At 37.0% G+C, this 144179-nt stretch overlaps 1 protein-coding gene across 3 annotated transcripts; it reads right to left on the bottom strand.

Moving 5' to 3' along the window:
• Nucleotides 1–27808: 27808 nt before the first annotated feature.
• Nucleotides 27809–135964, bottom strand: FUT9 (fucosyltransferase 9). Of its 3 annotated transcripts, none has more exons than XM_072333889.1 (2): nt 135879–135964; nt 27809–33094 (listed from the first exon to the last, which is right to left on the bottom strand). In XM_072333889.1, the coding sequence occupies exon 2, from the start codon at nt 33084–33086 to the stop codon at nt 32007–32009; it is 1080 nt and encodes a 359-aa protein (XP_072189990.1). In that variant the 5' UTR covers nt 33087–33094; nt 135879–135964; the 3' UTR covers nt 27809–32006. The 3 variants fall into 3 exon arrangements, with proteins under 3 accessions (XP_072189990.1, XP_072189989.1, XP_072189991.1); XM_072333888.1 differs by lacking the exon at nt 135879–135964 and adding an exon at nt 134688–135478; XM_072333890.1 differs by lacking the exon at nt 135879–135964 and adding an exon at nt 36686–36754.
• Between the last annotated feature and the right edge of the window lie 8215 nt (nt 135965–144179).

Genomic DNA, 144179 nt, shown 5'->3' with positions numbered 1-144179 from the left:
GGGTAAGAGATAGCTTTTACATACAATTACACGAAGTTTTGCACTTAAAGTGGTTTTGGAGACTTCTGTTTTGGGATCTGAAAGTCAGAATTATATTCATTATGTGTTCTTGATGCAGATTTTTTGTACACTGTCTTTGATGCTCCTTAAAAATTTAAGCAAAGTCGCAACAGCAGAATTAAATGACAGAGGAAGGCAATATTCATACTAAGAAAAAATATGCATATAGTGGAACTCAAAATAATACTGTTGCCAAATCAAGTGTTCTGATTTGAAAAAGAAGCATTGCACATTTATTAACTTAACAATAACATTAACAGATACTTTAACTGTATGAACAGATCAAAACCTCATTTGTGTGGGACATGATATGTCACAGACAGAAAATACTTTCATTGCATCACAGAAAGAATCAGAGTACGGCAGCATTTTTCATCTCCAAAACACTTCATAAACAATAGCAAACACTGTAAATATCACTACCCCCATTTCTATAGATTGGGAGAATGTAATTCACTTTCACATTGTCATGAGTCATTCTGAGCAATTTCAGGACTGCTCAGTTTCTGTTTCTGTGCTCTTGACAAAAATATCAAACAGACTAACATGCCGTCCTCTGAAATGATTATTTCAAGATAAAATCTACTTTTATTGGATGTTGTGAGCTACAAAAAGCTGAGAACATGGGATAGGACATATATTATATGATATTCACGCACATACAGAACTAAGGGAGAAAGAATTACATGTGTAAATTATGAGTTCTTTACCAGACGTTTAAATTTCATACAGATACCTTTATACAAACTAATATTTAACTTCACATTTATTTAGCCAATTGCAATTAAAATAATTAGAAGTGGGAGATATATATCATTTTTAATCTAGTGCTAACAGCATTACTGCACTGGTAAAAACAGAATCACAACAGAGAAACTTACCCCTATAGAACATATTAATATCTGTATTTACAATTTATTTACAAATATGGGCATGATTTCTAACCTCGTCTCTTCAGAACACGGCCAATATTCTGCGATACACTTCTTAGGTTAAAAAGCTGGAAAAAGCAAGAACATCTTGATGTAATCACTTCACAATATAATTATTTCACCTTTTCTAATAATGAGTTGTGCAATGATTATTAGTTGAATAATGAATATTATTCAGTCTTAGATGAACTTGTTAAACCATCCAAATACATAATAGCTAGATTTAAAATGTTGATGTGATACAGTATCTGTTATTTATTTATGAATTCTAATCAGTGAAAATTACAGTAGCATGAAGTTCCTCTTGAATAATCTGCTGACTTTATTGCTTTATCCCAGGCCACATCTGTGGGTAAATTCCAAAAGCTGAGTTAAGGCTGTTTTAGAAGTGGAGCTATTGTGCTTTTATAAGATGAAAGCACTTTCTTTGTAGAACTGTGGTTGATTCCAGAAGAAACTTTACCGCAATAACAAGCTGTGTGTTTTGAGTGAAAAGACAAATGACTAAAAAAAACTGTAACATGCTGAGCATGGTTAAGTATTTTGTTAGCTAAGTGGAGAGCTTCGTTAGCAGCAAAGGCTGAGGTTGATTTCATTTAGCCACAATTAGAAGTCATGGCAGGTTCACTCAAAAGCACCAGGTCTCCAAAAGCAGTTCTGTCTTCTGTCTGTGTCTTGATTCTCTTTTAGCAAAGGCACAATACTTGACACGGCCTGATGAGAAAAGGCAAAGGTTTAAAAACATGACTGTTTGACAAGACTATAAGTGGTGAGACTTTTTATTCTTTGAAGGCTTTGAAGGCTTTTTTTTTCTTGGGTCTAGATCAGAGTGCAGTGTGTAAAGAGATTACAGTTTGGCATGGTAAGGCCTAAAGTTTTAGTGACATTAGTGTTGGAAGCCCACAGAAGTAATCAGACTAAAAGTCAATCACTCAGGTCATGCTGTGTTCTGATACGGAAAAGAAAGCAAGCTTCAAATATTTTTAAGGCTTTAAGGAGATTTATGGGTGTCCTTTTCATTACCATCTTCATATTCAATCCAGCCAAACCAGTTATAAAAACTATGCAAAATAATTTAAAATAAAATAAAATTAAAAAATAAAGGAGAAAATGATCAAAAGCAGTACTTACATCCTTAGACATGTAATAACCTTGTATATTTCATCAGTGAAGTTCTGATATAATTTAAAATCACGTGATTCACTACAGCAGTGAAGAATTCTATGAATATATACATCTAAAAGTTATGGTAAGTTTGTTTCTTCTGTCTTCTTTCCAGTAAAATACAGTTGGTTTCAAGTATATACAAATAGATATTTAAAAATCCACCAAAACTTTGACCCACATCACAGATTTATGTGTATGTTGTGCATAAATATTCCATTAATGTGGCAGCAGATTGTTTTCAATGCAGAAATGTTTGTTTCTCTGAAGAAGTTCCATTAATGTATAGCAAACCATAAGAAAGCCTGCAGTTGCTCTTTCTTCTCTCAGTCAAGATGTATCATGCTGTAATATAAGTTTATGATATGAACACAAGATTTACATAATAGAACACAGAAGTTAACATACTTGACCAGATCAGTAACCTGATTACTTAGTCCATTGGCTTACTTACACTGGGCAGAATCAAAGACTTCAGTGGGACATGAAAATAGTCAAAGGGGAAAAAAATGCCTCAGAAAAAGCCTTTCTTTACTTCCCATCCATGCTTTTTAATCCTTCTCAAAACATATACCTCTACTTGCTGAACTTTAACATGGAGTTTTGTACTTAATGGATGTTTAAGTACAAATGTGTGGCTTTATGTAAAACTTTTCATGACTGTATAACATGTCATGTCTGCGTGCCTAATCCCATTTTTTTCCTAATCTTTTAGTCTCAACATGAAGCCAGCACAGAAAAGTCCTCAGAATAACTAAGATACACTATGGCCTCAGCTTTTGGTTTCAGGAGTACTACGATACAGTGATACTCCTTTTTCCCAAAATTTTCATGCAGGTAGTCTGAATATGGTTTAGTTTTGTATCAGATAACAATGAAGCTCTTGTAGAAAGACCAGCTTATCTCCCTGACAAGCACGTGAGTCACATTACATGACTGGATGGGCAGACAAAATAAAGCAAAGGTAAAGAGTCACATGGTCCATCCACATGCTAAATACATCTGTACCACATTTCACAAATTCTGCTGGTTCCTGAGAAATATCCTGCAGATCCACTGCAAGAATGACACTGTGGGTAAGAAAGATGGATGAATGCAAATGTAGCCATCAGCCTGGCCTTAGAACACTTCTTACCCTCTGCTGTAGGGACAACTGCTGTAGAGACAACTGCTGTACTTGAGTAGGATACATACTAAGTAGACACAAATGTTGTTTATTTTTCTTAGGAAACTTGTCTGCAAGTTCTACATTTGCACGCATATGGCTCTGCAAGCCAGCTTTAGCCCTAATCTTGAGCCTGTAGGGAAGATTTTAAAACCTGTGGAAGCCTGCAGCCTGACATCCTGACTTCCCTGTTAGGCTATAAGTGTGTCTATATATTCTTTTACAGGCATATTTTTACTCATTCTGCCTGATACCAGTCAGCTTTAAACTGAAGGCACCATACTGTGAGTAAACCTTGCTTAGAGTGTAGAGTTGCCTAATGAAGCTGTGTAGTGTCTGGATGAGACTTTGATTGCATCTAGATAGTTCAGAGTGTAAGCACAAGCTCAAAGGTGCTTGCAAAGGATCCGGCAGTTCCTGAAATGTGGCAAATTATGAGGTCTTCAGTGAAAACCTGAATAGCTACTACTTCCTCAATTCTGAGAGCAAGAGTAAGACCAAACTGTGATGGAGAAAAAGTAACCTGAAGCCAGTTGTAAAGCCAAGTTGTAGAGTACTAATGTGTAGGTTTAGTGCTGCATCCTACTCTATCAATTCATCAGAGAGTGATGACAAGACTTGCTATAACAAGTGACATTTTTGAGTGATCTTTGAAGTGCTTAGATGCTCCAATTGTTTTAATGTGGAAGGAATATTTGTGTATCAGTGCTGAATGAATATATTTGTCATTGTGCGCATGTGTTATGAGTGCATGCAATTATGCCTATGTGTGTGCATATGTTTGTTCTTATTCATAGTCGCTCTAGCAGAAAAATAATGAGTCCATTAGAATAACAGAGAAGAAGTTGACATAGACATTGGAGGCAGAAGGCAGCATCCTTTTAAGAGTGTCAGGTGAAAGTAAATCTAGTTTCCTGATACAAATTTTGATGAACAGCTCATGGTTTGTATTTCAGTTTTCATACTTATATAATTCATCAGACACTCTCTTACTTCAGGCAGAAATCATGTGACAAGAAATTCTGAAATTCTTATTCTTTAGCCAAGCAAAACTGTCAGAGAGATCAATTACTCCTAAGAGGATTCAGACCTACAAAACACACTTGTTATCTGTTGTTTTCCACAAATGCTGTAGGATATTAATATGCTGAGTGCAAATTTCAGGCATGTTTAAGTCTTGCTGTGCAAAGAAGTACAGCAGAGGGGGATTAGACTCTTGATAACAAGGCCTGATCTATGCATGCCTTTCTGCTCACCACACTGTGTGAGCATAGGGCAGCTGATGGAGCACTGTAAGAAGTCTCTGTGATTGACATGCTGGATTGGTTGTATTCTCCCATGGCACGTCGATCACCAAGGAGTAAAGTCTGATTCGCTGAGTCTTGAGGCATTACACTACATGTTGCTGGCTGGCCAGGGCTTGTCATAGAATAGCTTTGCACTTAAAAACAGTGGCTTTTCTTAAAGTGAGAAAAATACTGTTGTTGAGAACAGAGTAACATTTGGAAGTGCTGTAAATAGCTCAGCTCTGTCAAACTCAGTGGAATTTGAATGCTATCACCAGTTCACAATTTTGATAATATTCTGTCAGGAATGAGCCTTGAGGTTCAGCATAGTGTGTTCATTGTTGCTGTTATTTTCTCTTAGGTTTCACAGCAGGGAGAAATGAGTGTGAAATCTTGTTAGCTATCTGAAGACCATCTGTATTTCCTTAATGAATGCTGCACTCCTCTTGGAACCATGAAATATGTAATATATTGTGTTGATTCTAAAACAAATTGTGTAGAATTTAAACTTTATGCATACACTGAGCATTCTTTTATTTAGGAGATTCTCCTGTGAAATCTACCAATGTGATATTAATCATGTAGCAGCTGCTACAAGAAAGAGCTATTAGAAGTCTTGGCTTTTAGTCTTGTGTAAAAGTAATTACTTAGCGGCAACACCACTTGATTCTACCCAGTAAGGAATTCTGAATTTTAGTTCATTACTTTTTATGATGATGATGTCCTTTAATGTAAATCTTTCATTGGTTTTAAGCAGGCTATCCATACTAGAGCTATAAAACACAAGGATGGGGGAGGAAGAATTATATGTACAACCTAACAGAAATGAATGTTTCCCCTTTCAAATCCTTTGAGGAAACCTTCAAATAGTACAAAACGTTAATGCAGTATAGCAGTAAAATATTCAGCTGAGTTTCACAAATGAAGATGGGTATTTCGTAAGTGTCCCAGAAGAGCTATGAAATGTCAAATCTTATAAGCCATTAAGTACTAGGCTGCTTAGATCCTGAATGCGGAATTGGCATGGTTTAATTTTTGCATTGTCATTAATACAACGATGCAGCATATTGAGGTTTCATAGAGCCTGTTAAAAAGCAAGATGGCATAAAATGTGGTTGGGGAATAAGAGACAGGTTGTGTCAGAGAATCTCCACTGCTCTCACTTAGCAAAATAATTGACACTTCATTATGTCAATAATGTAGGATCTGAGACAGGTTCACAGCTTCTGAGAACAGATAACACAGCCAAGCCACAACCTCACTCAGTGCTGGAAAACGAGATGGGCATAAAACAGCCACATACCCCTGTCTGGTGCTGGTTTCCAAGAAAAGAATAGCTGCACTAGTGAGCAGAAAGAGACCTCTCCTTCCCACATACCCTTGTTTGAACAACAAGGAACCAGGGCTGAGAAGGGGGCCACCGGTGTGCCTCCGGTGGCGCAGCGGTAGAATTCCCGTCTGCAACACCAGGGGGCCCGGGTTCGAATCCCCCCCTGTGGAGCAGGGGGTAGAAGTGCCGCTCTGCTACACAGAGGGCTCGAATCCCGGGAGTTGGACTCGATGATCTCTAAAGGTCCCTTCCAACTCGCACAATACTATGATACTATGATACTATGATAACATACCTGCGCTGTGAGCCTTGGTAGCCTGGGAGGCTCTTTGACAAGTCCAATTCAATTCTTTGCCATATGTACCTAACACTTGTTAGACCTAATGCACTCATTACTTGATGAAATAGGATGATATCATTTAGCTTTATAAGTTCATGGCTTTATGAAATCCACAAGCTATAAATCAAGTCAGGAAATGAAAACTGTATATAAAATAAGGATTACCAAAAAAACTGTTAGGGATCATTAAATTCAGGCATCGTTACTGCTCTGTCTACAAATACTGAAATTAAACATCTGCTCAGATTTAAAACATTAAATAGACTTAAACTAAATGCTTACATTAAATGGTCCCAAATTAAATGTACCTGCATACACAACATTAAGTTTGGGCATATACCAGCACTGCATTGGTGAATACAAACAGCTGCTTTTATTTTTGACATTTTTTCATGTGATTAAGTGAAACTCTTCCTACTCATTTGTGTACCTGGATGTGGAATCATACCTTTGAGCAACTGTCCCATTTGCACCTACACAAGTAAGAGTGGAGAACATGGCATCTTTCTGCAGTACCTCTGCATAACACATTGAATTTTTGAAAAGCCCTTACCATTGAACCTCAAGGAGATGTTCAGCTGAGAAAGCTCTACAGAGATGTTCTCTTGTTCAAGCACTACAGTGAGTGAAAAAGGAAAGTAGCTAGGGGTTCCCTGTTTAGCTGTTTAACACTGGTAATAAACATATAAAGCACTCAACAAAACTGTTGCAGGAACTAAATATCACGTGCAAACCCTTAGTTGTCTTTGTTGTCATGGTGGCTTGGTGGAAACAAATGCTGTTTCCTACAGCAGTAGTGTATATCTGAGAATTTTATTTTAAGAAGTACAAGGTAAGAACTGTATTTGGTGTGGAGGCATTCTTTTCACTTAACAGTCATCTTCTGTTCTTACTGTTCTCATGCTTGATCGCATCTCTATGATGAAAAGGGATGGGGATTGGAGAGAGGGAAAAGGAAGATCGCATACTTAAGTGGACAACTCAGAGAGCACAAAAGGACAAATTTTTGTCAGGGAATGAAGATACTGCTTGGTGGGAGGAGTGGATGAAAGGGAGTTTAACAATGACTTGTTCCTTGGTAAGAAGAAAGGTCACGTAAGGATGGATGTGCACTTCAGGGAAAGGTTCCTGGCTCACCTCTCCAGTCACTGCCTCAGTTTTGGGTGGCAGTACACTTGGGTTTCTCACTGGAAGCCAGGAACTGAAATGTTATGCTGGATACAATGCAGAGCAGAGTCTGCACAGTGACTATCCTGCTGATTGTGCCACTTAACATAGATGCAGCAGACAAGCGGTGCCTTGCCGAAACTTTGCTAAGTGTGTATGCCTCTGTTATGACTTTACCCAAACAGAAAACTGCAGCATTAGGCATTTTCACCTGCTGGGTCATTCCTGTATTGTTCTGACGCACAACTATTCAATTAGCTCTGGTGCTGTTTTTCAGTATTTGGAGTTACTTTACCCTGTGTCTCCCTGCAATTTCCTCCAGTATTTAAAGGAGAACTTTTGAAGAAAATCCAAATGCTTTCCGTGGCTTGACTTGTCATCATACATGCCAGTGTGCATGGATTAATCTGTTAAGTGAAATCCTGTGTAGATGGGAGTTCTGTTTTTACTTGCCTACAATGTATATAACAGTGCAATCTATTTAAACTGGGTAACTGTGTTTTGAGGTGTTTACACCGTACATCCTTTTCTTGTAATATATGCATTATTAAATTCAATAATGTTTAGTACTTAGGGTAGAGAGGATTAACTGCAGGCTTTGTAACTGCTAGCAGGAAGCAATCGGGTACGGTGTATGTTTGTGGGTAATGAAAATGAAACTGAAAGGAACAATTGATAATGATAGAATTTCTTGCAGAAGGAAACACTATAAAATGAGGTTGTGTTGAGTTTTCTGTCTGAACTACCCTCAGCTTTTCATTGTTTGGACTTTGCTATGGAGCCTTCAGAATAGCTTATTTCAGCATGCACCTTTCTTCACCCCCACAGGCACACCAGCAGTGAGATGAAATGACTTATATCCACATGCAAGCAAGGATTTCATTTTGTGAGCTGTTGTATGCCTATATCTCTTCTTGAAGTCAGTCAAAGCTGAGAGCACCCAGGCTCCTTCAATTCATATAACAGAAGCAACAATATCTTCCTGCCCAGGAAAGAAAAAGAAACTTCATAGTAGTGTTAATGTTGCCCTGTCTCTAGTGTTAGTAATTTTTTTATTTTATTTTATTTTTTAATCTCTGAATTGTTTCTGTAATTTCTGATTTGCAGTAGCTGATACTGTACACTTGCCTTTTAACAGTCTATTTTTAACAATTCCTAGTAACAATTCACATTTTTTTAAATGAAACAGGACAGGAAAAGTCACTCTGCTTTAACCTGAAAGCTAAGAGTTATTCAGAACTGCTGCTGTTCTCAAGGTTACCTCCACAGGTAAGTTGATTTAGATGTTAAAGCCTCTGTAATTAAAAATAAAATATCTAACCTAAACCTCCTGTCTTAGTTTAAAACCATTCCCCCTTCTCTTACCACTACCAACCCAAGTAAACATTTTTTAGAGATAAAGCCGATATAATAACAACTCATCAAGAAAAAACACACTTGGACAGACTTGATTTTGCTTCACAGAAATTGCACGGCAAGACGGCTAGGTATCTTTTTCATCAACATTAATTTATCTGAACCTGAGTTCTGAAAATTGACTGGGTACTGATAAGAACATGAACTTGAAAAGCTGGATAATAATATTAGGTTGGCTTTTATCACTGATGATACGCCAGAGTGAGAAGTGAGTACTCGAAAACTCAGAGCAAATTCTGGAAGAAGTGTTTGGCTAGTTCCAAACATCAGAACAGTGTACCTGAGATAGCAGAATGCACTCCTGCAGTTGTAATATTATATCTAGTAACAATACACATTGACTTTCAAATTTCATGCTGCATTTTTCTGTTTTAGATCCTAAGTGAACTCCCAACTACATTTTAATTGTGACATAACTCAGTATCAAGGAGAAATACTCATGAAATGCCTCACTGTGCAGTATCTTCTCATAATACAGCCTTATTTTACCACCATAGAGGTAAATGTGAATTCTCTTTGCTTCCACATAGCCCTCAGGTACAAGTCCTTTCACTCTGGCCCTCTGGCCATCAAAACTAAATAGTAACAATTTGTTTGTATCTTAATTCTTCCCCATGCGCCAGAACATGAATATCCCTGAAGCAGAGCTTCATAGAATCATAGAACCTCCTGAGTTTGAGGGGACACACAAGAAACATTGACTCCACCTCCTACCTTCACACAGCACTATGTAAAATTAAAACCTTCTATTTGAGAGCATTGCCCAAATACTTCTTGAACTCTTACAGCTTGGGGTCATGCCCACTGCTCTTGTTAGCCTGATCCATGTCCACTGCTAAGCTCCAACCTGACCCTCTCCTGGCAGAGCTCGAGTCCTGTTGCGGTCACCAGAGAGATCAGTGCAGCCCTGCTCCACTCATGAGGGGCTGGAGGCCACAATGAGGCCTCCCCTCAGCCTCCTTTGCTCTGGGCTGAACATACCAAGGGACCCTTATACATCTCATGTTCTACACTCTTCACCATCTTTGAAGCCCTCCTTGCTCTGCAAGTTTTATGTCTTCTTTTATTGTTTCACTGCAAACAGCAGAGCACTCAAGGTGAAGCCACACCAGTCTTCCTCTCATATTTATTTCATGTTTTACTCACATCATAATCCTTTTCTCTGCTTTTCTACTCATTAATCTTCACTGCACACTACAACACTGCTTTGATCATTCACCTCTGAGAAGTCTGTGCAAATCAAAATGATGATATGTCATTCTGGACTTCTAGGTGGGATTTTCTTCCTCTCATTTAATTACCTAGAAATTGTATATTTAGACTCTGAGCCATTCATTTAAACTTAATTTGCAGTCAGTGGAGAGAAACAGGTATCTTCAGGAATACAGTCATTCTAGCTATGTAAAATACATACTTTTTAAATCATTCCTTGGGTGTGTTTGAAGAGAGAAAGTCTAGATGAAATGACCTTCATGTAAAGCTACATTTCCAGGTTTACGACATCTAAAATTATGTGTGATGAAAGAACATTACCAAAAACCTATTTGTTCCTTAACTACTCATTCAATTTGGGAGGCCATTGTTTCCAGTACATTTCCAAATTATCACCTTCTATTTTATCTACTAAGCCAAATCAGTTTTTGTAATATTTTCAGTGTTGTTACTGTATATTAAGAAGTCAGGCAGTGAAAATCACATCAGCTAGCATAACTGAGGATGTGTTAGCATAGTAAGTTTCTTGCTGCCTAATAACAGGAATGTAGTAACACTTTCAGAAAAAATGATCTCTTCAGGGTCACTCATGATCAGCTCAGCTGTTGAGTGCTTACATTGCTTTTGTCCTGTTTTATGGTGTTTTTTTTTTTTTGTTTGTTTTTTGTTTAAATATATATGTGTATATATACATATATTTGATTTCAGTAATTGTTGATGGAATTAACTTAGAAATTTTGTGCACAGAACAAATGCATGGCATAGTGTAAGTATTCATATAAGTATTATTTCTTCAATAGAAACACAACTATTTTAATGAAAAGGCAAAGGTCTCATCTGGACAGCACAAAAAAAAAAAAAAAAAAAAAAAGAATAAAGTTCATATCCTTGGCTGAAAAGGGGTTAGAATATTTATCACCTCACAAGACAGGCCCTTTGATGCACGTCCACAATGAATACAGCATCCATTTCAGCTCACCACATTATCAGACAAACAACCTGCAAGACAAATTGTTTTAGTTTTTTCAGCCTTAGCTGCTTTTGAGTTTTATCTGTGAAAAACTGCTGAATTTAACAACATAGCAGTAAATATTAATGTAACCCAAGAGAGGGACCAGATTGCATTATTTTTGCCTGTCCTAGCTGTTCAGCTTTCTAGAGGAGCCAGTTAATTTCACACTGTGAGGCAATACATAGTTAATGGTGAAGCCTTCACCACATCAAACGATATGAACACAACATAAGGAATGGAATTTTTGGTTAGGGAGGACAGTTCAGGTTGGGTTCCTCAGTCTTTTTTTTTTTTCTTTTTGACACGGTTGAAATAGCCTCATTAACAATTTGAATAAAAGAATAAAGAATAAGCTTATAAAATTTGTAGATGATGCTGAGCTGAAAAATTTGAAAGCACTTTGGAAGAATAAGAAAGATTGGAATTCAAAGGTTCTTGATGAATTGAAGGAATAATATGAAATCAGAGAGACAAAATTCACAAAAGACAAGTGTATAGTTCATCATTTAGGAAGGCAAAATCAGAGGTGTAAGTACAAAATGAGTTGTAACTGAGTTGTCAGAGATACTGCAGTGAGGAGTGCAGCAGATCACAAATGAAACACAAATCCCTGCTGGGATGATATAACAAAAAAAATAAAGAAAAAGATTAAAAAAACCCTATATCTCACTCTGTGATGTAGTAGCAGGAATAGAACACAAAGGAAACAATTACTTCCATGAAATACTCATGAAAAACTGGAAATCGGGCAACACATTTAAAGAAGCATCTAACTAGAGAGGGATCAGTGAAATTAAACAAAATGCAATTCTGAAGGATTTGGTCCTAGTTAACCCAGAAAAGAGGAGGGAAAACAGTGTGGACACTAAAATAGTAGTATAAAAAGGTTGTTACTTTGCAGCAAGGAAGAATCTAGAATAATCAATGAGAAATTCACAAAATTCATGGAATTATCAAGGTTGGAAAAGACCTAGAAGATCATCTAGTCCAACCATTACCAATACTTCCCAGCTAAATCATATTCCTCAACGCAACATCCAAACATTTCTTGAACACTCCCATGTCTGCCTTCTGAAACAGTGGCTACTTTATCTCTTATTTACTGTGGTGTTTTTTTTGTTAAAGTGATGAACATACATCATCCTAACAACAGAGATGACGCAAACACAAGAAGAAATAAAGTTTATTTGTTCTACTCATTATTTACTGTGTGATTCTGCCAATGTGACTCATTTCTTTTCAAAATACTTAAAGAATGAAACAGATGGGAAAGGCCTTGATGTTGCTATACGTGTATTCACTTATAATATAAACCTACCACACCGTTCTGTCAAAAAAGGGACCCACACATGTGCAGATTCAGTTCTACTCACAGTAGAACCCTTACTAGAGATTTTTAAAGGCTTGGTAAGTAGGTGTGTCACCAATTCAAAATCAATTAAAAAATGTAGGAACCAAAAAGTAGGACCAAAAACACGGTGACAATTTTAAAGCAAAATATATGATTTCCACCAGGCCACTCTCACTGTTCCTTGTCAGAAGGCTAAAAGGAAGTAAATATGATGAAAAAAGCTCATGGGTTGAGATAAGGACAGGGAGATCACTCACAAATTATCATCATAGGCAAAACACACCCAGTTTAAGGGAGATTAACACAACTTATTGTTAACAACCCACTAGATTAGTGAGAACAAAAAACAAAGAGAAAACACCCTCCACCCACCCTCTCCTCCTACAAGGAAATGTGGAATGGGGACAACACTCAGTCTGTAACGCTTCGTCTCTGCCCTTCTTCCACGCTTACTGCCCCTGCTCCACGCTGGTCACTCCCACAATGCTGTTCTTCCCAGCTGATGCCACGTGGCCTTCCAACAGCCTGCAACTCTCCAGCTTTGCCCCAACACTGCTCCGTACCGCTGGGGTCACCCTTCGGGCACTGCTCCAGGCGGGTCCCCACGGATGCAACTCTCCCGGCCCTCCCTCCCCACTCTGGGCTGCTCCCCACGGACTGCAGCTCTGGCCCAAGCCTCTCCTGCTGTAGAGGGGCCTTGCTTATATGTCATATTTCTACCAGAAAAGGAAGGAAGAAGGGTGTGATTTGGGACAGAGACAGAGGGTTGCTTAAATGAAAACAAAATATGTACTTTTAATTCTCACTGTGTTATATATGAGATGTTGTTATTTTGCTGATGTGAGACTGATTCAGAACAACTTGGGATATTGAACATAATCTAAGCCAGTGTCACCTGGCTCTTTTTTTTCCTTCCTTCTCTTTCTCCCTCCCTTCCTTCCTTCCTTCCTTCTCTTTCTCCCTCCCTTCCTTCCTTCCTTCTCTTTCTCCCTTCCTTCCTTCCTTCCTTCCTTCCTTCTCTTTCTCCCTTCCTTCCTTCCTTCCTTCCTTCCTTCCTTCCTTCCTTCCTTCCTTCCTTCCTTCCTTCCTTCCTTCCTTCCTTCCTTCCTTCCTTCCTTCCTTCCTTCCTTCCTTCCTTCCTTCCTTCCTTCCTTCCTTCCTTCCTTCCTTCCTTCCTTCCTTCCTTCCTTCCTTCCTTCCTTCCTTCCTTCCTTCCTTCCTTCCTTCCTTCCTTCTCTTTCTCCCTCCCTTCCTTCCTTCCTTCCTTCTCTTTCTCCCTCCCTTCCTTCCTTCCTTCCTTCCTTCCTTCCTTCCTTCCTTCCTTCCTTCCTTCCTTCCTTCCTTCCTTCCTTCCTTCCTTCCTTCCTTCCTTCCTTCCTTCCTTCCTTCCTTCCTTCCTTCCTTCCTTCCTTCCTTCCTTCCTTCCTTCCTTCTCTTTCTCCCTCCCTTCCTTCCTTCCTTCTCTTTCTCCCTCCCTTCCTTCCTTCCTTCTCTTTCTCCCTCCCTTCCTTCCTTCCTTCTCTTTCTCCCTCCCTTCCTTCCTTCCTTCCTTCTCTTTCTCCCTCCCTTCCTTCCTTCCTTCTCTTTCTCCCTCCCTTCCTTCCTTCCTTCTCTTTCTCCCTCCCTTCCTTCCTTCCTTCTCTTTCTCCCTCCCTTCCTTCCTTCCTTCTCTTTCTCCCTCCCTTCCTTCCTTCCTTCTCTTTCTCCCTCCCTTCCTTCCTTCCTTCTCTTTCTCCCTCCCTTCCTTCCTTCCTTCCTTCTCTTTCTCCCTCCCTTCCTTCCTTCCTTCTCTTTCTCCCTCCCTTCCTCCCTTTTCATAAGAAACATTGTTCTTTTATCAAGCTCTACCCAACTCTCATCATATTTCTGTGAAAGATGTGTTATGATGCAGGTTTTTTTTGTAATCTGTTATGAATTTAGACAAGAGTATTGAGACAGTGAAGAACAGATGATCTTTTATTTGTTCGTCTGTTTATATTGAAAAACAGAACATTCAAAAAATGATAGCGTGGTCATAAACACCTTAGAATTGCAGTTTCCTTTGAGGATACTCTAACTTTTAATTCTAGTGAGTTTCACTTTCTTCTCTCAAAACTGCTGAGAAACAGAACAAAACAATGCATGCCACAATATTACAGTGCTGTTGTAACATTGCAATGCTATTGTAAACTGCAGTTTTCATAAGTTTTGTCTAAAAAGTATAAATTTTTTTGAAACATCTTCTGATTAATTAATTTTGTAATTTCCTCTTTGAATGTGGAGTGTGATATGTGAAATAATAGGTGAATTTGGTTGGGCTTTCACTCAGTTTTGTTTGCAAACATGAGAATGCCTATTTCATTCCTTTCATGAAGGATATCTGAGCTGACACGATATCCAGTCCTCAGTTGATTCATTAAAAGAATGTATTCCTAGATTTAAGGAATGACAACAGATGCTTATCAAAAGAGCATATTTCTTCTGCTATCTTTCATTATTTATTCCAGTTCTATACAAACAGCTTCTCGCATTCTATTTCAGTTATATGGGAAGTATTTTTTCTGAAAAGGGAAGTTCTGTCTCTGAATAGATTCTGTTTGGTGGGAAACGATGAACAAACTTTTTAATTAAGAGCTACATGTTCTCTAAATATTTGAAAGGTTGAAATCACATTGCTGAACTTGAAGGATTTTCATAGTAATCAAGGGAGGGAAGACAGGACCAAATTTAGTTTTGAATATGGTTCACATTTCATGTAAGATCAGTCATAGAATTTTGTTTTCATTGTGAAGAAATTGCCACTAAAAAGGGTGAACTCACAGTAAATATGGGACTGTGAATTGTCAGCATGTATTGAACTGAAGTGTAACAACACAAGATATTTCCTTAATGAGTTCATGGCTCTTTCAAGGTGTAATTGTTGCTATCCCTAGTGAATACAACAATATAATTCTTAGACGGTGATATGTGATAATGTTCTGGTTCATGAGAAAGGCATGGATCAAGGACTTAAGTAAGGATGCTGAATGTTTAAATATGTAGTTATCTTTAACTGCATTTATACTAAGTGAAATATGTACACAGCCATTTTCTGGCACCAGCCAGTATCCACACTAGTCTAGTCAAGTCTATCCTCCAGAATGGAGTAGTCTTGTATTAAATGCATTTTGACACGAGATGACTTCTGAAATGTGCAGGAGTGATACTGGGAGTGCAGCAGTTGGCCTGAGGCATAAATGGTACCAGAGGTCACTCTAACCATTTAATAATGTAGATTGGATTACAGTGTCGGTGCCTGGTGGAAAAATGTGGTCTTCTATATCCATTTCCCACATTCCCCTATAGCTACATTTGCAGACTTGGTTCATAGTTTCACTGGAGCCAGATCTTAAAGGGATTTGAATACACCCCATTTTAATGACAGGCAAGGAGGGCAGTTCAGTGGGGCTGAAGGTGAGAGTACATGAACCCAAGCAATGACAAGTCTCCAGGCACTCATTAAAGAGAACTGAAACATGTCTGCATTTTATAGAGAAATATGGTACCAAAACATCTGCTTGTGCTTCCGCATATAATGTCACGATGCCAACATTAGCAGCAGTGAATTAGCTTTATCCACATGCTGCTGCTGCTGAGGTGTGCAGCTGACTTCAGTGTTGCTGGCAGCATGCTGTTTAACACTTCGGTGAGCTAATGCAGGTACAGCTAGATAAGCTTTCAATTAACTCTCACAGCAGATTTACTTTCAGAGAAACGATGGCATCAGACAGTCTGCCACCTGCTGCTATATCCAAATTGCATGACATTGGGATTGCCTGAAGAAAGCACACAGACTGGTAAACATATAAGAAAGGGATTTTAGAAGTTGGCCAGTGAACATGGTGCTGGCATTGATCTCCAGGAATGAAAAGCTGTGGCATCTGTAGGTCATGTTTCATATTCTAAGAAGGAAAGTTCCCGATGATACTTCTATATGAGGACATAAGGATCAAAATGAGTTAGACCTGGAGTCCATCTACCCAGTGATCTCTCTCCAAGAGCAGACACAAGCAGATACATAAATGTGGAGTGCAGTAGGCTGCCTAAAATAGTTTTCTTTAATGATGACTTTGCTGCATGCTCATTTGTGAACAGCTTGTAATATAATGGTCGGGGAATAAATGTTCCTGAGGTAAAAACTCTTAGCAGTCATTCTCATGCTTAAAAAATGTTACGTGGACACTTGGAAAATATTGTCTTTGTAGGTGAGACAAGAAGAGAGTTTGCAGGAAAGAAACTTCATGTGATTCTTACAGAATCAGGAATCTGAAGAAGAAGGAAGTATGAAAAGGGATTAAAGTGAAGCAGTGGTTGTTTCAGCACAGAGACTGGCTTTGTCTTTCTTGTTTCTTCATGGAAGGTGAAAGGTTGTGCTTGTGTTCTCTAGGGGTGTGTAACTAGCAGATATTTATATTGGTGCATGGTGGTAATAGCCATGTATCAGAATGACATGTTTTAGACTTCTCCTAAGGATAGGTCTCTATCTTGTGTTTTGCTGTTTGGCTGTATTTTTCACACTCATTAATTTATCAGTGTATGTGCTGATTTCACAGAAAGTCTTTGGATGCAGATACAATATGTTCATATAAGGCTCACTGAAATGGGAAACTGGACAATTCAAAGTGTCCTGCAGTGTCTCCCTTCTGAAAGAAAAACTGACATCTGAATGCAACCCTCCAGAGACACCAGGGAATCCATAAGAGAGAGCTATTATGAATGTCCCAATTGTGAGAAAATCTTTAATCAGATATCACACCTAATTATATGCCAGATGATCCAGCTACAGGACCTGAATTCATTAAAGCAGACTTAATTCCTCCCTCTCCTGAAGGATCCTAAAAGAATTAAATGTGTTAGGAGGATGGGGCTGGTTTTGAACTTCACAGAATGAGTGTTTTGGAGAAACATTGTTATGTTTAGGAAAGAGTGAGAATGAGCAGCATGTTGTCTAGGTAAAAATCGATGATGCAGAGGGATGTTTCAAGAATTTTTTTTAAACTGGAATACATCATGAAGCAAAAGCCATGGAAGTAATTAGCTTGGAGGAGAGGAGAAAGCTTGTTAAGCACGTTTTCTGTCTTGGGGAGTGTCATATCATAGAATACGGATATTACCACAAGTATTAGAACAATGCAATCAACAGTGCCTTGAAATTAATGTTTCTGGACTTCACAAGCAAATTCAATTATATTATGCTAATATGTTAGATTGGGAAAACAAGAACTATGTAAGGCTTTTAGATAACATTAGGGTGGTGAGCTGGTAAATGAATTAAGGGAATTCTCCTGTAGTGGGGAAAAAAGGACTGAGAAACAGTTAAAGGAGGAGAACTGAGCAATATGCTCAAGCTGAAGCAATCAACTATTGGGAAAACAATAAAAAATATGGACAAAGATATCACCAAGTTCTTTGGGGTGGGGGCTCAAAAGCAGATGGAAAAGGAATCAATCATTTTAGAGAAATTTTCTCTAAAAGCATCTTTAAAAGTCTCTGAGGATGGTGCTACCATGCATTTCAAATGGCATGTAGAAGTCTGGCCACTCAGAGTCAGGAAGGGTAAATTGCTCCTGACAGCTGAAAATATCAGGGCTTGGCAAAATTGTGGTGGAAAAAGAAAAAGGAAAAGCAAACTAAAAATGGAGAAAGGGTGCAACAATATGAAAACACACCATGAAGTCCATCTCACTTAAGGGAGAAAGAAAACAATATCTTCCCTCTTAAGCTGAAGAACAGGACTGTCACAAGGTGACATGGGCTTCAGTGAGAAGGAATACATTACCTGTTGAAGTCGTATGATTCCAAAGCAGCAGAACAGCTTCCTAAGTAATTCTAAGCTAAAGCGTGAAAAAAGTATGATCAGGCTACTTCTGAGTTTTCTTCCCCAGAACATGTTCTTTCCAGTCCTGTATTAAATCCCAGCTATCAAGTTGACTGTAATGTAGAAAAAAGACAGGAAGCTACGGGGTAGAAAAATAACAGGTCTAGCAGATCCCTTACAAAAGTGCAATGTCTGGAGGTGAGCTAGCACAGGTATAGGTGAATGGTTACTACAGGCATGCTGTACAATAGCTGAGCTTATTCATTCTCCTTGTGACTGTGCTGTGCTGTGCAGACATTCGGGGTACCTGAAGTGGCCTGTGCCGTTTGTAAACTCTGCCTCCATTCTTTAATGTAGGGAATTGAAAACACACTTTTTTACATGACATACTAGTTTGTCTGGAAATTAAGGGCCCTAATTTTGCAAACATTTGTGCAGGTTATTTTCTTAAGTATGGAAGGAGCATTATAGCCTTTTAGTTCAATAGTTAGCATGATTGAGGAAAATCAGCTTTTAAAATGCTGAAAGTCAGATCTATTTCATTATCTCTTTGATCTCTTTGGTTGAATGGGATTAGAAGTGAGAATTAGTATCTTTATGGTGCACATTCCTGCATTATTTTTTCTGATAAGAAAGGGATTGTGAGCTCTGTTTTCATTTGTAAATATAAAGTTGAGCCTCATAAAAAGAGGTAAAAGAACTCTGTCTTGCTCTTCAATATATGTATCTCACAATATGTGAAAGCATTCATCACACAAACTAAAATGTAATGCATCAGAGACATGTAAAATCACTAAAAAGGTTAAGGTTTTGGTTCTGTTGTTTGTTGTTGTTTGTTTTGTTTTGTTTGCTTTTGTGAGAGGTTTTGAATGATAATATTAAGTGCCACTGCTTTTAGAGCTAGTGAGAAAGAGGATACCTTTTAATATCAAACAAATGGAAGATGAAAGAATTTTTCAGACATCCAGCATGAAAGGCAGAAAAATGAAAGAAAAGGTGGAGACAAAGAAAGCTGCACTTTTGAACATGCTCTCTTATTGACCCAGATATTGTACAGCTGATGGGTGGTCTTCAAGCTCAGTGCTGCTTATAGGCAGTGTCCGGTTCTCAGAAGTGCTGGGAAATGGATCTATGCTTTTTTGTTGCTGGGCAGGTTGTCCAGAGTGCTGGAGAGCTCTGTGGATCAGTATGGCATGATAGGATGGCAGTTTTTCCAGTAAGCTAGAGAGCTCTGTGGTACTGGTGGTTCCAGGATTTACACACTTAAGGACTGTTCCGAGACAAAGCTGATAATGATGCAGGACGTGAGCTGCGCAGGTGGGTATCGCTGCAGTAAATTTTATGGCATGTCCAACTGCAGCTTATGTTTGTTTTTCTGTTAATCATGGAATCTTGGATAACAGCTTACTACACAGTCCTCCTATGATATTGGTCTGTTTTGAGCTCAAGGCTGGGTTTCTTACAGTACAACCATATGGCAGCTTGGAGCAACACTGGAATAAGAGGTTTCCGGGGTACAACTGCAATTCTGGATGTGACTGATGCATGCAATTGATTGCATTACAATATATTTGACTGACAAGCAGAACCAATTAAAAAGCACCTGATAGCCCATGTACTTTGTTACATTTAATCTGTGTGCTTACCAGTGAATTAAATCTAGTTAAATGACATGGAGAGGGTGGTGGTGTTAGAGTGTAGGGCTCCCTAGCTCAAGAGCGCAGAGGCTTGAATCTTTCTAGCTAGGTATGCGTGGTTTGTTTGTTTGTTTGTTTTCTTCTTTCACAATAAACAGAATGTAAAAATATAGATTCAGTTTAGAAGGAGAGGATATGATATTGAAGGTATGATGATATGATGAGGAAGCCAAGCTGACATAAGGTGGAGACAATGTCAACAAATGCCAGAAACTGTGATGGTGCTGAAAAACAAGACTGATTTCAAAGTGAACTCAGTAACATGAAAAAATGAGCCTGAAAGATGACAATGATCTATTAAATGATTGCTTCTACTGCAGGAATAACATGATTATGGTGTATCAGGATTGCTGTGACCATTTAGAAATAATTTTGACTTGTTCTGCAACAACTCTTCCATTTTGATCAACCCCATCCCACTGAGTGTGTGCTCTTCACACATGACAGAATTCATATGACAGTGGCCAAGTGAAGAATGAAAATGTAGCTGATGACATTTACCTCATTCAAGAGTCCTGTCACTGAAAAATAGCCTCCTTTGGGGAAGAACATTGGAATTAATATAGAGTTTCTCTAATTTATCTTAATATTATTTTAGCTATTACTGAAATATTGACATTATTTTAAATTTTTGATAAAGGCAAAAATGTTGAGAATAATGTTGATCTTTCATAAATCTATCAGAACACCATAAGGAACTATTTTTTACTGAAAAAATTACACCTAATTTTCAACTTTCAACACAAGCAACTTTGTTTTCTTTCTGTTTTCTGATTCACTGTACATCAAAATAAACTGCAATTAAAATTGTTACTGAATTGCTAGTTAATGTTCTTTTTAATGTGATCTTAGGTAGGACTGAATATGAAGACAGAGTAGGTGCATTGAGATGCTTCTCAGACTACTTTTTTTAACTTGACTCCTTCCCATGTAGTGGGAACTTATTCATTGCACCTCTACACACCTACGTGAAGCCATCTGCTCTGAGATATCTTAAACTACAGCCAGGTATTCTGCCTAAAGGCCTGTTTTTCTATCCAGAGACTTTATTGGAATTAAAATATGTGTTGAGACAATATTACATCTGAAAAGAAGCTGCAGTTTAGTGAGTGTGAGAATTTATGTGTGGTATTTTGCAGTGTACAGTCAGAACGCAACCAGCTGATGCACCCATAAGTGCTGTAACTATTTGTCTTTACCTTCTATATCAGACTCACTGTGAAGTGCTAGCCTGTTCTGTGACTATGCTGGCTTCATGTTCAATTCAGTGCATTGTTTTGTGCCATGGTACCAACCTGCGTAAAGGTAACATGGGGTTATTGCTTGTATCACTGCATGAGGAAGTGGTACCCACAACCTTATGGTCACAGTCATAGATTTGACTATGAACAGCCACTACTGCATCTCCTGTGCATAACTGTTTCTTTTAGCTTTCATTTCAGGGCTGTGCTTCCAGAAGTAGATCATTAAGTCAGCTGCTTCTGACATTTAGGGGTAGAGATCAGGCTTTCCAAATACACAAGGCTTTATGTCCAATAAGTTGGTGAATCCAGGGAAGGTTTTAAGTGAAAGGGAAATAAAGTTCTGTTTTAAAAATAGAAAGCTGTATTTGCTGTCCTAGCTTTACTTTCTGCTGTGGCATTTAAATGCAAGAAAGGGAAATTAGGAGAGAATAAATGAAATATGGTGGAGATTTCTTATGTATTGTTAAAAACTAGTTCATCCCTGCACTTGTCATGAGCAAGTTCAGACAATAAGTTTAGTTTGAGCAAATGACATAAGTAAAAGAATTTTTTAAGGAACGAATTTGATTAGCAAATCTTTGCTAGCTCAGGAGGAAAGCAAGTTGCCTCTCTAATGAGAAGATTTTCAAAGACCTTAACTACAAGTGGCTCTGTAGCCTAACATAATGTTCTGACTTGCTTTGTGATCAGTGGGACCAAATGCTCTATTCTACCGAGAAAATCCTATTAATTATGACATTTATTTCAGTGATAGCTATTAATTATTATTATTATTATTATTATTTTGCATACATACTTGAAAATAGAACTGACACCATCATGTTAACCACTTGCTTTTGTAGAGATGCAGTTAAGCTCTGCAAATATAGGTTATTTATTAGGTTATTATTTTATATGTAGGACTAGAGAGAATAGTTTTAAGCTACTGCTGGGGAGATTCAGGCTGGACATTAGGAAATATTACTTCTCAGAAAGGGTGGTCAGGCACTGGAATGGACTGCCCAGGAAGGTGGTGGAGTCACTGACCCTGGGGGTGTTCAAGGAACGATTGGTTATTGTGTTGAGGGACATGGTTTAGTGGGAGATATTGGTAATAGGTGAATGGTTGGACTGGATGATTTTTTAGGTCTTTTCCAACCTTGGTGATTCTATGATTCTATGATTCTATTTTTTGCAGTGAAGCAATGAAATATGAACACATAAATTATTACTTATCAGCCTCCAAAATTTTTTATAATTTGTTTTGTGAGATTAAATACACATAGTAAGGCCCATATTCAAGTAACAAACACACTTTCAGGAAAATCCAATGATTGCTCTAATAGTCCTGCTTAACTATGTTACAATAGAAAGACAAAGTAACCTCAGCTGTAGCACCATACCCATTCAGCTATATTGTTTGCTGTACACAGCAAAATCATGCAGTAGTCCGTATGAATTCAGTCTGACTCTGTGCACTTACAAGGATTTCTTGTGTAACAGCTTAAAAAAAAACTAAATTCTGTTTGTGAAGCAGAAGCCATAAGAAGGACAAGCAACATTCGGTAGATCCAGTCCTCAATGAGAACTACAACAAGGAAAAGGAATGGTATTAGACCTACAAAATAATGATCAAAGACTGTAGTACACTTAGAAGATTTTCTTTTATTTTAAATATACCTATTACAGTAATTTATTAGGCTTACTTAGAGCACTATTATTTACATAAGTCAGTGTTTATGCTTTGGGGAGAATTCCAGTGCTCAATAGATAAGAGTCAGTGAGCTGCTTGTTTACCATGTCAGACTTCAGAGAGATTAATTTCACATAAATGATGAATGTCCTTGAAATGGTTACAGTTACCTGTAGCTTCATATAGTAGGTGTCTCCTGACTGCTGTTAAATTGTGTTTAAGATTCTGAGCATAGTTATAGGTAATCAGAAGAAAGTTTAACAACATCAAATTAAAAATATACTGAAAAGCATCAGTGGTTAAACTTCTACATTTTTCAGACGCACCTCAGGGTGATGAGATTATTCAAAGGGAACAAAGAAATAGTTTGATAGAATCTCTTTTATAAATGTCATGGGCCAAAAGATACAATCACTAATAAATTAAAAAATGCTCCTTTTAACATGGCATCTTAAAATGTGCCTGAATGTAGGAATGGTTTTATTAAAATCCAGTTTTCCACGGTTATTATTTCTTACACATGAATTTATGCTTTATATATAGTATATAAAACACATAAAAGTTTTCTGTACAAGGAACATCATTGGTTGAAAACATGAAGAAAGGATTTATATCAGATCCCATAGAATGCTACATGTGTAAGGTCCAATATACAAGAAAGGGACTTTGGTCCTGATCTTGCACTAAGAGAACAAACGTGGTCCCATGTTTTTACACAGAACTTACAGTCTTTGTTGAGACACAGTCCTGAGTACAACAATCAATAATCCCATGTTAAGATGACTGATTCTCAAAGTGGATTTGTATCAGCACAGGCAGCTTGAGGGGTTTTCTCCTAATTAACATCAATATATTTTGGAGTTCAAGTTCATGCCACGTTATCAAAGTGTTCAACTATGGCAACCTGTATCATTTTGACAGTGTACAGAAAGAATAGAAATGCAGCTCATAACCATCAGACATTTATCCTAGTGAATGTAACATTATCAACATTATCGTGGACCAGACACCATTGTTTATTGACAGTGTGCTTGCTTCTTCAATAAAACTTCTTAGATTTCAGCAGCATTACAATTTGTCAAATAGTAGTTTCTGAATTACCTTTTTTTACAGTTTTGAATTTCTGGCACATTTAAGACACCCACTCACCTGTTTAAATAATATTTTTAAGTAAAATTAATGTTTGATATAAAATAACAATTGTGCTGTAAATGTGGAAAAATAGTCTACAAAAAATAAGTATAAAAGTGATACCAGATCTGTGAATATGTATCATATATAAACAAGTCCAGGTGAATAATCTTGTATATTAGGAATGACCCTTGGTAGGCTGTGTCACAACAGTACATCACATTTTTCACAGTTCACAATAATACAGTTAGATTCACTATGTGATGACACCTTATATAAGAAAAATAGTATTTTACAAACTATACATTTGGCATCTATTTTTAGATTTTTTTCTCTGTTTCTTTCTCAGTTCCTTTTTCTTTCTTTCTTTTTTTTTCTTTTTTCTTTTTTTTTTTTTTAATTTTCTTACAAAATAGTGCAAAATTACAGTGCGGTAGTAGAAGATTTGCAAATCCTAATAAAAAGTCGTTATATTTAACTGCTTTTTTCATTCACTGGAAACAGTTTGGCACATTAGGATTTTGTGTAGATGGAAAATCTTCTCACTTTATTGTCTTCAATGTCTTCTTTGTATCTTTAAAACATTAACTTGCACCAAGAGAGTTAACTTCCCATACTTTTAAATCTTGTACAAAAACATGTACAATAACATATGTGTTACAAAAGAAAAAAGCAAAGGAAAATTTAGAGTTTAGGGATAAATTATTTGCCAAGCAGCATTTATAAGACTGGCCTTTTGTACCATGTTATAAAGAAAAGAATTTATGGGAGCATTTTCATCTGGTGACTGCTGAAGTGCTGAGTTATATATTGCAAATTTAACCCAATTTCATATATGTAAGCATTGATTTGTGGTATATCTTGCAAATTTTACATCATGTATGTCCCTGTACATCAGTCCAAGCTGATATCAAGTCCGGGGGATAAGATTTCTTCAAAGCCTATTTTCCATTTGAGTAATTCATATAAAGACTAAGCAACAATTGCTTTTGCTGCCAATTTGCAATGATTAGATGATTTTCCTATTAAGTATTTACTTAGGAATGTTAATGAAGAATTCTTCCAGGTATGAATACTTCATTTGTCCAGACAAACACCATGCTTCAAAAAAAGCCAATGTTCTTGAGGACAGCAGAGTCTTCTGTGCAATCATAAGCAGGCATGGTGCTGGCTGCAGGACTGAGACCATCCTGGGCCATCCTGTCTGTGTGCTGAGAAATGCACAAAGATGTCAAATGACTCTCACTTTAGTTCTTTGTCTCCTTTACTGAAAGTAGAAATGAGAAACCCTACTGAGATAACAGTACCATCTACTAGATGTTTCCAAATAGCTGCCTGCATAATTTAGGCTATTAACCTGGAGGTGAAAGGCTGTCTGCTACATGACCAAATCTCTGAACTATCCACTGCACAGAAACTGTTGGTTTCAGTTAATTGCATGGAGAATGTGATGACATAAAAGATCCTCAATTAATTACCTTTCCAATAGCGTAATTAAGTGACTTTTTCCAGTATGGAAACTGCAAGATGATGTCTCTAGGCCTAATTATTTCTCATGAGTTTATGGTTTTATTATCTGTATCACTTGATAGTATTTGTGCCATGAATTAAAATTACTATTGCATGGTTTATTACATCAATTTATTGGCACTCTTGTAACATTAATGGACATATCTAACCAGTATTATTGTTACACTGATTCTCTGAAGGTAGTCTATAGCACTAGAAGTAATTATTCAAATATTAAAAGGGAAGCATACATGAATAAGAAGGTTGTTTTAACTCTAGCCATTCCACTCTACACTCAATCCTGTATTACCATATGGGAATCTTCCAAACCAGATGCTGACATCAGTGGGAGATTTCCCTGAGCAAGGAGTGAAAGTTAAAGCTGAAACATCTATTCTGTATGAATTATACTGACTGAAGTCTAACACTTAAAAATTGCATATGTTAGGAAAGAAACACACACAAAAAAACCAACAAACCATAATGGAACTGTTAACCAGTATTAATTAGAAAGCCCACCAACTGTCAGATAATCACCTAGATTCTCTTTTCTGTAGCACACTGGTTTTCACTAAGGAAGCACCTGAAAATTTGACTAACTGACTTTGACTATCTGAAAATTGACTGTTAGATTTAAATAGGTCAGAAGCTTCCTTGTCAACCTGCACAGACACACTGATGCCCTTTGTCTCTCCCAGACTATGGACCTCTTGTTACCAATTTGCACACATGGCTGTTCAATCACTGAGTCCCATCCAGACCAAACAAAATGTTTTCCTCCAAGAGAAAAGTCATGTATGGCTTATTCTGATCCCTCATGGACATTCTCAGTCTGAGTTAACTGGATGCAGATATGATCAGATTTTATGCTTTCTTCCTAGGACTGTTGTCTAAATGCTATCTCATCTCCTCTCAGCTCTGTTTCTCACATACAAGCACACTCACAGCAGTAAGGAGGGGTGTTGTGCTTAGTGAATGGCATGAGGAAATGGTGGAACAGGCTGTGTCCTGAAGCAGAAGAATGGGGGCTAAGTTGAGTTAATTAACACTAAGCCAAAATTAGTCCAAAGAGTTTTCAGCTTGGAGTAGCAAGACTAATCACAGGGTAGACTCATGGATTCAATAAGGAGCACAGAAAATGGCCTCTGCTATATGCTGTGCTTTTTCGCACAACTCCCAAAGCCAATAATAATATAATGCTAAAAGCTCCATTGCATTAAGCCAGTTAAGATGCTCTTAAATTTAAGCACATGCTTAAGTCTCCAAGTCATATGCATGTGCTTAAGGCCCTTCCTGAACTAGATCCAAAAAAGCATTGTTGCATAAAAGAAGAACTGGAGACCTCATTGCTCTTTATAACTTCCTGAAGGGAGGTTGTAGTGGGCTTGGGGTCAGCCTCTTCTCTCATGTAATCAGTGATAGGACTAGAGGGAATGGCTTCAAGCTGCTCCAGGGGAGATTCAGGCTGGACATTAGGAAAGGGTGGTCAGTCACTGGAATGCACTGCCCAGGGAGGTGATGGAGTCGCCGACCATGGGAGTGTTCAAGAAACGTTTGGATGTTGTGTTGAGGGATATGATTTAGCTGGGAAGTATTGGTGATGGTTGGACTGGATGATCTCTTAGGTCTTTTCCAACCTTGATAATTCTGTGATTCTATGAATTTGTTTCAAAGTAAGAAAAAACTTGAAGTGGAGTTTCTATGAAGTATGTTGCTTCCATTTCCAGCAAAAAAATTTCACATACCTTAAAACTTGGAAAAGGAATTTCCACACTGACTGGATCCAGTGCTCACTGAGGTCAACATTACTTACAGTCTTAATACTTAGGATATATTTTAAAATTTTTCAGTGCATACATCTGACCTGGTTTCAGAAGGGATAGAGATAATTTTCTTTCTAACAGTTAGTACGGTACTGTGGTTTGGATTTAGGATGAGAATAATGTCTTAGTTGTTGCTGAGCATTTCTTGTGCTTAATCAAGGACGGTTCAACTTCTCATGCTGCCCTGACAGAGAGGGGGCGGGGGGGCACGAGGAGCTGGGAGTAAACATAACCAGGACGAGTGAACAAAACTGGCCAAAGGGATATTCCATACCATATGAACATTGTCATGTGCAAGTTGGCTGGAGTTGGGCACAGCTTAGGGACTAGCTGGGCATCAGTCAGCAGTAATTGCATTGTGCATCACTTGTTTTGTATATTCTCTTATATATATATATATATAAAATATATATATATATATATATATATATATTTTTTTTTTTTTTCTTCCTTTTCTGTCCTGATAAACTGTCTTGATTTCAACCCTTGTGTTTTATCTTTTTTTTCCGATTCTCTCTCTCATCCCAATGCAGGGTGAGTAAGTAAATGGTGGTGGTACATTGTGTGGTACTTAGCTGCTGGACAGGTTAAACCACAACAGTCCTTTTGGCACCCAACAGGGGGTTCAAATAGTTAAGAAAATGATAGATATAAACAGGTTAGGTTAAAACAAAATTGTTATGAACATTATAGCATTTTCACTGTTGCTGGTCACAATGGTGGCTTTTCTGCTCTCCAAGTTGTGCTTATTCAACCAGATGGCTAGAAACATATCCTGTGCTCCATGCCACTAGCAAAAACACTATTCTGAGCCCTGAAGAGCAAGTTTTGTGGTGACATGGCACCCCAGGAAGAATTAAATCAGATAACGGGACTCATTCTTGAAATAACTTTGTGAATACCTGAGCCAAGGAGCATGGCACTGAGTGAGTATATCGCATCCCCAGTCATGCACCAGCCTCTGGTAAAATTGAATGCTACAATGGACTTCTAAAGACTTCACTGTGAGCAGCGGGTATTGGCCATTCAAACACTGGGATACACATTTAGCACAAGCCATGAGATCAGTCACAACTTGTGGATTTGATAACTGAGCTGGCCCTGTCCATTCACATGCAGAAGAAGATAAAGTCCTTGTAATGCACGTGAAAAAAACATGTTGGACAAGACAGCCTGAGTTATGTCTGCCCCAGGCAAAGGAAAACCCAACTTTTGCTTGGGGACCTGGGTGCATTTGGTGGGTGACACAGGATGATAAGGAAGTCCAATGTGCACCTCAGGGGAATTTGATGCTGTGTGAGAATAGACAGTGACTTGAATTTTATAGTGTTAATTTCTGTATAATACTGCATCACTGTTACATGTAATCACTACTATGATTGCCATATGCCATATTAATGGTATTACAATAAGAATTACCCAGACTAATGAAGAATGAATTCTGATGATTCTGAAATTCTGAAATTCTGATTCTTTAGTTGATGATGACTTATAATAAGTCAAGGACTTTTCAACTCCTTGTGGTGCCCTGAGAGCGAGTAGGCAGAGGTCACAAGAAGCTGGAATGGGACAGAATCAAGACAGCTGATCCAAACTGTCCAAAGGGGTATTCCATACTGTATGACATTGTGATGAACAGTAAAACTGGGGGAGTTGGCTGAGAGTGGCACTGGGCTTAGGGACTGCTTGAGTGTTGGTTGGTAAGTGATGAGCAACTGTGTTATATTCTTTTATCATTATTATTTTATCTTCCTTTTCTGTCATGTTAGACAGTCTTCATCTCAACCCATGAGTTTCACCTTTTTTCTGATTGTCTCTCCCACCTCACTTTGAGGGAAATGACTGAACAGCTGTGTGGTGGTTAACTGTCTGCTAGGTTAAACCACAATACCAATATATTTTCATAGTAACAAGTAATATTTTTTGTCATTTCATTATTGTGCTCACTATTTAATAAAGTAAGAGCTGATATGCTGAATCTTGTAGCTAAGGAATTGGTCATATCTCACAAAGTCATTGTAATACCCAGCACAACTCCTGCTGTCTGGTATGAGGAATGAAGTGAGGGACTGTGCAAGTTCACAAATGGGTGAAGATAATTCTAGTGAGGTCAATTCCAAAAAAAATCTGAATTCCATCATCAAGGAGTTCAGGTTACCTAACTACAGCAAAGGCATTTTCAGCAGCTGAAAACTTCACAACCCTCCTGAAAACAAAAGGTATGAAGAAATAGAAAGTGTTTGTTCATGTAGGCAATAGCCACTTGCCTTCAAAATGACATAAATGCTATTCACATTACGTATATGTCAGCACTTTGTTTTCAGAAGACTGTTTCCTTCTATTGCATTAATTTGTAAGATAAGATCATCTTTTTTCCTTCGGGAATGCTGGTGAATCTAGAAGGCTCACATATCTTGTAAATAAACTTTAAAAGGCAGCAATAAACAAAATAAATTAATACCTGGATCAGAAAACAGCTTTTGAAGCCATAGGGAGGAACACAAGATTTTCTGTAACACTTCCAAAGGAGTTTCTGAGTTTAGAAGTTTAACTATATTTCTCGTACAACCTTCTTTGTTTGTATTCCAGCCTGAGGTAAAAGAAGCATCTCACAGATCACATTATTTTTTGCTTAATTTTATCATTGCTTATCCCCTAATCCCTCCATCAGAGTTTTGTCTTCAGGTTTAATCATACATATTTGATCAATTATGTTGATTGAATAAGGTCTTCTATATCACATAAGCTGAACTTTCATGATCTTTTCATCTTTTGACTCTTTTTTTTTTTTTTTTAAATTATTTTAATAGTTACTTTTACCAGGCCTTAATTTAGTAGCAGAGCATATATTTGTTCACAGTAAACAAAAAAGCACCTTCATTCGTCAACATTTTTACACCTCCTTTCATTTTACTCATGAATAGTCTTAAAAGTTTAAAGTCAATGTTCACTGGCTAACTATTGGAATAATGTACTAGTTTGCTGTGTGATGTTTACCAGTGAGTTTGTAACTTTTAACATTTATTTCAGTTTCTTTTACAACCCTTTCTGTAGGCTAAAAAAAAGAATGAACTTATCTAGTATGGTTTTAAAAGTATAAAAAAAGTAGACATGATTCTGGAGATGAATGTGACTCATTAGTAAGATCAATCTGTGACATTTTGGCATAAAAACAAGCTGATTTGCTTCTAGTTGCTACCAAAATATCTGTATGTCCATCTCATTAAACAAACCTTATACATAAGACAATACATAGCAATCCAGTATTAAAGTCTTGGCTACTGAAAAAAAAATATATTAACAAGATCAAATAACAGACATTAGAAACAAACATATTTTAAACAATCATAACAATCATCACATTTTTGTATTTGCTATCAGAGCAAATTTAATATATAAGAACTTGCCTTTGAAAGCATCTACTGCTCTTGAGATTGCTTTTGCTTATACCTGTCACATAAAATAGTTTCAAAAACCAAAGCTCATTAGCTTAATGAGTTGAATGGTTGAATACTTCAGGATAACTTATTTACTGATTTTCAGGATATTTCTTTCAGAAATGAAACTTGCCACTCAGCAAGTCATTTATCTACCAATAAAGTTCAACAGACCTTCATAGAAATGGAGAGAAACACCACAGTTACAAAAAGGATTATGAGATAAATTTCTAGAATTTCTCAACGAGCTATTTCTAACCAATCACTATTACCAGCTGAATTCAGTACATGAACCCGATTCAATCAAATGCCTAAATTAAAATCTGTTTACTTCTGCATCAGCATAATACCAATTACAGCCCTGGTTCACATAAACTGTACTTGAGACACGAGGAAACTTAAGGACACGCTACATTTAAATTCAATGAGAAGCTGGATAAACCAGGGCTTTGGTCCCTAAGACTGTTTATTTTCTCAATATGTTGCTTCTCTATTCTTCAGAAAGTAAGAACTGACGTATTGCTAAAGTAACTCTAGGAGCTGTTTATTAGGAAACCTTTTATTTTTTTAAACAAAGACTGTCTGCTACTGGAATTCTTTTTTTCAAAACTGTGTTTCTAGACTCTGCACCCTTAAAAAGGGATGCATTTTATCACACTGAAATAATTGTAGATACTGAACTGTACTCTTTCTTGTTCTTTTTGTTTTTGTTTTGTTTTAAATCAAATATTACACATATTTCAGACAAGTAGAACAAATTATCCTTTTAAAATTCTCTATGGCATTTGGGAGTTGTGTTCTCATTTTGCAGATAGATTAGACAGTGAATAAAATGCTTTTTTTTTAAAAAAAAAAAAAAAGGAAAAAAAAACAAGAAAAGAATTGTTTAAAATGTCAACTTTATGTGTAAGACTGAGACATACTTCACAGAAAATGTGAAAAATCTTGTTTAAAAATTATAGTAAACAATCATATATTCTTCAGTGCACATAATTAGTATGTACATTATAATTTAAAATTGAGTATTGATGACTGCTGCTCATAATTTTTAAAATCTCTTACAAAATATAAATAGGATTGCCAAGAGAGGATGGCTGATAAACCTTGACGTAAGGTTCTGTGAGGTTCATCCTTCCTTCTTTTTTCCTTATTCCTTTACTCTCCACTTAGACTACAGATCCATTAGCTTCTTCAAAAAAGTGCATACACACACACACACAAACTAGTTCCAAAACCATTTTTCTAAATTTCCAATTGATTTGTATTCCTGGTGTCTTTTCACATGATCACAAGCAAGACATGCATGCGCTTCCCAGAATTTAGGAAGATACACTGAGAAATCCTTCCTCCAGTTGAAGTAACTAAGGTACATCTTGTTATTTTTGTCAAGCATCAGAAGATATTCTGCCAGCTCTCTTGGGGATAGAAAATCTTCCACGTGGATAAAGGAGTCTGCTGGAATGTAATTCTCGTAGTTTTCTCTGGAAGGGCCCAGTACAACTGGTACTGATCCAGCCAGAAGAGCATTGTAAAGTTTCTCAGTAATGTAATCTTTGTGGATTGAATTTTCAAATGAAAGGTAGAATTTGCAACTGGAGATAGTTGGAATTAAGTTTTTATCATTGACATAGTCTCCAAAGGCTTGCCCATAGGTATGGATTTCAATGTATTTGCTAAGCTCATTGTAATACTTGACTCGAGCATGCTCAGGGTTCCAGTTACTTACAACCCAACAAACCAAGTTTTCTTTACTTGGCACTTCATACGTAAAGGAGCTTGTACCGACCATCATGGAGCCATAAGGCACCTGAATATCTGAATCACGCCGATAAGTCAGGGTTAGGTTAAAGAGGTGTTCAATGCCACTCTTCTGTGGTGTATGAGTTGGAGATTCCAAGTTCATCCAAATCCATTTCTGGAATGGTGGCCTGGCTTGCTGAGGTAAATTAGTCAAATCCCAGTTAATGTCCCTGTGATGAATGAGAACTGCGTGGGACTTGTTATATAGTGAGCGGTCAATAGTCAGATGGCACCCGTGGATGTTGAACATTGTTTGGCAGGATGTTAGATCGAATGTCTGGCCAAATGGCCAAAGCCAAACCAAAATAATAGTTTCATTAAAATTATCAGTTTTGGAAGAAAAGAAGCTCTTCATTTTCAAAACTGAGCTGGCTGATTCCACAGGACTAGAGATCCAGCTGCTTGTTGGTTTGATATAAATTAGTATAAATGCCATGAAACAACCAAGGACAATGAAGACAATCAAAAATGGCCGGAAAATTCCTTTAGATGTTGATGTCATAATTTGTTCTGAGGAAAAAGAGAGGAAGACAAAGAGAGAAAATAACATCAGGTTTTTCAAATAGATATATACCCCTTCTTAAAGCAATCAGACATCAGACATCAAAATGGACACACTTCAGTATTACTGACCTGTAATTTCAGGAACTTTTAAGTAAAAAAAAGGATGCCCTATCCCTGTAAGTGCTCGTATTCATGCTGGATAGGGCTTTGAACAACATGATCTAGCCCAGTGGAAGGTGTCCCTGTTCACAGCAGAGGGCTTGGAATGAGATGATTTTTAAAGGTTCCTTCCAATTCAGATCATTCTATGATTTTGTGAATCTATTATTCTATAAATGTATGAGTGTATGAACAGCATTCATGGAAAAGTTTTAGATACTGACATACTCATATTTATCTTCTTCACACAAGAAGCTAACATATAAATTAGAGTTAAGGAATGTCATACTTGATATTTATCAACACATATCTTAAGTGTTTTTACTTAGAACTTAGGCCAAGAGTTTGAGACTCACAAAACTACCCGTTGATTCTTTGTTTGTGTATGGGTAAGGGTTAATATGTTGCAGTATTTGTCCATACATATTTGTGTGCATATAGAGGATATAGCTTTAAAAGAATGAAAAAAATTGTACTGGAACTTTATTTCTGAATCAATAAGACTGTTAAAAAACTAGCTCTTGACTGATGAGTATATGGAGATGAATTCTTACTTTTCCTTGGGAGTCCTAAAACAGATGATAGAGTCATAGAATCATAGAATTACTCATGTTGGAAAAGACCTTAAAGATCATCAAGTCCAACCACAGCCTAACCATAGTGCCCTAACTCTCTCTCTCTATATATGTTCCACTTCTAAAAATAGATGTAAAATATATACTCTAAATAAAAGAAAGAAATCAATTGCAGAAAGCAGAATTTCTTTTAAGTCAGTTCATCTCATTTAATGTGTGAGAAAAATAATTACGTTCAGCACAAAACACAATAGAATGTGATTCAGAGGTTCACTAATGCAGCATACATGTACTGCTTTGTGAGTGTAAAAGCTGATGTGTGTGTGGCAACACAATACAACAAAAAGCATTTTCACATTTGTTATTGAGGAAAGGGACAAAAAGAGAATGTCCTACTGAGTTCTGCACTAACATTGTATCTTGAGGAAAAAATAATTTGCCACAGTTTCTTCCTTATTTTGGAAAGTCAGATAGTATTAGTTCTGGTTGTATGTATTGTGATGGGTTAACCTTGGCTGACTGCCACTTGCCCCCGCCCCCAGCTGCTCTCTTCTCAGCAGGACAGGGCCAGGGGAGGCAGGAATTAAGATGGAACGACTCAATATCAGCCTGGATGCCTACCTGTGCGACGTGGTGTATGGAACCTGCTTTGGCAGGGGCGTTGGACTTGATGATCTCTAGAGGTCCCTTCCAACCCCTACAATTCTGTGACTCTGTGATTCTGTGTGAGATAAGGGCAGGGAGATCACTTACCAATTACTGTCATGGATGGACTCACTTCGGGGAAAATGAATGTAATTTATTGCCAATTAGAAAAGATGTGGATAGTAAGAAGCATACAAAAAATCAAACACTTGTCCTCCTTGCCCCCTTCTCCCAGACTCATCTTCAGTCCTTCATTCCCACATTTTCTGCCTCCCCTCTGAGCAGCACATGAGAGTTGGGTAACAGGGGGTTGTGTTCAGTCCTTAACAGCTCTTAACAGTGTCTCTCCTTCTTCCTAACACATTCCACTTATTCCAGCATATTCCATCTCCACTGCTGGGCCCAGCCATGCCCTGCAGTGGGACTGAGGGAGCAGACTGGAACCAGTTGTGTCTGGCATGCAGCAACCTTGCCCTTTTTGCACAGAGGAACCTGGCACCCACCTGCCATCAACTGGACATAGGCACTCAGTACAGTCATTTAAAATATAGGGATGTGTTGAGTATGTCTGTCATCTCAATCCCCTCCTTTTGGATAGAGTTTAGCAAGTTCTCTATGCTTTTAGAGAAAAGGAGAAGAGGGGAAAAGCTGTTGTGTCCATGACTTTTTCATTTAGTCCAATCAGTTCAAGTTCAGTTTGTGGTTCTGTAGATATATCACATAGGCTTTTCTTCAGCTTATGTTGATTTTTGCTGGAAATACATCTAGAGGGAAGTTTATGACCTGACCCATGAGAACAGAAGACTGTTTTCCTTCTTTTCTATGAATAAAATTGGAGCATGTACTCTAAGGAGTAAGGGATTTGGGTCAAACAGCTCAAAGAGATGAAACTTGAGTTAGAAACGAGGAGCTGAAGCAATCCTAATGTGGCCATTCTTAGTTTCTCTTCTACTGAAACTAACACACAGAATAGGTATGTCTTTTCACTCAAGAGGTACCGTGAGTTGAGTACAAGAGTAGGCTGAGGAAGGTGTCTATTCACAGAAGCTGATGATTTTTTGAAGACCAAAATTGCTGGGAAATCAGAAAAGTACCTTAACACTGTGTCTTGTTATGTAGTCAGCCTCCAATTAAAAGCTCTTTGGTGCTCTCTGGCAGGGGTTCTTTTAAACTAAGCTCATCTGCTAGCTAATGAAAACCCCTGCATAAACACATGATAGTTCCTGCTATGTAGGAAATAGTCAAATATTATTTATTCTGTTCTCTGCATGAAATTCTGAGTCCACTGTGCGGTATTTGTGCCTTTGAATTGTAGTATCAATGGGAGGATAAACTGCTTCTGTATCTGGAAGGCTGATATTAGCATCTTACAATATTAAACAAGTAAGTTTACTTATTTTGTCTTTTCTACATCTGTTTCCTCACATTGCATTGGTGCCCCGTGTATTCAAGTGCCCCCTACTGATCTGGGATCATGGTTCTTAGTTTTTACCTTTCACCAAAACAGTAGCCCATGGCCAGGATACCACCATTTAGTTTTTCATCTTTGGGGTTCAGAAAACTATTATTATGCAGATTCACACATCTATTAGGAGATATGTAGGTGTTGTTTCATTTTGAAGCTTCTGCTAATGGAAAGCTGGAAAAGTGTTGCAAAAGTAAGACACATTACAACATGGAATGAGAGGCTCGCAAGGAAGCAGAAGAGACAATACTTATTTGCCTGTACCCAAAGGAGCTGACAAGATTTTGTTTCAACTCCAGCAATGACTTTTGAGATGTACACAGGGAATAGCAGCCATTTTTCAGAATGAAGTACTAATCTCAGAAGCAATAACTTTTGTCCTCAGTAAAGCAGACTGAGGAACCAACAGACTGCTTTCATGGCTTCTGGGACTCTTTGTCCTTAACAAAGACAGCAGCACAGTGAAAGCATGTGGTAAACACCTGTTAGCAAATTGTATTTTCTTGAAAAATAGCTTGTCTGTAATGCTAGTATATATAGGTTGATTCTTTGTTTAATTTGCCCACTCAAATTTCTGGAAGATATTTTTCACAATGTTATTCAAAATGCATCTTTCATATTTAACATTTTCTTCTTCCCTTTTGTACCCAAGGTAGCTGCTGATCGCTTGCTGTGCTTCTTTCTCACTATAAAGGTGACAGACACCGTGGAGACATTCATTGCAACACATCCAGCCAAGTAACCTTAGCTCACCCTTCCTCTTTCACGGCTTTCTTTCCACCACAGAAGCACACACTTCCTTTTTGCAGATCCCCTCCCCCATCAATTTCTGTCATGGCAGCCTTTAAAAAGAAAACTTGTCAAAGAAATGTGTTTACTGAGACCATTACCAACATGAAGAATTCAGTATCTTTGGTAGTTTCATTATGAACTACATCTCTGAGTGTTGTGGCATATGAACAGTTTTCTAGGTGCCACTTTCCTATTTGAAAACATAGTATTTCATCAGTGCAAGACTATTTTCCTCAGTAGAAAACTTAGCAAGACTTCCTTTTAAATGCAGACTTCGGCATTCCATCACCAAGCAACTGCATGTAGTAGCAACACAACCACAGGGATAGTGGGCAAGGAACTAGCAGCATTAACCCTAAGTACACCAGGAAAGGCTTGTAAAATATTGTATGAGTGCATCATGTTCACAAATAAATAAAATGCAATTCTATAGGATGGCTCCTCTACAATGATGACTTCTTAATTATTCCAGGATATATATATATATTTCTGATTATGCTAACTATAGGAAGGAGAAGAATAGTAGCATTTCTGGTCAGTTATGCCATATGCCAATACCTGTTTTCCTGGTATATCTTTACATCACTTTCACTGGTATACCCTCAGGGTTTTGCCAGTAGTCCCAAATATGTGACTACTGGCAGAGGTATAACTGTCATTACTAGTCTAGTACTGAGATATTCCAAAGGCTTAGTGGTGCAGTCCTATGATTTTGCAATCCAAAAAAGCTGGCTGCTGTGTCCATGGAAAAAACACAGACTGTCAGCACAGGCAGCCACTGCAAATCTCCTAGATGAGCTAAAATGACTTTCTGAAGGATTTGGAGGTGTGCAGGAATGAATTGTTTCCAAGAGTGCAAAGAGATACTAAGGACAGTATTTTAAAAGTAAGCTGGAACAAAGGGACAGTGTTGTTTCTGCAATCATTGACACTGATTAATGAATAAAGATCACTTGTTACTTCTCTTGTCTTACTTAGAATTCTGAAAAATTCAGGGCTAATTTTTATCAGCATCCTGTCTCAGGAGCGCTCAAGAATATATACTTTAAAATCTCAAGATATTGTTGGAGGATCACTCTGGTGATCAGACTCGGCATCTGTGGCACAGGAGATTTATTGAAAGTGAGAAGCAGAAGGACACTGGGGCAAACAGAGGTGACAGAGGCCCTCCTAGCAGGAGATAGTATCTATGGAGATACTCTGGAAATATTAAAAGGACATTTGAATGCAGTGTGAACTGATAAGGATCACATACACACAAACACTGTTGGAAAGAACACTCCTTTGAAATTGCTGTACCTGTCCTTTGGCATATTGCACCAGTCCCAGCCACTGAATATCAACATTTATGCAGGGAGCACTGTCTTCTTAGACCACATTTCCAGACAGCTGGAATTTTTCACTTGCAGTATAAAATGAAATCTTAATGCCTTAGGATAACGTGAGTGTAATTTCTTATCTTCAAGTGCCCCAAGCTGCTTTTGGTTCAGTTCCCTGAGACTGAAGAATGCTTCTTTTTGATGGAATTAACTCTTATTGTTCCCAGTTATACTTCCTTTTTAGCAACTGGAATGGGAGATAGTTTTCCCTACTATCTAAACATGGGCTTGCTACCATGCCTTTCCATGCCTGTCCTGCAGATTTTTGAAAGCTGCCTAGTATGAAAAGACACAGCTGAGCTGCATACAGTTAAATTCTTTTAGGCTGAGAGTTGAATGAGCTGCTAATCTCAAGCTGTGTATTTTTATTCTATTGTCTGCAGCATTCTTTTCTTTCCCTCACCACCTCCTTTGTTTTCAAGTTATTTGTTCAGTTCCTTAGATTCCAGTTTTGCATGTTTGCACTTTGAGAACAATATAGAATGGTTCCATACAACATTGTCATTTATTGTTACGAACAGCTTAAAAAAAAAGATTTAAGAGCTTAATTAAGATGGACTAGTTTAGGGATGGTGCTGGAGCTGACACTGTAGAATGTTAAGAACAGGTTTGACATGCATCCTTCAGCAAAGAGATTGGACTCTGCCCTCAGGTTCTGGGTTGGGTTAGGTGACCTCCCTTGATTCCATTCCAGCTCAGTGATGATATTAAACACAGATGATTGTTGTAAAAAGTACCTAGTAAAAATGCAACTTGGTAACCAACAACTGCAGAAAATTGCTGAATAAATTGTGTAAAAAAATCTTCCATCTTGAAGCTTTTTATGAAGTCTATGGAAGAGCAATACTTCATACACTGAAAAACTAGGAGGAAGAATTGTATGGGCAAAATACCATTTCCAGTCTTCAAAGGAAAAATGTAAAGATTCCTGTCAGTTGCTAGCTGGGGTACTGCTGCTATTTTGCAAATCTCCGAATCTCTAGATCTCACCCCCTTTGGCCCTGGTGAGAAATAGCCAACTCTCAGCTCCATTCTCCAAGTTGCCATGCAGTGCACAGTGTGCTGCAATGGTTCTGCAGCCTCCAGCCTTCCCTTGATTGTCATACATCTTCTCCTCCCAGCAGCACTCACATGCTGTCATTCCCCAGCTGCTGAAGCACCAGTTCAGTGGTTCCTTTCTGCAATCTGATTGCACAGCAAAAGGCATCAGCCAGCTGTGCAGGGTCTCTTAATAACAGAGGAGTATGGCTATAGCATTTCAGTCCATACTGGCATACTGCAGTGACTGTCCTTCAATCCCCTAAAGCCTCATATTTAAAAAAAAAAAAAAAAAAAAAAAAAAAAAAAAAAAAAAAAAAAAAAAAAGAAGAAAAAAGAAAAAAAAAGAAAAAGAAAAAGAGAAAAAGGAGAATTACATGAAAATCCTATCTGGGAGAAATATTTTCCAGCCGAATAGATTATTATCATCAGAATCCTGCTTCACACTGTAGCTGTATTAGTTTCTACACATGAACCCTTAGGTCTATCTTGGAATATAAGACTACAGTTGGTTCTCTCACTGGCACAACTGGAAAGTTTGTTCATGCAAAGCTTTACTAAAATTTGGCTGCATTGTCAGTCTTGATAACATGCAGAGGTAGGTCCGTATTGACAAGTCTACGTCAAAGCTAGCTTACAACTAATAACCTTCTCCGAAGGGAGTGGTGGCTTTCCATACTGTGCTAATCACAGAAAAGAATGCTCTTCAACAGCTTTATCTACCTCTCAGGAAAGCACCTTGTCTTCCTGAAGATAAAACTCATCCTAGCTACACAACACAATACAATCTTCTTTCAAAAGCACTAAAAATGCTCTGCATCAAATGAAGTTGTAGAAAGAAGAAGTACAAAAGGTAGTTTCTTTCCATTTCCTTTGGGGACAGCAAATTGCTGTTCCCTCCGACTGTCAGAACTGAGGAAAGGGCTGTACAGTAGCTTTGTGGCCGGATTGTAAAACTGCACCCAACTGAAATAAATAGAACATATCTGAACAAACTATGCATTTGTGATAGCCACCAGCCCACCAGGAAGTCCTAGTTAACTCCCAGTAGCTATGAAAACGGTATGAGTTAAGCCAAACAGAGATGGGGCATAAAGTAGCAGAACCTTAGGCTTTGCTGTGCACGTATGCTAAATTCCACATCCTATCATCACTGTTATTTCTATCTGATTTCCTACTGTATATTTCCCTGGTACAATGGGAAAAAAATATAAAAATATATTTAAATATTTTATATTTCAATATATTTTATTATATTATTATAATATTTATATATTATTTTATTATAATATTAAATATATTATATTTTATATTTTATATTTAAAAATATAAAATATAAAAAATATATAAAACAGAGTCAGTAAAGGGTGGAAGACACTTGCTTAAAATAGTGAACACTTATTAGGGGGCATTACTTTTGTGGCAAACAGAGGCTTTTCTAAGTACCAGCAGTTTCTGTCGATACAATTAGAGGCTGTGTGCAGTAGTCACAGTGTTGAATCTTGCTCCATAGGCAAGCTTGAATATTTTAATTGGGATTGCTCTTTTTGTAGATACAACTGCACTAATCTGGAGGATTCTGCCAGTGGCAGTGTAACTCTTGAGATGGTTCTGCAGTCTAGAAAGAAAGCCTGAAAGCCCTCTTAAACATTGCATAAAATCCTCATAATTTGGTCTCTCTTAACGATTCAGTTCCCTGTCTGCCTAGCACTTTTTTCTTCAGAAACTGTCATGGTTTTGTGCTCATTATACGTCTGGGTTTGGGATCTCTACTGATGTCCCTGTTTTTTGGGGTCTCTTTTTGGATGTTAGTCAACAGTTTTTCTTTAATTTACAAAGGATGCTACTTGCCAGACAGATAGTGACTACCCTAAAGAGTGAAGGGAGAAACTGAAGTGCTCACAACCACTGCAAACATCTCTGTGGCTGAAAGGGAGAATGACATTTACTTGGACAGCCAAAAGGAAAATGGAGAAGAGAGCTGTTGATTTCCAGATCTTTTTTCCCCTTCTTTTTAATATGGCCATATTCTTTGCAAAAAGACTTCTTTTTGCCCTTCAAAGGGTGAAAGCACAACTATTCTCTTAGAAATCCATACAACTTAAGTGACTATCCTGAGCAAAGGAGTAACCAAATGTTGGTCAACGGGACACAGAGTGGCCAAGAGTCCTTATCTAAGTTCTGCACGTTAAGCAGAGTCCCACATTGCTCTTGTTTTCTTAAAAGAAAGCGCATTACTCAAAGCTTCAGGTGAAAGTCTGTGAATTTAAAGTACAAATCCATCATATCTTAAGTTCATGAGTGCCAAAAAGAATCACTGCTTATTTTCCATCTGGGTAAAATGCACTTCAGCTATGTGAGAATTTGTTAGTGCAAATACCTAAGCACAAAATTAATGGACAACTGGAAAACAAGAAGAATAGCAACCACCACTGTCCTCTTGAACAACAACAACTTCGCTTTCAAGGTGACTTGTATTGGTTGAGTATTAACTGTTTTAAAGGAAGAGCCTGGTAGGTGTAAGATGGCAGGTAATCATAAAAATAGGACTCTTAAATAGTTTTCTGTAGCAAACAAGTTACTAATTCACTATGAACATTAGTTAGGTTTGGTAATTAAAAAAAAAAAAAATAATGGAAACTTGAAAAGAAAATGAAGAGAAGAGAAGAGAAGAGAAGAGAAGAGAAGAGAAGAGAAGAGAAGAGAAGAGAAGAGAAGAGAAGAGAAGAGAAGAGAAGAGAAGAGAAGAGAAGAGAAGAGAAGAGAAGAGAAGAGAAGAGAAGAGAAGAGAAGAGAAGAGAAGAGAAGAGAAGAGAAGATCAAAGAAAAAGGAAAGGAAAGGAAAGGAAAGGAAAGGAAAGGAAAGGAAAGGAAAGGAAAGGAAAGGAAAGGAAAGGAAAGGAAAGAAAGGAAAGGAAAGGAAAGGAAAGGAAAGGAAAGGAAAGGAAAGGAAAGGAATGGAAAGGAAAGGAAAGGAAAGGAAAGGAAAGGAAAGGAAAGGAAAGGAAAGGAAAGGAAAGGAAAGGAAAGGAAAGGAAAGGAAAGGAAAGGAAAGGAAAGGAAAGGAAAGGAAAGGAAAGGAAAGGAAAGGAAAGGAAAGGAAAGGCAAGGAAAGGCAAGAAAAGGCAAGAAAAGACAAGACAAGACAAGACAAGACAAGACAAGAAAAGACAAGACAAGACAAGACAAGACAAGACAGGAAAAGAAAAGAAAAGAAAAGAAAAGAAAAGAAAAGAAAAGAAAAGAAAAGAAAAGAAAAGAAAAGAAAAGAAAAGAAAAGAAAAGAAAAGGAAAAGAAAAGAAAAGAAAAGAAAAGAAAAGAAAAGAAAAGAAAAGAAAAGAAAAGAAAAGAAAAGAAAAGAAAGAAAAGAAAAGAAAAGAAAAGAAAAGAAAAGAAAAGAAAAGAAAAGAAAAGAAAAGAAAAGAAAAGAAAAGAAAAGAACCCAAGTGACTTCCTACTCAACCACAGAAAGAGGAACATCGAGAAATTAAATGAAAAGTTGTTTGTAAGAACTTTAAGGTGATACATAAATGTGCACACACACATAAACAAAAACAAAAATGTAATCCCCCAGAATCTAAACAGCAAAACACAAAACAACAAGAATGAAAACATATTTTAAATAGAATTATTTTAGATAGTATATATTGGAAAAATGATTGATACAGCATATACTGCAAAGCCAGCAAAAATGACAACACCAAACCTCTCAAATTGCACATATGTTGAGGAAAACCAGTGGTTAATTTCTTGGAGAGTGTCTTTGTGTGCACAATAAAAGGAAGAGCGGTGAGCTGGAACTACTAGTCTAACAAGCTGAAAAATACGAAGCTTAACAAAAAGTCACTAAAAAGACATTTTGTATAGGAAAAGCAATCCTCCAGTAAAGAAACAACAAATACGTAAGAGTAATGTGTTGAAGGAATAACAGTCTCGAAAAAATCCTACAGCAGTTACCAACACCTATATGTTCTAAGATGTTTTCTTGTTACTACTTATTGTCCAGGTGAACAGATGGACTGATGCCTTGGGAGCAACTCTCAAGCTTAGAATATAGGAAGGAAGAATATTCTGCACTGGCTGTTGACTGTAAATTGGACAAAACAGGCTGATAGTTTGTACAAAGCTTGTGCTTAATTTGGAAGGACTCAAGAAACTTGAGGTGGAAGTTGCTATTTCCTTGCTTATTTTCTTCCTTCTATGCCGGTTGAAAAAACAAGTACCTGTAGCAAAAGTTAAAAGCAGTCCATTCTGATGCTCAGTTACTGAATTTTACTGTCATACATTATTCTATTGTTAATAGAGCAAAAATTCCATAATGAATTCATGTCCTTTTTACCACTACAGTAGCAAGTTAATATAAAATTATTTACTATATCTTGAAAATAGAATTTGCTAGGCAATTTTTTTTACCATTTCAAGGTTTGTAGCCCATACTTTTCCTCTGCTACAACCCTGCAATACATATTAGAAAGAAGTGCTTAAGCAGAAATAAAAAGTTCTCATTTGTTTCTGATACACGAGGAAACTTGTATATAGCCATCTTGCTCAAAAAGCAGCTTTTAAAAGAAAGTTAATTGCAATATTTTGGAGGATATACAAGCAGAAAGAAAGAGGTAATGGAAAAAAAATTAAAAAGAAAGAAAAAAAAAAAAGAGCTGGGTATGAGGACAGCAGAGATCTACTTAATACTGTATTCCTCTGCTTTGAGGATGCTGGTGTAAAGAAAAATTATGGCAAGCAGTTGCCTTTACAAACAATGTGCGTCTCCCTGCAATTAGCACAGCTCAGCAAGGATGAGTAAGATTAATTTGATGGCAAGGGTGATAAGAAGGACCCAACCCCATGCTTGGCTAGTCTACTCCCAGTTCTAAGGAGCCCCAAACCAGAAACAGGCACTACTAACAGGGCTCAGGGGAAACACTGGTGTCTGACTTTGAAAATGCAACCGTGAAAGCCTCTGCTCGTTTGTTTTTCAGTGCTAGTCATGCTTTAACTCCCCCTGGCTCTCTGCCTTTCAGCCTCCTGTGCACTCAGCAGCCTGGTGCCAGCACATGCCCAGGAGGAGCTCATTCTTCATAGGGATGGGGACGCTCATATCGATAAACCAGCAATTTTCCTAGCTCTCAGCCCTGAGAAGGACTTAATGGCTTCACTTACAGCAGCAGACTCCATCTCAAATGCAGTGGTAGCAGCTGCTTTTTCTTCTCTCTTTCTAAAGGAACAGGCATAGGCTGAAGTCAATTTATGCAGCATTTGGAGCAACAACCTTGGATGAGGGATACAAATCCTACTGAGTCTGATCTGGACCTAGATATTTCACTTCCCTTAAAAATTTCCTAGCTCCTCCATGGTAGTGGCAGTTGATTCTAAAATGTGTGAAAAGCTTTATGATTAGGTGGAAAGAATCCTTTCATCTCTATTGCTGCCCTAGCTGCTAATCCAGACACTACTCTTTTCCCTTGACCTCTTTCTGTCTCTTGCTCATTGACTCCCTAATGATTTATGCCTAGGGCACATCTGCAGCAGTAGACCGTGGAGTCTGCCTCCTTCCCTGTGTAGTTGCAATTTTATAATGGGAATACTGTAGGGGGGTGGCAGAGGTGGTTTGAATCCTCTTTTGGAAAGATCACAAAAAAAAGACCTTATTCTGAATAATTGTTTTTGCCATTCTCCTCTGGCTAGGTTTAAGAAGTGTAATACCCTAATTTCTTCATAAAGGAAAGGAGTTATCCCTCTGACCACAAGGGAAGATTCCCAGCTGTAAAATCCAAGAAGGAGAGCCCAATCCTGAAAAGCACCAGATGTGCCTTGGTGATAGATGGAGGAAGGCACATGCCAGTCCTGTTCTGGGCAGCCTCTTCCATTTCTTGTCCTTAGTGTCTCCATACTTAGAGACCTAGGTAAATTCTTTCAGTAAGTAAGAACACCCTAGACACCTGAAGGAAGCTTTTGGATTCCTATCCCAAGGCTGGCAGTTAACAACCAGCCCTGCTAATGCTGATTTTGAGTGCAGTACAGGCTTTGGACTGTGAGGTCAGACGCAGGCTAGACATCAACCAAAACAGAAATTAAATTACCACGAAGTCTCCCTCCCAGCCAAATTAAATGGAAGTAAATAGGATTCTTATATTGTAATCTTTCATGAGGGAGTGAAATCAAGAGCAATAAAAATGGTATTAGGAAATATTGGTATTACTGCCCAGCATACAAACAGGATGAAAGTCAGTATGGTTTTGCCATGACAATTAGAGTCTGTTGGTGTTCTAAAAAGCAGCTCCAATAGAACAGAGAACAAGGAGAACTTCCTGGCTCATCCATCACTTTAACTTCAGTTCAGTTAAATGAAATTACATTTGAGTTAATCTAAGAATTAATTGCTTTCTATCTCATCTTCTACACTATAGTACGAAATGCGATACTTCTCCTTCAATAAACTTTAAAATCTGCAGATCAAAGCTAAAACAGTACTGTTTTGGATGCAGCAACACTTCTGAAATGCCTTAAATATTCTTAAGGGCTTTTATTAATGGTAGACATTCTAACAAACATTCTAGTCACACCACAGTTAGAAAACTATTACTGAAACTGCTTTAGTGGGAGTAAAGGAGGGATGAAAATGAAGTCCAAGTAAGACTAAGTGATTAACATAATACCATAAAGTTTTTATGATATGTGACAATGATTACTTTAATTTACATGAAAACAGTTGCATCTGTGGGATAGAATATTTTTCTTCAAACAAATGTCACATGAAAGTAGTCATACCACATTAATTCAGATCAGATACCACAGGCATAGATCGTTGTTTCAGAGTTCTGAATACATTCTGATCTTCTTGACTGTAGTACATTAGTAGAGGAAAATGGAAGGTATAATCAGGTTTAAGCCAATGACCTCTTGATCTGTGCATTTAAAAAAATGCAGAACACTTTTCAGAACTATAGTAGGAAATCTGTCCGTAAAGTTGGATTTCATGAAAGACAAGATAAATCAGAGATGAAATCTTGTTCACTTGAACAATGACAAGCCTTCTGTTAATTTCAGAATGGTTAGGGTTTTGTTCTTTGAGTTGAATGCAGCAACATGTGAGAGGCGAGAACAAGAGAACAAAAGCTATTCTTTTGTGAATAAAGTCAATTTAGAAATAAAAAGCCTACAGCAACTCAAGACACAGCAAGGCAGATATGAGACATGCTCAGGGAACCTAAACTCTGGAGCAAGTCATAAATAGTGGACACTCCCCTACACAGACGCATACGCACCCATGATCTGTAACCTGAAGAAATTTAATCATGTATTCAAGGCATCTCAGTTTGCATGCTTGCAGTGCATTATAAATATAAATATGAACACATATATATATGACATTTATGTGGTATTTGAAAAACATTTTTTAGATTCACTGAAATACATCATATCAATTCTGCTTTATAATGTGTCCATTTCTTTACATCTGTAGGTGTTTAAGTATATGTACATGAGTGTCTGCTCATGAAACTACTGCTCAAACTGGTGGATGTAGGCAGAAGCAGTAGACACTGAGCAGGTGTGGATGGAAATGGAGCAGCTACTACTGCCACAGACACCCACTTGGAGAGAAACAGAGCACCGAATTCAGTGAGGCACCAAGCAGAAAGGGATGGATAGAAAGAAGAGAGCAAAAATGAAGATGGGGTTATTGTGTATAAGAAATAAATTCTTTTTCTTTCTTATGTCTTAACCCTTTTACTGAGGAAGAAATGAGAGAGTATTGATCTCAAACAGTTCCCTTAGAAAGATGGCACATCAGCAGGCTGAATCCTGCAAACCTGAAAATCATTTATAGTATGAGACTTCTGCAATGTATCTGGAAATCTGAAATTTCCTTTAGGGTTTTGGAAAAAATACAGCAAGGAAGAGAAGGCAGTTGCTCATACAAGGATGCTGATATATGTGTCCATGACATGCCAGTAGGTTGGATTTACTCAATAATTATTCCTTATACGCAAGCGAGTGTATCTACTAGGTAGCTAATGTGAACAGAAAGACTTAAAGATACAGAATTCTTAAAATCATTATTATTTTTCATTTCTAGTCTGCCTATTTTTGCATTTTCCATGTCAATGATTATTAGCTGCATTTTAATTACCAGTGAATATCTTTCAAGTTTACTGTTCTTTCAGGTTTTGGATCATAAATACGATAAATACGACAACTGTTTACATCCAGCTATTTCTTGTGGATTGACTTTAGCTGCTAATGCAAAGGTCTAAGATTTTTTAAATGAACCAAATGAAAAATATTTCTGTGGACATTTTAGAATAAAATAACACTCCTGAGTCTAGGTGCCTGGCAGGGAAAATGTACCTTTAGGAGAATCTAGTTTTTGTGCAACTTCAGTCTCTTATTGTCAAGTTTCTATCATAGGATGTTCAGCGATAGAGAGGATTTCTTTTGCAGAGCTCCTGCAGACTGATTTACCACTAGAGAAAGTATGGCCAAGACAAAAAAAGGAAGACATTGTAGGAAAATTCATGAAGACAAGAGATTTTTTAACTCCTGCTTTGGCGTTCATTACAGGATAGTCAGCAGGTAGCAGCTAATGTGTGCTACATAGTAAATAAATACAGCATATGTCATACACTCTCTGAATTAATTTTACTTTCTTTAAGCTAGAACAACTAGAACAAACAAACAAACAAACAAACAAAACAAAACAAAACAAAACAAAAACACACCTAGTTTGCAATTATTAGAAACTAGAAACATTCATTAGAAACCAAAGGTAAAAAAATCTATCTGTGAGTCATTGCTACCTTATGTCAACCCTTTTGAGCATTCATTTAAAGTGAATCCATGATTTTATTTCTTGGATGGTGAAAAGGGTGGTCAGGCACTGGAATGGACTGCCCAGGGAGGTGGTGGAGTCACCGAGCCCAGGGGTGTTCAAGGAACGATTGGATGTTGTGTTGAAGGACATGGTTTAGAGGAAGCTATTGGTAATAGGTGAACAGTTGGACTGGATGATCTTTTAGGTCTTTTCCAACCTTGGCGATTCTATGATTCTATGATTCTATATCAAAACTATAGTTGCTGCTAGTAGCTGGCAGGAAAACGTACACAGCCCGTTATGAAAAGGAAGACCCTTTGCAAAACTCGAGAACCAGTTCAGGCTGTGGTGGGAGGTCTAGCTGTTTTGTGAGCCCTGTTGCTGTGTGCAGGTGGGGTTCATGTTGCAGGATCACAGGGTTCCTTCACATTGTTTTGGATCTGAATACACTCACAGAGCTCTGGAGTAATTTTGAAACAAAGCCTCTGATTTGTATGTGAACACCTAATTCTCTCTAAGAACTGAACCAGCACTAGTAAGGAGAGACAGACGGGGACCCCTATGGGTTTCAAAATTGCAATATGGCTCCCAAGCAGATCTATACAGGGAACTGGCACAGCAATGAAGTCACAGTAGTAATGAACTGTGGTTGATTTTTTATTTTATTTTTTTTTCCTGTCTCAGCAGTAAAATGTGCCAAGACCTGGTACATATGCCAAAGGGTCAGAAATAACCTTGCATAGCTATATGCCTAAAGATATAGTAGAATATTTAGCATATCTGTAAGCTCTTTCTATGACTGTTTGTAGCTTTGTAGCACCCGATGAGCTCTCAGTGACATCTGTTACTAATACCAAATACAACAGGAGAAACACCATATTGATACATCAGAGTGCTTTTAAAAATTGAGCTACTTTGGATTTTCAGAGGTATGTCCATGTGGAAAAGACATTTTCCAGATTACAAAAAATGTAATATACCTTTAAAATATATTTTCAACATAATAGGAACTCATTAAATATTTAGAAATGTTTGTACAGCTTAGAGGAAGTCTTCCTGCTTTAAGCTACCTTTTGGAATGCCAAGCAAGCATTCATTCAACACCCATGGTGCAAGTATTTAAACAGAAAGTAAAAGATCACTTAACAGAACTCATGTATGATTGACAAATATTGGAATTTGATTGTGTTTCTGTGTTACTTAAGATGATAACAAATGAAACGTGTGCATCAGGAAAAAACTGGTTTTGAATAGATGACCTTTACTTGCTGATAAAAGTAAAACGAAACAAATTACTTTTCAGCCACTCTGAAACTACCCTATTATGCTGAAGTGAACTGTAAGTATTTCACCAGGAAGTTCTAACAGGTTTGCAAAGATTTTTTTTTTATTTTATTATTTTTTTTTAACAGAGAATAAAATATGATAATCTCCCAGGAGACTTCTGGAAAGATACTTCAAATTGTCATTTTGTGCAAGGAAGCAAGACGGAGCTCTACAGAGCTGAAGTATTGATAGTATGATTGCTCTAGCTAGATTTATTTTTCCATTGGGATTTTACATCACTGCTTTATTTAACTGCAATATATAGGGGAAATTATATAAAAGAGATAGCGCTGAGGAAAATGTAGCACAGAATTTAGATTTGGAATATCTTGATTTACAAAACCTAAAAAGAATAGAAATGTTCTGTCTGCTTAAAATACAGACATAAGAGTTTTATTTCTTTTACAAATTCCTGCACTGTGTAGGCTGTTGTTCTCCATTAGTGTAGGGCAAACTGTGATTTAGTGAACAGTTAAATGTAAACATAAAAAAAATTGACTTCCTACTCATAAAATGACTTTCTTGTTTTCACTGGACAAGGTGAATTAAATTCTTTTTGTTTCTTACTTTCTCTCCATGCGTTATTTCAGAAATGTTTTTGGATTCTGATGCACCAAGCATAAACTATGTTCTTTTTCTATGAAGGTTCAAGGATACGTGATCACAAAATATTAAGTGAATCGTGAGGGTTTTTTGAGTAAAAACAAAACCTTTCCTGAGAACATCAATTTTGTTAACACGCATATGTTAACACCCAAGGATATTTTTTGGCAGATAGTGAAAAAATATTCAGGAAAGCCTGTAGATTATTTAACTTCAGCAGAGCTTATTAGGAGGGGAATGGTTTGAAAGATTTCAATTTTGCCCTGACGAAAGTAAGAACATTTTCAGCATCATAAAAATTTACAGAGGACAAGAAATTGTTCTAGCTATCAATCCACCATAACTTTAATCACTGGAGGATGATCCTTTGTGAAATCTGAAGGACATGTACACATTGTTGCACGATGTCAGGATGGGACATGATAACAGCATTACCTACTGATCTGTACAACTGGAACACCTAAAGAAAAGCAAGGGCAGAAGAAGTGCACCTCACCTTGATACAGGCATAGCCTGAGGGAGAACTAGCTTCTATCAGGAGGCAGTCCAGAAACTGTAGCTGAGGCAGCAAACACCCAGAGGAGTACCTTGTACCTTGCTTCCCAGTTGCATATATATATATATATATATTTAAACTTTTTAAGTAAGGGTAATTTGAAGAATCCACCTCAAAGAGCTTGAATCTGCTGCATCCCCACCTACAATATCTCTGAGACAGCTTAGGAAAATTTGAGTATACTTATTAGTCCTGTACTAGTCACCTCTACAAACAGCATGGAACACAGTGAGAACTTCGTGGTCTCAGCCTCAAACATCATAATTCCTACTGAGAACAACCTCACTTCACTCTCTTAACTGCCTATTTCTCACTTCTTCTTCATTTTTTAATTGCTATTTCTACTGTCCTCCCTCTTTCACTCTGTTTCAATCTTTACGCCACTTGCTTTTGTGACAAACTTGAAATCTTTCCATATCTCAGAGTTAGCATTAAATATGGGAATCTGGCACCTCCAGCAATATCCTAACTATCTGAACAGTACAAATAGTACTGCTTTTGACACTTTTTTGTCTTTACTCTTCACTTAGCTTTTGATGTTTTCTGTGCATTTTCAGTGCATTTTAAGGATGATCAGAAGAATTTTGAGTGTTCTTGGTAGGGTATGGTGTGTTAATCAAACAATAATTACTACATAAATGGAATAAAGACCAATGAGAAGATCAGGAGGAAAACATTTCTTTCTGGCAGTATACTCCAATGAAGGAGGGAAAACATGATTATCTGACTTCCTAGACAAAGAACTGGAAGCTTTAGGGCTCTGCTCAAGAAAGACAGGACCTCTAGGCCTGCCCACAAGAAAGAGTGCATAATAGAGACTGTTGATAGCAGTATTTGTTTGCTAAGGATATTTTGTATTACATACAGACATGAAGAACCATGAGTTTTCTGTGTTATTTTCTGTGCAGAATTAATTCCTCACCTACAAGAGTGTACCTAATTAAGAGAGCCACTGTGACTTTCGGGGAGATATGGTACAGCACGTATTACTTCCTGCAGACTTCCTACTTAATCTTACACGCATTCTATACCAGCCTCACTCTGCTTATTACTCATTACCAGAGTTACTCCTTGTTCCCCCAGCAGCAGACACTCCAAATTAAAAATGTCTGCAGAACCCAAAGCACTGATGCTTTCAGGTGAAACCTCTGTCCGATTAATCAGTATAAATTAAAATCCCATGAATTTGGCTATAACAGTGGTGTTTTGCATACATTTTCTGGATTTATGACTGCAGGCATTGTGTAGATGACTATGTAAAAGACTCATTTGAAATGAGAGGCCTTATGTTTTTCCAACTGTGTCCCTCTATGTCTGCTTCCAGCCTCACTTTCCTCTCCACTCTGCTTCTCAAGTCTTCTGGAAGATTTTGGATGCAGGTGACAGTGCTGACAACAACTGATATCACACTGAGCCAACAAGCCACTATTTCCTGTGTTCTCCATATGCCAGTTCTGGAGCCCTGTACTGACTCAACATCCATCCAGCAAAGGTTCTGAACTCTTATTTATTGAAGCTGCATACCATGCCTCAAATTTAACATGTTTTTACCTTGCCTGTTGGGAATTACTGTTCTTAGAGTTCCTCTGGTTTTTGGCCATGGTCCAGATATGACCAGTAAGCCATCAGGATCTATATACTCCAAACTGATCAGCCATAATGTCACATAAAGCAGCATAAACAAATGATAAACACTGATAAAGAAAGCTAATACCAAATTGAACACAGGAGACTGAAGTCACTCTTGCTTTAGCCGCAGATGAGAAAATCACTCGGATACAGTATAGCAAGGGAGGCTTAATAAATAAATGATATCATGAAGGTAACTCTTTGCCCCCTTTCTTTTGATGTGAATGGAAAAGCCTCCTAAGCAGAGTGATTCCAAATGGAGGGCTGAGAAAAGATACTAGAAGTACTTTTCTTCTAAGTGCAAAAGGACATCCTGCAAATTTGGTTTTCCTGGTCCTCAGTCATCAACATACTCCCTCTTGCTTTACATCTTGCTGTTGTCACTCCCTGCACACTAAGTTCCACTTTTGCCATAATAATGTATTAGATGCTCGCTATTGTGTGTCATAACTCTGAAGGCATATATCCATTGTTAACAAAGAGACTAAGATCCAGTATTTGAATGTAATTCCCACAGCTCAGCTAACACTCTGTCACTGTCATTTCAGCATCCTAATTACATCAACATTGTCCTTTGTGACTCATACTGCAGATTTCCAATCAAAATGTCTCTGATGAGGGAAGCAGCATTATGGCAATGAAGCAGTAGAACATAGAACAACATCTCTGAATAATCCCAGCTTGTTCAACATCCAGCTACACTGTAGGAAGGTGATCTGAACAGCTAAATATGTCAGAAAAGTATACATCTCCCTGTGAAGTGCTCTGGCTGAAACTGATGATCAGAAAACTTTAAATGTTGCTGAGAATTGCCAGAGTTCAGTGCATCTCACTTGCTGAACCCCATAATGGTTAATGATCATGAAGAACAGGTGAAAAAATATACTGTATGCCTGTTGGTAACCCTCTTGTATCCTTGCATACATGCATGGAATCACATAAAATCACATGGTGTATATTTATGGGAAATGTCCTCAGTGTTTTGTTAGTTTTGTCTTAATTTTTATTCAAGTGCATTGGAAACTTAAACTTGCATCTGCCTTAGGTTCCTGGGCACCACAGTATTGTGAATGCACAAGAACCAATACTCCTGTTTTCCCATGGAAATATATTTCTAGGAATTGCAGCTGTAGACAAAAGCTTGGAAAAGCAACCTGGTGTTCCCCCAAAACACAACGCTGGTTACAGGACATCCTGTCATGAGATTATGAGAAAGCAATTCCTGAATTTCAATGCTTGTTGCTTCTAATATGGCTTAAAGAAATCAATTCTTGTTTGTTCAAGGCAAAAGGCTTTTAATATGGAAATCAAAATATTCTCAAACAAATGTTATTTTTTTTTCTTTTTCTTTTTTTTTTTTTTTTTTTCTTTCCCCCCCACTTTTGATGACAGAGGATGACTGCAGACTACTCTGTGTCTGGGGTAAAGTTATGCCAAACACACTTGTCTGCGATGCCTCATTAGGAACTGATATAGCAACTGAGTATGCTCTAAGTACAGAAAATGTTTTGGTGATGTTCTCTGCATTCTAGAACTCATCAGAGATGAAGAATTAGAATGGTCTGAACTGCTGTATTACTGTCACAGAATGACTGCTATAATTCAGAGAAATTTTTAATTAATTCAGTACTTCATGCTACTTTGCTGCATTCTGTTAAGCTAGACGGTATGTGCTATGAGATATTTTTTGCATATATTTTTGATATTTTGTTTTTCTCCCAAATTGATCCATGAGTATCAGTAGTGGAGTCCTATCCTCTCTGCAGTGCTCCAGGACTGGGACACAGGGAAGACCAGGTCAACTCCTTAGGCTTGCCTCTTCCCTGAGAACAGTATACCACTGCTGTCTGAGTTCTTGCCTGGCCAAGCTGCCAACAAGCTTCTTTTTCAAAATAACTATGGAAAACATAATGACTGGGCTGGTATTTAATTTTGCAATGAAAAAATGTTTTATCTTACTAAATAAAATCCTCCCTCTAGACCAACAGGAAGAGTTTTATCTCAGTATAAATTAATTTACACATTTAAAATATCATTTAATCTCTTTACATAGAAAAAGACTCTTTACGCTACGATTAAAAAAAAACTATGATCATAATTTTGACAGAGAATGGACATGAGAGGAACCAACTAGGAGGATATTTGCAATTTCAGTGCTGGATGACATTTATATTTGCTTTGTTTGAGTAGTGAGACAGTTAATGATGACACTGAGAATTTTGATTTCTATCCTAATTGAGTTTCCTCAAATGTAAAATGAAATTAAAGATATGTGCCTTGTTTGTAAAGTGTTCTGAAAAGATGTTCAGAAATTACCATCTAACTAAGATTAGTTCCCTTGTATTGACTGAATCCTGTGTTAAGTGAGAGTCTGGGAGCTGTGGCTGCTTTGTGATTGCAAACCACCACAGTTTAGATCTAACAGATTGGAAAAATTAAAACCAATATATGATCTATCAAATTACTTCTTAATATCAATTTTACATCATCTGTAAGAAGTAGCATTTACTGATGGCAGAAGGAAATCTGACTTGATCTACTGATAGACCAATAGGTCTATATCTTCTGATATAGAGGGCTCCTGCCTCCAAAAACCCCAGAGTCACTTGACTTCAAAGATGATGTGAGCAGATCATCACAGACATTATCTAGCTAAGATGACCTATTCAACCTTTAGCACAGTATCAGCAAGGTAGGCTGTGCTGATGATACTAAAGACAGCCCACAGCAAGGCTGGCTCGTTTATCAAGTACAGCCAGAGCAGTTATACAGCAGAGATCTTATCACTACAGACATTGCAATAGTCCTTATAAATAATAATTAAGTTTTCTATTAATTTGTGCAAAGGGACAATGAGGTTAGAATTTTGCTTACATAAGATGATAACATACTGCACAGTACTTGCCATCTGAAAGACCGTCGTGTACTTTTTCTGATGGTCATCAAGGTTTTTTGTTTGTTCTTGTATGACTTGAATACCTGGAAGAAGTGCATAGTCCTAAGATGAGATGAAGGGACAGATGGAATTGAGGCAAACAGAGGAAGAGAGGAGTAGGTAAATACACTCAGAGCGGATATGTAGTACACCTATTACTTTTGCATTTCTTTTCTTTATATAATGTATCACTGGATCAATAAATATTCTATAAAAAAGCAATATTAGGTGAAGATAAATATGTCACAGGGCTATGATCCAAAATTTCATTGTTTTCTGTGATATAGGAATAGATATTATGAGTAGTCTCTGCTAATATATTCAATACTTTTACAAACAATTTCATTGCTTTTTAGCTGGCTTGGCTCTAGAAACAAGTAAATAAACAAATAAATAAAATGTAGACTGTGACATAGTTATGCATTACTTAATAAAATAGGCATTTATGTCTTATACCACCGCCTTGATGCATGTTACTATTGAGGTGCATAATCCATTTAAACAGAATAACAAATCACTGTATTGGAAGGGATTATAAAGTTGCTGGTGGTGATGACTGTACTCTCCCCAAGGTGGAAGTTACCCCTGACTGAGTTCTTTACTCTCAGATTTCCAGATTATTTATGCAAACCATAATTTCTAATCCAGAAGTATTTTGTTATCAGATATGAATTGCAGTTGTGATCATGGGTAACCCTCTCTGGATAGTAACTTCAAAATCATCCAATGCAAATCTGTAAGACCATTCCCTTCGTAAACTCACAGTATTGTTTTATAACGTAGTCATAATTACACTAAGGAGGAGTGAAACCCATGATTACTCTACATACAGAAGTATATATATATGTATATGAGTATGTACCATATAAATATTACAGATCTCAATGGTACACACACATATATATATATTAATCTTACAATTTGCATCTTGTAACGATAGCCACATTAAAGTTTCTTGATTAACACATCTAATGGTTTTAAAGCTAAGTAAAATTTAAACTATCGTTATAAATCTTGGATTTCTCACAAAATTCTTCCTTGAAAAATAGAAATAGTATATTTAGCTTGCAGATTGTGTTGCACAGTTCTACAAAGCTCCAATTTAAAAAAGTATCCTCAATGAAATGCATTAGGGTGCTGTTTGCAAAGGTTTTATATGCCTATATGATTTGGAAATCCATCATATTTTTTAAAACTAGCCAAGGCATTTTCATTGGGATTTTGCTATCCTAAATGTTAGGTATCCATTTTAAGCTGGTAGTATAATCTACTTATGTTTAAGGAGAGAGATAAACTCAGTAAGTCATTCAGCTCATCATAAGATAATTGTGCTGGAGGATAGATGCTTACTTCTCTAAGAGAACTTCTATTTTTATTGTATCTTTTTCACTGGATGTATTTTCCTTAACCTTCTTTTGGAGTTAGGTCAGTCCTTTCTGGGTTGGAAGGAGAATCAAATTCTAACCCCATATGCACTTGATTTGGTTTCTTATCTTCTAGGCAAGACACTTAACAATTAAGTTGTAACATGGCATTCAGAAATAAGATCTGTGCATCCCAGAGTGAAACTTAAATACTTGTCTAATACAGCAGAACCTGAATCTGACCAAGCCACTGTGGTTGTGAAGGCAAATATCATTTTCCTATGATGCATCCCAGAACAAAGCAGCTGCATGTGTGGGAGAGGAGAAGGTGTAAATCTCTGCTTTGGATCTTCAAACCAAACAAATTTTTACTATATACTGTGGCACAAAGAGCAAATGCTTTTAGATACTTGTCAAATAGCTGTCCTTCCTCTCTGCCCATGCTGACTCAGGAAGCTCAGGCAAAATTGCTGATGTCCAAATACGCAGGCAACAAGGGCAGAGGCCTCCTATCAGAGGTGGCCCCTATCAGAAGAGCCCCACCGCATAGAGCAGAGCCAGCTCCAGCTGCTCCAATGGGACCCAACGCTGATGGAGCTGAGATATGAGTGATGTTTGGTGTGCTCTGGGAGAGCAGATTTAAGAAAAACTGCTAGATAGCAACAGCTGAGAGAGAAGAGCAAGAAATGTGAGAAAACAGGCCTGCGGGCACCATGGTCAGTGCAGGAGGAGCTCCAGGCACATGGTAGCAGCTCCCAGCAGTCCAGAAGAGGCCCATGGAGGAGAAAGCCTTCCCCCCACAGCCCATGGGCACATCACAGGGAGAGTGGATGGGGATGGCAGGTGCTTTTAGTATGCTTTTAGCTCTCACTGCTCTAATCTTCTATTGGTTAGCATTAATTTCCTTATACTGAGCCTGTTTTGCCTGTTATGGTAACTGGTCAGTGATCTCCCTGCCTCTTTCCAGAAATGCCTATAGATCAAACATTGTATGTCATTCAGTTAATGTGCTAGGGGAAGTTCCTAAAGTTTCTGGGTACAATTCATTGATAAATAGAGTTAAGAGAATGTAAATGATAATTTTTTAGTGCCTTGTTACATTTGAAAACTGAATCCAACTAACACTACAAATTTTCAATTCTTTGTCTTAATAAAGTTGCCATGGGTGTCTTCTGCTATTTATACCATAAAAACATGGAGAAACATCACAATTGTTTTCAGATTTGGGTTTAGATATCTTCACTATATAATTGCAAGAGAAAACTGCTTTAATGTATTCAATATTAAAATCAGCAAACAGTTTTTAATGCTGAGAAGGTAATTAACTTCCCTTTTTAATGATTCTTCTAATTTAGACTATGTATGAGATACACAGTGAGTGAGAGAGATTTTGCAGGAAAAGACTGTTCTGTGGCTAAAGTACCAAACTCAAAATCAGCAGAATTTGATTCAATTTATACATCTTCAGCAGATTTCCTATGTGAATCTTAACTAAAGTATTTAGTTATTCTTCTCCTCAATTTGTTTGTAACACTGAAATAATGACAGGCAACTTGGTGAGAGAGAGGTTGTGAGGATTAATTATATTTATATATTCATATAGACTACAGATAGAATTAAGTATGGTGAATGAGTAGCGTTATTTTGCTATTACTAAAATCTAAAAACGTAACCTGGCAATTTTATTGTACAAAAACATTCACTTGTCAAATATAGTCTTGCATCTAAAAAAAGAAATATATACAAAGTCCTTCTGTTGGCTCTTAAATCCAATTAATGCTCAAATTACTTCCAGAAAAAAAGGACAAAAATAATATAAGAGTCTGCCTTTGTTGTTCCCACCTGTGAGTTCCATAGAAAACTGAGTAAAGGGTGTCTTCCAGATAACATACACGTACCACAATCTAATAGTGTAACAACAACCAACCAAACATACAGAAACTGAAAACAAACAAACAAAAAACCAATACACAGTATGTGGAATGCAGGCTTAGAATGCAGGTCCTGGAGACTAAATAAAATATAATAAAATACTTTCTGCTTCTGGCCAGAGCAGATAAGTATACTTAAAGGCACAGACAAGAATTGTTTCAAAGCTGATGGGCTTTTAAAGTACAGGTCATGACCATAGAGGTTCTGAATTTGAGTACTGCAGATAGTAAGTTACACAAACACATCAGGGAAGAGTTAAAAGAAAAAGGCTGCATGCCCTTTCCAGTAATTGCACAGTAATATTCATGATGAGTAAGTACTGCCATTTTGAATCAACAAGTCAACAATAACCATCCAATTTCTTTAAAATAGTTTTTTTGGGGAGATTTGTGGTTTCTTTGAGATTGGTAGATCAGGCTTTTCCTGATCTTATAATTCAGAATCAGGCTCTGTGGAGGATTAAGCTGCTCTCAAATAATTCATTTTTATTCTATGTGAATAATACCGTGAAATTTTGTGTGAATTTTTCTGGCTGCCTACCATATGATTCTGGCTTTGAGCAGCAGTCAGACAAGAAACTATGTGCTTCACAGGTCCTCCTGGTTTTACTTTTTTATGTTGTAGAACAAGTAGGGCTCACATTTGCTCATCAAGACTAAGAAAAACAAACTTCTCCAGGCTAATAGGGGTGTTAATGCTTGTTTATGGCAATGTAGGGTATAGAGTTTTTCAGAAATATTATTTTCAAGTCTAAGGGTGAAACCGATAAGAGAATTATCAGGAGAGATTCAAGGCAAAGGTGAAAAATCTTTCCTTCTTTTCTCTATGTTGCATTTATGTAAGTTGGGTATTTAAAATGAGCTGTGCCACAGCATTCACAGAAACTGTGTAAATAAGAAAGGTCATTCTGGACAGTTTATTCTATTAGGATTTTTGGGGGCATCAAGTGGTAAGAACTTTCACAGACTGCTTCTTTCACATGGCATATGTTTTCCTTGTAGCTTTACTGCAAGATCACAGGTAATTCATGCCTTTTACTTCAGTGTAAAATGAAACAGTGGCTGGTCTCCCATGGCTTATGTAAGTAATCTTTCTTTCACCAGAGACTGCTTTTTTTTTTTTTTTTTTTTTTTTTTTTTTTTTTTTTTTTTGATGGACCAAGTGCATTTGTAAACATTTCATATTAAGCTAAAGGCTTGTCGTGGTCTTCTTTTGGTGTCGTCATCCTCAGATGGAAGAGTAGCACATCTCTGTCATCTATTCTAAATCTCTTGTGTGACTTTCCTAAGAAAGAACGATATTGGCTTTCTCTTTTTTCTTCTTTTTTTTTTCCCCCTCCCCCCTAAGTGTTTGCATGACCTTTTTGTTCTCCAAGCTGTCCTTCAGTACTACAGTTAAAATAACTTTTCCTTGCACATATGCTGAGCTGTGAGCAAACCTGGTTTGCTGTGTGCCCTGCCTGTGATAAGGGGCAGACACTGGCATGCAGGACTCATCTTAGGATATGGTTTCAGGGGTAGCAGTTGTCTACTTAATGTGTATTCCTTTTAATTCTAGGAATTATACATGCCATCTTCTTCTAGCATGTGCTGATAAATCAAACGGGTAGGAAGTTCAACTTGATAGCTGCATCTGATATTTAAAGAAGATGAAGACCTTTGTCCAGTTCAAAGTAATAATCCACACAGTATAGCCAGTAATGTCAAGGAAGTGTTTGAATTATTAAGACCATTGAACCCTATATAATCAACAGAACTATGTCAGAAATTTTTAAAGGGCACAACCAAGTTTTCTGATAAGGCGGTTAGTCCTGTTTAATCACTTTAAAAAACCTTAATGAGACCTGACAGGATATGCAAAAGACAGAAAACTAAGTCCAGTAGTCAAAAACTCTCAGGTAAATTCCTAAGAACAAGAACCCAGAAATGGTGATTCCTCAATGAGATTCATTCATCCTAGGGCTAAGGTCTTTTTAGCCAGTAAAGAGAAAATAATAATAATAATAATAATAATAATAATAATAATAATAATAATAATAATAATAATAATAATAATCACTTGTTCATGCTTTAGCATGCATAAAACTCTAATGATACAACATAAAAAAATCATTAGCACGGAGAAAAATCTAATGCTATCATGAAAAATATCTAATAGTAAATGAAAGTAGGAGATTAAGAAAGTTCTCTGTTGTCACAGAGCGGAGATACACTTGCAAGTGTAAAGCATAAATATGTTTATCGATATACTGCAGTAATTAAACAACAGTGAACCTTTAAAAAAACCACAGTTTAACATGTTCAGTGGAGAAGTACACATGGGTATTTACTGCATAAAGGACAATGTCAGACAAAACTGTCACAGAGACCCTCCCATCAAATCAGCAGGCTTGCTTTCTAAACTCCTCAGAGGAACATGGGTGCAGCTGGGTTCAAGTTCCAGACTCAATGAACAGTTGATGCCTAAAGGATTATGTACAAAATCAATCCAAAATTCAGTTTAGCAAAGTTTGCAAAGCTATTCGTAACTTACTGAGAATCTGTTGTGGGTAAGGAATCTCTCAGCCTTGAGAAGTAATCTTGAGAGGCGTCCCCACTCAAGGGAAGATCGTCGCATGCAGCCCACTGCCATGCAGGAGAGTTCAACTAATTCTTGGCTCTGCTATTTATGGTTTAAGATATTGACTCATTTTGCATACCAGCTGTGTTTGGTTCGCGCATGCTCTGTTAGCCATTGGTTATTGTGTAACCAAACGCAGCCATCACAACTGCCACTGGCTACTGCTTGAACAAGGATTCTGCAAAATGGATGTGTTGAGGAAGTACACTGTCACACCTGTCTGTGTTTAACCAGCTCTGTGGAGTTTGCATAGATATATTGTCATGGTAATTAAGTATGAAACATGATAAATCGGAAATGTTCTACACCCCATCTAGGCTGAACTGTGCAATATGAACCAGTAAAAGCAGAGTGTAAGGTGGTAGATATGCACATCTTGTCTGCATGTGTCTTCTCTACCTTCTTTTAGAATCACCATCTAATGGACAGGATCGCTAACTAGTATGTTAAAGGCTTTGTGGAGCTCACTGTCAGTCAGCTGCCAACATGAACTCATGACAGAACTTCCGTCAAGGAAGTAAGCTATTGCAAAAATGAAATGAAAAAGAGGACAACACTACCAAATAAACAAAAAATATCCGGAAGTGCAAGTTATAAAAATCTTAATGCAAAGAAAACATGATTAAAATAGTTAGCAAGGCAGATCACGAATATAACAGTCTACTTTTTTTGGTTAAAATAAAAAATTTATCTTTAAAATTTAGAGTGACATTAGTAACATGAAAAATTATACATAAAATTTATAATAATGAAGAAAACCAGTGATTTTTTGAGCAGAATCAGAATCTCTTCTGTCAAGCTCAGAAGGAATTGTATGCTTTCCGTGAACATTCTTAAATTGGGAAAAACAAGATACAGAGGAAAAAAAAAAAAAAGTACAATTTCATATTATTGCCATATTATTGAATGACAGCTATGGGCATCTGACCCTGGCAAGTGAAACTGCCAAATCTGAACTGTGTAATAAATAACTAAAATTCCAAATGTCTTGAGTAAACTAAGAGTATAAAAAAAAACAACATTATTTCTGACTTACGTGTCAAAAAATTAGGAATGCCCTTAGGAGGACAAGACTCAGATACCTCAGATTTATATGTTTATATTTTTAACGTGTGTCAATTACTTTTAAAGCCCTGAATACACATTTGCAATCTATCAGATTAATGTAACTAAATAAGTGTCAGATGTGATTTGAAGCAACAGAAGGAGGCAATGCAGTTAGAATATCAAAAAGGCACAACATGGTTAGCTCCTTTCTGCCTTCTGTTCTATCCAACTTCGCTACATGTTTGCCACACCTCTCTGCTTTGGACTTGAGGGAAACAACCAAATATGCAAAATGTAACGTATCTTACAGAATTACAGCCTTTCTCTCATTTCCTAGAAATTACAGATACTTTAGATATTTCAGTTGTTGCATAGATTTTTCCATACATAAGCAGAAGTTCTTGTTTTGTAAAGTTTAAAAATGTTACAAAAAATTGATTTCTATATGCTTCACACATGCTAAGCAATAGACTGTCACTGACTTTATCAGGAAATGCCTCAGTGTTGCTCTTGGTTAGCCACAGTTTTCTCTGGATTATGCCTAATTCCCCAGCAACATTGAGGTCAAAGCCAAAGTGTTCTGAATATTTCCAGGTCTCGGCTATGTAAGACAAGCATTTCAAGTGACCTTTGTTGTTTGCATTAAAATTATTTGGTCTGATGAAGATGTAGATATTCCTGTCCAGAATACATAGGAGGCTTTGGAGCATAACTTGTACTGGTAATGATGATGCTGCATAGTGTTACCTTCTAGCAGTCAAAGAACCTGTAGCTTAGAGGATTTGTTAAATACATGCATATAAGGATAAGACTGTACAGCTACTTGCTGCTACACTGAAATTTCCCGGTTAGGGGTTCCCTTGAATATCCTGGGCAATATCTGACAGAAAATATTGAAAATAGATAGCAACACAAAACTTGTCAACTCTGTTCTTTCCGAGGGCATTCATTACCACCCACTCTCCTCCAACAGACTTTTTCTCACACTACCTCTGTTTACCTCATCAGGGAAATCAAAAGAGAGTATGTACTTTTGTACCACCTCATATCACGTCAGCACTCAATCACTCTCATTCTCACAAGCTCTCAGTCTGATTTCGTCTAGGAATCATTAACTTAGCTTAAACAGCATTTTATAAAGATATCATTAACATAATACATGTAGTACATGGCCAAGGTTAGGCTGCTTAATGTATGTGTGCCCAGGTGTTTTTGTTGGTTTTCTTTTTTTTTTTTTTTTTTTTTTTCTTTCCCCCCCCCCCCCCCCCCCCCCTGCAAAAGTGAGCTTGTGGACTGGCCTAGCAAGCTGGATGCTCTCAAAAATTATAAATGAAATAATTAGAGGTAAGTTTCTTCAGCTGTATCCATGAAACTGTGTACTTAGACTGGATTTTTAAAAAGGTGAAATACTATGTCCTGCACTTTGGCCACAAAGAACCCAGGCAATGATACAGGTTTGGGGCAGAGTGGCAGGAGACTGTGTAGAAGAAATGGACCTGGGCGTGCTGGTTGATGTTCAGCTGAACATGAGCCAGCAGTGTACCCAGGTGGCCAAGAAGGCCAAAGGCATCCTGGCTTGCATCAGAAATAGTGTTCCAAGCTGGAGCAGGGAAGAGATTATCCCTCTGTACTCAGCTCAGGTGTGATAATCACTGGGTTGGCCTATTCTCACATGTAACTAACAATAGGACTAGAGGGAATGGCCTCAAATTGCAACAGGGGAGATTCAAGTTGGATATTAGGAAATAATTCTCTGATAGACTGGTTGTACACTGGAACAAGCTGCCTGGGGAGATGGTTGAATCACCATCCTTGGAGGTGTTCAAGAAAGTTTTAGATGCTGTACTGAGAAATATGGTTTAGTGGGAAATACTGCTGATACATGGAGGGTTGGACTGGACGATCTTAGAAGTTTTTTCCAGTCTTGGTGATTCTATGATTCTATGTTCTTTTGTAGTTTTAGAGACATAAGTTTAACATTTTATTTTATTTTTTTCCAGAAAAATTTTAACTATTACGTAGAGAAAAAACAACGTTAAAGGGCATTGCATTATCTGTGATTTACTGAAATATCTGTAAATGTTGTCTATACCATGACATGTAGAGTAAGAGTAAGGTTAAGACTGCAAATGGAACTTGTGAGTCCCTCGTGAGTCCTAATGATAATCATAATTATAATCTATACTATTATATCACCAGAAAAATTGTCATGCAAATACCAGGCACAGAAAATTTAGGACATACAGAAATTTTAAATGATTTTGCATATTCAGAATATGAATTTTGGTACTTCGATGAAATTTGTGTTACTTTTACTTGTTAAGAGTGATGACTTGCTTACACGATGGACAGAATCTGCTTCATTTGGAGTTGTGAGTGATGAGGGTGTCTCTAACATATCTCTTAGCATTTTGCAAAAAACCTCAACATTTCTTTTGCAGAGTCATATATTTTTGGCTGCTTGATGCACCACCTAGTTAGAGTTTCTATAATAATATAGAAATAACATCTATTTCAGTAGGTTTCTGTAATACTCCCTCAGAACAGAAATTTGTATTAGCTTATTGAGCATTCATGTGCACATGGAAAATTTTCCATAAGGAATATTTTGTCTGAGCAAAGATACAACAAATGATTGCAGCAAAAGATAAAAAGAAAGACAAGAAGAAAAACAGAGATAGCAGAAATAAGATCATGTGTTTAAGTATTCATACTCAAAGTAGATTTATATCAGCCGTCTCGGTTGCTCTTGAATTCCTATCAGATCAGAGTACTTCTTTCCAAACATTGTATCCTTAGGTCTTAGTGGAAAGACACTAGGAAAAATTTATAGAGCTACTGTAAAAATGTATTGCAGAATTAAGAGTCTACCTAGGAAGAACTTCTAAGATGTTTGCTCCCATAAACAAAAGAGTGAATAGAGATTGTAGAATCATAGAATCACAGAGTTGGAAAGGACCTACAAGATCATCTAATCCAACCGTCCTTCCATAACCATTGCTACCACTAGCCACTAAGCCATATCTCGTAGCTCCTCATCCAGATGCCTCTTGAACACTGCTAATATCCTCCTAATATCTAATTTAAACGTCCCCTGTCTTGGTTTAAAACCATTCTGTCTTGTCTATCACTATTCACCCCTGTTCCTCCTTCTGTTTATCTGCACCCTTAATGCATTAATGCCACAATGAGGTCTCACTGGAGCCTTCTCTTCTGCAGGCTAAACAGTCCCAGTTCTCTCAACCTTTCCTCATAGGAGAGGTGCTTCAGCCCTCTGATCATCTTAGTGGCCTTCCTCTGGACCTGCTCCAAGAGCTCCATGTCCTTCTTCTAATGGGGGCCCCAGGCCTGGACTCAGTACTCAGATGGGGCCTCACAAAAGCTGAGTAGAGGGGGACAATCACATCCCTCTCCCTGCTGGCCACCCCTTTTTTAATGCAACCCAGCACACAGTTGGTCTTCTGGGCTGCAAGCATGCACTGCTGGCTCATGTACAACTTCTCATCCATCAGGACCCCCAAGTCCTTCTCTGCAGATCTGCTCTCAAGGAGATCTTCCCCAAATTTGTATAAATACCTGGGATTGCCATGACATAAGTGCAGCACCCTGCACTTGGCCTTATTGAACCTCATTGGAGGGCATGTTTGAAAGTGATGTGCTGTGTCAAAACTGCAATGGTTGGACCTGATTTGGCAGGAAATAGTGCAAAAAAGTAAAGCTTCAAAAGAGAGGAAGGCATGCCATAATATTATTTTAGCAGCTGTGTTTTTTATAAGTTGAAGAGTGGCCAAAAACCCGGCAGAGTAAATAATGAAACACGGGTGATGGCTTTAAGACCAGCGACAGGAAAACAGAATATAAACCACTTAGTTGGAACAAATGGGAAGAGATGGCCTTATCATGGCAACAAAAGCAAAGTAAAAGAAAGACATGAAAACTGTCTTTTGTTAAGAGCTCACTCTTTTTCTGGTTGAGTTGTCTGTGAGCTCTGCAATTGCTGTCTCATGGCAATTCAGTCTGAAGGTGAGAAGGGGTGGCCATCTGGGTAAGTGAAACACAGAGCACTCCTGTGTACCCATGTATTAAACCACTACTCATCTACACAACTAATTCTCATCAGTTTATTCTTTTTCCTCTGTACACTGTAATTGTTCAATTTAACAAACATTTCCCAGCACAGTCCAAGTTTCATATACTGTACTGATTTCTCTTTGTTCAGTATTTGCTGAATCCCCTAAGTAATCCAAATACTTTAAATCTAAATGCATTATTTATTAGCTTAGGGCTGTTTTGTGTTTTCCATATTTTTTTTTCTTTTTTTCTTTTTTTCTTTTTTTCTTTTTTTCTTTTTTTTCTACAACTAACTTTTCATTTTACCTTTGAGACATAGGAAGCTGTGAGGATATTTTACTGGCTGCCACTGCATTATCTACTTTTTTCTCTTCTGTAGATAGGGCACCACAATAAAAGTGTTCTAACCTTGCCCCTTAGAATGAAGGGATTTTCTCTACAGGGTATGTCCTCTTTGAGCTCAAGTTAGGAGGGAGCTTTATAAAATATATTCATGCTCAATAGGTAGAAGTTAAAAGACACATTTTGCCAATCCCAGGCATGCTGCTTGTGCGAATTGCTTCTCAATAATTGCACTGCTCCTGAGTTAAATGATTTCCTTAGCCATTTTCCATCAGTTTTATCCATCAAATCACAGATGCATTATCTAAATGTAAAATAGCTCTAAAATTACCCTAGCATACTACAATCCTTTCCCAAACTGAAAGTTTCCATCCCAGATTACATTTCACAAATCAGCTTTCCATGCTTCAGCTTCTCACTTCACTTCAAGCATTAATCTCTGAGGTGAAATCATCTTAAATACTTTTTGAAATAAATCCTGCACAGGAATTAATGGCAATTTTCTTTGCTCAGAACTCATATATATCTTCTGTCCATTTCTGCAGGCATCAAAGTGGCCACTTCTTTCTTATGCTTTTTCTTTCAGTAAGCAGGTTGATTTTAATGCAACTCTCAGGGGTATTTTTTGCTTGCTTTTGTTTTCCAGTGGAAGGAAAAATGGAGAATGGGAGAATACAGTGCTCAGTGTTACTCATTTTAAGAGCTAGAAAAGGGTTAAGGCAACTTCAGTTTAATGCTACAGTGACCAAATCCTACACTCTAAACAGAGTATAACATTTGCACTGAAAAGTAAGAGTTTGCAATATGGTCACCAGTACCCTGGGGTGCAGTACTGCTGGAAGGGTAAGGGAAGGGATCATCCTGCTCTGCTGTGTGCTGGTGAAGCTTCATCTCCAGCATTGGGTGCAGTCCTAAGTGTCATCATATAAGAAGGACATAAATTGATAGAGGGCATCCAAACAAGAGCTACAAAGACAGCAGAGGATATAGAGGGCAAGGCATATGATAGATGGCTGAGGTCTCTTGCTCTGTTCAGCACAGAGCAGAGGAGGCTGAGGGAAGGCCTGATGGTGGCTGCAGCTCAAAATGAGTGGAAGGGAGGGGCAGCACTGAGATCTGCTCTCTGGTGACAGTGGCAGGGCCAGAGGGAATGGCAAGAGGGAACTATGGGAGGGTCATTTTTCATGTCAGGAAAAGGCTATTTGCCAGAGGGTGGTGGGCATGGAACAAGCTCTCAAGGGCAGTGATCATGGCCCCAAGCTGCTGAAGTTCAAGGAACATTTAGACAGCACTCTTTGACATAGGGCTTGAATTTGGAGTTGTTCTGTGTGGAACCAGGAGTTTTACTTGAAGGTCCTTGTGGGTCCCTTCTAACTTGAGATATTCTGTGAGTCTATAATTTCATGTTGGTGGGGTAACTTTCTCTTTTTTTCTCTTCTGCAGATTGTCATCAGAGAAAAAATAATCACAGAATAAATGCAAGACCAAACCCCAAAAGGTTCTTACTTTGCATACTGTGTGAGCTCAGAAATCTGTGTTTACAACATGCACCTGGAAAGAATGTGCTGAGGGTCTTCTGTCAATTTGCTTTATTTTAGGTACTCAGTAAACATATTATTTGACCTGGTGAAAATTGCCAAGATAAGAATCATAGAATCATAGAATTACCCAGATTGGAAAAGACCTTGAAGATCAAGTCCAACCGCAGCCTAACCATGGTACCCTAACTCTAACAACCCTCTGCTAAATCATATCCCTGAGCACCACATCCAAACGACTCTTAAACACATCCAGGGATGGTGATTGAACCACATACCTGGGGAGCCTATTCCAGTACTTAACTACCCTTTCTGTAAAGAAGTGTTTCCTAACATCCAACCTAAACTTCCCTGGCACAACTTGAGGCCATTTCCCCTCGTCCTGTCACTTGTGACCAGTGTGAAGAGACCTGCCCCACTCTCACTGTAAGCACCTTTCAGGTACTGGAAGAGGGCGACAAGGTCTCCCTTCAGCCTTCTCTTCCCCAGACTAAACAGCCCCAGCTTCCTTAGCCTCTCCTCATAGGGTTGATTCTCCAAGCCCTTCACAAGCCTCACAAGAAATGAATTCTCCCTGCATAGAGGATTCATAGAGCCAAACTATTTATGTTCCCTTAAGACATTCAACTTTAGTGCAGAAGGAACCTTCCTTGAAGCTTGGATGCTACCTTGAAGTTAGAGATGGAAATTTTTGTTTTGAGTTTTTTGTCTTCCATTTGAACTTTCTGAGTTTTGACACATACATCAGCAGAACTACTTATGAACTTAGCAATGGGCACACACAAATTATTTGGAGGACCATGGTACCAGTATCAAATACATGAAGTCATCTAGATGTTTGTGAATAGTGACAAGATTTCAAGAATTCCTATCTAGGTTAGTATAGACTCATCTCCCATAAAACATGCATGTAACTGGTGCAGCTACTTTGTCTCCAAATGACAAGCTCCCTATCTGCTTTTAGACTGCTGGAAAAAACACTTCTCTATTGGAAAAAACTTTGCAAGATGAAGCTGTGTAAGTTTTTATATGGAGAGAAAAATATTGGTGAACATTCTCTGTGAATTTGAGAGAGAGGTCTGAATATCACTGAAAAACTGTTCAAGGCTTACAAATGTAGCCACATAGTTGGCCTTATTAAGAACTAAACGCGCTTTACTTTCTATATAAAATCTTACTCATTTTGCTTCCTATAGATTCAGCTATCACATAAAGAGATGTATGACTAAGGTGAACTTCTAGTGCTATTTTTTAAAATAAATCTGCTGCCTCAAATTCAGGTGTTTTATCTTTCTGCTGATTGACAGCAAATACACGTTACTCATCAGAAAAGCTGAAGGATCTATTTCCACTATAGATTCTTCTCTGTTACTTTTAAAATATCAAATAACTACCTTCAACCTTCTATCTGAAATAGAATTCACCATATCTAAGATTTTCTTTATTTTCTTTTCATTTTTTTTCTACTTCTGTTAGTCTCTAATGTGTTTTGTCTTGTGTTCTTTCATGTCCTTTTATTTCATTAATTATGATTATTAAAAGGTGTGACAAATAAACACGCTCACAAAATAAATTTTAATACAGTTTTCAATAGAAGTCAAACATTATGTATAAATGAATGACCAGAATCATTTTGTGTATCTCCATGATTCAAGATGCTGAAAAGCTGACCCTGTTTCCTAATGCACTGAGTTTCTGAAGAAAACATAAGAAATATTTAATTACTTACCTGTTGGCAATTCTACTGAGCTGCAATTCACATGTGTAGAGTGGAGCACATGAATCATTCTGATACTATAATCATATTTCCCTACATATTCATAAAATATTGGTCTGGAATATTTAAGGAACTGTTTGGAGTCCAGTCTCATATTTTCATTTTAACAAAGGCAAAATTGAGTCACATGCACATCTTTTTCACATGTACTAAATAAGTGCTAAAATTTTTGATGCCTTTCTCTATATAAAACAAGCATAACCTTAAAACAGCTAAAATGTGGAAAATCTATTAGCTTTCTATATAACATATTAAAATTTATAATGTTAAAAATACGATATATTGATTACATAAGATATAAAATTATAAATAGATTTGTGTATATATACATATATATAAAACACATAACTATATGCATTTATTACATATTGTTAAATATATAAAGAATCAAAACATGATCTGAATGAGCTGAATATCTGATGTACTTCGCATTAACGAAAGTCGCTATAAAGAAAAAGAAATTTAGTATAAAATTACAGGAACGTACCCTCCTTATTTTTCAGTGTAAAGTTTTTAAATTTTAGCTATGTGATTTTCAGTTCGAATAGCTAAGCTTGATATGACTATCTTTACTTAGACATTTCTTTTGGCATATTTCAGCTTCTATAAAAAAGGGTAACTGATTATTACAATTTAGTGGTTAAGAAGGACGACTGGACCAGATTACCTTCAGATGTCCCTTCCAACCTAAAGCATTCTGTGATTCAGTAGAAAAAAAAAAAATGTATGTTGTTTCCTTCTGGAAATTCTACTTGAACAAAGAATACACGATCAATTCCCATGCCAAGGTTTAAAAGAATATAGGTCCCAGCATACATGTTTGTATCCTGAATCCTTTGAAGAAACTGCAGATATGTCAAGGTAAGTAAATTAAAATGATCGACAAAAAGATTTGTTTGAATAAGGAATGAGTGATCAGGCTGTTTACTAGCAGACTGGGATCTAAGGCCACTGGACATTATATGGAAAACAGTATTCTGTGCAAACAGTGAGTTTGTTAGATTTTTAGAATTAAAATTATTATTATTTAAGAACTGGTATCCATATACCATGGATGTATAGCAACATTATATTTCTGCTATATTTCTGCAGGTGCTACACACCACAAGCCTGACCTGTGCTGTTGCTAGAATTTTCATCTTTATGATTAAGGATAAGCTCATAGCTTTTGCCTGCTCGCTGTTTTCTCTTACTTACTATTCCCTAAAAAAGTAAAATAAGACACAAATGAGTTGCCAGCATTAGACCAGGCAAGATAAGTGATGTCTTGCTGTGTTTCTCTTTTATCCACCTAAGAAGATTAATTGATGTAGCATAGACATTTCTTTCAGAGAATCCTAAAATGCTTAAATCCAGGTGCATGAAACTTCTCAAAGTGGAATGCTCTTAATATTGCAAATGTACAGTGCCAAGCAGCAGATATCTGTCCTTTTGTTTACTGAACTTCATGAGACTGGCATAGGCCCAACGTTCAAGCCTGCCCAGGTCTCTTTGGATGGCATCCCTTCCCTCTAGTATGTCAGCTCTACCACTCAGCTTGGTGTCATTTGCAAACTTGCTGTGGGTGCACTCTATCCCACTGTATATGTTGCCTACAAAGATGTTAAATAACACGGGTCCAATTTGCTTTCTTCTAATTCCATTCTTAGAAAAAGCTAACCAGATTTGGTCTCAAAGTAATCATAAATCAAAGTCCTAAAACAGAAAAATCCAAGTCAATTGATTAAAATTTTACTAAGTGCCAAGGAACAACAACAATGACAAAAAAGGATTTTTTACCTAAATATTTCCTATCATCATATATATAACATAGCCATAAGAGTTTGGAAGTGGACTTCTAAGCCATTGCTTCACTTTATTTTTTTTTCTTCAAAAAGCATTGTCAAAATTCATGAAAGGTAAGGTTAATTACATTTGGTTTATCCAAATTTCTTCTAGAAAGCTAACTACTTAGGTGGATAAAAGTCTTTTTCAGATCCTGCCTTCAGTATCCTGTTCTTAGGTGATCTATGGACTGTTCCAGATGGTGAGTTCTCTTCATAAAATGATAACTCATAATCAGAGCAAAGTACTTTATTCTGAAGCTAAATGGGAGCAGTGTATTTTTCTATGTCTAATGATTTATTAGCTGTGCTCCATACTTTGGAACTACATATTCACACATGATGTATTTCTCCTACTATTGCCTAGCACTAAGATTAGCAGCACTTTTTTTCTCCAGCTGCTCTGCTGCCTAGCAATTAAATGTATCTACAATTACTTAGTTTATAATTTTTGTATATAACTAGGTTGTTTTACTATTATTTGTTAGAAACAATGTGTGATAATCTTTATTATCAAACACAAAATGAAGTAAAATTTGTGGCTATCCAGACAAATTTAGTTAAACAAATACAACAGAAATTAATAGAAATCACACAGCTTCATCTTTTTAAAGCTTACTAGAATTTAAGTAATGAAAAATAATTTAAAAAAAAAAAAACAAAAAAGGAGGAAAACAGGATTCTTCCAACCAAAGTGAATTCCATTTCAAATACATATCTTTAGATACCTTGAGGCTACATGTAAGTATTCATCCACTTCACTTGTGTCATGAGGAAATCAGTTTCTCTAGTATCTGTTTTGTACTAATGGACAAAAAATGTTTAGTCTTCTTTCAGGATAATAATGTCTTTTTAACAGTTGATCCTCTTGCTCATTCACTGAATACTTTCAAATTTCGTGCTGATTATGTCTGATGTCCTTTGGGACAAGTAGTATATAATCATGTAATTAAAGAGTTAACATGCACAAACAGCCTCAATTCAGAAGCACAGAATTTTGGCTTTTCAACTCAAGTGAAATTCCTGTATATATATATACAATATATATATATATTGTGAGTGAAGAACTAATTTCCATGGGATAAGGTTTGTAAAAAGCATGATTCAAATCATGAAAGGAATTGTCTGGGCTAAATTTGAATGTTTGCACAGTTTCTCAAATAAAGTGGTTTCATCCTGCATCACATTGATTAACTTTTCCTAGTTCATTCTCAGAATACATTGGTGTGATGTCATGATATTATTTCATACATTTTTGTGCCTCTCAGGCTACTCCTCATAGTGGTGAATTGTTTACTTTATGACTATATATATTTATGTTGCAGGTTAAAGAGGGTATGGTCTGAATTTACAAGTTAGTCTAGATCAGCATTTGAACTCCATAATTTAAAAACAAAGTAAACATTTTTGAGGAATTTTTACATATTGTTACTCAGCTATGCTAATTTTTGTAGATGAGAACCTGTTTGGTGCAATTTGCTGCATTCCTGATGTAATAATAATAATAATAATAATAATAATAATAATAATGAAGTATAATAGAAGATAGATTCTAAGAACTGTTTCTCTCTGCCATTTCTCTCTGAGTTGTAATATTTGGTCTATCCAGTCTTGCAAGAACTGAGATCTTCTCTGGTAAGAAAGACTTGTTCAGTTCTCATCACACATCCCAGAAGCTTGATGGATGCTAAATGAATTTGAGTTTATTACTTCTGATCATATACGAGCAGGATGGAATTTTCTCACTGTCACCATTTTGAGATTACTTTAAGTCTACAATTTTCTTATTAAACTAAGCAGGGAAATAAAAGCACATAGGCAATTGCAGATATAAAGCTAAACTACTTGGTCATAAAAACATGATATATTTACCATAATTTTTAACTCAGTGTGAAACAAGCTGCAGATATTGGGTTCAGTGAACAAAGCTCCATCTATTTCTTAGCATCTGGACCTCCAGATTTCTAAAGCAATAATACCATGATAAAATCAAAGTTGCCTGCCATCTGTTCAATTTTATGAAGATTATTTGTTGCCTTTGTAATATTGGAAAATTTCCAACAAATATTCTAGGAAATTTGAGTATAATCAGGTGCACGGCATACGACAAATATTGTGTGTGATGTGCTATAAAGCGTGAAGCAGCAGGGAAACAAGAAGGAAAACAAAATAGAGCACCAAGCAGAAGAAAATAAATGTCATTGGAGATAAATATTATCTGATATATCTTTTTCCATTTCCATTGAAAAGTAATGAAGTTCTATGCATAGAAAAAGGCAATGATAAAAGTTGCAATTTCAAAAATTTGAAAGCCAGAAAATATGCTGTCAATGAACTCTTGACCAGCTGGGGACAGGTCTCCGGTTGCTTTAGGGGAATCTGCACAATCTAAGTAGACCAAAGCCAACTTGTGGCAAGGAATCCAAGAGAACAGTGTCAAGTGTTAAATGGATGGCAGCAAACAGCATAAAACAGGAGGGAGGCAGAATATTTGGGTAAAACTTCAAATTGAAATGAAATCGTGGTAACAACATTAGACTTAGAAAAATGTTCTGATCAGCAGATACACATTAGGAGGAACAGTGTTTTGAACAAAATGGAAGGCCAGCATTTCAGATTTTTATTCAACTTTAATATAGCCATTGTCTCTGATCATGGAGAAGTCATCTAAGAGCCTGGAAGGTCCGGCAGAAATTGAACATCGGATGACACAGCCAGTTGGAGTCTTTTTCATTTGGACTTCTATTGCACTTTTTAATTCTTTGATTTCATCAAAATTTAGTTGGAATCCTATGAAATGCCAAGAGAATTAAAGAACAAAAACCAACAGCTACTCTTCAAAATCTGAATGGAAAAAACAAAACAAAACAAAATCTAATCTCCCATTAATTTACGTTTGAGTTTTGTGAGATGGTATGAGATATTTGGTTAGTGCTTCTATATTCTGAAATAGAAGGATCTTGAGCAAGATCCAAGTTAAAATGGTCAAGCAGAGTCAACACTGCTGTCCCACTTTTCCATCAGTATAACTATACTTACTCTGGAACCATTCTCCTCAATAGCTTTTAGCATGTTTTGAATGGCCAAGAAACAAACAAAGTGTTTATTTTGAAAAGAAAAGAACAAGGCTATGTACCATCATGAAGAGAATACAAGCTACTAGAATTTTCACTTTCCCAGAAAACTGAGAAAATATATTCCAATTCAGGATTTTTTTAGCTGCTTTTTAGTTACAATACTTTTTCATGTTAAAATTAAAAAAAATAAAATCAAATAAAATAATATGTAACAAAGCTGTTTTGAAGATGCATCATAAGAAATAAATAAAAAGGCCATATCTCTTTGTACCACTCAGGGGAGGATGTGGCCCTAAATATCAAAGGTTTAGGGAGTACTGATGAAAATAGAATGAGACTGAGAAACAGAAGAAAAGCGATAAAGAGTTCTGAAGGAACTGGTTTATGAGAAAGATCAAAAAGGTGAAACAAATCTATAGCTAAGCACTGGATAAGGATAAGAGAGAGCAGTAGAAGTTGGTATGCTTTATGGCCACACAGGGAAATGATACTGGAATAATACCAGTGCTTTAGGGAATGATTGTCCTGTGAACTAATTCTGGAAGGAACAGGTAGAGAAACAAAGCAAGCTGACTAACATCTTTGAAAACAATGTGAGAAAAGACATTAGTCATAGTAGGCAGATGACAGGGAGAACACAACTAGATTTTTAATTTCAAACTCAGTAGAATATAACTGGAGAAAGTGATGCTGGCTTCTATAGTAGCTGGTCTCAGCTTGTAACATTATTTGCCTTTTTTTTAGCTATGACCTTTATCAGACTGGCAAAGAAGTACATGAATATTGTATACCTATGATGCTAAGTTGCTTGTGAGGCATGAAGGATGCAAAACCTTCATTCTTTTGGAATCCAGTGCATAGGATCATGGAATTAACTGAGTTTTTAAATTAGTGCCTGACTATCTGAATTCATTAGCCATAATCAGTCATTCATAAGAGGACAGACAAATAACTTCTCAGTCAAGTGATTACACATCTAATACCATCCACTTGGAAAAGAAATACATTTTGTTGACCTAAATTGAAATACTGAAGAAATTATATGCTGTGTGAGTTGACAGAAATATATTGATACCAATCACCAAAAGGGCATTCCTGAATTTATTGTATGAATTACAGAGCTTGGAAGGAACATCTGTAGGACAAAAAAAGCCAGTAGGAAAATGTTAATTTCTTTCTCTTTTGGAAGAGGCAAAAATCCTTGGATTCCCTACTGGGGGAAAAAAACAACATATGTATGAGTGAATCTGTCTGCCAGTAATAAGTCTGGTTCCAGGATTTATGGCACTGAAAAACCAATGGCTGGGATTAAGCATATCAGGAAAGAGATTAAAAATACATATTAAATATATATGAAATATATATTACCTGAAGATTCAAAGAGAACAACTGGGTACAGGAAACTGGGATGTCCAGAAGCATTTAAATGAGTTTACATTGAAGTGAAATCAAAGAGGATTTTACCTATTTGACTAGAGCACTAGATTTAAAGCCAAATCTACTGTATCTAATTGAACTGTATCTAACTGACTTTATGAATAATCTCAACAGGACTTCAGTTCCACTTCATTCAAAATAGAAGCAAGCTAATTTCTTCTTACAGTTACACTGACTTATGTAGTTGCTTTTCTATACTTTGGCATATACAACGAGGTGTAGGCTTACTGATATCCAGTACCAAATAAGAAATAATGATTCAGTATATTCAAGAGAAAAGCAAGATTATAGCCCAGAACAAGATTCTTCCCATTATTTCTATGTATTATTTAAAAAAGAAATAGAGAACTCTCATTTTGTTACCAAGCCATTTTGAAAGGCAAGTTAGTGATGCTCAAGTGGCTTACAATACAACAGCACTTTCCCCAAGCTTCATTTTCAATCTAATATATTTGCTCTAGCAAACATAACAATACAGCATGCAAGGTAGACTTTTCTAGTTTAAGATTAGTCTGTATGTGAGAAAGTGCATATACTTCAGAAACAAACAAACAAACAAACAAACTTTTTTTGCTTTATCTGCCAATCTAAAAATATTTTAAGTACAAGGACATCTTATTTATCTTGTAATTGCCTTTGCCAAAGTTGCTGGTTTTATACTTAGATGTTGACAACAATGTTAATTTTCTCCATTGCCACAGACATTTGAAATGAATGATACTGAAAGCGTAACTGGAAAATCTACACTGTAGAGTCTACACATGCTAACTGTATCAACATATAATGTTATTAAAACAAAGTGACAACAGAAGCAAATTTATTAACTAGTTAGAGTAATGGTGAAACAAGATTTTCATTTATGTTTACTGTGTAGAGAATCTTTGTACTTTTAAAAAATGTTTTAAAATTATCCTTTAGTGTATACATTTGCCTTTTACCTTCCTTATTCTTACTTTATTGTTTGCTTTCACTATCCTTCTTCTTACATTCTGGAAGTTATCCTATTATCCCTGTCTTGGATCTTGACACTTCCTTTCCCAATTATGTTCTAACTATCTCCTTCCCTCCTTTCCCTACTTCTTTGGTATAGACTGATCTTGCTTTTACTCCTAGCCATGGCTCGATATCTGCTACTCTCAAGTGTGGATGCCACTCTGTAATGTCTCAAGAGAGATAACAGCATGAAGAAGAAGAAGCATGCAAGATACTGGAAAGAGGAATGGATAAAAATTCAGTAGAAGAGAATGGCTGAGCTGAAGAGAATATTCGGAGAGAGCCCTCACTGTTCCTCAGACATCAAGTGACTCAGGGTAGAACTGACATTGTACAGAGTTGTCTGTGATGAAACATCAGCAGAGTGGCAGTTGTGATGGTCTCAGGCTTCCAGACAAATAGGGAGGAGGCAATATAAAATTAACAAAAAAATTACAGAATATACTTATATGACATTGCTGCTATATGTTTCCTCTATTTGTGTTTCTGATATATTCGTCATTATTGCTAATACATTTCCTTTCTTTTTGTGTTTCTGGTTTCAGAACTAGAAAATCTCTAATCCTTTCAGTATTTTTTTATATCAGAATTGATCTCTTTTTAAACACTGTTTCAGCCATCAACTACATGCTTTCACCATAAGCTGCATAATTATGAGAACTGTCCTAAAATAATGAGCACTGTACAAATTAAATTATCCGTGAAAGATGTAAAAGAAGTTCTAATTACGGAATAGAAAACCTTAGAGTAAACAATCAGAGCACTGCTTGACGTTCATTTGAAGAACAAGGCATTGTAATTGAGTGTAAGTTATACAAAATAAAAATCATTAAAGTATTTATTGCAACTAAGTAACAAGTACAATAATACAATAATACGACTCAGAAGTCACAATAGAGATGTTAATATATTCTGACCTCTCTTAAAATGCAAAAGTATATACTTTTCACCAGAAGATTTAAACCGTATCATATTTAAGTTTCCTGATTAAACAGTTATTTTGCAAAATCTTCTGCAGTGTAAAATGAAGAAAAATACCACTTTTCATTAACTGAAATTAAGTTGGGTAGTTTCAAGCTATGTACCTTGGATTTTTAAAGAAATCCGTTAAGTAATTAAGGATAAGAAGATGGCCAACCTCATAAATAATGAGGATATTTTGTTTTCAAAGTATAAATATGGATTAGCATTTATTCAAGATGGAAAAAATTGATTTTTGCTGGCAGATGAAGAGGAAAAAATGCTTTTCATGTGGAATTACATAACTTATATCTTAAAAGTGATTACAGAAATACTGTATGATTTCTGATGAAAATATTAAAATAAACCACATTAGAGGAAAATCAACTGTGTTAGTCTACATAAGCCACCATTCGTGATTCATGTTTCAAATTATTTTTTAGTATAGCGACCTCCTGAACTTTTACAACACGGAGCACCTTCTTCAAAGTTTGATGTTAAGGAGAAAAAAATTTAATCCTCACTGTTGCCAGGTGAACAGAATATGTCATACTCCACCGGTACAGCATAAACCTCTAGATCTGGTGTGTTACTTTAGACCGATTCCCCAAGAGAGTTTAGCATTATGATTCAACAAAATTAAAACAGGAAGCAAGTATGTATCTCAAAGGAACAGACACTACCTGTTACAGGTACATCATGTATGTTATGTGGTACCAAATTTTCAAAGCAGGAATATGGTTTGGTTTTAAAAGTGAATGAAATGAATGGGGATAATAGAGTGAACATAAAGTTTCTTAAGCATGAAATGCGCAGAATAATGAGGATGTTGCAGCTCAGAGTGGAGAAACACAGCATATCTCCACAGAGGTGTTTGCAAACAACTGCCTTCTGCAGTAGTCCTTAATCAAATAGATTGCTCTTATTTTTATGTCCTAAAGCCCCTCATTTGCCCTTTATTTCCATGTATTTCTTCTCTTGCAGTCGCTAGGGATGACAGAGAGTACATGTAGCACTTTTAACATTGCAAGGGAGAAAGGGCAGGTCTTGTTCTACTTATTGGGTGGTATTCTCCAAGGGCCATGCTACTGACAGTCACTGTGAACAAACATTGGGCAGATAGGAACTGCATACACGTTTGTGTGCGACTCAAAACAAACCTAATTAAAAAGAAAATTATCTCTTAAAATTGCATTCCTGATGCATTTTGGAGTATGTGTAGGGAGAAAAATTTTAATTAGAATTTTATGATCCCAAATGGGAAATAATTCTGAGATGAAGCAGTGCTTGGAAAGTACTTTTAAATTTTCAGTCACATTCTTGGAGTTAGAAGCTAACGTATTCCTGCTGTGCTCTCTGAAGTGCTGCTACAGGTGCCTTCATTTGTTACACTGCTTGTCATTTCTCAGATAAAAAGCTATTATATCACCAACCCCACACTGATTATCTTGTAATTATGCCTTTTATTTCACCCCCCCTCCCATTTTTTAGGGTAGTGCTAATAATTATAAAAAAATTTATACTGAACAACATTTTTTACCTTTTATATTGATTACATCTTTATGTGATCACCCCTTTCTATTGATTTATTTTAGTAATTGGCTCCATGCACATTAGTTACATCGTTAACATAACTTTTTTTTTTTCTTAGATCTGTAATTTATTAGTATAATATTTCCTAACTCTTTTAATGTGGCTTGAAGTGTGTGTAACAGTTGTTGTGTTTCTGTGTTCAGTATTATTCTCTAGACTGAAAACAGTGGGTGCTACTTTCTCCAAGTATTTAATATGATGCCTTGAAAATATTGGTATTTTAAATATATATATTTCACAACTTATTTCAAAATATAATACACTTTTTTACCTTTGCAGACTATTAAAATCTAATTGCCACTGTAATTTAATTATGAGTATACTAAATAAACATTTAATATTTGCATCAAGGCAGTGATCCTTATCTGAAGTAAACATGCAATATCTTTCTGTATGTAACATAATATATATATGAGAATAAGAAATGTGAGTGGAAGAACAGAACAACAGAACTAAAGAATTTCCCTTCATAAAGGAATCAAACTCTTTTTGCATCTTAGATTATGTGGGGCAGAATAGACTCAACTCAGGATTATTTATTTTGATGTCTTCTAGTTGGATGGATAAAAATATATCTAAGTAGATAAATGGTTTCTTGTAGGCATCACAGACGAATAGACTATTCAGAAGGAATGTAAAGGAGAGTCTAGGAGATCTATGGCTATTTTTAGATGAACTTATAGGCAGAAAACAGAGGAAAGAAAGAGGCATAGGAGAAAAAGAAAACAAGAAATTGAGGCTAAAATAACCACACTGAAGAAGCTCAGGTACCAATATTGTGTGCAGACAAAATGCCTGCTAAGTTCTGCACCTGAAGAACTAGCTAGCAAAATAGAAAGTGTGTATACTAATGAATGAACCTAATGGTGGAGAAAAAAAATGCAGAACTCGGGACTGAGTACTACAGAAGGTACAACTTAATAATAAGACTGAAAAACACTTGTAGAAAATTATTCTGCTAAAGTCTGTTCTGTTAGTGCATTCCCACCCTGAGTTAGAAGACACCCACAAGGATCACTGAGTCCAACTCCTGTATAACAAAAACTAGAAACAAAAATAGAGCACAAAAAGACACCATGATTTAGTATTCAGTTTCTGGGAGCAAAATTACACAAATTTTATCAGCTCCTAGAAAACATATTAAGGAATTTATTTCTAAATGCATTTTTTCCCTGAAGTAAAAATATATTGCCATACAAGTATGGTGTTTCAGGTATACATATGGTGGCCTGAGTGGTGCACATTGATTTTTTTTCAAGGAAATGTTTACCAGAATAAAATTAAGTCCTCTAGGACCATGGATAAATGAATGCATATAGGATAAAGTGGTTATAGGGCTTGAGGTAATGTTTGATTTATGCAATGTTATTCAAATGGAAAATGTGACAAGAATATGTAACTTGTAATGAAATAGTTCTTGCAAGTACAAATAGTTTCAGTACCATTTTTTCTGTGCAAGAAAGACTGTAGAATCTCCTATGCAATATTTGATTTCAAATAATTTTGTTTTCTTATGTTAATTTAATGGAGAGAAGAAACCTAAGAAGTATCCAAAGAAGGAACATTACCTAGGGCTGTGCTGGTTTCTGTAGAAATAAATAGCAAAATGACTTGTTTGTTTATTCAGGTCAAGAGACAGATCTTGAGAATTCTAATGTTCACATTCTTATTCACCTGGATTCTGTGGTCAGTTGCAAGTAGGGATGAAGTTACTCATGTGTTGGAGATTCCTAGGTGCTGATTAAAAGGCCTAGTCCCTTCTGAGTTACGAGGTATAAAGGATAAGCCTAACGTGTGTGCCTGACTGAGAATTTTGGCTCCAGCAAATTCTGAGTATTGGTACAAAATTATTAAAGAACTGAAGGACATATTTGCATCTGTTAAAAAAGACCAAAATCCTATTTCCTTTTCAACTCTGAATTTGGGCCATAAAACATCACAGGGACTAAGCAATTTACTGAGCACTTAATTATTGAGTGCAAATTTTCTCAAGTGCCTATCTAATGGGTTTAGCAAAAACAAGAAAAGAAATAACCAGAAAGAGATTCAACACAGGCTGAGTATTACGGAATTAATGTTAATGCCTTAGCCAATTTACATATATGTAACACCTGATAAGATTGCTTTTTTAATTCCAACTGGAAAAATTATGCTTCTTTAATCACCTTTAAACCTTACAGTTTTCTTACTATGTGCTATTGATATGGTGTTACATTTTAACTCCAAACTGTGTATTCTTTCATGGCTTCAGTTAAGATATTGAATAAGGGGATGAGCTTTCATCTTTGATTCACGTGTATATTCTTTATTTGATTCACATTTAGATTCTTTACTTATCTGAGCTATCTATTCATAAAAGTAACAATCTGTAAAAATGACTTTTGCAGCTCTTCAAGTACTTCCAACTACAACAGGAATTATGGTTCTATAGAAGATTTCTCATCTCTACTAAAATATTTTGTTTCTTCTGTAACCCATGCTACAGCATTTAGAAACTCTCATTCATTTGCTAAAATTGTGCTTCCTTCAATTTGGACATTTATCCATATCTCAGTTAGAAACCGGTTTATGACTTGAAACATGAAGCCACTAGGACTTTTGTGAGTAGTAAAGATCACAATCATAGCATGTCACATTCTTTATTCTCTTTTTATTGAATGAGAACTAGCATAACACAAACATAGTTATCTTACAATTGATCTCACTGCATTACACCTTGTGGAACAGCTCACAACAATATCAAAGTGGTGTAAAAACCCACAAGATCTGAACTGTTCCTGCCTATTACCATTCTGGAACTGCATTGGTAAACATGTTCTGATAAAGGAGAGAGGGAGTAAGACAGGGAAGCAGACCTCCACAGTTTAGACAAGGTTTAATTTGGGACTATTACTGAATTCCTGTAACTGGCACAATGCCTAGTTAAGTCTGTTTCTTGCATAAAATTTCAGAACATAGAAAAATACATCTTTCTTACCTGGAAAAAGTAAAATTTCTTTATAATGTGGACTGTTGAAAACCATTTTAGACTTGTTGTCAAATAGACTCGCATAGCTACTCAAAGAGCCTCGCAATTTTCAGTCTGCATCAAGAGAAACAGTCTTCAACAGCGAAAGAGGCATGAGGGAAGTGAAGAACATTAGTAAAGCATGCCAAAGGGTAACCAAAAGAGAAAGAAACCACTCACCCCTTAAAATTAAATGTTGCTGGGTGTGCTTTAATTTGTTCTATATAGGTTACTCTGAAAGTAATGCCTCCTATTCCTATGAAAATAACAAATACAAGGAGAAAAATAACACTATTTGATACATCAAATTCTTTCCTACAAAACATTATTTTTGCCAGTGATGAACAAGAGCCTGCATATTGCACCCTTAAAGATCTGCAAGGACATCCAGAATATGGCATATCTTTCATGTAGCAGTCACCTCTGCTGAAACACATCACCCACTGCCTCACTGTGCTCAGTGAATGTTAGGCAAATGTCGATGAATTCAGTAGGTGCAATTCAATGATACACATTTGCTTCATATGCTCTTCCACTTCAGGCGTCATTTTGTCAGACTGCCCCTCTGCTGCCATCTGTTGCACAACAACAAAACATAATGGAATACTGGCAGGAAGGCTCAATCCCTACTGCCATATCACCAACATCTGCCTCAGATGTGGTGGGCCAATACAATAAAATAGGAGGTGTTACTTTTGGAGCAGCCCATGTATAGCCAAGGCTATCCTTTTCACTGTTCTTGAAGATCCTTTCCAAGCCAGAAACAACTGCTATTTCTATAGACATTCAGAATTAATTTACAGCATATTTTATTGCATATATTTCACAACTAAATTTCTATTCAAATCAGCCTTACCAGCGTATAATTATCAATCATACCTTTCTCCTGGAATATTATCAGTAAATTTCAAATAATCTAGCTGCCTGGGAAATAAATGGAATTCACAACTCTATTTTTGTAAAACCATGAGATCAATACTTCTGAGGCTGTGGAGTACTCTATTTTTATGAATATGTTGTGAATTAAGTTATTGCCATGACTGATGTGCTAAAAAACATTATTTATTTTTTCAGCCCAATCTTACTGAAATCTTTGACCTGTTCTGATATGTAACTCATATTCTACTCATTTTCTCCCAATTACTAACTGACACAGAAAATAAAATCAGTCTACAGAATTGTTCCCAGGAGATTCTTAGTCAAAACTTCATTTACCTCAATAGTGCAGGGCAAATTCTAGTAGTTTTAAACTAATAAATTTGTTTAACCGCATCAATTTCTGAACTGATCTCCTTTATGATTAAGATACATCTTCTGCCAGTGTGTGTACAGGTAAAAAACATACGTAGCAAACAGGGAGGTGTACTAGTAAATGTATTACTTGAATATGAGGGTAGGTTTGGAATTCAAATCTGAAGTATTAGGATGCATTTGTAGTTGTCTATTTTCTGGGTACTTTGTAAGACCTTGACCCACCTGCATGTTTTAGGAGTGCTGCTCTGAAAGTAATACCCCTTATTTTATTTCGTTTGCCCATGAGATCAGAGGTAGATATTGGTGGTATGGAAGTAGAAGTTAAATCTTCCCACCAGTATTTTCTTACATGTTTTTGCCACAAGACAGACAGCAGCAGAGGGGCAGTCTGAGAAAATGACGTCTGATATGGAAATGCATATGAAGCAAATGTTGGTCACTGAGTTGCACCCACTGACATTCACCAACACTTGCTGATCATTTGTGGAGACCAAATAGTGGATGTCAGATAAACACAATAAAATAACTTAATAAGAGTACAATAAAACAGGAGGAATTACATTTGGAGCAGCCCTGTATTTACAAATAACATGTAGTTTACAATTCAGAAACACATACATAGTGTAAAACACCTCGTTTCCTGCATCTTATAGGATCAGTAAATAGGAAAAGCAGTCAATATTTTTCCATAAGAAAACTGTGATTTTTCAGAACCAAAATTGCTTGGGTAAGCAACACTTCCAATGAAATGTATTTTTAGATAAATGCCCAGAATAAAATACCTCATAATAACCATGACCATATTCCTCCTGTCTAAAAGCTCTTTAACCCTAGATAGGAACATTTAGGTCAAATATTGGAATATCACATTCAAGAAAGTCTCCTGACAACAGTGACTATAAGGTAATTTGTCTGTAAGAAAAAAACGTGTCAGAGCCTAAGGCTACTTTGTGCCCATGTGACTAAGCAGTAAGCACTTTTTTTTTCTTCTTTTTTTTTCTGTTTGTTTTTCTCCTAGAATGGACAGAGTCACCCAGTTGGCTAGCTGAGTTGATTCTATGTGTGAACAGTGGCTTTGGCATTTTTTGTGCAGTAGAGCAAATCAAATCAGTGCATGGGCTAAAACCTGAAGAATGCTGGTGGTACTAGAACCTTGCTTGTTTTACCAGTGCCGATATAGACTTCATGTCCTGCATTCCAGATTTCCTTTTATTATTAGGGTTATTTTTAGAATAGAGGCCGAATGTAAATATTTACTCTCAATAGAAAAGGGAACAATATGATCAGCTTAAGACACTTAAGTACAGTCACTTCCAAATGCTTCAGTGCAAAGCACTGGAAGAAAAGCATACGAAGCAGGAGAGAGGAGTGATGTTGCTCATTTTGAGCAAAATAAAGTCAGAAGAGCCACAGCTGAGTTTTTGTTTCCTGTTTTGTTCTGTTTTTGACATCTGTAATAAAAAAAATCAATAGAAAATCATCAAGCATCTGTGTCACTCACCCCTTTCCTTTATTTAGTGGCCCTTGTACGATGCTTTCAACAGCAGAAAATATCCCTAGGTGTTTTTACTGTTCTGATTAGCAGTTCTAGTTACTCAGGCACTTGGCTAAACTGATGCTGCCATCATGTTTCTTGTTCTGGAGATAACCTATTGAATCTGAGGACTTTACGTGATTTGGTAGTATGAGCTGCACCTTGTCCTTCATTGTATTGGCTGAAACTGCACTGTGACATAGATGACTGCCCTAAACTGATATATGGTGTACGATATTGTACAGGTTGTCTTTTCCTTTGGGTACCAGTCTCCTTATAGCCAAATACTCAGGACTGAAAGCACTATGGTATGCTACACTGATGTTTCTGTTCATGCCCCTTAATGTCCCCTCCCTGATCTAGAAACTACGTGTTTGTTTGTTTGTTTTTGTTTGTTTGTATTTTTCTTTTTTAAAGTGCATCATACTATGCCATAATCAAATTACTGACCACAGTATTTTGTTGCACAACTTTGTATTTCCTTTCTACTAAATAATCTAAAGTGGCATTATGTTTTCTTTGATGATTTTAAGAGAGACTTACTTTCTTCCATGAGATATGTTGATCCTTTGTATAAATTATCAGATTTCATGAGGTCTGGGTTTTGAATTTTTATCTTGATACCCTTTATAGCAACAGCTATGAATACTTCTTTTTCCAAATCATTATTACAGGTGTTATGTAAAGCTACAGTTACCAACAAAGCTGGTTACAGAAAACTGGACAATTCATCAAGTAATGCATTATATTGTATTCTTTATATGTAGTTCTTCAGAATGTGAATTATTTGGGTTCAGAAAAGACCAGAACAAAAGTAGTATTTATATATAGCTATTTCATACCATTTTTTTTCTTTTTTTTCTTTTTTTCCCCACATGTTATGGAAGAGAATAGCTTTAAGATTAAATAAAGTGAAAACCAATCTACTAATCTTTTCCTAGATTTCTGTGAATTATTTTGATGTAAGGTCAGGCAGATGAGCTACAGCTCACATTGGTAGTGTAGCAGCATGTCAGTCTGTGTAGAAAATACAATGTAGATTCATACCATACTTTGTTATCTTTATAGCTGTCATTTTGTGCTATAGCAAAATGTATTGTTAAGCAATGTTTAACCCACATATCACTAGTATAATGTCATGGAATAAGATTACAGCATTTTCATTGCATCTATAGAAATCATCTGTCTGAATTGTTGGCTCTTTTAAGACTGACATAATTTCAATATTGTGTTACAAAGGAACATCATTATAAAAGTGCAATTTAAAGTAACTCCCATGCATGTACAGTGTCCTTTTACAGAGCTGCTTGAGAAGTTTTTTGGGGGAAGCACAAAACCTATGAATTTATCAACTCAGTAGGTCACCCAAATATTTGTTACTTTTTGAAACAACGTTTTTCTCTGACATTGGGCCAAGAACAGTCTTACCTATCCAGCAACATGTTGCCACAGTGAATGATGCTCCGCTATGACTTCCCCTGAAATTATGTATAAGAAATCCATTTTCCACTATTACCTTGTCACAGTGCTCTACAATTCCAAGAGGAGAAATCCATACTCATCACAAAATGAAAATACAGGGTCCACACAAGTAGCACCCAGATCATACTTTCAAGCACACACTTTTGTTAAACTCCATGTAATAGATCTGATGAGAAGAATTGTTTTGGAGTAAATGTCTCATATGGAGTTCTCATTGAACAGTCTACTCTATGTAGAATTGCTATAGGAGACAAGAAAATATTTTAGTGCACTAATGACCTGTTATACCCAAATTGCATGGGAATACTGAAGGGTAATATACAGCTAAATTAATCAAGATAACACATAATATACAAGGTCAGACTGTGGAGTTTCCAGAGTTTTTCCCAATCAGAAGCGAATTCTTGATTTTATGCTTTTTATCTTGCTCCACAGCTGCTGCTCTGAACAGGTTTTCTTGTATTCCCACGATTTTATTCTTCAGAGAAATAATACTGCTCTGTGTTCCAAGACATACAAAGGATTTAGGAAAGCAAATAATAATGAACCTTGTAAAGAATATTAGTTCCAACCTCAAAAACAAACAAACAAACAAAAAACTCAAAAACAGCCAAAAACCTAAAAAACTAATCTAAATAACCAGACCAAGCCCTCATTTGTTAGAAAAAATATTGTTATCATGTGGAATGCTGAGTGTTATGGCCTGTCATTCAATCATAAATCACAAATCAATAGTAAGTCTTTTTGTTGTTGTTATTGTTATGTTTTAGCCATTCTCTCCCTAAGTAATGAAAAAGTGCAAAGTTGTTAATGATTCTTTAGTCCACAAGGAGGGGATAGAAAATTCTAGAGAATTAGTATTCAAGGAGAAAGGGATAGATCAGAAAACTGGCAAAATACAACAGCGATCCAAAAGAGATGGAAAGAAATCCACATGTATTTATACATATTAGAGTGCTGGTCCTATCCAAAAACTTATTTCTATTTCCATGAAATGAAATGACATCTATCACATCTTTCCTGAAGATTCTCTTCTGTTCTAAGCAGGTGAGTGAAAATAATGAAGTACTAAGTCTGGATCTAAAAGCAGAAATCACAGGATGGATAGATATGGTCACCTTTTGCCTTATCAGTATTGGGAGGCTCCATAGGCTAGTATCCATTTTGACCATAAGCAATCATTACTTTTTTCCATGGCTGCAGTCCTGTAAAGTGATCATTGATCACTTCATGGATTTTAAGGCCAGAAGAGAACACCACAGTCATTTAATGTGACTTGCTCTGTGACATAGGTGGTAAGAACTCACCCAATAATTTCTACAGAAGTCAAATAATTCATGGTGAATGTAGCACACCTTTTAGAAAGAAACTAATGTTTATTTTAAAATGTATGATGGACAGAAAATCTACTAATTTCCTTCATAAATCAACCCATTGGTTATTTTTCTTTCACTACTATAACTGCGTCACATATTTCCCTTTTAAATGCACCCATCTATAAAATGTAGGCATTAGTTTTTGTTGTAGTTTTAAATAAAATGGTATCCATTATCCTTATTCTAATGCATACTGCTATGGGAGTATTGCAGGTCTGTATCTTTATCTTCCCTCTGATAAATAGATCATTTCCTTAAGTGTTTCCTTGTAAAGGAGGCTTCTGAGTAACAAAGTCAGAAATTAAGCTTTCAGTCTACATTTTTTAACTGTAACAAACATATAGATCTTCTCAGTATAGAGGCAATATGTTGTATAGGCGAATGCGGGCTTATCGCGCTGTTACGTGTAAGGCCCTTCCCCAGTTCTGGAAGGATTGGTGACGTGTACAATGTAGTAGGCGTACATGAAAGGCATCGTTTATATAAGTGTGTGTTTGCTTCAATAAATTGTCATTTTACTGCTCACCACGTTGGTGTCACTTCGGTAATTGGCCTAGCTGCGAACTTCTAGATAATTTGAATCGTAAAGTCATCAAAGACCATAAAGCCTTCAGCAATATATGTTTTTGAGTCCTGTTTTCTATGTAGCTATATATACACAAATAAATTAACCAAAATATCTTTTCCAATATCTTACGAAGACAATTGTGAACTTTGCAAGTGCTTCTCCTAATGGGGAAACAGCACTTTCACACTAAACACGTGGACAGGATTTACCACTATATGGGTGACAGGAAAGCAAGCCATGATTAAGCAGAAAGTTCCTCAGTCCCAGAAGATTTCATCATCAGTTAGGTTCATGTGTACATGCTGTCATAAATGAGAAATATATCTTCTCATTTATTATACATCTTAAAACGTGCTTTTATGTTATAAAGTGCTAGAAATTAGATTTAGTGTTTGAAATGCTCTTAGAAAGTCAGATGAATACACTAGCTAACTTTCTGTGTTAATACTAACCTCAAGTGTATTGTAGAGGTCTTATTTCACTAGGGAAAGTAGTTTTGGAAAGTAGTTTTAAATTTTGACAAGTAAACTAATTTTCTGTGTGAAATTTTCCCTTTTCTTCCAGAATAACTGAATTTCCAGTTTGACTTCCTGCTCTCAAGATCCTCAAAACCAAATTAGATGTTCTGCATTTTCTGAATTATTCTAATGTCATAACCTAGTTTCCACAAAAAACAATAGAAGATGTATCATTTGCTCTAATGGAATCTCAAATGGAAAAAAAAACAAAAAAAACTACCCATAGCTAATCAGCTTTTGTGCATATACTAGCTCTGCCAAGCTGAGTTATACTGGGGAGCCAGTCTAGAACTGGCAGGATACCCAGTGCTGCAGTTGCCATCCAGACTGTCAGAAGTCATTCTCATTAGAAAGTAATGCTATGCTACTATCACTTGAAACTACCTTGTTTCATTTGCTGTAAAAGGTGATGTGTTCAAGCACTTGGTGACAGAAAAAGTTCTGGGTTTACAATAGACAATATGAATGCAAATTTCTAGGATTATGAAAGACCAAATTTAGGACTTATTTAATCTTTTATTAGCAGAAAAATAGCATACAAACTAAGCAGTAATCTGTATAGACTTCTAGAGTCAATGGAGATGGTAAATCATGTCTGACTAATCTGATTGCCTTTTATAGTAAAGTACATTGGTCTCTGGCAAGAAGAGAGCAGCAGATGTAATAAATATGAATTTTAGTAATGCCTTTGATTTGAATGCCAGTTAATAAATAGGTGATACTTGATTTGAAGTCCAGTAACTAGTGAGTACCACAAGGGTCTAAAAATGGATATGCCCTCTTTAACAGCTTTACCTGTGAGCTGGAAGAGGCAATGGAGTGCACTTGCATGTTTGCAGATGATAACAAACAGGGGACACCAGTGCATTCACTTGAAATCAGGGCTGTCATCTGGAGGGTACTAATGCCAGTTCAAGGAATGGGTCAGCAGAAACCTCTGAAATTCAACAAAATCAGGTTCTGAACCTAGAAAGAAGAACCCCTTGGGATGAAACATGCTGGAGACTTAACTGCCTTGGGAACAGTTCAGTGGAAAATGAGGCAGATATGGAGGTGATTTTGGCAGAGAGCAGGTTGAACATGAGCTACAGTGTGCCTTAGCTGAGTGTCAGGATCTACATTAAAAGAGGATCACAACCAGGAGATCAAGGAAAGTGACTATCCTCTGCCTGATAGAGAACATTGAGAAATGATGTCCAACTTAAATGCTCTTTCTTTTTGCCCCTTCAAGCTCTTTCCTCTCTAGGACAGGGAGAGCACTAGTAATCTAGAGAGAGCCCATCAAGATGCTCAGTGGGCTGAAGGTCTTGCCCAGTAAGAAGAAAGTGATGGACTTTGGTTTGCTTAGTCCTCTTGTAGAAGCAGCAGCTTTGGAGAGACCTAAGAGCAGCCCCCTCTTAGCTACGGAACAGTCACTGAGAAGGTGCCAGCCTCCTCACAATGGTAAAAATTGAAAGGATGAAAGACAATTTATATAGGCTGAAATGAGAAAAAATCAGGATACATGTGGGGATCAATGTTTTCCATTCAGGGCAGTGGACAGTGGAACAGGCTACCTGCAGAAACTGTACAGTCCTCATTCTTGGAAGTAACAAATATGTGTTTAATTCTTATATAAGTATTCTCCTATAGCTATTAAAATGTAGATAAATAAGCATGAGAAAAACATCCTTCAAGATGTCTTAAGAGTAGCAGAAAGTTGCAGAAGCAATAGCATATCCTTCCTGCTCTCCTTTGCTGTGGAATAAGGACAAAAATAGGGAGCTGGATATGTCTATAAAACATATGAGAATCTTTGAAAAAAAGAGTATAGACTTCCTGTTCATAGGAGTAAAAAAGTGGTGTATGTTTCTCAAGCCTCTTTTCCTCATTATTTCCAGTCTTTCACTTCAACAATTAGTGAATTAACACATTTAATTAACAAATAATTGCTGAATTTTTAATTACATGATTCTAGTACACATGCATTAGCAAATTAACATGATTTGAATAACTGTCCTTTCTTCTTTTTCACCTTCCAATAATGCTGTCTGGTCCTGTGCAATAACTGCATAAATCATTCATTTTCCTTTTTAAGCTGACCTTGAATTGACTTATTCACATTCCACGCAAGTGACTGAATTTAGTAACAATTATTTTCAGATATTCTAACACACTCTCAATTCTTTTTAATGTAATTGCCAGAATCTAATTTTATAATAAACTTTCACATGCAACATTTTTGCTATTTGCTTTGCCTGTATAATTTTATTTGCACCACTGTGTAGGCACTCTGTATGTTCAAAGGTGGATAGAAAGATCAGCCTGTAAGTGTATTCACAAAGGTAATTTTGGCATCATCTTTCAAATGTGCAGGTAATGATGACACAAGGGCAAACATACATTCTTTAAAATTAGGCCTGTTGTAATATATGTTCCAGTAGATTAATGTCTCAAGTAGTATAACTGTAAAACATAATCTAATCACCTATTCTATGTTGGAAATTTCTTTAATCTTCGTCATATGCTGAGGCAATCTCAGTTCAGTAGGTCTATCAAATTACTGAATAACATTTTGTATCAATAACTTCAGATTCTATAGTCACTTTTACTCAGAAGTTATTATAAATTAATTAAAAGACCACCTGAAGCTCCTCAGGTAATTTTCAAACACAAGGAGAACCTCTCTGGTAGTTGTTCTATTGTTCCTGTCGGTCTGTGAAGATACTTTAATCTGACATATTCATTTTACTGCATTAAAATGAAAGGAAGAAATATATGATTATTGTCTGTTCCTACTATCAGTAATGCTTAAATCTTTTGACATAAGTAGAAAGTATAGGATGTAAATCTATGGCACAAACCCAGTATATTATTTCACTCAAACTGCAGTAGCCTGAAAAATGTGAAAACATTCTGTGTAGATTGTCATCTGTAAGAAAGCCAAGTTGCAGAAGAATTTATCTGACACTTCTGGTAACTAGTATACATTTGTGCAATGATAGTTCATAGAAGAAGCTGGCAAAAGTGCACTTTAAAATAGCAATTTAACTGAAATGCTCAAGGATATCAGGATATTCACTGAAGACAGAAAATAACTGTCTAAAAGCTGCTTCCCTTTGCACATCTCTCTTAGTCTTACTCTATGAGATTCTTGATGTATAACATGGTTTATGACCTGTCATACTACTGCATGGACTGTAAAGTGATTCTCATTCTTCTTGAGTTTTCTCTTGTTTTGGCTTTGTTAATTTGAGAAATCCACCATTTCTCCTTCGCAGGCTATTTTGCTACTAGGTGTCCAAAATCTTCTGATAATTAAGATACTTTTCTTGGGACATGTCTTTTATGGCTTCCCTGCTCATGCTACATCCTCTGTATTAATCACTGACTCCTGTAATAGGGTCTTGATCCTAAATTTCATTTCATTAAATCACTGTGAAGTCAAGGCTCTAACCAATTTGCAGAGTTTTCTGGTTTTCCTGTTTTTTATTTTTTTTTTAATTTTTTTTTTTTTTTTCAGATGTTATCATTTTTCTCTACATATTGACCTACTGCTGGTTGTTACTGCTAGTAAGTTGCTACTAAATAATATAAAAGAAAAATATAATGATTTTTAAAAAATCTCAATTCACTTACATGCTTTGCAATTTTATATTCTTCCCTTTATAATTTTAAAGAGCAAAAACCACGTTTTCTTGTTGCTCTCATAAAAATAAGTATGATAGTAAATGTGTTTGAATTGTCCCATAGAAGAGTCAATTTTGTGGGTTTTTTTTTTCCTCTTACTATACTAAAAATGTGCAGAAGTAGTGCAGATAATAAAGAGAAGTAGGAGCAGGGAGAAGGGGCACTTTTTGAAAGTTTATCACCCACCTCCAGCACAGCAATAATGTTTGAACGAAAACATTCACATCTTCCAGCCATGAATACAACAACTGCAACTCCAGCCCCAGGCTTTGATAACACCATTAAGGTTAGTGTAGATGTTTCTAAGGTCAAAATGCAGCAGATGATAGTAAACAGTTTTAGGGCAGTTCCTAAGGCTGAATTCCTTGCTTAGCCAAAATCAAAATGTATCCTGTATACTTGAAAATTCACATCAAGATATTTGTGCTTTCAGTAGCCTTTAGCCACCTAGTTTTAAAATTAATATCATTATCAAACACGGGACTATAGTCATTGCCTCATAACCTCAGAGTTTAAAATTCAGCTTGAAAAAAATATGCTTAAGCATCAAAAATAATGTAAAATAAATTAAAGCACTTATCACATTGGTAGTCCTCTTAAAACATCTACAAATACATTGCTTCAGATTTTATTTCCTATTTACTTGAAACACGTGTGTTTGCTAAAATTCTGCGTAGTATCTTGTTTTGGGAATCAAAGCAAACATAAGACTGTTCAGTCCAAGAAATATCCAAGCACAAAGAATGGTGGTCATAGCGTCCACTCCAACATTAACTATAAATCTGTTTTATAACCTGATTTAAGAACTTAGATGTGTTTGCAGTTTTTGATTAGACAAGCCAAGCTGCAACTGTGGAATATAAAATGGATTTGTTCTTTAGTAAGAGGCCTTACTAAGAAGGCCTTACAACGTGCAATCACTTAACCAGAAAAACAAACAAACAAACAAACAAAACAAAACAAAACAAAAAAAACCACACAAAAACACCACAAAACAGGAATAAATTTCTGTTAACTGCAACACGTCACATACAGCAGTGCTTTAAATTTAGGTCCAGACTGAGAGAGTGCTAAGCTTCTAATTAAGTCTCATTTTGTCTGACTCAAACAAACAGATGATCAATATTAAAAACTAACAAACAAACAAACAAAAAAACAGCTAGAACCACAAAAGAAGAGTATGAACATTTCTGTGATCATGCATAAGACCATTTGTATGTCTCTGGCAACTTTGCAGCAAAATTAGCAAAAGTAGCTGACTAGATCCAAATTACAAAAATAATGAATTTTCTCACCAGATAGCCTGGGTGAAAATGAACAAGGCAGAAGACAGAAAAACAAAACACAAACACAAACACCACAGAGAAAAAAGAAAGAGTTAATGTGAAAGTGCAAAGGAAGTAAAGAAAGAAGAATTGGAGAGGAAAGGCGCAAAAAGGGAGAAATGGTGAATGAATATGTATTAAAGACAGGAAAGCTTCAATAACACAGAATCACAGAATCACAGAATGACCTGGGTTGGAAGGGACCTCAAGGATCATGAAGTTCCAACCCCCTGCCTGGCAGGGACACCAAACTTCCACATTTACTAGATCAGGTTGCCCAGGGCCCCATCCAACCTGGCCTTGAAAACCTCCAAGGACGGGGAACCCACAACCTCCCTGGGCAGCCTGTTCCAGGACCTCACCACTCTCCTAGTAAAGAACTTCCCCCTAACATCCAACCTAAATCTACCCTCTTTCAACTTAAATCCATTTCCCCTTGTCCTATTATCAGCCCTTTCAAAGAGTTTACTCCCCTCCTGGATATAGGTTCCCTTCAGGTACTGAAAGGCTGCAATGAGGTCACCCTGAAGGCTTCTTTTCTCCAGGCTGAACAAGCTCAGCTCCCTCAGCCTGTCTTCATAGGGGAGGTGCTCCAGCCCTCTGATCATCTTCGTTCCCTGAACATCACTGTTCCCTGAGTTATTAACACTGACCCCTCAAATAAAGAAGAATCACTGTAATTTTTCAAGAAAGTTTTATAAATATATAAAATATATAAAACACTTTGATATCAGATTCTATCTTGAGTGTGTACAGAATTACAGGAGGAAATACAGAAAATAGTTAAGCTTAGCACAGCATATCTAAGCTTATGCTTAACGTTCCAATGGGTGACATTGTTTTCAGTGCAGGCTGAAGACATCTAAATAGTAGAATCAAAATATCCCAAGTTGCAAGGGGCCCATAGGGAGCATTGAGTCCAACTCCTACACAGCTCCAGTCAGCAAGCCATGTCCATCATATATTTACAGTCATGCTAGTAGACCTTGGTGAATAAGAAATCATAGATTCATGTCCAGATAAATGCCCATATTGAACATTTAAAGCCTAATTAATCATACTTGAAAGTGCATTGTATGCAGCCTAACAGTCTGAGAAGCACCATCAATGCAAGCATCATCACAAAGTTCACAGACTATTTAGAAGGATACTAAGTTACAGAGAATATTTAATTCAAGGAGAGGAAATTTTAAAACTATTCAATTTCAAATTCAGATAATTACATCTTGTGCAAATCAAAAAATGACTTGTAGACAAATAAAGATTACTTTTGAAAAGCTTAAATAATTTTTTTATTACTTGCTTACAAAGAACAGCCCTGGGAAAGGGCAATATTTCCAGGCTGCAATTATTTAAGTATAGTTTTTTCTTTTGGGTACAAGTGATGATCCCATTATTAGTATCAGAGAAATTAATTAAGAGACAGTATAACAGCCTCTATTACTCAGAGGAACTGATAGCATAAGATGATGCTACTAGAACACCAGTCCTGCTAAAGGAAAGTTACTTTTAAAGGTTAATTATGTGCCATTCACAATAAATTTCTCTCCTCAGCTGAAGCAAAATGTGCTGAACTCACCCAATACTATGACTAAAAACTACACTGACTGACTATTTTTTCCCTAGGTCTTGAAATTCCTTCAACACATTATTCATCTAGACCTCCAGTTTTAATGTGATATGCTGTTAGTGAATCTTGTTAGCTATTACAGCATTTTGGAATGTTATCTGGGTTTACAGTCTTGAATAAGTAAGTGTTGGATCATTTCAAAATATATCCTGCTGCTCTGCCACTTTTGTCCAGTTTAGAATGAGGTGTAAAAACTGTGGATTATAGAAAGAAAAAGAAAAATAGAAAAAAAGTAAAAAAAAAAAAAAAAAAAAAAAAAAAAAAAAAAAAAGTTACTCCCTTTAATTTTTAGAATGCACTTTTGGCAATGAACGAATGCAACAGAAAAAAGACTTTCCGTTAATCCTGGGGCCAATTTAAGTGTCTCTACTTAAATGTAGTGAGTAGGTTAATGTCCTGCCAATTGGATATCAATTACATGCACTCCAGTTCTTGCATTTAGATCATTGTACTCCTTAACAAATCAATAAATAATTCAGCCCCCTAGGGAATAAACTATTAAACCAAAATCCAGTATAATATAAGAGAGAGAGGTTTGAACTTTCCAGATTATATGGGTAGTCTGATAATAATTATAGTGTAAAGTAGTAAAAAATTATGATGATAATGAGACCATCTTGCAGTTACACTGACATCACTCACCCATTCTCTTATCATTTATTTTTACTCATATTTTACTTTTGGTTAATGCAAATGGAATGATATTGTTCATAGTTTTCCTCAGGTCAAATGAATACTCTTATACATTGTGCAGCCAGTTATCTTTATCTATTTACAGTGCATCCCCAAGCAAGCTGTGTGCCACAGAGACTGCTTATGAGGACTGTTATGGCATTGGTGGGCCTGACTGTCCTTACCCAGCCCCATTCAGGCTCCCATCACCCTGTTTATGGACCAGGATCATACTTCCTCCCCATCGGTGCTATAGGGCCTCCACCTTGCTCAGGAGCATGGATAACTGAGTCCCTTGCTGTATAGACAATAATGATGTTTCAGAAAGATTTACAAATTCTTACAATGGAAAAAGGCTTAGAGGAGATGAGCACAGGTGATGTGTTTTAGCCTCAGAAGAGTGTAGGAAATGACAGTTATGGTAAGGGAAGATGAACTTTAAGAAACAAAGAGGTCTGAAGGATGGCCTTTGTTTTCAATGGCAATTTTATCAGTTGAGTAAACTAACTGGTTGTGTAAATGGTCTTTACTGAGATAACCAATAGAGAATATTGTCTCCGTATCCTCATCAGTGTTTGGGAAGTGTATATGTGCCTGAGTGCAGCACCGAATATGAAAGCTGACAACCCACAATATACACATTAAGAGAGCAAAGGGCTTTTGACCTGCATAGCACTTTCCAGCAGTACAAAGTATCATGCCAATATGCATACGTACTAACAAAAATTACATTTGAATAATAGAATCATAGAATGGCTTGGGCTGGAAAAGACTTCAAGGACCATCAAGTTTCAACTCCCTGCCACAGACAGGGACGCCAACCTTCTGATCTTGTACTAGACCATGTCACCCAAGGCCCCATCCAAACTGGTCTTGAACACCTGCAGGGACAGGTCATCCACAACATTCTTCAGCAGCCTGTTCTACAACTCTCTCTGCTAAGAATTTACCCCTGACATCCCATCTAAACTTTCCTTTCTTGTGCTTAAAACTATTTCCCCTCGTTCTATCACTGTCTACCCTTGTAAAAAGTTGATTCCCCTCCTGTTTATAATCCCCTTTTAAGTACTGGAAGGCTGTGATGATATCTCCTCATGGCCTTCTCTTCTCCAGGCTGAACAAGCCCAGATCCCTCAGCCTGTCATGTAGGGGAGGTGCTCCAGCCCTTTCATCATCTTCATGACCCTCCTCTGGACAGTCTTTTTTGCCTGCCACTTCTGGCCAATGTACCTATATAATTCTTTCATGTTGTTTTTAACATCTCTCATCAAATTCAGTTCCATCTGTGCCTTGGCTTTCCTAATCTCCTCTCTGCAATTTTAGATAGCATCCCTATATTCTCTCCAAGTGACGCACCTTTGTTTCCACAACCCATACAATCTTTTCCCTCAGTCTGACCAACTGGTCCTTGCCAAGAGCAAACATTGTGATCTGACTGCATATTACGAGTATGTTCTGCTTGTATTTTTATTTCAATACACTGTTGTATCATTCTGCTAAAACAAAACCTTGTATAATATCAGGTAACTCCAAATAACTAAATTTGGTATTAAACATTAAATCTTCATTATGTGGAATACCTAAAAGAACCTAATAAGAGAGTACTGTTTTCTGACACTGTTGAACTTCGCTGACTTATTTTCCCAGAGCATTTTATAGAGTGATTCTCACTGATAAGACAAGATGTAAGGAGGACAAATTAAAACAACAACAATATGAAATCCCATTTGAACACACACAAAAAAATTGAACACTGTTTTTACAGTTGAATTGAAACAGTTTGCACTGAAAGGTTGTAGAATCTCTGCAATCAAAGCTATTCAAAACTGTATGTTTTTTTCCACAGAATCATGAAAAACTTGCTCTTGCTGATATTGCTTGAGCAGGAGGGTTGGACTAGATGACCACAGAAGGCCTCTTCCAATTTAAAGGATTTAGTGAGTCTACACAGCAGGAAATTCTAAGCAGTGTTTCAAAGCCAAAGGGAGAACTGTTAAAGATGCAATGTCTAAGGTTCCTCATCTTGAAATGAAATTTTCTATAAAATCTAACTCTTAATTTGCAACTTTTGTAGATGAATACAGATTATGAATACAAATAAAGAGTGATATAACTCCAGTTTAAATATAAACTTAATCATAAAATGTGTGGTTCTTCACTTCATGAATTAAAAGTGAGAGGTATAACATTTTATCTAAGGAAGCTATAACTAGTGGATGTTTTAAAGAGTAACATTAATTATGTGGTTCTTGAGATCAATTGATTTAATCCTGGAACCACTTCTGTGGAAGGTCTGTCATGGACTTAAGAAGAAGAGAGAGTTTCATTCCATGTTGACCAGCATTTATTCTCTCGTGAGAGACATTACACATATATGCCGAAGTATCTCTGTGCACCTGTATACTTCCGAATGAATTCATTTCTTTTACTCTTCTCAAGTTGTTTTATATGTGTGTGCATCTTTTCTGGCACAGAATACTTGCTGATACACTCAAACTTCTCTGTAGTTTCATAGTAGCTCTGTCCTAGCCCGTGTCAACACTGTAGCGCACGATCAACACCACAATACTGAATAATTTACTGAAGATAGCACAGCTTATACAGCTTCAGCACTGAAATGAAGACACAGCTGTACCACACATCCAGATTTTGCCTCAAGCTTTGGTAACAAATCCGCAGAAACTCTTCAATCCTTCAACAAAGTCAAAATGCACAAAATCAGAAAGAAGATCCCACATAAAATTCTGCATTTATGATCTGAGAAACAGGTGAAACCCTAAGATGTGCAATCAGATAAATAGGTTTGTATCACCAGCCTGCTGCACAGCATACTTAAGGAAGAGTGCTTGGCTGCATGCTACAGACTTGTCTGCCCAGCCCTGTGTCCAGTGCTGGGGTCAGCTCATTGTGTCTGTATCTATGCATTATGACATCAAGATTCTGAACAACCTCCAGTGACTGTAGTGAACTCACATCAGAAGTTAAATTCTATTAAAGATGACACCATGCAAGCAAGTGGTAGAAAAAGTAGAGAAGTGTGACAAACTAGATTCAGTCTTGGCAAGATATGATATGCTTCACCTTTCACCACTGACCTGACTGGTCTAAAGAAGCAATTTGAGATAACTGGATTCTGTCTAGTACAGCTTGAATATCTGCCAGAGGATAAGGAGAGATGACAAAACAGGAAATACTGCTCTGAAAGTAATGTTTTTTATTTTATTATCTTGGCCTACAACATCAGAGGTGGATGTTGGTGGTATGGCAGTAGAAATTTAACCTTCCAACCAATATTATGTTACTTTTGAAAAGTGGTATGTCTAGAGAAGAATGAGTATTGGGAGCACATGGTGCTTATAAATTACAGATTGAAAGAGAATGACTGTAGATATTATTTTTAAACCAGAAGTGGAATTTATACCTTTGCTGTGGTAAACATTTCCAAAATCTTTCTTCTGTACATGAAAACAACTTTGCACAGTTTCTACTGGCTGTTCTTCCTTCTTACGCTGATTGTGTCTACACAACTCAGTTGTTAACTGCTCCTGCTTCAGTCCTTATGGAAATGAAAGTAAAACTGAGATGATACTGAAAGGTTGCTGAAAAGATTTTGAAACCTTCCTCAACTCATCTTAAATGCACTGTACCTGGAACTACTCTTAAAATACATTCTAATTCAGACTGATGCAGAATGCAGCAAATTATTTGGAAAGTATGTATATTTATTATATTTTATGTATTTATTTATAGTTTACTCACATTGAATATTTGAGTGTCTTCCAGTAGCGTGTTAAGCAATGTGACTAATGCTTGTTACATGTTTATTCTTTCATTCCTCTCCCCAGGGGAAGATGTGTCTATTGTGCAATGTTTTCTTTTACAACATATAATGCTTGTCTGACTGCTGGTCTAACCATTTATGTTACAGAAGGAAAGGTTAAGAAAATCCAATTTGTGCATGGAAAGGAAGGTAGCAGGTAAACTTGTACCTCCTGAAGGAGCTGATTTCTCAGTCCTAGCAAAAGTGCTCTTTAACAGTTCATAAGATTTACTCTCCTTGCAAAGGTTTCTGTTTGCCACTTGAACAAAATTTTCAACCACTTTCTTAACTGGGGGACTTCAGTTTAGATGCCTCAAGCTCTAGACTCAAAAAGATTCATAAGAACATTAAAACTTTGAATGTGTTTCAGTAGCTGATGAGAATGGAAACAGTGTTCCATAATCTGCAGTCCCTAGAAAAGTTCAAAATTCTTTACAGCTTGAGATTTTCTTACCATAAAATCCGTTCCTCTTGCATTCAACATTGCTGCCACCAGCCAAAGCACTGCAGCCAGGAATATCAAAGGTGGGTTTCTGATATGCTTTGAGATAAATGCTTATTTATGCAGGAAGCTTCTGAATTTGAAAAATGTATAAACTGATGGCATTCAGATCACCATAGGAAAACCAGAATACTGGAGAAAATAATAGCTAGGAAGTGAAAGGATGGATATGTGGTCCTGAGTTAAGGGATCTGCGGACCTATTTGTTTGCATGTGATTTTAAAATAAAAATTAAAATTAAAAAAAATTGTTTTGAAAGATATTATACCATTGCTACTTTTTACTAAGTTTTCAATACAATGTAGAATTACTCAATAATTAATTGATTACTGTGATAATTGATTGAATACTTAGTCTAAGCCAGTAGATTAAAGATTAAACCTTTTATAAGTTTGTAGTGATTGGCAAGCAATCTTGAAACAGAAAACTATAAAAGAGATAGTGATTTCAGCTTTATCCACATTTTATATCTACTCTATAAATAGTAGAACTTTGTCATAAAATTGTTACTATATGCTTTATGGTATTTTTATGCTTTAGTTGTATTACTGTCATTACTGTATATTTTACTTTTTAGAGAATATAGTGTATTGGAGAGCAACAGCAATGTCTTTCCCTGTAGCAGGCAGTATCATAAGGTCCCCTGAAGGTATGGCATAATATTTATAGACCAGCTTTGCAGCAATCAAGGCCACATGCCCAGTCCAGAACATTTGGAATGGCTCTGGATTTGCGTGTTGTAGAATTTCAAAGGATTTGAACAGATATTAGGAAATTCAGAAAAATGGGCAATCTGCTTACAGCAAAGACTAGATCATTGTTTCCTAGTTTGCTAATATACACATCCCACTCACTTGTCTTCTTTTGCATTTAGTAAATAGCTTTTCATGTTTTTTTTTTTTTTTTTTTTTTTTTTTTTTTTCTCTTTTCAACTACCAGTAATCTTTAAAATGCAAAAGAGATAAAAATATTTTTTACATGGATTTTAGGCAAAAAGGGAATGACTACTGTAACGTCTAATAATTTTTCATTTCTGTTTCCCTTTATATCTTATTGAATATTAATTATAACTTGTCAAAATTGTATCTCTGAAACATCTTTTCTAGAAGAGTATAAAAGTAAACTTTTTGTGTACTACAGTTTACTACAGGAAAACAAAAAAAAGAAGAGGAAAACAAAAAATATTCTTTTTTTGTTCTTTGTATAAAAACATAGCATCAGTGGGATATATGTAGGCAGATTCCTTTTCACACTCTTACACCATGAAATAGAATTTGATGTTACCTCTATGAAGGCAACTTTTGTGATCTCACAAATTAATTACAAGTATCAGGAATCTGACCCTGATTCCATTGATGATTGTGAATAACCTATCACTTAAAACAGATGCAGATGTGATTCATGGTTCAATTCATGTTGCAAATGGACATAGGGTTGAACAGAAGTACTGAAAGGAGCATACTATAACTTCAGTGATAAAGAATTTGCTTCAGAAAAGCAAATTGTAATCCAGAAATAAATATATGGGGAAAAGTAAAAATATGCCACCTTTGAAAAAGAAATCTAAGTTACTTCTGAGATCTACTGCTGTTCTTACCTGACTATCCTCATCTTTGACACTCCTTTGTACTTTACCATACTCTAGTTAGATGAATGGAAATAAATTCCTTTCAGGTTTATCCTATTTTTTTAACGGATTCATACCAGTCATGGCAACATCTGTCTTGAAGAACTAATAACAAAAATCCTGTCTGTACTAGAATCTACTTTATAATGTGTGCCTTCAAAAGATCCCTTTTAACAACAGCCATTGTCACATCTGTATAACATCTGACAGAATTTTATCTTTCCTTTCAAGGGACCAGAAGAACTAGAATTGAAGATAACCTAAATGTCTTCTGTTTATTTTTCAGCCATCTTTCAGATTGACCCTTCCCAAGGGAAATATGCCATATTTATCTGATTTAGAAACAACTAATAATTATTTTTCCTATATTCATCAGGCTATATTTTGTATCTTAGGAACCAAAGTCCCCTTCATCACCCTCCTCATAAAACTCTCTCATCACACTCTTTGAAGTATCTGATATAGTTTCAATCACTACCATTTATGTAGAATTTATTCAGTCAGAAAAATGATCAGAAAAGACATACTATGATGATCAGAAGAAGAGGGTTAGTTGTTTAGGAAAAGTTAAGAGGCCTAATAAAGATAATGAGAGGGCTTGTTATTACTTTTTACAAATATATCAGAGTAAATATGGGAATGAAAAATATATTAAAGAATGATAGACAAACTGATAATTTAGTACCTGAATTATATTAAGTGCCTGTTATGTATTTAATTCCAACTGCAATACTGTTGTTTTTTTTTTTTTAATTTTTTTTTCTTTTCTTTTCTTTTTAATTAAAATTCCAGGCTTGTTCTGAATTCAGCCGGAAAAAAATTATCTCTTGATCATACACTAATGATTGTAACATATTTTATTCTGTTACCAATTTTATGAAATTTTTTAATCATCCTGGTACATGTGGATTATTCTTTTATCCTGCACATTACTCAATATTAGAATGAATATTTGTCTTCCTAAAAGAGGCAATGGATGTGTAGCCCACTTGTAAATGTATGCAATGATCAGGTATAATAAATGCATTTTTAAACTGAAATGTAAACTGTAAAAGAATGTTGTAACCATGTTATATTCCAAACAACAAAGTCCTGTGAATCCTTGAAGAGTGCAAACACCCAGAATTCTGTTAGATGTAACAAATAGTAAAATAAAACAACAGACATTCTGTTTTCCTGTAACTTATCCAGATTTCATATATTTTAATGGCAGTGCAACTATTCGTGCAGATAAGATTATTATATTAATGATTGCATGCTGTGACAATTTATTGTCACATTTAACATTTATTAATCTGCTAATGATATCTCAGTATAACCTGCACGCAAACTAAATAGGGTAGCTACTGTCAAGAGTTATAACAGTGCAGAACAGAACTGGTATCTGTAAAAAAAAAACAACAAACAAACAGTCATTAGCACTGTTGCTCTGCATGCTCATAGAAATACAGAATCATAGAATGGTGTGGATTAGGAGGGACCTTAAAGCCCATGCAGGTCCAACCCCCTGCCATGGGTTTGGTTGCCACCAATTAGATATGTCTGCCCAGGGACCCATCCTGGCCCCAACACCTCCAGGGATGGGGGCATCCACAGCTTCCCTGGGCAGCCTGTGCCAGTGTCTCACCATCCTCTACATAAAAATTACCTCCTAATATCTAATCTAAATCTCCCCTCTTTCAGTTTAAAACCATTCCCTCTTGTGCTATCAATATATGTTTATGTTAAAAGTCTGTTTTCCTTCTGTTTACAAGCTTCCTTCAAGTACTGCAAGCTCCCTTTAGTTTCTGGATTCTAATTAAGAATTTGCTCTAGAAATCTCCTATGGTGTGCATGGGCTTCACTTTCAATAAGAAAGGAGGTGAATACAATTTGAGATTACTGACTAACAGCCAACCATCTCTTTTTTGGGGGAAGCTTCTTCAAAGCATGAAGTACATACTTCTTGTATGTTCTTCAAAGTGCTGTAGGGTGGGATTTAGCCCTGCAACTCAGAAATGGAGCCTGGTCACTGAAATGTAGTCAGTGTCTTGGAACATCTTACCACCATTCATAGAATCATAGAATCACTCGAGTTAGAAAAGACCTCAAAGATCATCAAGTCCAACCACAGCCTAACCATAGTACCCTAAATCTAACAACCCTCTGCTAAATCATATGCCTGAGCACCACATCCAAACGGCTCTCAAACACATCCAGGGATGGTGATTCAACCACCTCCCTGGGGAGCCCATTCCAGTGTTTAACTACCCTTTCTGTAAATAAGTGTTTCCTAACATCCAACCTAAACTTACCTTGGCACAACTTGAGGCTGTTTCCTCTCGTCCTGTCACCAGTGAGAAGAGGCCTGCCCCTCTTTCACTGTAAGCACCTTTCAGATACTGAAAGAGAGAAATAAGGTCTCCCCTCAGTCTCATTGTTCTCTTTCATTAATCCCTGTGGAGATGTGACCAGTCATCAGTGGACTAGAGCTCACAATAATTTCCCAGAAATCAGTGTCCTGGATAAGCTGAAAACAGCAACATCAAATGGAAATAAGAAGTGAATAGGGCCACTATCTAAGGAAAAAGAAGAAACATGAAACAACATAAAAGCTATATGTTTTGAAGAGGAAAGGGGAAGAAATGGCAGATAAGGAGCAATCAATTAATTACTTTCTTGATTGATTAATCAATCAATTAATTAATTTCTTGAAAAGATAGGGGGGGAAGGAGAGTTCCAGGAAGTAAGAACTAAGTCAAGTTAGCATTAGAAAAAAATAAGCTGGTGAATTTAGTGGGGACTGATGAAATGCATTTAACTGATGAAAAAAAGAATCATCCTCCTCAAACTTCAAATTTGAAATGCCTGAATTTGGTTTGTGGTTGAGATGAAGGGAAAGTTGGGAAGAAAATGACCTTCAACTTGGCTTTTGAAGAGAAAAATAATCTGGTCCACATGAGGGGTCATCTGAAGTCTACCCTCAAACCTTTCAATGCAGAAGATGGCTCATACAAAAATTGAACTCTGAAGTTCACATTTCAATTTTGAAACAGCACATGAGAAGATAATGCGAATAATCTGCAAGCTATTGTTTTATGCTACTCCACTTTTTAATTATTTTTATTTGTGGAAAAAGTCAGATGAATGAAATAACATATTTTGTTTACAGTGGTTGATTTTGGATGTATGGCCTAGTAGAAGCTATGTAAAGTCAAATGTCTTGAAGGATCACCACTTTCAGCTTGGAAAAGTGTGAAGCAAAAAGGTATTACGCTGTTAAATATTGCCATTAAGCAGGAAATACATATGCAACTAGATCACCTAAATTTATGTACCAATTACAAGCAGTGTTTACATGCTTAGTTGGCTTTCCTCAAAGGCTTACCCACCTCTTTTTATGCTTCCAATTACACAGACAATTGCTATTATTAGGCAAGCAGTACAAAATGTATCTGTTAAAAAATTTGTGTCATTAGAAAGAGAAAAAGGCTGTTGGAAAGTAGTAGTCTTTTTACCTCCATTCTCAAAAGAAAGCATCTGAAGTTTCGGTATAGTAAATATCCTCTCCTATGTAATATGTTTGTTTCATTTACAATTATATTCATTATATTCATAATTTGTTTCATTTGTTTTAATTAGAAAAAAAAAACAAACAAACAAAAAACAAACAAAAAAAAGAAGAAATCTTACTCTATTGAAATCCATGGGATCTTTATAACTTGTTCCCTGACTCTCCAGCAAGGACCTTCAGCAACATTTTGCTAGACAAGACTCTGAAAACTGAGTAATACAGATGTCAAGGTTTTTTTGTGTTAGCTTTTGTTGATTTTTATGTTATAAGTCCATGAGGCCTGCTGGAATTCACCTCAGACTACTGAAGGAGTTAGTGGCTGTTGTAGCTGAACCTCTCTCAACAATTTACCAGAATTCTTGGGAGTCAGGAGAGCTCCCTTCTGACTGAGAGGTAGCCAGTGCTATACCCAGCCATCAAAAGGACATGAAGGAAAATACAGATCTGATAGTCTATACTCCACTCCTGAAAATGTTCTGAAGAGAGTTATCCTGGGTGTTACTGAAAGTCAGTTAAAGAGCAAAGCTATAGTCCAGTCATAGTCAATATCAGTTCATGAAGGGGAATTCCAACCTTAATAATTAAAATTTCTATGATAAGGTTAACCACTTGGTTGATGAAGGGAAGATAGTGGATGTAATCTTCCTAGATTTTAGTTAAGCCATTGATACGATCTCCCACAGCACTCTTCCAGAGCAGTTGTCCAACTGTGATATAAACAGGTCCACAATGCACTGGATGATGAACTAGCAGAACTCATAAGGCTGTAGTGAGTGGGAGTAGTGGCTGGTGGCTGGTCACTTGTACTTCACCCCAGGGCTCATTTCTAAGACCAGTTCTATTAACATTTTTATCAGTGATCGTGATGCAGGAGTGGAGTGCATTCTCAGCAAGTTTGCTTGTGCCACTAAACAGGAAGGTGATGCTGATTCCTTGAGGGATGAGTGGACTTGAAGAGGGATCTAGGCAGACTGAAACACTCAAAAATCAACAATTGCATGGAGTTCAAAAAAAGTAATTTGCTGGATTCAGTGATGGAGCAATGCCAATCACAGGTATAATCTACGAAATGAGTAGCTAAAGAGCAGCTCAACAAAAAGGACTCAACATGAGCCTGCAGCATGCTCTGGGATCCAGGAGGGTAAACTGCATTTTAGAGTGCTGCATTTTAGAGGATGAAATATAGCTTAGGTGAAACTTCTCCTTGAATATTCTGTGCAGTTCTGTGGCCCATAATATAAAAAGGATGTTAGGGTTCTTGAAAGCATCCAGAGGAGTGCAATAGGACTAGTAAAAGGACTGGAGGGCATGTGCTGTGCCAAGAGGCTGAGGTCTGGAGAAAACACTAGTTTTCTAGCCTGGAAAACAAAAGGCTGAGAGGTGACCTCGTTGCTTTTTACAGCTTCCTGAGGATGTGAAGTAGAGAGGGAGGTACTGATCTGTGTACCCTGGTAACCGATGATAGGATGCACAGGAAAGGCATGAAATTGCCTCATGGGAGGTTCAGACTGGACATGATGAAAAACGACTTTACTGGTAGTGTGGTCAAGCACTGGAACAGGCTCCCTAAAGAGGTGTTTGATGCTCCATGACTGTCAGTATTCAAGAGGGATTTGGATAATATCATCAATAACATGCTTTAGATTTCAGTTAGCCCTGAATTTGTCAGACTTGATGCTTGATAACCTTTGTAGATCCTTTCCACGTGAACCACTCTATTCTAGTTCTGTTCTGCCATTCACAATGATAAAAAAAAATATGCTAATCAGTAAAAGTTTGGCAACATAATACAGAGTTGGTTTTTGTTGTTCTTGTTGGGTTTTTTTGTTTTGTTTTTTGTTATTTTTAAATCAGGAATACATCTTACAATATTTTGTATTAGATGTTATTGCTTTCATTTTCATAGAATTTGAGGAGACTGCTACAAATTACGGAAAAGGAAAAATTCAGAGTATTTTAGAGAGTATGGCAGCTCTCCAATTTATCTGATTTTTTTTATTTATTAGATTCACATTGCAATTACAGTGGCTCACTGGAAGAGCTCCTCTTGACAAAAAAGATGATATACAACAGAGCTTCCATCTGTTCAGAGAACCAAAGCAATTGTAATGTGGGTCAAAGATGGTGCATTCAGCTTATATTGTACTTGCTAGCAAGGAGAAATGTGCTGCAATATTACTGCAACAGGCTAAAGCAAAACCCACTACAAATTACATTGAAAAACAGACATAAAATATAATGAGCACTTTGCAAAAATAAAAGTTGAAAAGTGGAAACCAGGGCTGATGCAATTTGAAACGTTCACAAGGTGAGATACAGGAAAAGTGAAATTTTGCAGCAGCACAACCAATACTTGTATCAGATGTAGCAACTCAAGTGTTCTGTGTCTCTGGGGAACAATTCTATCCAATAGCATCTAAGCATATGTTTCCAAATTCAAAACACATTTAAAAATTGGAAATATCACAGATATCCCTAAGCTTCTTTAAGTCATTTGTGGTAGTTCTATGCATTGTTCATGAAAAACAGCAAGTAAACTAGGGCTGAAAATACATAGGTCACTGAAAGTAATGCCTCCTGTTTTTTTCCATGGAAACTGCAAACAGAAAACAAAGAGTACAATAACACTATTCAATAGAGCAAATTCTCAGCTACAAAATACTACAGCCACCAACATTACCTCTGCACATTTTTGCCAGTAATGAACAAGAGCCTGCATGTCACGTCCATATAAATGTGTACCAGTGGAAGTGACCCACTGTTTCAAAGCTGCTACAATGGTGTTGTTGAAACACACCACTCATCACCTCACAGTGCTCACATTCCTGGTTGGTCACAATAAACATTCAGCATGTGTCAGTGAATGTCAGTGGGTGCAATTTTTTTCACATGGACTAATTCATTTGCTCACTTTTTCTTCATATGCACTGTCATGTCAGATGCCATTCTGTCAGACTGCCCCTTTGCTGCCATCTGTCACATGGCAATAAAATATAATGGAATATTTGTGGGATAGTTCAGCCTCTACTGCCATACCACCAACATTCACCTCTGATATTGTGGGCGAACATAATAACGTAGGAGGCATTACTTTTGGAGCAGTCCTCATACATTACAAGAGGAAGGGAAAGCAGCCTATGCAATAGCATGACAAATCAAGATAAAGCCAGTAGTTCTGATTCATGTCATCAAATCCCCTCCTGCAAAGGGTCACCAAGATATTGAAGTGCCTGGAGCATCTCTCCTATGAGAGAGCTGGGACTTCCTATTATGGAGAAGAGGAAATTCAGGGGGATCTTATACTGCTTATAAATACCTGAAAGGAGGGTTCAAAGAGGATGGAGCCACGCTTTTTTCAGTGGTGCCCAGAGCCAGGAAGAGTGGTGATGGGCATCCTGTTCTGAGTGTCCCTGTTAAAGCAGGGGTGATTCCAGGTGGACCCAGAGGGCCCTTGCAACTTCACCCACTCTATGATTCTGTGATCATGTAGAAAAGCATATCAGAATGAGAAGACTTACTTGGGAACAGTGAGTTTGGCTTTGTCTGTATATGCTCCTTTCCATTATTTCCTCCTCCCCTAAATCCTCCCCCTTGTAATTGCCTTCTAAATGGTCCTTCAGTACTCCAGTCATACTCTGTCTGTAAAAAATATCCAAGCACCATCACAGGAATGTCTGCATTCCTTAAGACTTAAGAGACAAATTTCCACTTTGGTGCCTATCACCCCAAATTGTGTTTTGACCTTGACCTTTTCTAGTCCGAGAAATACACATGCTTTTGATGTGCAGGCATGTATGGCAGTGCTCATGAAAAGGGAGAAATCATCTCACAGAATGAAATAAATATTGCAAGTCACTTGGTAGCCTCATCCAGCTCTCCTAAGCACAAATTATCATCCTCAGGAGATACGCTTTGTATTAATCACCCTATGTTATGCAGCCATTGGATGACAAAATTTGTGGCCTTTGTGAAGTTAGTTGTTACTGACAAGTTTCACTGTGCCTCAGTGATGAGTAGATCTCATTTTTTGCCTCCCACACCTGTTTCCAGGCACATAAAACAATACTTAACTTTCAGTGTATGTCACATATTCAGATATGATTCTCTGTTAATTAGACACTTTATATTTATAGGAATTTCCCTTTTTATTGAGTTTGAATATCTTTCCTTAAACATGCTTTATGTAGCAATTATTTAGTTCTCTGCAAACTTGCTGCAATTCAGTTTCCTGTGTTCTTACATAATATACTATTAGCAGCTTTAGGTAAACAGAAAAGTGTGTAAAATGAATTATTAGTTGGATATTAAAAAATGAAATGTTTTTGTAGAGTAACTAGTTTTTATTACACCTGCTTTTCCCACATATTTTTCAATGTATTTTCAGCTCTTTTCATATAGGCACAAGGGATTTGACACTATAATAAGTTCTTCCATACCCTCAAAGGAAATAAAACTGACGACACAATTTGCTATTAAGCACGCAACAAAATCAGTATGCTGACAAGATGTTATTTTATTTTTTAAGTTTTCTAATTTCTTTTTTTTTTTTTTTTTTTTTTTTTTCCCACGTTACTTCACTGTAGTTAATTGGGTTATTGTGTATATGTTTGTAGTTTTAAACCTAGACACCAACTGTGTTGCCACTTGTTTTCCACATCTAAAATATCTGTGAGTTCATTCGTTGATACTTCAAACATTCATTTATATATAAATATATTTATAAGGAATTATTATGCATTTAAGCTTTTGTTCATTTAAAAAGAGTATGCTGTGTTAATTTTTGAAAGGAACTCCAAATCATTCAATTATGTCCTTAAATGAAGCTCTTTCTTGTTTTGGAGGAAAGCCAGTTTCCCACTCTGCTCTCTCCCTCACTGTCCCTGTCCACTTATTCCACTGGTCATGAAAAGAGATTTTCTTTCACAACAGTTTCAACATTGAGTGTTCTTCTCTTGTTAAAAAAAGTCAAGCATTTCATACTAAAAATTAAACTGACATTTTCACTATAGTGCTGATTCTGCTCAGTGAGAGGACCTCAGACAAAGGAAGCTCATACAAGGGAGCTATTCACAGGAGGCACTTGGTTCCTTGGGAATGGGAAAAGCTTTACCTATTGACAACTAGGGGCTGCAAAACAGAACAAAACTGAATGCAGTAACAGCGCCTCAGATTTCCCAAGCTGAAAGCAAGAGCGATCAGTTAACAGCACTAGCACTGACCTTTTACAGGTAGAAGATAATGAAGATGAGTATCAAGCAATAAAGAATAAGGTAGGACAGGGTAAATGATGTGATATTAGCTCTTCCTCACTTTTAATGTTACCTTCATTTAAAAAAAAAAAAAAAAAAAAAGACAGTAAAAAGAAGGCTGAAAATGCCATAATTGCAGAAAGGTCATTACACAGATTGTAGTAAGAACATCATCAAGACCCTAACTAGGATGAAAAAAAATTGCCTCTGATAGTAAGTCAGATGTTAAGAATTTTGATGTTTCCTGCTTCAGTCACCAAAGACAGCTCTCTTGAGCTAATTTGGCTGTTCTTTTAATATTAAAAAGAAAAAATTCTTAACCTGTTATATTTGGCATTACATAGAACTAGTGGAAATTATTTTTATTATTTGTTAGTTTGTTTGGCCAGCATTAGTACTGTACAATTAGAAGCTGTTGTAAGCAGCTGAAGGATGAAATTTGCCAGGCTCAATCATAATCTCTATGATCACTTCTTTAGCCAGCGCACTCCACCAGGACACAAGAATTACAATTATTGATATCAGCTACTTCCTATCTGACAATGATGACCTCTAAATCTAAGCAAGAACAGTTTCTATCTAGAGAGAACCACCTCTTCTTACTTGATTTTATCTGCAGTTTTAGTTCCATTCACTGCTAATGTCATCAAAATGAAAACAATAGTAGTAATAAAATAAAGTAGTTCTTTACATAACACAATACTTTAGCGACAGATTATACAGGTTTTTTGCTAGAATCCCCAAATTTTGTAAGGTCTTTCTAGCCCTAGTCCAGGTTTCACATACTTTGAAGGTTCATGTGAGTATGGATGGAATTTCAAGCTCATCAAAGTCTGTTCAAGCACAGAGAACAGACTTCACCTTAACTCTGCCTTTGGTCTGCAGACATGGTAAATAGGCATCAACTGACAATTTTAGCTGACCCCATCCTGCAACAGATCCCACTTTCTTGTTTTCCTAAGGAAGAATACCATATTTTTATCATCAAATAGATTTATTTTTTTCCCACTGAACAAGAGAAACAAGAAACTGCGGTAACTAACATCCGGTTATTTAATATTTGAAAGAAGTGTCGTCTCATGCACATCTTGCAGTGTTATTGAGTATGCTTCTAATAAATGGAGTAAGAGCCAAATGTTGGAAGAAAACCTCTGGCTTTCTTTTTGAGTGTAGTGTCTTTTCCACTATAGTTAGATGTGTACTACGTGCACAGTGCACTGTATATGATTGTTCCTGTGCCCTCACTTAATATCAGAGAACCATCTATTTCTATTGTCTTGCCTAATGACTTTTTAATGCAAAATGATTAAGTAACCTCCTGAGCAGAGCCAAATTTCCTCTTTTTATCTGACAATCCTATCTTAAATAGAGATTAAATCCACCTTTTACTTATTCTTGTTTATATGTATTTTTGCTGCACAGTATCTCAGTGGGAGACAGTTAAGGGAAAGGAAAAAATGTGAGCACACTGTAGGTTATGGTCCTCTTCCAGAAGTGGGAAGAGTGCAGGAAAGTAGATTTCCTTCATACAGTGAGTTGGCTTGGATGAGTTTACCACAGAAGACTTGAACATGGCAGCAGGCATTGGATCTCTTTTTCTTAAGTAAAGTCCAGCTCATCTTTTCCAATTGCTTAATATGTGGTTGTGCTCAAAAGTTTTTTGCTCTTTTTGTACACCTCAGAAATAGGGCTATATAAGCTTGCTACACAGTACCTATATTTTTGTAAATCATTTGTCCCTTAGAATTCATGCTCCCAGATTGATTTTTTATAGATCTACTTTCTTTCCGTAGTAATTCTGCAGGCAATTTTTATTTCTCTAACTGAAAAACACATTTGGAAGTGATTTAGTAATTCAGTCATTCTGTCACAAAAATTTCATCTGCAGTGCCTCTTATAGTCTTCAACATTTCTCATTTCTTCTCTCTCTTTGCTAAGTAGAAAACTATGGGTTTTTGTTTTTTTTTTCATTTCTTCTGTCGTTAATTGTTTTCTTTAAGCCCTTTATCTGAATGAACATTCTTAATCTGCTACATGCTATCATTATTTGCAGTCAGTAAAAAAAATACACAAACCAACAAAACCCAAAACTTTTATCTTTACATCTTAACACAACATTGAAAGATCATTGAATTATCTAATATGAATGATGAGCTCACTGTAATTTCTTACTAATAATAATCTTTCATCATAAAGAGACAAATATTCTTGGATATAAGGTTGTCATTCACACAGTTTCCCTCAATATTCATAGAACAAGATGAAAAAAAAAAAAAAAAAAAAAAAAAAAAAAAAAAAAAAAACATTCCTAACTCCCATTAGACTATTTCATGAGGAAAAGTTACCTTCCTGATAAAACTGTTCTGGGATGGCTGAGGGGTCAGAAAACTCCTTTTAAACACTGTAGCTCTATTTGACTCCCTTCAACAGTAGAGTTTAAAGGTTATGGAAAACTGGAAAACAATCTGTGTGAACAGCAGCATAAACTATCTTCAAAAAGAACTCAGTAGGAAACTGTGCACTTTTTTTTTTTTTTTAAATAGTCTATTTATATAAGAAAGTTCTAAAGTTAGAGTTAGAGAACGGATTCTTAATTATTAGTGCACTAATTTCACTGAGAAAACAGACAACTTGCATTTAGTATCACAGCAAGAGCTTTTTATACTACCTACAAAAATATGAACTGAACTGAGCTTAAATACTTTATAACATAAATAGAAATAATTGTTGATGTACAGACTGCGAGAATCAGAATGAGAATAAATTTAAAGTGCTGACAGAAAATAGATTATGCTGACCATACACCAGCAATTTTCTAAACTTAGTATTGAGATCTATTTCTATGCATGTTAAGTTTCATATTATTGAAACTAAATATATCTAGATTTAGCATAATTTAGTTTCATTATGCACTCACTATGCATCTATATGAAGAAAAACTACATTTTAATCCAAAGAACACTTCCTTATGTAGTCACGAAAATAATCATGATTTCCAAGGACTGAAATTTATCATTTTTACCAAGACTTGGCAAGTTCTGGAAAATGGACTGATAACCATACCATGGCTATAATACATAAAAAACAAATCACATGGAGCACAGCAGTCAAAGCTCTTTAAACAATACACAACAAACATGACAAACACAAACAGTGGAGTACTTTGAGTAGAAATTTAGGGATGGGTTTTTTTTGCTTTGGAGAAGAAAATGTGTTCTCTTCTCTAGAAAGTAGATTAGAAAGTAATTCTTGTGCATCAGGCTTGGAGGGCAGGAATCACAGAGAACTTTTCACTCTCTTTGAAAATAAGCATATTTACAAGGATCGTCTCTGCAGTCCCTGCACATAAGCAGTTCTCTCATCTTCCACCTTCTTGGACTATTTTGGCAGCCTGGCAGGGTGTGTGAGAAGGACTGTGATATACACCTTCTCGCTTCAGCTCTTCATGGCGGGTTCTTCATGACAGCTCCCCTGCTGATGTGTATCTAAAGATGAGGCCCCGGAGAGCATCCAGGAGAGCTGTGAGGGCTGCTACTAGTTGTGTGACCGAACATTACCAGCTCCAAAGCAGCAGGGAGTAGCAAAACTTCAGGGCATCAAGGATTGGGTCTTTATCTGGATGCTCAAACAAGTATATGACGCTCTGGTGCTCCACAAGACAGCTGAGCTACACAGAGCAATGGAGATGACTCTGTGAAGATATTTCCTAGAGGCCTGGCACTGGTGCTTGCAAGGATACACAAAGAGAAATAATGGGAAAAGCACAAAGCAAAATATGCTTTCTTTTATACTGCTTACTAAAGTCTAGAACATAATTAAGTCAACTGCATAACAAAACTAACATTCAGAAAGATTATATTTCAAAAAACATATTGAAACTGATTTTTTTATCAGTTACCTGAATTCTGATGCTTACCATAAGCCTTCTGGCATCTTGTAAAGACTGGCTTAGAAAAGAACTGTAATTCAAGATAGTTCAAGGACTTTCTAGGTCTTATATTGGAAATACAAGGGTGAGAGCTATCTAAAATCTATATTTGTCTGCATAATGTCAGTTGATCCATCAATGGACAGAACAGAATAAGATCACAGTGCTCCTTGAAGTACACAGAGGTTATGCTATTGGGCTATAAACTGGTCAGGCATTCCCTTAGGAGAACTTAGATTTTCTATCTTGAAGATCCATTTCACCCCCGAGTAATCTGTGAACTAGAGCCCATTTTAATGAGACTGTATGAAAATAAAATGAAATAATATAAAATATAAAAACATGTCATGAAAGCCAATAATCTAAATAAATTAAAAAAGAAAAAGAAAAAGAAAAAGAAAAAGAAAAAGGAAAAGGAAAAGGAAAAGGAAAAGGAAAAGGAAAAGGAAAAGGAAAAGGAAAAGGAAAAGGAAAAGGAAAAGGAAAAGGAAAAGGAAAAGGAAAAGGAAAAGGAAAAGGAAAAGGAAAAGGAAAAAGAAAAAGAAAAAGAAAAAGAAAAAGAAAAAGAAAAAGAAAAAGAAAAAGAAAAAGAAAAAGAAAAAGAAAAAGAAAAAGAAAAAGAAAAAGAAAAAGAAAAAGAAAAAGAAAAAGAAAAAGAAAAGGGAAAAGAAAAGGGAAAAGAAAAGGGAAAAGAAAAGGGAAAAGAAAAGGGAAAAGAAAAAGAAGAAAAAAATTCTGAAAATGTCGGAAACAAATGCCTATATTTCATACTGCCATGTATTCACTATTTCATAACTCTTTAGAATATTATGGTCTAAAGTGTAATATGAAAATAAAATTTGAAATGGGAAAGATTTCTGCTTGAGGATATTATTCCCAGAAAATCATGAAAATTTCATTGATTTTTAAAAATATTAAGTAGTTAATATATTTAAATTATTACAGCATAGTGCTGACACAATGTTGGTAGTACTTTAACAAAATGCAAATACGTATGGAATGACAGGTTCAAAAAACAGTAAAAAGCGCACCAAGCTAAAACGCTAGATAAAATCCACTGTGATGAGTGATAAAAGAGGCAACTTAGTAAACATGAAGTGTAAGCAATAGAAATACTACGACTCTTTTTTTTCCACAGCAAAACTCAAACAAGAACCTCTCCTGTGAAAGCGAGAAATCATCAGATAGACAAGATATTAAACAATACCTTCTCTGTCCATATGGAGGGCTCAGAATGAATGTTGGCAGTACACAGCCAGGGACTTGAGTATTTTCCAACTGAAAGTGATAGTCAGTGGGATAATTTCCAGTAATTGGCATGTACTCACATGCAGGCCTTTAGTTCTTCATAATATTCATTTAGCTCTCAAAAATGCAGTAGAAAAATGCACAGCCCTACTACTCTGCAACCCCCCTCCCCAGCTATTTTTGTTACAGTTGAACACTCAGTGATTCATACTCCTCTCTCCTGTTATTTTCTCAAGTTATAATTTAAACCTGCCTCCACGGGTACTTAACAAAACTTTCAGCAACTTCTGCAAAAACAAAATAGAAAACACAGATGAAAATACTTGGCCATCTGGGAACATACAGTAGAGTTAAGTACCCTGAATGAAGCGGCAACATACAAAGAGCAAGACCTAATGAGCAAGAAAAATATGCAGAAAATCAAAGACCTAGAGTAGAGCATTATGTTTGTCAGAAGAAGCAGCTGCTCTGGGAAAGCTGCAACTCACAGCATCAAATTGTAATGAGTCAGCATGACCAATTCCCCACACACAATCCCACAACATAAAGATACATAGACCCACCAAGGATCCAAGTGTAAGGTTTAACTTCAGATAAGAAGCAAGATGAGCAGTTGAGGGGAGCACTACTTTGCAAAAGATGATAATTACAGCATCAGAAGTTTTCATGCTGATTACAACTCAGAGCACAATTTTGCACTCTTTATTCACACTGATTTATAATCCTACTAATGAATAGGATTATACTTGTTGCTGTTGATAGTACTACCTGCCTAAGTATGTGTTCATTGAAGTAGGAGGGAGGTTGGGGTTAAGATTTGCCAAGGTTTTAGATGGTTTAATTTATATCTAAAAAAGATGATTTCTTAACAGCTAATTCGTAAAAATCATTCTGTGTAGAAGTGGAAACAGTTTTATTCCTACTGGCCTTGTTTTGTTTCATCTCAAGAAATAAAAGTTCTATATAGAAAATATCTTTCTACATAGCTTCATAGTTCTCAAACGGAGTGTTAGAAATATAATTGGGGATTTGTCAAATTATATAAGAATATGTATAAAATAGAAGAGATTTATGTCTTATTTTGAAGCACAAACCTACCCAGCTTCAATGAACTCACTCAAAATCATTGTTACTCTTCAGGTTACATCTCAACTAACTCCATAGTAAATATTTTGTACTCTTGTAGAACTGCCGAAAAAGCTCAAAAATGGTAACTCAGCCCACATGAGGCTACAAGATAGGCTAAATAAATGACATTTAAAAAAGAAATTTAAAACATAATAATATCATAGTATCGTGCGAGTTGGAAGGGACCTTAGAGATCATCGAGTCCAACTCCTGGGATTCGAGCCCTCCAGTGTAGCAGAGTGGCACTTCTACCACTTGCGCCACAGGGGGGATTCGAACCCGGGCCTCCGGTGTTGCAAGCGGCGGTTCTAAAACCGTGCACCACCGGGGGCATGCAATAATAATATGATTTTCTCTTCCTTGTTTTGTTTTGTTTTGTTATGAGATTTACTTTGAAGCTGTCTTACATACTCATGATATCTAGAAACTTAGAAATTGGAAACACCTCATCCTACAGCTCTGGTTGCAGATGTGATTAACTTCCACCCACTCTCATCCCCCCTACTGGCAGCTGGAAATTATAACTTCTGTGATCCAGCAGTTGAACTGCTTGCATTACTATATGCTCAGACAAATTGCTCATAATTTGCCCATAAACTGTTTTGAGCTAAGTATCTAATCATCTCGCTCAAATACTGTAAGTAGTATCTGTTTGCTAAAATAATTGGCCAACAATAATATTTAGTAGGTTTAGAAGAATTTTACATAGAAAGTGCAATTTGTATCCTCCCAGCTCTCTCTCCCTCTCTCTCTCTCTCTCTTTTCTTTTCTCTTTTTTTTCAGTTTTTTTAACTTTTTTTTTTTTTTTTTTTTTTTTGTCTATCTAATTGCATTTGAGATTTTCATGCATAACTGTAATTTTTTAAGTTGGAGCATTAAGAAGGAAAGGAAAAAAAAAAAAGCACATGTTATAAAATAATGAGATTAGGCATCACCAGCCCTTTCCTGTGCCACAAGCACAGTGGGAATTATGCAGTGAATCTGTATTAATATCTGAAAGTATATCTGAAAGTATATCTGAAAGTATGGCAAAAGTAAAGCTGTAACTACTGTAAAACTTATTTTAGTTCCCAGTTTTGTATGTCTTGCTACATTTACTCCAAAAGATCAGTAAGTAATTCATGTACATATGAGTCCAAAGAGAAAGAGCAGGACCTCCTGTGGTCTCCATAATCTTCTTTTGGAGCAATGGGAAAAGTTATGAGAATAGATGGTGCTCTGACAGTTTATGGGATGGATCATGAGCAATTCCCTCCTAGCAGATAATATTGATAGCCAAGTTAGTTCAGCCCAATATTTAATTGCTTTAGAGCTTTCTTTCATACAGATTTTTAAAACTTCCCAGGCTAGAAGGAGTTACATGTGAAACAACAGACAGCAACCCCTATGCAAAATAGTAGTAAACCAAAATGGGGAACAGTCTCCATCCCCATATTGCCATACTTTTGCAAAAAAAACCAAACCAAACCAAACAAAACAACAACAACAACAACAACAAAAGAAGACATTTAATTCTACTCAGTCAATTCGCTTCCTCTTAATGAATGGTATGTATCACTAATATTTCAGAGTCTAATTAATGTGACATCCACTCATCTGACAAGATAATAGTAACTGCACAAAAAGTCGGTCTTGCTTTGCAGGCTTCCTGAGAAGACTTCAATTTTACACTCTGTAGTCTTGCAGTTCTAAAAGGAAGTACACTTAGATCATGAGCAGCTTCACAAAAATCTTCTTCAAAATAACTCTGAGCATTTATTGACAAATTCAGGTTGTGAATTATTAGTGCACTATTAGTGTTAGCACTAATGAATGGCATGCACTCATCTATTAGCATTCATTTTGTATTCATTCCCAGAAATGAATGAAAGAACTTTTCTATAATCAAATTAAGTTGCATCACTGTGTGCCCTAGTCCAGAACTGAGTATCAGGATGTTTTCATATTTTCCCTAATTGGCATATCCCTTAAAACAGACGCAGATACATACAGAAATGACAAGACAATTTGAACAATTGTACTGCTTCTCAGGGAACACATATTCTGTAACAGAAAATGTCTTGTACAGGATGTCTCTGAGCTTGTTGCATTTTTGCTGTGTTTTCTTCCAAAGCAAGTAAGCTGGAAAAAACTTATCTATCTGTATATCTATAATATTCTGCTGGTCTACTTGCTATAAGCAAGTTTCATTGAAAATGAGATACTGTGCCAGTGAATTAAGCTGGTTTCAGCAGTGTTTCTTAGCTCAGTGTGCAGTGTCGCAGGAACACAGCTGTGCTGCTTCTATCCCCACAACGGCTTCTGTGCTGCCAGCTGAAGTCTCTCTGTATCATACTTCTCAGCTTTCCCAAATACAGGGGGAGCACAGCACGCTCTTTTGGCTCCATTCCTACTCTCAGGATATAGTCCAAGTCAGCCACAGGTCTTGAACTTGGAAACTGTAAAGCCCTATATAAAAATAATTGATAGTATTAAATCATCATCAAAGTCACATTTTCAAAAAAGGTAGATATATTCTCCATGATTCTCACAGAAGTTCCCTTACATTTAGTAGAGCAAAGAAGTACTCTTACAGGATAATTCCTCCCATTCTAAGAGAGAGGTCCAGAAAACACAGTGAATTTCTCTTTGGAGATATCTTTCTCTCTTTCCTAACACAGAGGAAGTCACGAAGGTTAGTGTACTTTTATTTTGTGGCTAAATTGACGTGAGATTATAGTTATCCATGAATGCATAGTTGTGAGCTCTCCAGGCTCACAATTTTGGGTTGATTATAGTTTTACAAGCAGAATGAGGACTCTCAGTGATAACATCCTGTTAAAATGAATGAAAAAATCACAAGAAAATGAAAGTCAAAGGTAAAAATTATTAGTGACTGTAAAGACGACAAATACAGAAATTAAAATACATGGTCCTATCTGTAAAATGTTTAGGAGGCTTCATACAGAACACTAGGCTGAGTTATAAATTTAACACTTCACAGAGATACATCTCTAGCTTCAATATCTGTCTTTAAAGGAAATTTAGAAATTTCAAAATGCAAATATTTAAAGTAGGCTTTCCTATGTGTGTTACTATATTATCAGATCAGTAGGTGAGGATCATGTTAACATGAGCAGAAACTAAGGACGGTTCCAGAATGTCTATGTATCAGTAGGAAAAATTAGCCTTTCCAGAACTCAGAAAGAGACACGAACCCAAAAATGATTTGTAAGACCAAGAGAATGTGGAATAGATATATTCTAAACGCTACGCTGTAAATCTAGGGAGATTCCTGGTCAAAACTGGTCCATGTAACAACTGCAGACTAATCATCCGAAAGGAATGTTATCTACAACAACAAAACTCCATATTATCATTTGGAAAAAATATAATAAAATAAAAAAATCACATTGAACTCATTACAATTTGGATAAAAATATTCCATGAAAACACACTTCTGGAGCTAGAGGAAGTCATAAAATCTTAACACAGAAAGACAGACTACTATCTGAAACAGATTTGTTTCCAATGACAGCATAATTATCTGGGATATTCTAATGGTCTTGTCAACTCACTCCTGCTTCGGAAAGATTTCAATCTAAACAGAAAAGAATAAATTTTGATAGCTTGTTCTCTTCCATGATAGCTATCAGAGAAGACTTACTGCAGATATCACAGCTTTCACTGAAACCATATCTACAATTTGATAATGGCTCAAGGAGCATTAGGAAGTATGAAGGCCCAATTCAGCCTGAATAAATCAGATTTTTAAGGACTTCAGCAAGGCTTTTTAGCGTTATAGAAATCTATGTAAAGGTTTGCTTTGTAAAATAAAGTGCAAAAGCTAGATTAGATTATGTCGAGTTATCATGTTAGTACATAGTGGCTTTTAAGCCTACAGGGACAAATATGATAAAAGTCTCTACTGTGAAAACCTTGATATTTTAAATAAGAAGAGAGAAAAAGTGCTGGCAAAGTAAAGATCTTTTCAAGTAAACAGAATGCCAAAAATGAATATCTATGAGAAAATTATATATATTTACTTTCCTACAAAGCATAACTCCTTGAACTAATACGTTCTTCTTCTCCTGTGGACATCAGCTAACATCATGCTTTGGCTATAAGCTTGAATATCTTCTAGAAACAAATGGAGGCAAAGTGATGAAGGATTACGGGAAAGCTATATTACTGCTCACTGCTCTATACCTATTACATGAAAGAAGAGAGATTTTCATTTTCCAAAATGGCAACTAAGCCATTTTTATAAAATATTAAAGTTTCTGAATGCAGCCTATTAATACCTTTCCGTCATTCTAAAGGTTCCTCTTAAGCACTGTCTTTTAACACCCTGGCTTTTTTAATAAGGTATAAAGATAAAACCTATCAAGGAGTGTATCTGCAGTGTTTGGGCATCACTAATGCTTTTCAGCTCTCAAGCAGCTGCAGCCTAGCATCTCCAAGCAGTGTGATACTCATGCATTGGATTCTCAAGTCCCGAATCCCTGCACAAGTTCTGAGCACAAATTCATTCACAGGAGCAGAAGCCTCACCTCACAGAGAACACCGGTGTGTTTTCTGAGAACAAGCATGCCAGATCAGATGTCACATACATGGAAAAAAAGAAAAAGAAAAAGTAGGAAACAAGACTTTCTGAAACCAAAGTAAATGAAATTCTCACTTGGGAGACAAACAACCCTACATCACTCGATCTATAAAAACTATTAGATTTGAAACAGTTTGCCTCTCTAGAGGATCCCAGTAAGCAGAAAGTACTTGTTATCTGGCAAGACAACTTCTTCATTTTCCCCTCCTGTTCAGTTTGCTTTTAAATATTTATTTGGCCAAATAGCAAGCAATTAACTCCACAGCCCCCTCCTCTATGAAAAAAGGGGGTCGAGTTTAAATTCCTCCTCCATTATCTCTTTAATCGATTATACAAATTGGCAACATTTCAAAAGGAGAAAGTCACTCGCTTCATATGGAAATAATCATTCAGTCAGTAGCTAAGGCACATTTTTGACCTGAAAGTGTTTCTGAGGTTTATTTTTCTAGTTCAGAAGTGTGGGGAGCTTGTTAAATGCCATCTATCCAAATGGTAAGTCCTGCAATTACTGGATATTTAGACATCAATTAGCATCATGTTCTAATTATTTTGAAAAAAAATATAGGTCAATCTTATGGGCTTACTTTCAGGAGACGGCAGGTGTTTGCCTTGTGTTGAAAGTAGATGCTTTAAGACGTAGGCTGTACGTGTATTACTGGCCCACTGTATTTCCTTCTAGTTATTTCCTTGTTCAGCTTCCCAACTTTTCTGAATTCCACTTACGTCTCCTATGCTTTGCATGGGAAATCCACCTCAGGTAAGAGAAATGAGTCTTTACAAAAGCTGGACCTGACAGTTAGACATTACAATGTATGATGACAGCATCCAAGAAAAATAATTGGGTACTAAAAGACAAAGTAATTAATTACTTCACTTTTGTTATCCTGTTGCCACATCACATAAAGCATTCCCTGTTTGAGTGGTACGTGATTCCCCAGGAGGTCAGGTGGAACAGGCTAGGTTGTGGGCACCCTGCACAGAGAGTAGAGAGGTATGGTGAAGTCAGGACATTGAGTAGGCAGTTTGATACAGAAAGGAATACGTGACACAAAGCCTGTTTTAAATTCCATCAAGCCAGAAGTTAAGCATCCTACTTAGGGTTTATGAATTTGCATCCACCCGTTTAGCTTTTAGATCCTGCTAGCAAAGTAGAAATGGAATACTATTTTTTTTCTTTTATTTCCTCTCATTTTAGAAACTGAATGGAAGGCAAATATAAGTGGAACAATATTTTTCTTTTAAAATAGAGAGAACAGAGATGCATTGGTCATTCACCCCTCAAATAAGACTATGAACCAATGATCCAATTTGTTATCCAAAATGTCAACAGTTTGGGTTTATTTCTGCCAACTGCCTATTCTGGCTGTGACTCTGGAACCTGCACCTCCCAGACACTATTCTGAGATAAAACATTTGCCATACCTGTAGGAACCATGCCTCTGCATGATTAGAATGTTTAAATATTAAATATTTGTTTGCCCACAGAAAACAGTGAATGACTTATTAGCCTAGTATCTGTAGCAAGGAATGGTTTCCTGGTTGTAGCATATAGACCATATGATGGCAAAATGAAAGATTTACACAAATCCTTGAACTTGTTCAGTCTTCAGAAGACTTAAGGTGCTTTTTGGGACCTAGATAAATAGACCTCTAAAAATAAAAACCGAGGTAGGAATAGGTAACTCCAGGGCACAGTGGTGGTGGAGTGTGCTATTCAGAGAATCGGAGCCTATGCTGCCCTTTGACTGGGAGAAGTAATGTGGTTTTGTAGTGCATCCTAATTACCATATATTAGTTTGATTTCAAAGCAGTTTTGGTGTGCACAAACTACATGTTTTTTGAAGGAAATTAAAATAGAAGCTCTGCTTACAGTCTGTACCAAATGTACTCTGTCCTGCATGGGGAACAAAAAGACCTGAACTAATTAGTCCTTTGAGAAGCCTTAGACTAGATGCAAGGTAATAACATTTGGTCCAAGACACCAAACTAAATCTAGTCCATGACAAAACACATTGATCACATACTTATATAGGGACCTCAGTAATAACTGCTTTGATCTACTGGTCTGATCCTGTTGTGCTGAATTACTTGCTAATACAGACAAATGCATCCAAATCACGCTTTTGCTGCCAAAAACATCTAACATAGAATCATAGAATTACACAGGTAGGAAAAGACCTTGAAGATCATCAAGTCCAACCGCAGCTGAACCATAGTACCCTAACTCTAACAACCCTCTGCTAAATCATATCCCTGATTTAAACATATTCAGTTATAAGTTTCTGCATTGATTTTGCCCTCAATCATCACACAGAATTACTAGAGAAAACTTCAGATTCCCTCTTTTGTGTATTTATTTATTTATTTACTTTTCTGGATTTCATATTATTAAGAAGTGACAATTTGAGAAACCATGCAAAGAAAAATACAGAAATGCTCAGCTGAATGAAATGAACTTGAGGTGTAAATGATCCAAAGGTAAAAAGAAAAGGCAGTGTACTGGAAGGAAAAACTGGAAGGTAGCAGTGAAGTAGGAGAAAATACTACTTTGAAAAAATAATTTGTAGAAATTTTGAAAAATATATACACATCAATAGGTAGTTTGCCATCTAGTCTGATCATTGACTATTCTTTCAAGTGTATACTGCCATTTCCTATTGCTGCTGAAATAGCCTGTAATTACCACATATTATCTCCCCTTCACGGCATCAGAAGTATCCTCTAGCTTTTTTGTGAAAATCTGTGCTAAAACAATGTTGTATGGTAGAAAGAATCATGGCTGGAGCTGAGGACTGAGAATCTTGTGGCTTGCACTTCTATCTTTGTGTTTCTGACCTTCACAGGAGCAAACTTCTGGGGCAATTTCTTCCACTTACCTGAAAACTACAGGTAATCCATAACCATTACACTGCATTAGCCACTTACAAAAATAGGGCACAAACATCAAAATGACTTATTCTGTAATAACGCAGTGAAAAGAACAAAAATTATCTGCATTGTGATGAGAGTGAAAAGAATTACAAATTAGGCCATTCCAAGAAAGTTAAGAAAATGAATAAATCCATAAATCTAACACAAGAAATTATTAAGAAAAATTAAAAATCTCATTTTTACAGAAGGTGATTTTTAAAAAGTATGATGCCTGAAAACCTCAGCTGCCATTGTGGGCTTGTTGAAATAGGAGCATTCATGTATGCATGAATATATGTATGTATGTATGTATGCATGAAGGTATATATTTCTATATAAGCAAATATATATATATGCTTAAAAAATAAAATTTAGGCCTATTTGAAAGTATCAAGATGTTGTGAGATAAAGCAACTTGCTTTAATAACAAGTAGTCTCCCAGTTGCAGGTTGTTATTCTAAGACAGGGATGTTTTCTAATCATACCCCTTAACATGTAAAAACTGACTGCTGTTATCTTATTTGCTTATCCACTGATGTAATTCACAGATTTCAGTCAATTACTTTGTTCCCTTTACTGATTTGAACATGACTGATTTATATTGTAGTTTATACACACGTATGCAAACCATTTTCTTATTTGTTTCATCGACTGCATAAAATTAAATTACTCCCATCTTTATGGTGAGTATTATCAATTGCACAAAAACTCCCAGCCTTGAAATTCATAGCAGAGCTGCTGTGCTTAGCTCCAATGTGCAATCAGTTTGGAATGCCTTCCCACTGACCATTAGCATCACTTGTTATGCAAGGCTAGAATTGCTTTTTTGTGGATAGAACTAAAAGCCAGATGCAGTTATTGTTGTCAGTGTTTTAGTCTGCTGGAAGTGGTTTAGTAATACCAATGCTGTCAGCTGCTTGCACTTACCTAACATACCTTTAGAGAGAGAACTCTTAGAACTATAGAAACTGTAAGGTTGGGAAATACCTACCAGATCTTCTAGTCTAACAATTGATCCACCCCCACCATGCCCACTTACAATGCCCCCCCATTGCCACATCCACATGTTTCTAGTAAACCTCCAGGGACAGTGGCGCTTCCATCTCCCTGGGCAGGCTGTGCCAATGCCTCACCACTCTTCCTGAGAAGAAATATTTCCTGACATCCAATCTGACCTCCCCTGGTACAACTTAAAGCCAGCATTTGTCATCCTATCACTGATAGCAGGGAGAAGAGGATGATCCCCACCTTGCTACAACCTCCTCTCATGCAGTTGTAGAGAGTGATAAGGTCTACTCTGAGCCTCCTTTTCTCCAGACTAAACAATCCCTGTTCCCTCAGCTGCTCCTTGTAAGACTTGTGCACCAGACTCCTCATGGCTTCATTGCTCTTCACTGGACACGTTCCAGGGCCTTGATGTCTTCTAGTGAGGGGCCCAAAACAGTACACAATACTTGACGTGTAGCCTCACCAGTGCTGAGTACAGAGGATGATCACCTCCCTGCTCCTGCCAGCTACGCTATTTCTGATTCAGTAAGGCCTGAAGTAAATATGTTTTATCTAGATATAAGACTCCAACTGACAATATATTTAAAATGTATTTTGTGTCCCCTAGAAAGCTTCGCTGAACACTGTGCAACTATGGTAGCCAGTGAGCAACCATGGGGGAGGGAAGCTTGGAGATCTTCAGGAAGTGAGGCTTGGTTTCTTGCCTGAGCTCCTTGCTTGCAAACCTAATCCAAGTGCAAATATCTCATGTAGGACATCAATGTCTCTTGGTGTAGGTGGTTGAGGCAAATGTTTGGGACAGTCATTCTCACTTAAAACTCTCCTAATTATTTCAACTTCTAGAATTAGCATGTTTCTTATGCTCCAAAATGGCATTTGTTGGATATTACCACATTTTCTTTCTATATTCATCTAAATAGTGTTGTATAAAAAAAACTCTGGTAGTTTGCAAGAAACCAATTAGCATTTGTGTCAGAGCAGGTTTACTTTGTTACACTTACATGTTGGCCTTTAAACTATGGGTATTTAGAACTGCTGAATAATAGTCTTAAGCAGTTAGTTGTGAAAATCCTGCATTGCCAGTCTAAATAGATTGTAAAATCAGGATAGCCTAGGTTGATAGCCTTGGCTATTTAGCTGATAAATTTTATTTCAAACATAACGATTCAAGCAATAATAATAACTTAAATGCTTTCTAAGTGTAGTTGGATGTTCTCCCACTCCATTTAAATGCAATATTCTGTGCTAGTGACCATAAAGTATTTCCTATTTCGAATCTTTAGTTTCAAAACTTTATGATTTTCCATAACTCTTTTCCTCTAAGCCAATGCTTCCGCTGCTTTGCAAAATAGTAGTGAGGACTTAATTCTAATAAAGTTCAAGTGCTTATCGCAAAAGTAACATGGCAAACACAATTTATTGGAATATACACATTCACAGAACTTGTCATACACACAGACGATTTCAGGATTGATTCTTATAGCCTTAGTTTTAAGGAAGTCTTAGCATAGCCTTAGTTTTAAGGAAGGTCTTTCTTACTCTGTAATTAAAGACACTGAAGAAAATTGTCTGAAATCCTATTATGATGTTGGAATATACAGTTCCACTGATATCACAGTGCTCCATGAAACTGAACTAATTTTGCTAGTCTTGCTGTGAAGGAAAATCAAATAAAGGAAATATTCAAATCATTTCTAGGTTTTTGGGGTGTATATTACAACGTTTTAAAAGTCCAACTTGAACACTGCAGCCTATCTGAAACAACTTGGGGGAAAGACTTTCTTGAGGACTTCTAATTCATTTCAAAAGGTCATAAATTTTGTAATTTCAAAAAGCTCTGAAGGATCACCCTGATAAGTAGAGAGAACTGGCTTTGACACCTTATGAGCTTCCTTCACCCTATAGTATCTGGCAAGGTCCACATTCCACTCGCATCCATCTGTCCTTGGTTAGAAGTCTGCTCTGAGTATGCAGTTGGTACCTGACTTCCTAAGGTGTGATGACTCATAAGAAAGCTTTTGAAAATACAGAGAGATAAGATTGCTTAATTATTTAGAAGTTATTTTAAAATATTTTGAACTCCTACCCAGTGGTGGCTCCATCTGGGGTGAAAAAATGGGCAAAAAAAGCTGCAGGAGGAACTGTGTGGAAATGCAAAGACAAAAATGTAAATTATGCTTAGTGATTACTTTATCCTAAGGACACATAGATTTCAGTCTTAGTAGTTTAAATCATCAACTTTAATCATAGTTCAACACCACGCATTAAACAATTGTAATTAATCTTGGACTACGTTATGATTTTTAGTTTTTTTCTTGAAGAATATTTGCGTATCACTCACCTAACCAATAAAGAATATCAGCCAGCAATTTCTATATGCTCTGTAGAAAATTTGATGTCATGTTTTGCCAATCACAAAGAAGTCTATGTCTGTCATTTGTTCCAGTTTTCAATTCATGCATTTTAATATGACAACCGATGCATAATGTTTTAATATTATTTAGATGCTTTCAGTTGGAAGTCAACACAATGCAGAAAATATTTTCTGGACTTTTAATTAGGGGAACAAAAGTATAATAAAGGTCCTAGATAAACACAAAATGTTAAAAATATATTCTGTATTTAAATAAAAATCAACACTCATTTGTTAAATAAAAAGAAAACAAAACAGTTTGAAGTATATGTTTTACATTGCTGTGCCCTTCAGAGTTTGGACTGTATAGATCTCTGCCTCTCACTAATCTTCTAACACTGAAATAGGAAAGCAGGCTTTCCTGCACGTTCAGTTCTAATACATTTTCTCAGTTTTGAACTGCTGTAGCTGCTGTCCTGGATAAACTAGAAGGAAGAAGACATCCGCAGAAAAGACAATAGAGCTTTGACCAACTGGATTATCACTTAGATATACAAAAGTATATTTTCAGTGTTCGGCAGGTGGGTTCTCTTAAGTTCAGTAGCTTTACTTACACAGTAGGTTTACACTGTAGTATTGCAACAATATTTTTTTCTCTGTTATTTGTTTAGGTTTTTTAGCTTGTAAGTGGTATAAATCAGGAAGGAAGAAAAGCATTGGTATTGGAATGTGTTAATTTAACTAGGTTAAATCATTGTCTACTGACAGATCAAAATGTAGCACTATGTGGTAATATAAAAACTACATGAAAAATTATGAGGCAGTTTGTTCATGGATTAGATATGTATTCCAAAACCAAATATCTGACAACATTAACAGTCTCTCTACATAATTAGAAGAAATAGTGTGAAAAAAAAATTAAAACAAAAGAAAAATATTTGTGTGTTATTTGTTTCATTCCACTCTGCTCCAATTTGTGCAATAGATACATGTACTTTCAGTAAGATACTGCTCAAGGACTAAATGTCTCAGGGAGTGGTAATCACATTTTTGGAGCCTTTCACCTCAAGTTCACTGTTTCAAACACAGCCAACATGCAGTTGTGATGGAAAATCATTGAGATTTGAAAGCTGGTTTGTGGCTGTATGAGATGAACCGGTTATTTCATTCAGTTTCTCAGAGGATCTTGGAATGCAATCAGAGCTTTCAAAGGACCAGCGATGAGGAGCTGAACTCCTCAAAGGATCTGGCCAGGACCCGTGGAGACACATAATTACAGAATCACAGAGTTTGGAAGGGGCCTCTGGAGATGATCTAGTCCAAACCCTATGCTATAAAGCTGGTTCACAATCATAGCTGGATTCTTCAAGGGTGGCAGAAACTGAGACAAACAAATAAAATCCCACTTGTGATCCACTTCTAGGCAAGTTTCTTCAAGAGGCTGACTGCTTAGAACGATATCAAGCTTTGGTCCCCATCCAGCAAAGCAGGGCTGATGCAGCACCACAGTGTGGGGACAGTGGCATTGCTGCTCTTTCTGCTCCACAAATGTAGGGCACAAACAGAGCTTCACTTTCCATTTCTGCCTGTCTGGCACCTTTTTATTACCATGAAATGCCCTTGATTTGGGGGAAAGCCAATACAAAATAAAGAAAAAGAAAAAGAGAAAAAAAAAAGAAAAAAAAAAGAAAAAGAAAAAAAAAAAAGAAAAAAAAAGAAAAAAAAAGAAAAAAAAAAGAAAAAAAAAAGAAGGAAAGGAAAGGAAAGGAAAGGAAAGGAAAGGAAAGGAAAGGAAAGGAAAGGAAAGGAAAGGAAAGGAAAGGAAAGGAAAGGAAAGGAAAGGAAAGGAAAGGAAAGGAAAGGAAAGGAAAGGAAAGGAAAGGAAAGGAAAGGAAAGGAAAGGAAAGGAAAGGAAAGGAAAGGAAAGGAAAGGAAAGGAAAGGAAAGGAAAGGAAAGGAAAGGAAAGGAAAGGAAAGGAAAGGAAAGGAAAGGAAAGGAAAGGAAAGGAAAGGAAAGGAAAGGAAAGGAAAGGAAAGGAAAGGAAAGGAAAGGAAAGGAAAGAAAAGAAAAGAAAAGAAAAGAAAAGAAAAGAAAAGAAAAGAAAAGAAAAGAAAAGAAAAGAAAAGAAAAGAAAAGAAAAGAAAAGAAAAGAAAAGAAAAGAAAAGTCCACCACCACCATGAACACAGAAACTGGTGGGCTTTTTTTGAGTGGGTTGAGTGTATCAATCTCATTTTTATGCAGAGGTACACATGTAGTCAGAAACAGTTAATAAGTTGTCCTTTGTCAAGAGCACATCTACTATACTGAAAAAACATAAATGACAATAGTTTTCCTCACCAGCTATAAATTATCTCAGTTCTGTGCTTCCCAGGGAAGGCTTTAAAACTGTCTCCTCTGTTAATTCGTTTCCTTTACATGAGGGACTTTTCTTTATATGAAAAATATACACATCATTTTTCTGAACATTTAACTTGCTGTATTAGGAACTTCCTCAGAGGAAAGGAAGAAGAGTCTGTCTTCATTAACCACTAAATTTAAAGTGGGGAAATTAAAACATCCAGATGTCATGTCAGCTATATACATTGTCTTCTATGATGTCACATTTGATTTTCTTATTTTATGACTCTGACAGCATCATATTAAAAATCTGATTGCACAATGACAGTACAGGTTTTGAATTATTCAGCTTAAGACTGCAGTCTTACAAGAAGACTATTTTGTATTTCTTGCCATTTCTGAAAAACTGACATTTAAAAAAATTGAAAAGGAAAGGGAAAAATGATCACTAATAACTAATTAATATCTCAAGCTTGGCAAAGGTAACCTCATTTTAATAGAATATCACACAAATTAAAACCAGATTAAATATAACACACAACGTATTTCAAAAGTCATTTGAAACATAATTCACTGGATGACATTTTGGCCCCAGTGAGATCAATGGCAAGATTCCAAATCAGCTTCTGTGTAGCCAGGACTTGCTCCTAAATTAAGAAAACCATACATTCTCCATGTGTTTTAGTAGCTATATGTCAGCACCCTTGTATTTACTTCATCAGATTGCCTTTTCCCACCCCTTCTTTAACAACATACTGCAGGTATGTCTGCTTACTGAAGTCAATGGGACTTTCTCCATTGGACTCCCAGTCCCCAAGTCAGACCCTTTACGTAGGAACTTTTGGGGTGATATTTGTAGTAGTCTTCCAGGGTTCACATTGTGTATTTTCCTATGATGGTACTGTCAGCTTTTGGTTTTGCTCCACTTTACCTCTGTTTCACGCTAAACAAGCGCAATTTGTTGCTTCATTTGTATCAAATAATTTCAGATGCAACCCTTGCTAGAGTGACCAAATTTGTTTTTTCTCCATTACATTTTAAGCTTATTTTTAAATCACTTAAGATATTTTTTAATCACTTAAGTTCTCCTCATCTTGATTAAAATCAGCTAGCCCTTTAAATATCAGAACCATAAAACAAATACTGTCATTTTAAGAAACATTCTATTCCAACCAAAAGTAAAATATTACTAGTATCAGCTATGGAAATACCAAAGTTGAGCCCCTTTGGCAGGAAACACAGTTATTATTTAACTAGTAGGGCCCAGTAAAAGAGCTCGTAGCTATACATACAAATTATTTCTCACAATAATTATTTCAGCTGAGCTGTCTGGACAGGTATGAACTATGAGCCTGAGTGCAGCTCTGAAGGGTAGAGCTTGGAATATTCCATACCAGACATAAAATAAATGTTTCCAGCTATGGCAATGGGGGAAAATACAAATGATCTTTTCACATCCTGGTTCCTTCAAAATTGTTAGCATAAATGTCTTTGATTCAGCTCACAGCGATATCTGAGGAGAATTTCATTCTGATTTGACTGAGATCAGAATCATGACCACAGTAATAACAAGAAATGTAGTTGCATTCCCCCAGGAATTTCTGAGGTTTATTCAAGAGTTCAGTTTGTCATTAAAAATACACAATTGCTGTGCTTCATTTCCCTTGTACAGTGCCTCTATTCTAATATGAAGATGACAAGATTGCCTATATTCACTACAAGCAGTGAAAATTAGTTACAAATCACATACACTCTTTTGTTTTAGTTCACTTATTTAACTTGCACCTTGTCTGTTTCAACACTGAGTTCAACAGTGAACACGATGAATGTTATAGAACAGCATTTATTTACTCTTAAATGAGCAGTTACAGTTGCTTTCTCACTACAAGCAAAAATGTACAACTGGAAACAAGATACCACCATTTGATTACATTTTATTCTGCAGCATCACTATCAGCCTGCAAAAATTCTGCTGGAAATAAAAATGCAAGAGCTTCCAGGATGAAGTCCTGCTGCCCTTATACACTGCTCAACCTCTACACAACCAAACTCCAGCTGAAGACATCAGATGATGCCAATGCAGCTGCAGATGAAGAACTGCAAGATAATACAGCCCTCTGAAAATTTCATATGCTTTTAGCAACAGTCCTAACCCTAATCATGGTTTAACCACTGTTTCTGGAAGATACTGAATTAAGCAGAAATCAAAACCAAAGCATTTCCCTTACAACTCTCTGCGGTCTGACAGGGGATGGGAAGATCATGACCAGTGTCAGAAGAACTTATTTCCACAGTAACCTCTAAGTCTTGTTGTTTCAGACTGCCACCAGCTGCAGCAGTTAAGGTGTGATGAAAGCTTTCTGATGAGTCTCACACAGATTTCCTTCTGTTCTGTGAAACAAAAACGCACCATCCTGTGAACTGTAGAGAAAAGCCGCATCTATTGAAATACAAGTCTTCCTCTGCTTGTTGTATGCAGAATTACTTTAATCTCTTTACTCAGAGCAGCACAGGACTAAGGAGTCCTCTGTAACTGAGAAAGAATGCTATGACAAAAAAACCAAAAGCAGCAACAACAACAAAAAAACCAACAACCACATAATTGAAACACTTGGAAAAATAATAATAATAACCTGCAAAACCATTCAAAAACTTCAACAAAATGTAACAGAAAGCAGGAATTGTGCCCCTCTGCCCCCCACCCCATACAGAATAATAATTTTTTTTAAATAGACGTTTTCCCCCCAGAGGCTCCTTCAGTCTTAAGTGTTATCATAGCACCAGCTTCTGGAGAAAGGAGTGAAGATTTACTGCAAATCTTGTATTCATACTTGTTGGCTATTTAGGAAAGAGGTGAGAGGTTGTTCTTTTTATTTTTTCTTCAAGGCAGTTTCTAGGTCTTTAACATTACTCTGAGCCAGAGATGCTAAATAAAAGAATGGGGAAGCGCTGCTGCCATAACAACCCTTTCGGCAGGGAAGTATTGGGATACAGATAGTTACTACACTCCCTACAACCAGCCGTGTGCATCATGACACAGAAAACCAGAAACCGCTTTTTAGTCACAGCATCCTCAACATCCGCACTCTCCGCTCGGGGCATCGAAAGGAAAACAGGCACAGACTTCTTCTCCATCCCACTCTACAATCATTCGACCTCATATATTTATTCGTTTGCTGAAGGAGAGGGAGAAAAGTCCACCCGGGCGTCGAGTTGTGCCTCGCGCTTTCCGGGGCCACTCCGGGCTTCACAGAGCCACAGCCTCCCCGTGCTCCGCTGCGTCCGCACAGCCCCGTGGGGGTCCGGGACCATCCCCCGGTCCCGGGCTGCGGCTGCGGAGCAGCATCCAGCTGCGCTGGACTGGCTCATCTTCCTCCAAACCGCCTTAAAATGGTCCCTTGGTAAAGTTAAGACGCTGCGCGCTATACCGAGCCGCCCGGGAACGGGGGTCCGGGCTACGGGGGGGCTCCAGACCCAGGCACTGGGGTGATGTCGGCTTGTCTGTGTGTGCGAGATGGCCCCGTGGGAATGGGCAGCGGGGGCAGGGAAGGGCACCGTGCGGCAGCCCCCTCCCTCGCCGCCCCCGCGCAGCCCCGGGGCCACCCTCCCTGCCCCGCGCACCTCCAGCCCCCACGGGGAGGGCTCAGACCCGGGCCGGGACCTTCCATTCCCCGGGGGTCGGAGCAGGCGAAGCACAGTGTCCCCCCCTCACTTGGTCCCCCCTCTGCGTTCCCGGGGCCGCTCCGGGATGGGAGGGCGAAGCGGAGAGGGGGGAGGCACGGCAGGTGTTTTCGGAGGCGGGGGGCACAGGGCCCCGTGACTCACCCGTCCGAGGCGGGGGCTGCGTGTAGCGCGGCGGCGACGCTGCCCCCGGGGCGCGGGGGGCGGCGGGGCAGGAGCAGCAGCGAGCGCGGGAGCAGCGGGGAGCGGCGGGGCCCGGGCTGCTCCTGGGCGCGCTCTCGCTGCCCATCCCCGGCGCTGCCGCCGCCGCCGCCGCCGGAGGAGGAGGAGGAGGAGGATGCGACGGAGAGGCAGCCCCGGGCTCGGGCACGCGCGGCGGCGGAGCGGGGGGAGGCGGGGAGCGCGGCGGGGGCGCGCAGCGAAGGGGGAGCAGCTTGGGGAGGCGGGCGCACACTCCCGCAGCCCTCCGTCTCTCAGACCTTCGGCCCTCAGCCCTCATTTTCTCATCCCTCCGTCCCTCGTGCCTCCATCCCCAATCCCTCCATTCCTCCGTCCCTCCCTCCCTCCATCTTTCCATCCCTCCTTCTCTCGCCCTTCCATCCCTCCGCCCGTTATCTCTCTTCCCCCCATCTTCTCCGTTCCCACATCCCTTTCCCTTTCGTCCCTCTGCTCCCCTGCCGGCAGCTGCCGTCTCTCCGGATACCCCCTTTCCGCCGCAGGATGGCTCCGGAGACCCCCAGGGCCGCGGGAGAGGTGCTGCCCCTCCGGCGCGCCCCCGCGGCGACCCCCGGGAAGGGCGAGCTGCCCCTGCGAAGGGCAGAGGGTGCCTGGCTCCCCGCGGTCCCAATGGGAAAAACGAGCCCAGCGCTCGCCCGTCGCGCTCGACCTCCTTTCCTTTTTCCCACCCTGCAGGAGAAAGCAGAGCCGTGCTGTGGCAGGAGAAAAAGGCGGTAAATAGGAGGAGAACACAGTGCAGTAATCACTGACTGTGTGAGAAACAAACCCCACGCTGGAGGAGTTTTTAAAAGCAGGCTTTCAAGGCTGCTCCTGCAACCCAGAGGACTTTCCAGATGTTTATTTAGGTTCAAGTATAATTATTTTGACGTTAAAAATAAACGAAACAACAGCTCCGAGTGCATCGTGTAAATGGGAGAACGGTAAATCATGTCTGTCACATAAACACACACAGCAAGAGCTGGCTATCAACTCCCTATCCCCACGCTGAACTCTCCCTGCATTATATAATGTTGATACACTGCTGTGAGGATGTCCAGGGGAAAGAAAGAGCAGCAGTGAAGACGCGGCACTCACCATCAGAGTGCATTGTAGCCTTACCTGCCAGGCAGTGCTTTCAGAGGCTCATCGGTGCTCCCCTCATCAGCCCTCCAACACAATTCAATGGACGTTCAGTGCAGACATCCAATTCCCCAGTGTCAGCCTCTGTCTGAGATGTCTCTGAATTGCTTGTAGGTTATTAACTTATGGTGCTCTTTCACCCTGCCCTGTACTGTGCAGTTATAAGCAGCTCCCACTTGTGAGACCAAGGAAGAGAGAGATTGGGTGGATTTCCACGCAGCTCCACATTTCAAAGTGCTGATTTGCTGTATGGGCTTCAGTCACTGAGAGAATCAGTCTGTGCCTCTAACAGGTGGATTCCAAGGAGAGGCCTGGCCCAGAGTCCACTGAAGACAGTACAGATATGTCTGCAGCCGTGGTGGGAGTTGCTTAAAACTGCTGTGAATACACTGTCAGCATGAAGGTATTTCTGACTGCTGCTGTTCTTTAGAGCTAGTAAGAAATGCCAGGAAAAATGATTATTTACCAATATATGCATCTTCCTCAGAAAACTGCTTAGAGAAACATGGAGACATGCTTCTGCTCTCCTCTAGCTGCTGACAGAAACATGTAATGGGAGGCAGATCACAGCTCCCAGCTGGAGGATATCTGCTCTCCATTGGTTCAGATCAAACCCTGCAACCATCAGGCACAGTGGGCAAGGAGAGGGGAAAAGGGGTACTGTGAAATTCTTAGATCCAAATTTGGATGTCTGTAAAGCCCACAAGTGTAGGACTCGGTTCTTCATTACTGCTCAGAAGTAAGTTACCAATAAATTAATCATTCAGAGTTTTTGTCCTCTTTGCTCTCAGTCTTGGGATTAGATCTGAGCACCTTTGGCTTGCAGGTTTCTCTCATTTTCCCTGTACTGGTTGTCTCCCCTTCTCCTTTCTGCCTTCCATATCAAGAGCTCCAGGAACCGACAGCAATGGAAGAGTCAGGAAAGGAGAGGGAAACTGGGAAAAGAAAAACATTTGGGCTCTGTATATGTAATTACACTTTTGAATAAGAGCTTATCTAGTGTGAGTCTCACAGGCACTGGGTTAATATTTTTTTAATATAGCTAATACAGGCTTTAAGTATATTTAATGCAGTCTTTAGTTTGGTTTTATTGTGTTTCTTTTTGTCCCTTTCTTGTTGTGTAGCTAGAAGTGAATGGCTGCAGTAGTGTAACAGGAGCCTGGTGGGTAGGGCAGTTCTTGAGAAATGGGAGACTGAGGGTGGAGACTTTCTTTGAGATTCAGAATAGGAAATGAACCACGGAGGTCTCGGGTGAGTGACTTTGGCTTTCCCCTAGCTTTGACTCCAAATTTAATCTGCATCAATGTGAGGATATATACACCCACTTTTTAAAGTGTCAGTTTTTCAAAGAATTCAAGGTGTGTTCAGATTCTTGCAGATACTTGCGTGTTAATTACTTATATATTTTTATATTCCTGTTGTTTTCCAAATAAGGATTTGGGAAAAAATTGTGTTTGCTTGTTTCATATTGTTTCAGCATTTTATTTAAGCAGATCACAAACATTAACCCTTACTTTTCAATGTCACTGTTGTTAGCTGTCTGATTCCTAGATCCAAGGTTGTATCTCTGACATAAATTCTTTGTGTAGGAGAGGTAACAATGTTTTGGTTTGTTTGTTTTTTTCCCTCACAGGACAGAAAATTTAAGCCTTTTGTGGTCCCAGCATTGCCACAATAAATTGCCTTTACAAAACATGGCTGCTCCGCTCGCTACCTTCATGTAGAAATATATCTACACTGTTTTCTTAAGATTCAAAATTATTTTCAGAGAGCACAGTTTGATAAAATGTTTCATTTACAATAAGGAAAAAAAATATTAAAAGAAATTTTAAAATAAAATAAACATACAGATGTAAAGTTTTAAGCAGACTATTATAAAGGTCAAAAGAAGCAGAAAATGTTCAAAAATAAACAGACCCAAACAATCCCTTCCCCAGACAGGTCCCTAAGCCTAAATGTAGATATTTATCAAAATTATGAGGGGTAAAAAGAAAGAGTTCATTTTTTATTTAATAGGGTCTGAATATTTATTTGAGGCATGTTTTTAAAGAAAATCCATCAACAAACATCCAAAGTCCTACTAAGAACACATGTGCAGTACAAGAACATGTGTTATAAGTATCTGTACCAAAGTTGGTCCTACCACTGTTCATGGAGGCAGGGCTGCTTTTTCTATCTGCATTTCACTGTGTATGGCCAGAACCCATGCCCATGAGAGTCCTGAGGGCATTTTCCTGTTTGTAATTGATTGTTGGCATTGGGGTTAACTACACCATTCAAAAATCTATCATCCTTTGTCTTACTGCTCACGATGATCATTAGTTATGGTTTGCCATAAACTTGGGCCTGATTCTACAACTGTTTTGACTGATGCCAGTACCCAGAGCTGTGCAATGAACCTTATTATCCCCTGCAGTTGTCCATTGGGTGGCTATGGGATGAAGAGCAGGATCTTGGATCTAGATAAGGAATTGCATTGTGCAACAAGGCACCAAACCAGACTGAGGTTTTAGGAATGATTGAGATAAAAAAATAACATGAAAAGCTACTGATATTTGAATCGCAGAAATAACTGTGCAGTCTTTGGTTTTTTGTTTGTATATTTTGTGGAAGGTTAAATACATTTAACTCTAATATAAGTTTCCAGCCTGAGCCACACTTACAGCAGATACTAATGACTTCATTTCAGAGAGAACAAAAGTACTTTTAAAAATGCCTTCTATAAGAGCCATGTTTTTATAATTTTTGGTTACTGGTATTCCACATCATAATGTCATGTAATACACTGGGAGTTAAAGTGTTAATGCTCCAGTTCTGGGTACCTGCCTGGAAGAGAAGAACTACATTCCCCAGGGGGCTTTGCAGTCAGAGAGGAGATAGACCTCCTAGCAAGGTCACCTTGATTGGGCTCTTGCTCTCTTCTTTGCCTCTCCTTGCTGCTGCCCATCCCGACTGTGCGCATCACTTCAGTATTACTGTAAGGCCTACAGCTTTCAGATACTCTCTCATTATATTTGATTTATTAGCTTCAATTCTAATTATATTGCATTATAGTGTGTTATCTTGCATTCTGATACCATATTTAGTGAATTAGTTTGTTTCTCCTCAGATCGTTGCCACTGTGTTTAATTATTTTGGTGACCCCTGTTTCCCTTTACCAGAGGTGCGGATTTTGTGAAATCCCTCTGCCCCATTAGTCAGAGAACTGGGCCGAACCAGCCCGTAAACCATTGACAATATGAAAATGTAGCTGGTGGGCTATATTAAAGCTTTAATTTATTTACAGAATATTTTCTTTGTTTAGTATGATTTATTAAGAAATAAATGAAGTCTAATGGAGATTAAGTAATTTATTGTAAATCAGACTGTGGTGTGTATGTGCACAGTGACATTCTTATTGAGTGAGACTCTTAAACAGCAGTTTGATACTGTATGGGGCATTCAGATTTACAGTTTAAGATTAAATCCTTTGCACTATGGTTTATAGGACTGACCCTAACAATTGTATTGCTTTTACAGGCCAAGGGCACTGCAAAGGCTTTACTAAAGAACCCAAACTGCTCTCGGTTACCACTTTCTGCATGAGAGATTTGCTTTGCTGCACTGGTCTCCACTGAAGTCAAAGGACGGCTTTGAAATGTACAGCTTCTCTAATTACCACTTTCTATACCATCACAATTCTTTTTTATTTTTTATTTTTTAACAAATTTAAAGGTCTTCTCATATCAAAAACAAAGAACATCACATGGAACTTTATGTCAGTTGATGAAAAAAGAAACTAAATAAGAAGGGAGAAATGAAACTTATTTACCCCTTCTGAATTAGAGGGTAGATTTAGGAGAGGTAAAATATCATCAGAAATCAATCACATAAGTGCTAGTAAAAATTTCTTCCTATTTTAATCAAATGTAAACAGGACAAATAATTGAACTAGGAAACTTCAATATACTTACAGATTCTCATAATATGCAGTAAATCTTTACAGTTCTACTCTCCAAGGAGATTTTTAAGTAAATAATAATGACTTTGGCCTCTTGTATAAATGAAGATGGATGTACTGAGAAAAATCTAATTATGGATTTCTCCTGCCTTGCCTTCTGTCTTGTGTGCCAGTATTACATCATTGATACTTCATATATCAGCTTCATACATTCAGCAGTGGTGTACTGGTATGAAGTTTAATGTAGAAAAAAAAAGGGGGTGCATAAGAACACCAACAGTTTTGTTTCTTTGATATTTCAATATCAAATCTGGTGGTTTTGGAAACAAAGTATGAACCAATTTATTCGAACACAGGCGAAGCTACCAAGTCAACACAATTACTCTGCAGACTTCAGTCTATTTCATGTATCAATAGAGTTGTTCACCAAGAACCATGTCTTTAGTAGAAGTGATTTAACAGTATTCCTATATTGCTGTGCCATAGCAGCAATTCTTTCTTAGTGAGGATACAGCTTATCCTGTGAAAGCTATATACTACAGACTGATTACCTCCAAGTCAAGCAAGATAAGCAGGTAAACGAACGGACAACGTTTTGCTTGTTTGTTTTTGTTTTTAATGCATGTGAGTTTGTAACAGGATCTTTTGGAACCAAGACACCATAGCATCTGCTCACAAAGCTATGCCAGGAGAAGTCTACAGTGTAGGCACAGATGAATTTCAGATTGATACAGACAGCAGAGTACTGGAAATGCTGAGTTTGTACTTGGAAGAAAATACCTGAGAACACGGAGTGTCTGGTAGTTTTCACTGTTAACACTGAGTTAATAGAATAGACTGAATAGACTTGTTTCCATTCTGTGTTAAGAATCCAGTGTGCATGTGCAAACTTTAGGCATTGAAAAAAAGGAAAGTTTTCTATTTGAAACATGGTGTCATGAACTAATGGAGACAAGCAAAACATTCAACTCCATGATAACCTTTCATACAGTATCTTTTAAAGGACGCACTAAACTTTAATAATCTTTTTTACCCTTGTGAGAGTTAATCCTATTCTCTCTGAGTGTTTTTATTCACTTACCATTACAGCTGCTAATGATTAATCATAGACCTATATCTTTGTTCTGACCTCCTCTGTAACATTCCTGACTTCATTCTTTTGTCTGGAAGAACCATAAGTTTTTTGAACTCACAAACCATCTTTTTGTTCTTACATTTTATAGTATGTAGGAGAACAGAGTCCCAGTTCACCCGTCTGGTTAATGTGTCAGCTTCAAACCCTGTACTAACAGTAGGACTGCAGTTTGTTGACTCCCCTGTACTTGAATAATATTGTATATGCACATACTGTCTCTAATTAATTTGAATCATGTGACTGTGACAGGACTCTGCTGCATGAATGCCAAATGGCAAGATCAGGTCCTACCATATTCCTTCTAAATACCTAATTAAATATACTATTACAAATAGATCAGGGTCTAGATGTTGCTGTCTGAATTCATACAAATTCTAGATTCTTCTCTGAAATTTTCTCCAGGGAAAATCGACAAATATGTGATTTTATGTATTTACTTACTTATTCTAAAACACAAGTGTTTCTAAGTGGCTAGCGCAATAAACATATCTTCCCTCTCTTAAAGTTGCTACTGTCTCAGCTATAGCGACTCGTGATAGGCTCAGATTTCTCAGGCTGCGGGTCTGTGTCTTGTTCTCTGTCAAGACTTTTTAGCTGTGTTGAGTTGTAGGAACATGCAAGCCAGTCTGTGAGTTCATGACTGATATAAAGGGATGCAACATTTTCAAAACTAATGACATCTATTTAAATATTCTTTCGTTATATTCAACACTGGAAGAAAAGTTACAAAATATAGTCTTATCCTCTGTATTACTCTTCATAAGGAATATAGCCTCTGGAAAATCTGAAATCTTCATTCATTTTGAAATGATGACATTGAAAACAAATGCAAGTAAATGACAACAAGAGCAAAAAACAGAAATGCCATTGCATACTTCAGAATGTAAACAATTTTCATTCTGTAATTGCAGTTTGCTCTTTTCTTCTGCTTTGATCTGTTTATAATTTGATTTATGATAGAGAAGAAATCCAGGCCAGTGTTTTAATTTATATTCATTAGGCAGCAATGCAGATATACAGTATTATAAAAATGTTACATATTAAGCAGTTATCATTAATTTTCCTGGGGAAAAAAAGGCACACTGCAATACCCCAAAGGCATCTGCTGCATGTTCAGTAACTGCGTGTTGTATACTTTATGACATGTGCTGATCATGAAAGGCAGCCATGTAAAAACATTTTTTTAGCCTGGATGAGACAACATTGACATAGTCTGATGCCTGCATGTCAATGACACAATGACTCAGTAATAGTTCCTATGTGGGAAAGAATTCTTCTGTTTTGCTATCTAGCCTCAAAATTTGTTGTTTGTATCCTACCTTTTGGAAAGGCAGTCAGTGTAGTATTAAACAGTTTTGATAAATTTGCCACTTCTCTTGGTAAGCTGCAACAATGATTAACTACCCCATTGCTATTTTTTTTTCCTTCCACCTATTTTATATTCTTCTATCCCCACCTTATCCAGAACTGAATCTTGTTATGCTATTGTCTGTCAGACTAAGTGTCCCACATATCAGAAATCTTCCAGGTCCTTAGAGATCATAATCAAGTTGCCTTTTAAACTTCTTTTTGAGTTACTAAATAAATTGTGAATCAGGACAGTAGGTCTCATGATGGTTCTATCGCAGTATCACAGTATCTATCTTATGGTGGCACTGAAGTAAATTTTTGGCTCAGATACTTGGAAGAACTTCTTAAGGATGTCTTTATATATGTGTGTGTGTGTGTGTGTGTGCTTAATTGCAATCACACATTCCTAAAAATAATAGAAAAGAACAGCTCTTTCCCCTTGAAACTGTCTGCATACCTGATTCTTCTGAGTACCTGTACGATATCTTGCCTATGTTATCCAGGCACTGCAATGTATGATAAATGTACATATGATCAACACTTTAGATGTCTGAATAGATTTCTCACCTTTGTTTTGTAGTGTTTCAAACAGTTTTGCTCAGCATATCTTCCTGATAGACCCATGACATAAATTAGCGTTGTCTTCTGGTCCTTTTACAGATCCTCATAGGAATGATTTTTTAAAGTTTTGGTGCCTAAAATGTTTAAAAACGTTGCCCCTGGTGGCTTTGTTTTCAGAATACTGTAGTAACTGTAGATCTATATCCAGTGTACAACTCAACTCGGGTATACTTTGCTTGTGGATGTGAATACTCAATACTTTTTAAAATTCTCCTGTCTTGTGTTGAATATTTCCAAAATTTCTTCTTACTTTCCTTCCACTCATTAACCTCTGTTGGTTTTTTTTCCAGTCACGTTATATCATTCATTATTCCCCCCGTCACCCACTTAATGTGGTCAGTAACTCTCTCTGCTCCCTAGGAAATCTCATGCCTGCATTTCTTGCACTCATCCCTATCCACTCTCTTTTCTCTTGAGCTTCAAATTCTTTCTGTAAACTGTAAAATCCTAATGTGCCTTACAGTACAAAGAAGACACATCATTTTGGATGTAAGTGAATGATCTTTCTTTAGTCAACATTCATCCACGCTGTTGCTTTGCATGAATAGGTCACCTTGGTGTGATCAGCTACCTGGAAAATAAATGATCAGGTGTACTACATCATGCATTGCTTCTAAGGCCTTTTTCTTGCAATTTAGATAGCCAGAAAATGAGTTTTTGCAGAGCACTTGAGCAGGGAGGATGAGCAGGGAGGGCAGACTCTCCCTCCCCAGTGGGAGACTGGCACATCTATAGTCTGCCTACCAGACTACAAAACCAGCCATGGTCTCCACTAGCAAGAAAGCTCTTGCCAAGAAGAATGTGGTGGCTCAGACGTAGTGCCTGCCCAAGAATGTGTCTGTTCAGATCTCTGGCTGCAGAGAATTTCTGAGCCTGTTGCTTCCAGTGAAGGGCAAAAGGACTCCAACTGCATGAGGTGTAAGCAGGTGTATGATTTGCTGAGCATGGTGGTAGAGCTCAGGGAGGAGGTGGAGAAATTAAGGAACATCAGGGAGGGTGAGCAGGAGATAGACTGGTGGAGTAACTCCCTGCAATTCCTGTGATAAAGACACTGGGGTGATACACCCCAAGTAGTGGTGGGGCCCCTACCCTGTTGCTTTCAGGCATAGAGAGGAGCCCTAAGAGAAAGGGAGGAATGGAAAAAGGTCCCTTGTCAGTGATGCAGGAAAAACTCCTCCCTATCTGTCTTGATTCCCCATGTGTTCTTACATAATAGGCCTGAGACTCTGTATCT

The sequence above is a fragment of the Excalfactoria chinensis genome, chromosome 3 (genome assembly GCF_039878825.1).
Source record: "Excalfactoria chinensis isolate bCotChi1 chromosome 3, bCotChi1.hap2, whole genome shotgun sequence".
Classification (NCBI taxonomy): domain Eukaryota; kingdom Metazoa; phylum Chordata; class Aves; order Galliformes; family Phasianidae; genus Excalfactoria; species Excalfactoria chinensis.
This window is presented reverse-complemented; position numbering and strand designations above follow the sequence as displayed.

Excerpts from the sequence above, each read along its gene's own strand:
- FUT9 (XM_072333888.1), bottom strand. The coding sequence starts at position 135,120 with ATGGAAAGATGGAGGGAGGGAGGGACGGAGGAATGGAGGGATTGGGGA. Across the intron at positions 33,095-134,687 it reads GCAGCCCCCGCCTCGGACGG|AACAAATTATGACATCAACA; the intron begins GTGAGTCACGGG and ends CTTTTTCCTCAG.